Here is a 115,542-nt window from a genome sequence, read left to right as displayed (position 1 = left end):
AATAAAATCATCCTGGGATTTGTTTGGGCGGGGAGGTCCCCGCGGGTAAAGAGGGGGATGCTGGAATGGAACCGTAGTGAGGGGGGGGCTGGCGTTGCCGAACCTCAACAACTACTCCTGGGCGGCTAACATAGCCATGATAAGGAAATGGATGGTGGGTACGGGGTCAGTTTGGGAGCGGGTGGAGGCTGCTTCGTGCAGGGGCACCAGTTTGGCAGCCCTGGTCATGGCTCCCCTGCCGCTCCCGCCGGCCAGGTACTCCACCAGCCCTATAGTGGTGGTGGATTTGGGGCCAATGGAGGAAGCATGCGGGGGAAGTGGGAGCGTCGGTCTGGTCCCCAATAAGTGACAACCACCGATTTGTCCCGGGGAAGATGGATGGCGGGTTTAGAGCATGGCGGAGGTGGGAAGGATGGGCGACTTGTTCCTGGAAGTGAGCTTCGCGAACATGAGGGCGCTGGAGGAGAAGTTCGGGCTGGCGAGGGGGAATGACTTTCGGTACTTGCAGGTGCGGGATTTCGTACGTAGACAGGTCCCGTCCTTTCCACGCCTTCCACCAGGGGGGATCCAGGACAGGGTAATTTCCAGGGGTGAGGTAGGAGAGGGATGAGTCTCGGATATTTATAAGGAGCTTATGGGAGCGGAGGACACAGGGACCGAGGAACTGAAACTCAAGTGGGAGGAGGAGCTAGGTGGGAAGTTGGAGGGAGGCGTATGGGCAGACGCTCTGAGGAGGGTAAATGCAACCGCAACATGTGCCAGGCTCGGTCTGATTCAGTTCAAGGTGGTTCACCGGGCCCACATGACGGTGGCCCGGATGAGCAAATTCTTTGGGCTGGAGGACAAGTGTGCTAGATGTGGGGGAGGACCAGCGAACCATGTCCACATGTTCTGGGCGTGTCCAAAACTCAGGGGATACTGGCAGGGATTTGCAGACGTCATATCCCGGGTACTGAAAACAAGGGTGGCGATGAGTTCAGAGGTGGCGAATTTTGGGGCGTCGGAAGACCCGGGAGTTCAGGAGGGGATAGAGGCCGACGTGGTGGCCTTTGCTTCCCTGATAGCCCGGCGACGAATACAGTTGGCCTGGAGGGACTCAAAGCCCCCAAAGACCGAAGTATGGCTGTCGGACATGGCAAGCTTTCTCGGCTTGGAAAAAAAAATCAAGTTCGCCTTACGAGGATCACTATCGGGATTCGCCCGGAGGTGGCAACCATTCACCACTGATCGTCAGCGGGGGGGTGGGGTAGAATAGTGTAGAGTGGGGGGGGAAGAATAGGCGGGTCTATCTGCGAGAGTGGTACTGTTATTTACACTATGTTTTTTGTAATTGGTATCTGCACACTAATGTATATTGTTACTGTTTACAATGCCAAAAATACCTCAATAAAATTGTCTGTAAAAAAAAAAGTCCAAGTCAGGATGATGTAGGAAAACTTAAGAGGTGGTGTGGCTCCTCTGAAATAGTTGTCATTGCCCCTCTTGGTGGTAAGTGTCATGGGTTAAGGAGATTACTATTGGAGGGATTTCAGTATCTGCAGTTCTTCCTGTAGACAGTACATACTGCAGCTACAACAATACATCAGTGACACATACCAGAAATGGAAACTGCATCTGACTGAAATACAGAAAGCCTGAAGGAAGAATACAACTATTACAAGCAGTATTGCATTTATTTAATTAAGGTGAGTTAAATCTTCAAAGAAATTGCCAAGAAAGACATCAAAGAAGATTACAGAAATAAATGTCCCATATCTGAATGGGCGCCTTTCCATTATGGTGCCTGGTCATGACGGCAGATTACATGCTATCCAAGCTTGCCCCACCACTAAATGTGGCATGAAATACCTGGGTGCATAATAATCCAGGGCCGAAAGATTTGGCGTGTTTTCCCACCAGCCGACGCACGTTCTCACCCCCACCACAGAGACATAGTCTCAAAATGGGACAATTCTGCCCGAGTGAGTTTGAGATCCCACATATTACAGGTGCAACATCTTAGGAGACATTTTCCATTTGGTGGTTAATGCACCCGAAATCAGAGCAGCTAGAAAGATCAAAGAATTTAAAGCACAGGTTATGCCCAAAGCTAATCAATTTTCCATGATCTTTTATGCTGGACTAAAACAAAATTGCCTATGATGCTTGCCCCCCCACTGCAAAACCACCATGTGCCCAGCTCCCAATCAAATTAATGAAGCTGGTGAGATTCCTCTATCTGCATCCATTTGCAACCCTTTGAAGAAGTTCTTCAAATTAAGGTGTTTTCTGCATATTTTAAAACCTCTCAAATATGAAAGAATTTCAAGTCACTGAAAAAGACTGCTGTACCAATAGCTGTTTAATAACAGTTATTTATAATAAGGTTACTAACAGTTAATTTCATTGGCTGGATGGCTGGTTCATGAGATGGAGCATCGCCAATAGTGTGGGTTCAATTCCTGCACTGGCTAAGGTTATCCATGAAGATCCTGCCCTCTCACCTTAGTGCGGTGATCATCAGGTTAAATCACCACCAGTCAGTTTTCTCTCAAAAAGGGAGAGCAGACTATGGTCCTTGGGGAATATGTAGACTTTCATTGACTTTCATTGTAGCCACCTGGGGTGGCCACGTCCCGATTTCAAAATGGACACTCGCAAAGAGTGCAGGGAAAAATGGACAGCATAAGGGAAAACAAGCAGCTGCAAGGTTTCCTGTGTATTAAGATTTGCAGAACCCAGACAGGACTGAAACCAATAGCTATTAACATATTAATGAGCTATCTCCGGAGACAAAAAGGAAACATTGAAACAATCGGGACCAAGACAGACTCCCCGGCACCAGTGGGAGCTAGAACAAAGGCAGGCCAACGAACACCTAGGGCCCGCCCAACGATCAGGGAACAACTCCAGTATTGGAGAAAATCGATATGAACGATTGGGACATGGTCCAATTAATTGGGACCAAGTCCGGGGTCCACCCAAAAGGGCGCGAAACCCCTGGGGCCTATAAGATAGCATCCCCAAGTTCAGTTCCTTCTTCTTGGCCTTGGCTCTCAGTGAGGTGAGACCTGCCTAGCAGCTGCACCAACCAAGTAAGTCTCAGATCAATGCATGCTACGAGATAGACGCTCCTAGCTACTATTCCATACCAGCTCGAAGCCAGCAGAATCAGAACCAGACAACGGCCATTGTTCCTCTGACCTGGTGGGCTGTTTGAAGCTAAGTATAGGCTTTTAGTAATAGTGATAGTTTAGTAAGTAGAGTTTATGCATGAGTAGTGAGTGACTTTGTGTATAATAAATGTGTATTGATTTCAAACTTACTAACTGGTGTATTGAGTTATTGATCAGTACTTGGCTTTGAACCTCGTGGTGGTATCAGAAAGATACCTGGCGACTCTAGAGCAAAGGTTATTAAAACAGAGCAAATTAAGGGAAAGCACATCATTCAGCCAGATGGTGAAATTTGAATTTAATAAAAATCTGGAATTAAAAGTCTAATGATAACCATGAAACCATTGTCAATTGTCGTAAAAACCCACCCGGTTCACTAATGTCCTTTAGGGAAAGAAATTTGTTGTCCTTTCCTGATCTGGCCTAGATGTAACTCCAGACACACAGCCTTGTGATTGACTCTTAACTGCCTTCTAGGGCAATTAGAGATGGCCAATAAATGCTGGCACAGCTAGCGACATCCACATCCCGTGAGCGCATACATTAAAAAAAACTTTTCTGAGACATTGTTATTTAAAAACATGTCTTTTATGATAAACCCAATTAATAAATTACACAAGGTTACGCGGCTTAAAAATATTAAGGATTTTTTTAAGGCCGGCAAAAATATAAATCAATTACAGTTTAAAATGCTGTCCGATAACATTTGTGATTATGTAAATGGCTCTCAATGGAAACTTCATAACCTCACTCCAGAAAAGTTGCATAACTTCAAGGAAAGCTTGTGCCCAATCCACCTAACCTGCACATCTTTAGACTTTGTAAGAAGTCTTACAACACCAGGTTAAAGTCCAACATGTTTGTTTCAAACACTAGCTTTCGGAGCACTGCTCCTTCCTCAGGTGAAGGAGCAGTGCTCCGAAAGCTAGTGTTTGAAACAAACATGGTGGACTTTAACCTGATGTTGTAAGACTACTTACTGTGCTCACCCCAGTCCAACGCCAGCATCTCCACATCATCTTTGTCCTGTGGGAGGAAACCGGAGCAGCCGGAGGAAATCCACGTGGACACGGGGAGAACGTGCAAACTCCTCATACCGGCAGTGTAAATTAGAGAGTTGTGTGCCTACTAACCAAGTGTTTGTGAGGATTTGGTTTAATGATTAGGAAGTTGTAGGATTTTGACATCCACATTTGCAACTTGCAATGCTGATGGGCGTGGTCCCCTGTGACAGTACGGACTGTAAAATGACACCGTATCATCAAAACATGCCGTTACACTTGATGACTAATGTTATAGGCAACAGCAGTAAATAAAACATCAGAGGAAAATATATACTTTGCAATTATATTGCGGTGTGCCACTGCACAAACACTGCAGAAGAATAAGAAGAGGAGTTGGCCATTCAGCCCTTCGAGTCTGTTTCACTGTTAAACAGCCTGCAGCATAATTTCTAGGCCATAGAAAGGAATAAGGTTGGCCACTGGATGAGTGGAAACCCAACCCCCTTTTCTTGAAAATTACTCTTTGTTACTGCAGTCAGGGTGCCAAAGAACAAGAGGATTCATCGAAGAACTACTCCATTCCAAGCAACCAAGAAAAATTACACACCTCATTTGCTGTACTGCTTTTGATTTTCTGTACAGAATGCCTGATGGCTGTAAACGTAGACTGCTGTTGGTTGTTCTGGGTGAGTGTGCTTAACACTCAATTTGGCTCTGTTTCTTTACTTAGCTCTGGAGTCGCCAGGTATCGTTAAGATACCGCCACAAGTTCAAGGTGAAGTTCAAAGCAATAAAACCATACACCAATTTGTAAGTTCAAACAACTGAGTTTATTATAATACAATTATAATAACTACCCATGCACACGCTAAAAGGATTAAACTATTCCTACCGCTAAATAAACTAATACTTATCTCGAAGGAACTGCCGTGTCAGGGTACAAGGCCTCTTGCTCTGCTCTGGTCTGCAGACTTCAGGTTGGTATAAGTTAAAAGGGGTCAGGAGTGTCTATCTCTGGTAGCGATTGTTGTGAGACACTTACTTGCTGGCGGCTGCTGTCCGAACCTCTCTCTCTCCTTCAGGGTCTTCTTGGCAAAAGCTGGTCGAGGTGCTGGTCCACGGAGGAGTGCTGGTCAAAGAGAGAGGAGGGCTGGACGAGAAGACTGAACCATGTGTGGGACCTGTCTTTTATAGGTCCCAGGGATCCGCGCCCCTTTGGGCAGACTCCCTTACCTGCTTGGAATTGATTGAGTCTCTTCCCAATCGATATGTTTGAATCCCCCCAATACTGAGGCTGTTCCTTAGCTACTGGGCGGGCTTTCAGGCTCTTTGTTTTCGAACCCTGCTGGTGCCTGGGTGTCTGGTATCCTTTACAATGTTGCAGTTACTTCCCCATTTGTGTCCATTGTCTCTGGAATCGTTCCATTAACATGCTAACTATCTCGGAGATTGCCTCATTAGTACGCGGAATGTTCGTTTTGGTGCTGTCTGCTTTCTTAGCAGACAGAATCCACACCTGCTTGGTGCAGCCTGCTGGTGCTGCAAACATTGTCCATTTTAACCTGTATGCTTTGCGTTCCTCCATTTTGTATTTAGGGAATGGCCAACTGCGGTGGCTACACTGTTTTCTGTCTTCTCAGGCAAGGTCTGTGCTGCTTTGCATTGTGCCTGTATTTCTACATTGTACAATCTCACCACGGTTAAATACTACAATATATAACATATCAGAATGTTTCTGCATGTCAGGCACTTGGGTGTCCGAGAAAATAAATGGCCAAAACTGCTATCAAGTCATTTAGAGAATAAAAAAGTATTGGATGAAGCCTTAATAATAGGACATCTTTTTTTCTTGATCTGAATGGTATTCGTCTGATATCAATTGTTCAATTCCCATAATTTTCTTCTCAGTAAACAAAATTATTCATCTATCTCCCCTAACCTTTCACTGAGTCGTATAAGACAGTTGGTTAAGTAACAGCCAGCTCACCTGGTGATTATTTGTTTAGCACTGCATGAGATACTTAGAGCCGTGTAAGGAAAGTATTTTAAAAGTTTTTATCAAGTAATAAACCAGCCTTCCTCAGGTGTGATTTTGTTGCTTGAGGCGTCACTGAGAAGAATATATTGTTGGATTTACAGGAACCAACCAACATGTTACTCTAAATAAAATTCTGTGAACAGGAGAAGTAAATGGTAAATTTTGGATTGATGTCAGGAAATTCATCTCTCTGCAAATACTAATCAATACATGTTATATATAGCCCTTCATATAAAGCAGCGTAGACAATAAACCTGAAACCATTTAAAAACAGTTGAATGTTCCAATGGGTGGTTATTAGGATCTTTCTGAGTGGATAAATTAAGTTTGATCAAATAACCATTTTACCTGCTGTAATCATAGAATCACTACAGTGTTACAGTGTAGAAGGAGGCCATTTGGCCCATCAAGTCTGCACTGTTCCTACAAAAGAGCACCCTAGCTAGGCCCACCCTATTGCCATAACCCAATAGCCCTACCTAACGTTTTTGGACATTAAGCGGCAATTTAACATGGCCAATTCACCTAACCTGCACATCTTTGGCCTGTGGGAGGAAACCGGAGCATCCAGAGGAAACCAACATGGACACGAGTAGAACATGAAAACTCCACACAGACAGGCACCCAAGGTTGGAATCGAACCCGGGTGCCTGGCGCTGTGAGGCACTGTGCCACCGTGCCGCCCATCTTGTAAACTATCACATTCAACAACTGATACTTTGCAACTATACATTTTTTCATAGACTAGTAAGTCTGCTTTACAGTTTTGAATTTTGTACTAACTTTTCAAATATCTGACATACTTATTCTCATCCTTTGCTATCAGTTTAGTTTTAAAAACTGAGTTATGGACAAGATCGATCTTAAACAAAACCAGACAAAAATGAGGATGTGAAATTTATTCAGTGATATCTCTAATTGCTAATTACAGATTGCTCAAAACCGCCTTGGTTTGTTATCTGGTGGTAAAGCAGGCCTGGATGAGTTGGAAGAAGGCCCTAGACGTGAATAGGATCCAGTACCACTAGTAATGGCTTGGTATGCAGAATCATCCTCCTCTTTTCCTGACAGGACGGCATTTCGTAAGTTGGGCATTTCTGCAAAGGGCAAGTAAGCTTCACCTGAAACCATTCCAATAATAAAATAAAATTAGGAGACACAAACAGTTAAGGGATAATGATATGAGCCCGTGCCTGAGCTGGGAATTCTCACATACCGGCAGTGTAAATGAGAGGTTTGTGTGCCTACTAACCAAGTATTTGTGAGGATTCAGTTTAATGGTTAGGAAGTTGTAGGATTTTGACATTCACATTTGCAACTTGCACTGCTGATGGGCGTGGCCCCCTGTGACAGCACGGACTGTAAAATTATATTGAATGTATCTTCAAAACAAGCAGTTACACTTGGTGACTAATGTTGTAGGCAACAGCAGGAAACAAAACATCAGAGGAAACATATATATTTTGCAATTATACTGTGGCGTGTCACTGCACAAACACTGCAGAAGAATACAAGAAATAAGACGAGTTGGCCATTCAGACTTTTGAGTCTGTTTCACCGTTCAATACCCTGCAGCATAATTTCTAGGCTATAGGAAGGAATAAGGTTTGGTCACTGGATGAGTTCTCACCTCCACTGGGCTACTTGGAAGACCATCCCAGTACGAACCACTCTTGAACTGAATTATTGTTTCCTGGGAGCAGTCCTGAATTTACCTTATACCAGAATGTGGCTGGTCTTGACGTCCTGATCCAAATTAAAATAGTTTTTGGGGTTATTATAACCTATATGAGAGCCACGGGACTGCGCTGATTAGGCTCCCCATGATTCTTGAGGACTTCTTGAGAATTCTTGGGGCAACACGGTAGCATGGTGGTTAGCATAAATGCTTCACAGCTCCAGGGTCCCAGGTTCGATTCCCGGCCGGGTCACTGTCTGTGTGGAGTCTGCACGTCCTCCCCGTGTGTGCGTGGGTTTCCTCCGGGTGCTCCGGTTTCCTCCCACAGTCCAAAGATGTGCGGGTTAGGTGGATTGGCCATGCTAAATTGCCCGTAGTGTCCTAAAAAAAAGTAAGGTTAAGGGGGGGGTTGTTGGGTTACGGGTATAGGGTGGATACGTGGGTTTGAGTAGGGTGATCATTGCTCGGCACAACATCGAGGGCTGAAGGGCCTGTTCTGTGCTGTACTGTTCTATGTTCTATGAGCTGCCACGCTGAGTGCGTGGAGCTCCCTCATTAGCGGGGGGCAAACTTGGACATAAAAACCCAGCCCGGGTGTGGGCCGATTGCAGGAGCCCTTTGGGGATTCAATAAACCTTTGTTTCCTTTACACTCCCATGTGATCGCTTCACTGGATCCAACACTAGTGACGAGATAAAGTGGTGTTGCAGATGGCACCATTTCCGCAGTGCTCAGCTGCCTGTCTGTAAACCCCTGGAAGTTGTTTCATCATCCACCAATATGCCACACTTTGGGAAGCTTGAGGCATTTGAAGCAGATACCAACGACTGGTTGCAGTATATTGAACGCATGCACTATTTTTTTTGGAGTGAACGGCATCGTCAGGATGAATACCAAACCGTTTCCCTGTTAATAGCCTGTGGTGTGCCCACCTTCAGCATCAGTTAAAAACCTGACATACACCACCCCCCAGACTCAAGGTCATTCGCAGATTTGTCGCCCTGATGGGGGAGGACTTCAACCCCAGTCTGTCCGTTATTGTCGAGCCCTACCGTTTTAATACGGCTGAGCGTACCCCTGGTATCAGAATTTTTGACACGCCCCCGGAAGCTCCCAGAGTTTTGCGAATATGGGGCCACTCTTTCAGAGGTGTTATGGGACTGACTGGTCTGTGGTATCCGTAATGCGGCGTCTCAGCGGAAACTTCTCACTGAGCCCTAACTGGACCAAAAAGGGCCGTAGAGATAGCCCTATTGCAGGAAAGCGCAGAGCAGGGTGTGCAAGAGTTGCAGGGGACGGAGGTCCTCAGTCTGGGCCATGGTTCCTCTCAGAGAGCGACACCCTCTCGACTAGGCAATCCTGGCCCCTAACCCTGGACAACTCCACAGCGGGAGTTGGACCATTCCCCCGGATGCTGGGGGCTGGACGGGACCCCTCCCCCAATCCTTTTTTAAAATAAATTTAGAGTACCCAATTCTTTTTTTCCAATTAAGGGCCAATTTAGCGAGGCCAATCCACCTGCCCTGCACATCTTTATGGGTTGTGGGGGTGAGACCCACGCAGACACGGGGATAATGGGCAAACTCCACATGGACAGTAACCTGGGGCTGGTATTGAACCCGGGGCCTTGGGGCCATGAGGCAGCAGTGCTAACCACCTCCCCCTCCTCCCCTGAACCTGATGAGACCTGATCCTTGTTATTGCAGGGCGTGCAGTCGGCATGGCTGCAGAGAGCGATGTTCGCAGGATGGCCGGACCAGCTGTCACCCCGCCAAGCTTTTGTTTCATGGAGGAAGCCGAGGACAATTGTCCGCAACTGAACTGCTTTTCCTCAGCTAAGGTTGCGGCCATTAGGACCATTGTCCGTGTCAACGATCATCCGATCCAAATGGAATTAGACACAGGTGCTGCCGCCCTGGCCATCAGTAAGGACACTGCGACAGAATTCAGATGGTGTTTCAGCCTCTATCGTTGCAGGATACCGATGCCCTGTTTCCCACTTACATTGGGGAGACACTGTCGATCGCTGGAGCTACAAAGGTCCCGGTTTGTCCACAGGCAGCAGACTGTTTGCTCACCCCTGGTCATGGTATGAGGCACGTTTGCTTGGCAGAGATTGGTTGCAGCGCTTCCGCCTCGATTGGCAGCAGGGTTTGTGATAAGCACGAGGTGCTCGCAATGTACCCTGCGGTATTCAAAGCCGGACTGGGCACTATCCACATATGGATCCTGAAGCTCAGCCGAGGTACTTCTGTGCTCGCCTGTTTCCATACATGCTGCGGCCTAAAGTGATCGCAGAGTTTGACCGTCTTGAAGGATTGGGCATTATCCACCTTGTGAAGGTCGCCGATTGGGCAGGGCCAGTTGTCCCTGTCTTGAAGCCAGATGGCACCATGTGCCTTGTACTGCCTATAAGATGACCGTGAACCAGGCCTCCAAGCTAGACCATTACCACATGTCAAGTATTGAGGACCTTCACGCAAAACCCAGTGGGGTACACCCGTTCATCAAGCTCGATATGTGCCATGCATATCTCCAGTGAGTTTAGATTAATCTGTGGACAGACTAGCAGTTTCTGGGCAAAACAGTTCATTTAAAGATTTGACTGGGGCCTGACCAGACAAGCAGCTGTTCTCAAGACAGTGAGTTAAAGGTTTGCCTGTGTGCAGGACTGGAGCAGTGTCTCAGGCTGGCAGTTTAAACAGTAGGTTGAGATAGACAAGAATCTGCAGCTGGTTCCTGAAGAATCTTTCTCTCTCTCTACAAGTTGTTTATCCAAGGCATCTTTTTACAGCAAGATTTCCTGGTTTGGCTAACTGTACTTAAAAGTGGAATTTTACCTGCGATGGGTTTTGCTTGAATGGAGATAAAAGATAGCAGTTAGGAGTGTTTCATTGCATTGTTAAGCAATTTTAATGGGTAATTAATTATAAGCTATTTTTCTTTATGATGCTAGAGTTAGTAACACTATGTTAGTAATAAAGTTTGTTTTAATACACCATAACCCTGTTATAACCCATTGACATGTGATAATGGTTTAGCTTGGAGGCCCTGGAATCACACTTGGAATCATAGAATTTCCAGTGCAGAAGGAGGCCATTCGGCCCACCGAGTCTGCACCAGCTCTTGGAAAGAGCACCCTACTCAAGGTCCACACCTCCACCCTATCCCCATAACCCAGTAACCCCACCCAACACTAAGGGCAATTTTGGAAACTAAGGGCAATTTAGCAATATCCTTTCCTCACATTCTGACAAATTAAATCAAATATTGGGGTTTCTGTCCAGTATCTTAGCAACTGCTGGTGTTTGATCCGGGATTGAAATAGAAGACAATGAATTTGACAGTTTAACTTGCTTTGATTGTGATCAAAGGTATCTTTGTACTATTGATCAATTCAATAAACTGTGCCAAATTAATCCAGTATGAATTATTGTTTTATGAATTGTGTTTTTATTTGCATATTTCAAAATGGCACCATGCACACCCATACAAGCAGTTCACAATTTATTCTTGTCATTTAAGTCAACCTGTTCTGACTTCCGGTGGCGGTATATGTGCGGCATGTAGGAGGAGATCGTGCACTAGGTAGCTCCCACCAGGGGACTTGTTTTTTGACCCATTTTGCCTGGTTCTGGGGTTTTTTTGGTGGTCAAACTCTTCCCATAAGAAAGTAGAGGGGTCCTAGTGAGGAAATATGTCAAAAAGACTACAACTAAGAAGTCTGCGGGTGGAAATTCTTCAACTGACTTGGAGACTTTACGGCGCATTTCAGGAGGGAAGATGGTGGCGGCAGTTCCGGTAGTTGCGGCCGCCCCAATCATGGTAGACATGTTAACCGGGCTACTCGCTGCTGAATTTGAAAAGCAGTTTGATAGACAATGAGAGCGATGTTTAATACTCTCCATAAATCGATTGAGGAGACGCTGGGTCCTGTCTGCGAAAATTTGGAGAGGATTTTGGAAGCTGTGAAGGAACATGGCGAAGTATTGAAGGGGGTGGAGGTGGCTCTGTCGAGGCACAGCGACCAAATTTTCTCGCTTGAGGCCGAGATCTCAGTGGTGGCTGAGAAGAATAAGAATCTGAGGGCAAAGGTAGATGACCTGGAAAATTGTTCGAGGAGACAAAACCTCAATCATGGGGTTGCCGGAGGGTGTGGAGGGCCCGAGTCCAATGCGTATTTTTTGCAGATGTTCGGTAAGATGGTGGGAGAGGGTGTACTGAGTTGGACTGGGCCTATCAAACACTCCGGCAGACGCCACGGGCAAATGAGCCCTCCATGAGTGGTTGTAGTCAGATTTCACAGCTTCCAGGAGAAGGAGCGGGTCCTGAAGTGGGCCAAGGAGAATTGTAACCTGGGATGGGAAGGAAGCCACATCACAATCTACCAGGATGTCGCTGTTGGGCTGACGAAGAAGCGGGCGACCGTTAATAAGGCCAAAGTGGCTATATACAAGAGTGGAGTGAGGTTTGGAGTGTAGGCTGAAATCATTGGCACTCTCAGGGGACGATGAAGATATTTTTTAGCATTTATGGAGGTTGTGTGTTACGTTCGGGTCAAAGGACTATTACTTTGATACTTCGGAGTAGGCAGGAGCTTTTGTTACAGAGCATGGACTGGGGACAAGTTAAATGAGCTGTCTGTGGACTTGTTATGGTTGTTTATGGGAAGAGATAGTGGAGGGTTTGAAGGCCATGCAATCGGGTAAAGCCCTGGGCCGGACGGGTACCCAGTGGAGTTTTATAAAAAGTTCTCTGGGACATTGGGGCCGGTGTTGATGAGGATGTTCAATGAGGCAAGGGAAAGAGGGGCGCTGGCCCCGACGATGTCACAGACCACGATTTCGCTGATTCCGAAGCGGGACAAGAACCCGGAGCTGTGTGGGTTCTACCGGCCGATATCCCTGTTGAATGTGGACGGCTAACTGCTGGCCAAAACTTTGTCCTCAAGAATTGAGGATTGTGTTCTGGACGTTATTGGGGAGGACCAGAAGGGGTTTGTTAAGGGTAGGCAGTTGGTGGCCAATGTAAGAAGGTTGTTAAACATGATCATGATGCCCCCGGAAGGCAGGGAGGTGGAGGTAGTGATCGCAGTGAATGCAGAAAAGGCTTTTGATCGGGTAGAATGGGATTATCTGTGGGAGGTACTGGGACGGTTCGGATTTGGGTGGGGTTTTATTGACTGGGTCAGGTTGCTGCATCAGGCTCCTGTGGCAAGCGTACGGACGAATAGGACAACATCGGACTATTTTAGACTGCACCGGGGGACAAGACAGGAATGCCCCCTCTCCCCACAGATGTTCGCGCTAGCTATAGAGCCGTTGGCAATTGCTCTGAGAGCCTCAATGGGCTAGAAGGGGCTGGTCTGGGGGAGGGGGGGGGGGGTGAAGTTTGGTTTAGCGAGGGGAAACAAATTCAGGTCTCTGCAGGTGCAGGACTTCCTACGTAAACAGGTGTCAACTTTCCCGCTCCTATCGCTAAGGGGGATTCAGGACGGGATTGTTTCCAGAGGGTGGGAAGGAGAAGGGAGCGTCTCTGACATTTACAAGGAACTTATGGGGTCAGAGGAGACGCAGACCGAGGAGCTGAAGCACAAGTGGGAGGAGGAGCTGGGAGGAGAGATAGAGGATGGTCTATGGGCGGACGCGTTGAGTAGAGTCAACGCATCCGCAACATGTGCCAGGCTTAACCTGATACAATTCAAGGTTGTTCATCGGGATCACATGACAGTGGCCCGGATGAGCAGATTCTTTGGGGTGGAAGACAGGTGTGCAAAATGTGCTGGAGGACCAGCGAACCATGTCCACATGTTTTGGACATGTCCGAAGCGTAGGGGATTTTGGCAGGGGTTTGCAGATGTCATGTCCACGGTGTTAAAACAAGGATGGCACAGAGTCCAGAGGTGGCGATTTTCGGGGTGTCGGAAGATCCGGGAATCCAGGAGGAGAAAGAGGCAGACGTTTTGGCCTTTGCTTCCCTGGTAGAACGCAGATGGATACTATTGGCTTGGAGGGACTCAAAGCCCCCGAAGTCAGAGACCTTGCTATCGGACATGGCTAGCTTTCTCTGTTTGGGGAAAATTAAGTTCGCCTTGAGAGGGTCACTGTTAGGGTTTGCCCGGAGTTGGCAACCGTTCGTCAACTTCTTTGCGGAAAATTAATCGTCAGCAGAAGGGGGCGGTTTAGTTTAGCTTAGTATAAGGGGTTAATAAAGGTGGGACCTGTAAGGGAGGGAGACGGCTTTTGCACTATGTTTATAGTTTCATGTACATTGTTTATTGTGTTGTTGTTATAATACCAAAAATACCTCAATAAAATGTTTATTAAAAAAAAAGATGGTGGCAGACACATACGGTAGGTACGTGATAGTTACTGGATCTTTGGCAGGTATGTTGGTGGTATTAATTCACGTATATGCCATGAACTGGGATGATACAGCATTTATTAGGAAGCTGTTGGCTTCCATTCTGGATTTGGATACACACCAACTGATTTTTGGAGGGGATTTAAATTGCGAGCTCAACCCGAAGCTGGTCTTTTCTGGGCTGAAATCGTTGCACCTTCGGGGGATGGTGAAGATATTGTTGGCATTTATGCAGCATGTCGGGAGGCAGATTCGTGGAGGTTTATGTCTGCTACACTCTTGCAGGTCTCTACTGTTGAAGAAGGATAAGGAGCCAATGGAGTGTGGGTCATATCGGCCAATCTTGCTGTTAAATGTGGTAGCCAAGATACTGGCTAAGGTGTTGGTGGTAAGGCTGGAGCCCTGTCTCCCTGAGGTGATTGGGAAGGATCAGCCAGGCTTTGTCAAGAATCGGCAATTGTCAGCTAATATTTGGAGGCTGTTGAATGTTGTTCTCTCCCCATCCGAGTGGCCCGAGCCGGAGGGGTGTCTTCAGATGCCGAGAAGGCATTTGACAGGGTGGAGTGGAAGTACGTTTTAGAACTTCTGGAGAGGTTCGGTCTCGGGCCAAAATTGAGTTCAATGGTACGGTTGTTGTATACGGCCCTCTTGGCTATTGTTCATAGCAATTCCTTGAGTTTGGGTATTTCCATTTGAATAGGGGGACTAGACAGGGGTGTCTGAGGTCGCCCCTCCTATTTGCATTCGCGATTGAACCCTTAACTATAGCTTTGAGGGCTTGGGGTAAGTTGAAGGGGATAAAGAGGGGAAGGATGAAGCATAGAGTGTGCCTAAATGCTGGCGATCCGCTGCTTTATGTTACGGACCCAGTCCCCACCATGGGTGATATAATGGAGCAATTGAGGAACTTTAGTTCATTTTCGGGTTACAAGTTGAATCTAGAAAAGAACAAATGTTTTCCACTTAACCCCCCAGGGAGAGGAGCCAACTTGGGAGTGTTGCCTTTTCCCTTGGCCAGCTCTAGCTTCAGGGATTCTGGGTGACCCATAATTGGGCCGGGCTGCATAAATTGAGCTTTGCACGTCTGGTGGACAAGGTTAAGTCCGATCTTCAAAGTAGGACAACCTTCCTCTGTCCCTGGCGGGCAGAGTCCAAGCTACTAGAATGAATATTCTCCAAGGTTCTTGTTTCATTGCCTTCCTATCTTTTTACCTAAATCTATTTTTGTGAAGGTCAATAGGCTGAACTCATCCTTTATATAGGCGCGCACGATTGCGAGGATTTGTAGTTTTTCAAAGGAATAGTCGGAAGGTCTAACATTGCTGAATTTGCTGTATTATTATTGGGCGGTGATGCACTATCAATTGACGACAGGAGCAAAGTTGTAGCCCGAAACTGAAGGCTTTAATAGACAAGACGTTTCGGACTACAACTTCGCTCCTGTGGTCAATGGATAGTGCATCAATTTAATAGACAAGATATTTCCCCAGCAGCTCAGGTACAGAAAGGACGCTGTGGGGAACACACGGGCTCTTATACCCCGCCTTACAGGGCGGAGCTACCTTACAGCTCTAACCAATGGGTGACTAGTGTTACATACCATTGGGCCAATGAGCAGCAAGCCTTCTCCACCAATGGTGTCTCGGCATTGCTAGTTACCGTAATACCTCTAGTCATACTACCACAGGCAGTTAATGCTGAGAAGGTGCTGGGGTGGTGCAGTGACCCAGGTTCTGAATGGGGACAGATAGGGGAGAGGTTGTGCAGGGGATTTAATCTTGGTGCGTTGCTGAGGTCCTCGCTTCCGTTTTCTCCGACTAGATATTCCTCGAATCAGGTGGCCGTGTCTACTTTAAGGATATTGAAACAATTCAGGCAGTGTTTTAAGCTTGGATTCATGTCGCGGTTGATACTTATCTGTGCCAATCACTTATTTGAGCCATTGAGATTGGACACCACATTCGGGGTGTGGGAAGGAAAGGGGCTTGAGAGATTCGGGGATTTGTTTGTAGAAGGCTGGTTTGCCAGCTTGGAGGAATTGTTGCAAAGTTTGGTCTTCTGGGATTGAACTTTTTCAGGTACCACCAGATAAGGAATTTTGTACAGGTGGCCTTCTCAACATTTCCTGAGGCATTGCGGACATGTCTGTTGGAAAGGATCCTTTCGTTTGCAGGGCCAGAGGAGGTTGGCACATCTGGAATTCTGTCTGAGGATTCGGACTTGGTGGATGGGATGATGTTGAAGTGAGAGAGGGAGTTGGGACGTATAGTGGATGATGAGGTGTGGAGCGAGGCCCATCGCAGGGTGAACTCCTGTCTTCATGTGTGTGGCTTGGTCTAATCCAGTTTAAGGTGGTGCAAAGGGTGCACCTGACCAAATGAGTGAGTGGTTCCTTTCCGGAGGTAGAACACGGGTGCGAGCGGTTTTCTGAACAGCCGGCCAATCACACACACACACATTCTGGCCTTGCCCCAAACTGGTAAGCTTTTGGGTCTCCTACTTCAGAACCAAGTCAGCAATTCTGGATATCGATCTGGAGCCTTGTCGTCTCGTGGCCATTTTTGGAGTGTCGGACTCGCCATGGCTGCAGATAGGAGTGAACGCTCCATGCCATCACCTCGCTGATCGGTCAGACGTAGGTTCTACTGGTGTGGAGATCACCGAGCTCAGCGCCTCGGTATAGTTCAATGACCTAATGGAATTTTTGTACCTGGAGAAGCTCAAGTACACCGTTGCGGGGGTGGGGCGGGGGGGGGGGGGGGGGTTCAGTTTAAGCGTTGGTGATGGCAGCCATTCATTACCTACTTTAAGGAATTAGTCACTGTAAGTTGAGGTTTGTTTCATTTTGTTAGTTTTTCAGCTGATTTTCTTCTCTTGGTGGATGGGGTGGGTATGATTGGTTGGGGTTTTTGTTCTGTTGGGTTCATGTATCATCTGCAGCGGGTAATATGAAAAATCTCAAATAAAAATGTTTAAAAGAAAATTTAAGTCAGCTTGTTTTTGAATGAATTTTGGAGATTTCAAAGGGCGACACCGTGATCTAAGGTATCATGAAAACTTTAATTTTGCTACTCTGGAATTCAGAGAAATGTGAACGTTTAAGATACAAATTAAAATATTGGTTTGTTCTGGTTCTATACTGATTCAGGTTTCCATTCATTTTATTGCATACTCTCTCAGATGGAACAGTCGCTAGTTAGTTTATGCTGACACTCTGCAGTATCTGGAAACATAAACCAACAAGGGCAACTTTAGTAACTTCCTACCGTATGGGAGGCCAGCTTCTTTTCTATGTGCTTCTGTCTCAAAGAATGTTTGATGTTGTTCCCAATGTTTATCACAGGCTGCGCAGAGGAAATTGGAATCAAAGCCTGGGCAAGAGCAACCTATTTAAAGAACATATGAAGAACATTAAAAATAATATCCATTTAAAATAATACAGATTTGAATAATAAAGATTATTATTGAAATAATATTGATTTAAAATAATATTAACCCAGTTTAACTCAATACTATAATGATCTGTTCTGTTTATGCCAAAAAATTGCTAGATTTTTATACTGGTGTTATTGTGTTGTACCAAAGAATCAGTCTCAGCTCCAACCTCAGGAAGACTTAAGTCCTTTACCAACCCATCCCAGGGCAAGATGGTCTCTCAAGATCAATGGAGGAATGTGGAACATTTGCCATACCTGGGGAGCCACCTCTCCTCTAAGGCTGATATTGATGCGGCGATCCAACATCATATCCTCCCTGCAGGCAGCATGGTAGCACAGTGGTTAGCACTGTTGCTTCACAGCTCCAGGGTCCCAGGTTCGATTCCTGGCTCGGGTCATTGTCTGCACGTTCTCCCCGTGTTTGCTCCGGGTGCTCCGGTTTCCTCCCACAGTCCAAAGATGTGCAGGTTAGGTGGATTGGCCACGCTAAACTGCCCCTTAATGTCCTAAAAGGTTAGGTGGGCCGAATGGCCTCCTTCGGCACTGTAAATTCTATGTCTATACCCAATCTACGAGCGCCTCTTTCGGACGCCTAAGAACGAGAAGCTTTGTACGTGACATCTGTGCTAAGACCAAGATTCTCGTGTACAAGGCAGTCGTCCTCCTAACTCTTCTGTATGGCTCAGAAACTTGGACTACACACAAACCCCACCTCAAGGCCCAGAGAGATACCATCAGCATTGTCTGAGACGGATTCTTTGCATAAGCTGGGAGGATAAGTGTACTAACACCAGCGTCCTTGAAGGAGTCAAGAGCACCAGCATCGAGGCCATGATCATCCAAAATCAACTCCGCTGGGCTGGCCATGTGCTGGTCATGGTGCCAGAGCCCTGACTGCCAAAGAAAATGTTCTTCATCCAGCACAAGACTTCCCCCGACAAGTGCAGGACAAAGGAAGCTCTTCAAAGACACTCTGAAGGCTTACCTCAAGAAATGAAACATTGACTTCAATGCCTGGGAGACCGTTGCTCAGAAGAGACCTACGTAGAGGAACCTCCTGATTGAAGGGACACAATTCTTCAGGAACACCTGACGGCATGAGGAGGCCCAGGAAAGGAGCTTCAGAAAGGAATACCAGTGATCTTGAGTCAAAGGACTGATCCCACCTCAGAACTACCTACGCTTGACAATGAGGTTCTAGGACTGGGTCATCAGCCATGCAAGGAACCATAGAACCCATGACCAGTAACAGAGTTTCTTAGATGGACAATCATACTCATTGGCGAGTGGTCGCCAAAGAAGATCATATGTTGCGTGGAGATCATTGTTGCGGTGCACTAAAATGTATTTTTCTGGGCTGTGGGAAGACTTTCTTCATTACACATTCTCCACTGATTTCCATTGGACTAAGTTGCATGAAGTGAGGTTATAATGTTGCAGGGAAGATTTATATTTTAGGGATTCTAATTTTTAGTACGGGTCGCTTCGCCAGTTTTGAACGATTAACAGCTGGTCTAAAAACAGAAACAGCTGTTTTTAAAGAATTGCAGCACCTTTCCAAACACATGAACAATTTCACAAAATGGTGTATGCCCAAGGGCTTTTAAATATGATTACAAAACTTTGGAAAGAATCCCGTGAAAACGTTCCAGTCCTTGGACTCGGGATTGCTGGTATTCCTTTCTCAGGTTCCTTTTCCAGGCCTCCTCTTGCCGTCAGGTGTTCCAGAGGAATTGTGTCCCTTCAATCAGGAGGTTTCTTCATGTAGGTCTCTTCTGAGCAAGGGTCTGCCAGGCATTGACATCGATGTAGCATTGCTTGAGGTAAGCCTTCTGGGTGTCTTTGAAGCACTTCCTTTGTCCTGCTCTTGTCAGGGAGCCTTGAGCTGGGCGAAGATTTTCTTTGGCAGTGGGGGCTCTGGCATCCTAAGCATTTTCTAAGATTGTATGACAGGTTTCCGTCTGCATAGTGCACTGTTTGACTGCCAGGTGCTCTATTGTATGATCAGAGAATGTGAGGACTGAAATGGGGAAACAATACCAAGTGAAACATGAGGACTGAGAGAGAGAGCAGTGGAAGAAAACAAAGCATTTTGTGTGGGACGACATTTGGTGAATGTGTGACAGAGAGAAAGATAGATGCTAAAGCATTAGAAAGGCAAGAAGAGGTTGATGAAATTCTACAGAAATACAGAGATCATGGGAGAGGCGTACCACTGCACCATAACGATTAACAATAGAGTAACTAGGAAACCTTGCAAACCTGGAGCGACGACTGCATGAAGAATGCTGTACTGATTTGTATTTTTCTCTGATCTCTACATTTAACTCTGTAAGTTTAGTGAATTCTAAAAACATAGCAGCATTGAAACCATAAGAGCCATTTTCACAGATGTATCTGTACATGACAGAACCGGTAAGAGTGGCCACTGCCCAGTGCTTGTGGAAACAAAGTCCTGTCTTCACATTGAAAATACCCTGCATCGTGTTGTGTGAAACGACCATTGTGGATAGATTTCAAACAGATTTCAAATAAGCGACTCAATAATGGGCGTCCATGAGGCGCTGTGGGCCATCAGCAGCAGAATTATATTCAACCACAATCTGCAACCTCATACCTGAAATATCTCCCATTCGACATTAACCATCCAGCTGGGAGATCTAGCCTAGTTTAATGAAGAGTGCAGGAGGGCATGCTAGGAGCAGCATCAGGAATACCTAAAGATGTGTTGTGAACCTGATGAAGCTACAACACAGGACTACTTGTATGCCAAATAACATAAGCAGCAACTAATAGACAAAACTAAGCAATCACGCTACCAACAGATCAGATCTAAATTCTGCAGTCCTGCCACATAAACAGCTAACTGGAGGAGAAGGCTCCACAAATATCCCCATCCTCAATGCCCAGCACATCAATGCAAAATACAAGGCAGAAACAATGGCAAGCTTCAGCCAGAGATGGCAAGTGGATTATAGAATCATAGAATTTATAGTGCAGAAGGAGGCCGTTCAGCTCATCTAGTCTGCACCGGCCCTTGGATGGAGCCCCCTACTTAAGCTCACGTCTCCACCCCATCTCTGTAACCCAATAACCCCACACAACCTTTTGGACACGAAGGGGCAATTTAGCACGGCCAATCCACCTATCTCATCTTTGGACTACGGAAGAAAACCAGAGCACCCAGAGGAAACCCACGCAGACGCAGGGAGAAAGTACAAACTCCACACAGACAGTGACCCGAGGTCGGAATTGAACCTGGGACCCTGCTGTGAGGCAGCAGTGCTAACCACTATGCCACCAAGCCGCCCTGAGATGCATGATCCATCTCAGCTTCTTCCGAGGTCCCTAACATCACAGATGCCAGTCTTCAGCCAATTTGATTCACTTCACGTGATATCAAAAATGATTGAAGGCACTGGATACTGCAAAGGCTAGGGGCCCTGACAACATTCCAGAAATATTATTGAAGACTTGTACTCCAGACCTTACCGCACCCTTAGCCAGGCTGTTCTAGTACAGCTACAACACTGCCATCGACCCGGCAATGTGGAAAATTGCCCAAGTACATTCTGCCCACAAAAAACAGGACAAATCCAACCCGTCCAATTACCACCCAATCAGTATAATCTTGATCACCAGCAAAGTGACGGAAGATGTAGACTCCAGTGCTATCAAGTGGCACTTACTCAGAAATTATCTGGGCTCACTGATGCTAATTTTGGGCTCTGCCAGGGTCACTCAGCTCCTGACCTCATTACAGCCTTGGTGCAAACATGCACAAAAGAGCTGAATGCCAGAGGTGAGGTGGGAGTGACTGCCCTCGACATCAAGGCAGTATTCGCTTGAATGTGGCATCAGGGGGCCCTCGCGAAACTGGTCAATGGGAATCTGGGGGAAACTCTCCGCTGGTTGGGTCATACCCAGTGTCAAGCAAGATGGCTATGGTTGTTGGAGTTCCGGAACATAACTGCAGGAGTTTATTAGGGTAGCATCTTAGACCTAACCAGGTGCTTCATCAGTGACCGTCCCTCCATCATAAGGTCAGAAGTGAGGATGTTCACCGCACTGGAGTGTTACCTTGGGCTGCATTTGAATATTTAAGTTAGAGTTTGGTGAGTATGGGTGTTTTAAGGGTTAATGTAATTTAAGGGTTAATTTCTAGCTAAAGTCTAGTCTTTTCTTTAATTCAGCAATCAGCTAAAAGTTGGTCTTTGTGTTGGGAGAAGTTGAGTTTTCTTCCAGCTTTGAAACAGGGGCACTCTGAGAAGCTAGTTAATTAGATGGCCATCTTAAACTGTTTTTTCATAAACTTGAATCAGCAAACATGAAAACAGACCTTCTTCAGTGCAGCTATTGTCTGCACTGTGTGCTGCTACGGGCTGCAGTAGAGTGTTTAAATTGGGGTTTGGTGAGCAAGGGAGTTTGGCAAAGAGGGAAGGAGGTGCTCCTTGGCAAACACATCTGCAGGAAGTGTCACTGGTTGCAGAAGCTTGAGCTCTGGGCTTTGAAACTTGAGCGTCAGCTGGAGTCACTGCTGTGCATCTGTGAGGCAGAGAACCATTCAGATAGCACATTTAGGGAGGTGGTCACACCAAAGGATAAAAGTACGTAGGCAGAGAGAGAATGGGTGCCTGCAAGGCAGTCTAAGCGATCCAGGCAGGTAGCTCAGGAGCCTCTTGAGTCTATCTTGCTTGCTAATCAGTTTTTAATTTTTGATACTAGAGTAGGTTATTCAGACCAACTAAACTGCTCCGCTATTCAGTAAGGCCATTGGCTGATCTAATTGTAGCCTCAACTCCACTTTCGCGCCTTTGCCCATTCTTTTTGACTCCCTGGTCAATCAAGAATCTATCTAATTCCGTCTGAAAAATATTGATCCTGCAGAAGTCATTCTCTGCGGAAGAGAGTTCCTGACTCGCGATCCTCCGAGAGAAAACATTTCTCCTCACATCCAACTTAAATTGGAGACCCCTGATTTTTAAACTGTGTCCCCAAGGTCTAGTCTCTCCCACAAGGGGAAACATCCTTTCCGCATTCACCCTGATCAAGTCCCATCAGGATCTTATATGTTTCAATGAGGTTGCCTCTGAATCTTCTAAACTCCAATGTGACTCTCAGCATCTAAACAAAGTACCATACCAGCAAAAAAAAAAATCTGCATCAGTATGAAGAATGTTTGCAACACTGTTCGCTGCCTCTCTGCTTCCCAGAGTTTTAACGCCAACCATTCTTAAAGTAAGTGATTAACAACCACTACTGAAACCATTTATTCAGCTGGATTGTACTTATCTTCTCGCATCCAATGAAGAAAATAAGTGATTCTGTTGATGAAGCAGTAAAATCTATTTTCCCAATAAAGGTCAGCCTCACAATATGGATAGATTTTGATGGGTCATAGAAATATGATAAAACTCTACTGATGATACAAGATATTTCAGAAGTATAAATCAACATGGACAAAGCATGGTGACCTACCACCAGCCTTGCAACTATGGCTTCCACCGACATTATGTTCTTCATGATTATGTTTACAACGGCATTTGGCTCGCCAGGCGCTGGGGTCAAAGTTTCTTCGTTTCCTCAGCCAGAATTCACCCACGTCTTCAGGGCGGGAAGGGATGAAGGCATAAGCTCTGCACTGGCAGCCAGCCACCACACAGGGCACCCGAACACTTGTACCTGTTGCAACCAAATAAACAGCACTGGTCAATTCAGCAAACCACATCAGTCAATTTGGAATGTCCCAAATAAATTCATCCTGAAATTCAGAAATTTCACTGACTGTGTAGTCTTACACAGCCAGCATGCGACTCAGAAAACCAAGCACTGCGGGCAGTATATTCATTGTGGCCTCTCTGGCTGCATCACAGCCTGATATGGCAACTGCTCGGCCGAAGACAGTAAGAAACTTGTGGTGAACGTATTGTACTAACCATTCACCACTGTATTACATTGTATCACGCTGTTGCCCATATGGGCTCCACCTATGGACCATTGTACTGTACTACACGGAATGTATCAGGTTGGTGCCCTTGTGGGCTCCGCCCCCTTGAGGGGAGGTATAAAGAGCAGCTGCCCTGTAGGCGGCTCTCACTAGCAGAGCAGTCGCAGGCAGACACTGTTCTAGCCCATTAAATCCACTGTTCACTTCAACTCTCTGTCTTGCGTGAATTGATGGTCGCATCAAAACCATAGAGAGTCGTGAAGACAGCTCAGTCCATCACACGGACCCGCCTCCCATCCATTGACTCTGTCTAAACATCCTGCTGCCTTTGGACAGTGGGCAGCATAATCAAAGACCCTCTTACAGACTGAACTGATCTCTCCACGCATCTTCTCCACTGAGTAGCAGTACATCCCATATGCTTCACCCAATGTCTATATCTATGTATCTACATGTGCATTTATCGAACGTCTCATGTTTCTCATGTATGGAATAATCTGCCTGGCCTGTACTCAGAACAATGCTTTTCACTGTACCTCGATACATGTGACAATAAAGCAAATCAATCAATTAATCAATCAATCGGTGCTCCTGATTTCCGAGCCATGGCCACAAGAATTCGGCAGCATGATTTCTGTGCCTGAACAGCACAGGAACAGGCCCTTCGGCCCTCCCAGCCTGCACCGATCCAGATCCTTTATCTAAACCTGTTGCCTATTTTACAAAGTCTACTTCTCTCTGTTACCCACCCGTTCATATATCTGTCCAGATGCATCTTAAATGATGCTATCGTACCTGCCTCTACCACCTCCGCTGGCAAAGCATTCCAGGCACCCACCACCCTCTGTGTAAAAAACTTTCCACGCACATCTCCCTTAAACTTTCCCCCTCTCACCTTGAAATCGTGACCCCTTGTAATTGACACCCCCACTCTTGGAAAAAGCTTGTTGCTATCCACCCTGTCCATACCTCTCATAATTTTGTCTCCCTCAATCAGGTCTCCCCTCAACTTCCGTCTTTCCAATTAAAACAATCCTAATCTACTCAACCTTTCTTCATAGCTAGCACCCTCCATACCAGGCAACATCCTGGTGAACCTCCTCTGCACCCTCTCTGAAGCATCCACATCCTTCTGGTAATGTGGCGACCAGAACTGCACGCAGTATTCCAAATGTGGCCTAACCAAAGTCCGATACAACTGTAACATGACCTGCCGACTCTTGAATTCAATACCCCGTCCGATGAAGGCAAGCATGCTGTATGCCTTCTTGACCACTCTATCGACCTGCGTTGCCACCTTCAGGGTACAATGGACCTGAACTCCCAGATCTCTCTGTACATCAATTTTCCCCAGGACTCTTCCATTGACCATATAGTCTGCTCTGGAGTTAGATCTTCCAAAATGCATCACCTCGCATTTGCCTGGATTGAACTCCATCTGCCATTTCTCTGCCCAACTATCCAATCTATCTATATTTTGCTGTATTCTCTGACAGTCCTCCTCGCTATCTGCAACTCCACCAATCTTAGTATCATCTGCAACCTTGCTCATCAGACCACTTATACCTTCGTCCAGATCATTTATGTATATCACAAACAACAGTGGGCCGAGCACAGATCCCTGTGGAACACCACTAGTCACCTTTCTCCATTTTGAGACACTCCCGTCCACCACTACTCTCTGTCTCCTGTTGCCCAGCCAGTTCTTTATCCATCTAGCTAGCACACCCTGAACCCCATACAACTTCACTTTTTCCATCTTCAGGCATATCCTCACATCCCCATCTGAACAGCCAATGCTGAACCTCACCCTCACCCTATTGCCTTTCATACCCCTGCCTCAGGGTCACCCTCCACAAATGGTGTTTTTCCCTCCCCTCCACAAACTCACACCTCCCTCCTTTCTCTTCTTGCGGGAGATGAAAGCACAAACCCTGATGAGAGGCAGAGGCCCCTGGGTGCATTGTAGTGGAGATGGCCTTCTCGTAATAAGCTCCATATTAGCCACTGACAATGCACTCCCACCTGCTCCACTGGGAAGGAGGTCTTGTTTCAGTAAGGTGCTGATGTCAGCAGCTGCCTACGATGAAAGACAGAACCTTCTGAGCGACTGGTGCTCTGTTAGTCATGGAAGCCGATACACCCTGTGCTGGGTAGTCTCGCCTTCGTCCTGTTGGATCTCGGTGTCCACCTGTTCTGTGAAGGGGCTTGCATCTGAGGAGATGACAGCTGCTGGGTTCCGCCTGGTGGAGCTGTTTAAGCTGCTCCCATGCGGCGGGAGAATGCGGGTTGCAGGGAAGCAGTAGCTGAAGGTGAGTGAAGTGACAAACAGATGACGCGCCTTCCAAGACATTGATAACCACTTCTCAAGCAGTTGTAGCACTGTCTCAGAGAAGAAGGGCTTTGAACAGCAGCCCCTCACCTGGCCCTGAATGGAGCTCTTCAGTGTAACTGAACAAAACCATCCCAGTTTTACTGAAGAAGCTGGTCAAGCTGTGCACTCACCTTGATCAACCTGGCCAGTTGTTGACTGGTGAGGAATTGGGTGCCCTGGCTAGGAAATTCAGAATTGAGGATTAAAACAGCTCTTAATTGACTTTTTAATTACCATAAAAACTTACCGGACAGGTCCAAGGGGATTTCTCGCTCGTCTTTGATCCCAGGTGAGGGCAGGATAATGTTGGAGCCCTGACCCGACATCAATCTCAGGAGATTTAAATCCCTGCTAACGCACAAACCTGCCTCCCCTTGGCTGGAAAAATTCCACCCCAAAGAGAATGCAAACGGACATGAGACAGGTTGAGTGAATGTAAAGGAAAGTGGTGGATTTGGGGAATGTGAACTTACTCACCCTGGCATTGCCAACCTGGTAGAAAAAATGGAATATCGGACTATTTTTGAAATGCTGAGAAACTATTAAAAGCTGATGATGATGACCGGAGGGATTTGGGTGCCCTTGTACAAGAACATGGGAAGTTAACATGCAAGTACAGCAAGAAATTAGGAACGCAAATGTTACGTTGGTCCTCATTACAAAAAGGATTGTAGTAAGGTAGCTTGTTGCAATTGTACATGACATGGCTGAGGCCACATCTAGAGGTCTCCGTATCTATGGAGAGATATTGTTAGAAGACTCAGACCTCACGCTATGGATATTTTCAAATGACTGAAGTCATGTCTGTCTGTTACCCTTGAACTAAAAAGATCTACCAAGCGGTATTGCAGAACGTTGTGCTCATTACCTCTGAAGAGTCACGTATGACCCCTGTGGGCTGCAGGGATGAAATTCAAAGAGAACTATACAAAGACCATCTGCATTTCCTAAGCCAGGCATGGCCAACCAGAGATATTCATCTGTTGGGACAAAGGACCCCACAACCTCCCCTTTAAATCTTAAAGGGTGGAACATTCAACCATCTTGGGAACTCAGATAGGAGATAGATAGATACATAGAAGATAGGAGCAGGAGGAGGCCTTTTGGCCCTTCGAGCCTGCTCTGCCATTTATCATGATCCTGGCTGATCATCCAACTCAATAGCCTAATCCTGCTTTCTCCTCATAGCCTTTGATCCCATTCTCCCCAAGTACTATATCTAGCCTGTGGTCACCCTTTGTCGAATATATTGGCTCAACTGCCATTTTACTACCTACAAAAGCAGCATAGAAAAGGAGCTCTGCCCAGATTGAATACATGGTGCCATCTTCACTGTTTCTACTGGAACCTCTGTGCCATTACCATTACTTACAAGACTGATTCTGCCTGCCCATCATCTCATGTGAAGTTAACTACACTGGAAACGTGAATCATACAGCATATAATTTCAACCTGCTGACCACTGTAAAGGAATACTTCATGGGCCTTTGATTCTGGACTCTGGACACAGCTGAAACAATAATTATTTTTTCTGTGGTCATTGCCCAGTAAATCCTTCTCTCTCTATCCCGCCTTCATTGTATGTGGTGATATGTGGATATGTGGTGAACCCCCCCCCGCACATTCAGAGTCTGTGCATATAAACTAGCCCTATGGGTTCCTCTTATCTCGGGTCCGCTATTGGGTTATTCATGGAAAATTGGATCACACCAAAACTGGGATTTACATCACTGCTTATAAAGGGGGAAGCAAATCAATAGACCTTTCTGTTTCTGGTGGTGATATAAGAAATAAGGGCTGTTTAAATTAACCCCCCTCCAATCCAAAACAATATATATGCTTCACAGGTGAAGCAATGATGGCCCATTAGATTTTAGAAACACGCCACGAGGAGGCGAGAGAATCTCACCCGCGATTCTGAGAGGAGTTGATAGGCAAGTTGCAGAGAGGAAACTTCCTCTAATAGAGACTCTAGGGTGGAATTATCTCAGGATAAGGGGTCGGCCATTTACAATTGAGGAGAACATTCTTCGCTCAAAGGGTTCTGAATGCTCAGTTATTAAATATATTCAAGACTTGGATCTATGGACTCGAAGAGAGTCAAGGGAAATGCGGATTGAATGTAAAGTTGAGGTCAAAGATCAGTCATTATGTTGATGAAGAAGGAGCTGCTTTGAGGAACTAAATGACCTACTCCTGCTTCTAATTCTTATGTTCTTATGTTCGGAGCTTAATTTTACTGAAATTAATTTGGGAATAAAACTTTGGACATCTGTCATCTTTGTGGTTGGGACAAAATATAAATGTGATTACTGCTAGCAAGGAGGCATGCTGGTAACTTTATAACCAAGTACACCCTAGAAGGAAAAAGTTCAATGATCCAATCAAGCTGTTCCTTCTGGAGTCCATGTATGATTTTTCCACCAAGGTCTTCCATGTCCGACCCATCAGCTGGTGAGCCCCTATTTTGGAGAACCCAATTTTCCTATTCCTCGTTCCTGTGAAATAAACAAACACTATTATGATTAGCACCTCTAAAATCCTGAGATGTCATTGGCTTACTAACACCGCTTTGCTGAGAACTGTAGTGATTATGAGTTGATCATTAGACTTGAGCCGAAGGAGCAGAGTTCAGTGTGTTCGTGCCAGCTTATTTTTACATTCAACCAAAAATAATCGATTTATATACAAAGCGAGGTTCATACCGGTAAAGCGTTCATGTTCAGCCAGGAGGTGTCCACAAAAACACTTTGACTTTACTCCAACTCGAATGCAATCCCATTTGTACTCAGGACATCGCCATCCAATATAGATCCCTGTCAAAGCAACACAATCACCATGCATTGGTTGCAAACATAATAGCTGCACTATCTATGATTACTTATAATGCAGTTGGTGAAAATGCCTTAAAGCAAAACTGAAATGTACTAAAGTTCCGAGTGTATGTCAAAAAGGAAACAAGGTATTCATGCTCACATGTACTGAAAAACATACCTCTCTTTCACAGGGCAAGTTGCAATATTAGTACTTTTGAAAATGCAAGGCTAAAGTTGTTCTTTCCGGTTAACTTCTGTCATCTTCCTGCTGCACTAATCAAATGTATATTTTAAGCTAGACCTTAGCCTTCAGTGCCAGTGTGATTCTCCATCTTCACATTAAGGGGAAGGTTTGGTTTATGCAGTGCCTGCAGCAAAATTTATAATGGTCTAAAATAAAGTTCAGCCCTGTGTTTCCTAAAGGGGAAAAGAAGTTACCAAGGAAGCTACAGATGACAGGACCTAATCATATAATTGGAGGATAGATTTCCCTGATATCTTCATCACATAAGAGACTAAAGAGGTGGTTTACTTGGGCACATGTGTTGTCAATAATCTACCTTGATATTAGGCAGTAACATGTTCAAACTAATAGTAGGTATTAAACAAGAACTGAAGAGGAGGGAAATTAATTCTTCTTTCACCAAAGTAAAGGCGAATTATTTCAAGATGAACATAATACACAGGCTAAACTATATCTGCAATTATTTTCTTGTTGCAGTTCAGACACACTGTGCCTGAGACAGATTTTCTGCATCAGCTGGGAGGACGGCCGTGCTAACACTAGTGTCCTTGAAGGAGCAAAGAGCACCAGTATCGAGGCCATGATCATCCAGAACCAACTCCGCTGGGCTGGCCACATGTTTAGGATGTTAGAGTTCCGACTGCCAAAGCAAATCTTCTTCGCCCAGTTCAGTGCTCCCGAACAAGAGGATGACAAAGTAAGTGTTTCAAAGACTCTGACGGTTTACCTCAAGAAATGCAATGTTTCTTTTGTTTTTTTTAATACATTTAGCGTACCCAATTATTTTTTTCCAATTAAGGGGCAATTTAGCATGGCCAATTCACCTAACCTGCACATCTTTGGGTTGTGGGGGTGAAACCCACACAGCCACGGGGAGAACGTGCAAACTCCACACGGACAGTGACTCAGGGCCGGGGTTCGAACCCGGGTCCTCAGCGCCGTAGGCAGCAATGCTAACCACTGTGCCACCATGCTGCCCCAAGAAATGCAATGTTGACGTCAACAACTGAGAGACCCTTGTTCATAAAAAAATGACTTGATGGTGTCATGATATGCACTCATGCACATAATGAGATACAGACAGGCAGTGACAGACACCTAGTACAGCCAATCAGCACATAGGACAGAACACAAGCAATCACCAGGCAGAACACTAGAAACACATTCGTGGTATTGAGATGCAGGACCTCCAAGACCAGGGCATCATCTCCAAACTGATGGAACCGACTGACTGGGTCAGCTCGATGGTCTGTGTGAAGAAGCCCTCAGGAGAGTTGCGGATATGCATTGATCACAAAGAACTTAACCGGAACATAATGCGGGAACACTACACAATCCCAAAGCGGGAGGAACTGACCAGTGAGATGGCACACGGCAAATTCTTCACGAAGCTAGATGCATCATGTGGTTTCTGGCAGATACAACTAGACGAGTCCAGCAGGAAGCTCTGCACGGTCAGCACACCATTTAGCAGGTGCTGTTATAACCGTATGCCGTTCGGCATTGTCTCAGCCTCTGAAATCTTCCACAGGATCATGGAGCAGATGATGGAGGGCATTGAGGGTATACATAGATGATGTAATCATATGGTCAACGACCCCCGAGGAACACATATCTCGCCTCAAACAAGTCTTTCAACGTGTCCATGCAAATGGCCTCAAGCTGAACAAGGCCAAGTGCTCCTTTGGCATGTCATCCATCAAGTTCTTGGGTGACCAGATATCCCAGCAGGGTGTACGATCAGATTCGGACAAGATCAAGGCCATTAACGCCATGAAGACCCCGGAAGACAAAAAGGCGGTACTACGCTTCCTCGGAATGGTGAAATTCTTGGGAAAATTCATTCCCAACATGGCCTCACACATCACGGCTCTCAGGCATAGAAGCCATAGAACTTTAGGGGGCAACAGAAAGCTACTAAAAAAGCTATAAAGAAGAGTAAGATAGAGTACGAGAGTAAACTTGCTCAGAATATAAAAACAGACAGTAAAAGTTTTTACAAATATATAAGACAAAAAAGAGTGGCTAAGGTAAATATCGGTCCTTTAGAGGATGAGAAGGGAGTTTTAATAATGGGAAATGAGGAAATGGCTGAGGAACTGAACAGGTTTTTTGGGTCGGTCTTCACAGTGGAAGACACAAATAACATGCCAGCGACTGATAGAAATGAGGCTATGACAGGTGAGGACCTTGAGAGGATTGTTATCACTAAGGAGGGAGTGATGGGCAAGCTAATGGGGCTAAAGGTAGACAAGTCTCCTGGCCCTGATGGAATGCATCCCAGAGTGCTAAAAGAGATGGCTAGGGAAATTGCAGATGCACTAGTGATAATTTACCGAAATTCACTAGACTCTGGGGTGGTCCCGGTGGATTGGAAATTAGCAAACGTGACGCCACTGTTTAAAAAAGGAGGTAGGCAGAAAGCAGGAAATTATAGGCCAGTGAGTTTAACTTCGGTAATAGGGAAGATGCTGGAATCTATCATCAAGGAAGAAATTGCGAGGCATCTGGATAGAAATTGTCCCATTGGGCAGACGCAGCATGGGTTCGTAAAAGGCAGGTCATGCCTAACTAATTTAGTGGAATCTTTTGAGGACATTACCAGTGCAGTAGATAACGGGGAGCCGATGGATGTGGTATATCTGGATTTCCAGAAAGCCTTTGACAAGGTGCCACACAAAAGGTTGCTGCATAAGATAAAGATGCATGGCATTAAGGGTAAAGTAGTAGCATGGATAGAGGATTGGTTAATTAATAGAAAGCAAAGAGTTGGGATAAATGGGTGTTTCTCTGGTTGGCAATCAGTAGCTGGTGGTGTTCCTCAGGGATCCGTGTTGGGCCCACAATTGTTCACAATTTACATTGATGATTTGGAGTTGGGGACCAAGGGCAATGTGTCCAAGTTTGCAGATGACACTAAGATGAGTGGTAAAGCGAAAAGTGCAGAGGATACTGGAAGTCTGCAGAGGGATTTGGATAGGTTAAGTGAATGGGCTCGGGTCTGGCAGATGGAATACAATGTTGACAAATGTGAGGTTATCCATTTTGGTAGGAATAACAGCAAACGGGCCTATTATTTAAACGATAAAATATTAAAGCATGCCGCTGTTCAGAGAGACTTGGGTGTGCTAGTGCATGAGTCACAGAAGGTTGGTTTACAAGTGCAACAGGTGATTAAGAAGGCAAATGGAATTTTGTCCTTCATTGCTAGAGGGATGGAGTTTAAGACTAGGGAGGTTATGTTGCAATTGTATAAGGTGTTAGTGCGGCCACACCTGGAGTATTGTGTTCAGTTTTGGTCTCCTTACTTGAGAAAGGACGTACTGGCGCTGGAGGGTGTGCAGAGGAGATTCACTAGGTTAATCCCAGAGCTGAAGGGGTTGGATTATGAGGAAAGGTTGAGTAGACTGGGACTGTACTCGTTGGAATTTAGAAGGATGAGGGGGGATCTTATAGAAACATTTAAAATTATGAAGGGAATAGATAGGATAGATGCGGGCAGGTTGTTTCCACTGGCGGGTGACAGCAGAACTAGGGGGCATAGCCTCAAAATAAGGGGAAGTAGATTTAGAACTGAGTTTAGGAGGAACTTCTTCACCCAAAGGGTTGTGAATCTATGGAATTCCTTGCCCAGTGAAGCAGTTGAGGCTCCTTCATTACATGTTTTTAAGGTAAAGATAGATAGTTTTTTGAAGAATAAAGGGATTAAGGGTTATGGTGTTCGGGCCGGAAAGTGGAGCTGAGTCCACAAAAGATCAGCCATGATCTAATTGAATGGCGGAGCAGGCTCGAGGGGCCAGATGGCCTACTCCTGCTCCTAGTTCTTATGTTCTTATGTTCTTAGTACAGCACAGAACAGGCCCTTCGGCCCTCAATGTTGTGCCGAGCCATGATCACCCTACTCAAACCCACGCATCCACCCTATACCCGTAACCCAACAACCCCCCCTCTTAGCCTTACTTTTTTTAGGACACTACAGGCAATTTAGCATGGCCAATCCACCTAACCCGCACATCTTTGGACTGTGGGAGGAAACCGGAGCACCCGGAGGAAACCCACGCACACAGGGGGAGGACGTGCAGACTCCACACAGACAGTGACCCAGCCGGGAATCGAACCTGGGACCGTGGAGCTGTGAAGCATGTATGCTAACCACCATGCTACCCTGCTGGTGAAGAAGTCCACTGCATTCCAGTGGCTACCCACACATCAAGCAGAGTGGCTTGAGCTCAAAGCAAAGCTCACCACTGCTCCGATACTAGTGCTTTTTGGCCGGACAGGGAAACAAAAATCTCCCCAGACGCCAGCCAGGACGGCATTGGTGTGGTGCTCCTCCAAAGGGATGACTCCTCGTCCTGGGCTCCAGTTGCTTATGCGTCAAGGGCCATGTATCCTACTGAACAGAGGTATGGCCAGATAGAAAAAAAAAAGTGTCTACCAACCTTCACAGTGGAGACTGACCACAGACACTTGGTCCATATCATTCATAAGGACTTGAATGACATGACGCCCAGGCTTCAGCGCATTCTGCTTCGACTCCGAAGGTACGATTTTGAGCTAGTACACACACCAGGAAAGGAGCTGATAATTGCGGATGCCCTGTCCCGCTCCATCACTTCACCCTGTGAACAGGTTGACTTCATCCGCCAGATTGAGGCACAGGTGCAGCTGTGTGCCAGCAACCTCCCAGCCTCAGATGAAAGAGTGATCAGCATTCGTGAAGAGACTGCCAAAGACCCTCTTCTGCAGCGTGTAATACACTACCTTGCAAATGGCTGGCAAAAAGGGCAATGCCCTCAGTTCTTTAATATGAAGGACGACCTGACAGTTGTCGAGGGGATCCTCCTCAAGCTAGATCATATCGTTATTCCTCACAGTCTGCAGAGCTTAGTGCTCTAAAAAATCCACGAGGGACACCTCGGTGTCAAAAAGTGTAGGCGCAGGGCCCGGCAGGCTGTTTATTGGCCTGGAATCAGCCAGGTCATATCCAACATGGTCCTCAATTGTGCGACCTGCCAGCGTTTCCAGCCTGCTCAAACAAAAGAAACACTCCAGCAACACGAGATTGTGACCTCTCTGTGGTCCAAGGTGGAAATCGACCTTTTTCACGCCAATTGGCGCGACTATGTGCTCATCATAGATTACTTCTCAAATCACCCGGAAGTTGTGAAGCTGTCAGACCTCACATCAAGGCCAGTCATCTAGGTCTGCAAGGAGACATTTGCCAGGCATGGTATTCCACTCACTGTCATGAATGACAATGATCCCTGCTTCCACAGCCAAGAGTGGTCCAATTTCGCCAAGTCGTACCAATTCAACCACATTACCTCAAGCCCACACTACCCGCAGTCCAATGGGAAGGTTGAGAAAGGGGTCCATATAGTGAAGCAACTGCTCTGCAAGGCTGTGGACTCTGCATCTGACTTCAACCTTGCGCTGTTGGTGTACAGGGCAACCCCTCTGTCCACCGGTATGTCTCCGGCTCTACTCCTCATGAATAGAGACCTGCGAACGACTGTTCGGGCCATACACTTACCAGACCTGGATCACCTCCCAGTGCTGCAAAAGGTGCAGCGACTCAGGAACCGGCAAAAGCTGACGTACGATGCTCATGCTACCGATTTGCCTGTGCTATCTCAGAAAGATGCTGTTCGGACCAAGCTACCTGATGGAGGCTGGTCAGCTCCAGCTGTTGTTGTTTGACAGGCTGCTCCGAGATCGTTTGTAGCTCGTATGGCTGATGGCTCCATTGTCAGGCGCAACAGAAGGGCACTGCACAAAGTTGCCTGACCACCACCATATCTTACTTTTCCAGATGTTGTTATGCCTCCTCCGGACACCTCGCACCACGAGGCCACCAATCTGGCAGCAATCCCGCCTGCCAAGGTGCTGTCATCCCCACCTCCACCTCTCAGGCGGTCGATAAGGATCTGACGCAAGCCCCAAAGATTGGACTTATAGACATTTATCTTGTAAATATTGTTCTGTATGGGCACGCTAGACACCTCTCATGTATATATTCATCCACTCGCCATTTTATGCAAATAGTCATACATGTAAGTACAGTCGCATATGCTTCAAACAACCAACATTTTTTTTAAAAAGGGGGATGTCATAATATGTACTCATGCACATAATGAGATACAGACAGGCAGTGACAGACACCCAGTACAGCCAATCAACACACAGGACAGAACACAACCAATCACCAGGCAGAACACTAGAAGGTGGTTGTGGTAATCACCACTATTGTATATATTAGGAGAGGTGTGGTAAGGCTCTGTACTACAGATACGGGGGTAGTCCCTGCCTGCTGGCTCTGCCCAGTAGGCGGAGTATAAATATGTGTGCTCCCCGTAGAGCAGCCATTTTGCCAGCTGCTGTAGGGGGCCACACATCTTAGTGTAATAAAGCCTCAGTTGTATTCAACTGTCGTCTTTGTGCAATTGATCGTGCATCAGTGGTCTCCCACTATAAAACACACGAGGTATCAGCACTCTGCCTCTTTCCACTGGTGACAACTGTAGTGACAGTCAGGGTGTATATATCAGTTTGCACCTTCTACACATGGCTCAGAGCTAGTCTGGTCTAGTTAGTTATAGTAAGCACACTGAGACTAGTAGAGTGTCAAACCCACAGCGAACTGTGTGCACTGCTTAACAAGTTCAATAAAGCGTATTGAACTAGCATCACAGTTTGGAGTCTACTTTCAAGTACAACTGCATCCAGTTGCAGTCCGTGTTACCCCAGGGTGAATAACATGACAAGCGGAACCTCCTGATTGAAGGGACGCAATTTTTTGAAGACACTTGACGGCGAGGGGAGGCCTGGAAAAGGAGCCTTAGAAAGGAATACCAATGCTCTAGAGTCCAAGGACGATCTACAGTCCCACCTCCCAGAAACAAGTGTGCAGTTGAAGATGTAGCTCTAGGATCAGACTCATCAGTCATGCAAGAACCCACAGAACCCATGACCAGTTTCTTAGGTTGACAATCATACTCCTTCGCGAGTGATCGCCAAAGAAGTAGGTTCAGGAAAACCAAACAATTGTGTCTGGAGACTCAAAACGTGGGGAAAAAAACAAGCTACAGGAGATAAAACTGTAAGTAGGAAATGTTGAACCAATTAGAAATGAATCAAATAATTGGGTAAAGCTCAATACCTCGTACACCTAGACTGGGGTTTACTGGGTTTATCCCAGTCTAAAACCTCTGCTCTTTCCAGACGTACTTTCCTCAGCACCGAGGATGCATCCCATCTAGACTGGGTAACGATCAGCTGAAGATCATTCATAGATGGCACACAACAATGCCATCCTTTGCATGAGATGAGGAGCCGGGCTCTGGACTGCCCATTTCAGTGGGTGTAAAAATTCTCAGTCGACTTATTTGAAGAACTGCTTTCTCGGTCTTCTGGTCAACAATGTTCCTTAACGTCACTAGCGCCAAATAAAATACTGGTCATTCAAATAATTCTCTGTGACTGCATCTTAAAAAATAATTCATGATTTTTAAATTCCTTTGATCGTAAGACGACAGCAAATAGGAGCATTTGAGGGTCACTTGGCACATCAAGCCTGCGTCATCAACAAATAAGATCATGACTGATCTGATTGTGCCCTTAATCCCACTTTCCTCTCTGTCCTCCATAACCTTTGATTCCCTTATCAATCAAAAATCTCACTACTTAGCCTTGAATATATTCAATGACCCAGCCTCCACTGCACCCTGGGGAATAATTTCAAAGATTAATGACCCTCTTGGAGAAGAAGTTCCTCCTCAACTTCATCTTTAATGAGCAACTCCTATGGTGGGATCTTCCAATTGTGCCCATTGGTGGGATTTACTATGCCGCAAAATGAACCTTTGCAAGCTCGTCGCATCTGCCATGGTGGAATGGAAAATCCATACCTTTATATTTAAACTGTGCCTCATAGTTCTAAATTCCCCTATGAGGGGAAACATCCTCTCATGAGCATCTAATCTGTTTAGCCCCCCTCAGAATCATACATGTTTCAAGAAGAACACCTCTCATTCTTCTAAACTCCAATGAAGAGAGGACCAAATTGCTCAACTGTTCCTCACAAGACAACTCCGTCATCCCAGGAATCTCTGAACTGTCTCCAATGCATGCATATCCTTCCTTAAGTAATGAGTACTCCAGGTCCACTCTCACCAATGCCATGTACCACTGTAGCAAGGCTTTCTTACATTTATACTTCACTCCCCTTTGCAATAAAGGCCACCATTCCATTTGCCTTTTAAATTACTAGCTGTAACTCCATGCTCAGTTTTTGTGATTCACGTACCAGGTCACCCAGATCCCTCTGTACTGCAGCCCTCAGAAGTCTCTCCCCATTTAAATAATATTCTAAAATCAAAAGAGAAAATGCTGGAAAATCTCAGCAGGTCTGGCAGCATCTTTAAATTAGCTTTGACAAAGGGTCATCTGGACTCAGCGTGGATGTTCCAAAACAGCACTTTAGCTTGAGGCCATGTTCGTGTAAGCGTCGGAATACTTTCTTGAGTTGCGACACATGTTCCTCTGGGGTTGTGGACCAGATTATGATATCGTCAACGTAGACACAAACCCCTTCCAATCCCGCCATCATCTTTTCCATGATGCGATGGAAAATCTCTGATGCTGAGATGATGCCAAATGGTATTCGGTTATAGCAGAACCTGCCAAAAGGCGTATTGAAAGTGCAGAGCCTTCTGCTGGATTCTTCAAGTTGGATTTGCCAAAATTCTTGGGATGCGTCCAATTTTGTGATGAAGTGCGTGTGTGCCATCTCACTCGTGATTTGTTCCCTCTTCAGGATAGGGTAATGTTCCCACATAATGTTTTTGATTAGATCCTTGGGGTCAATGCAGATGCGTAAGTCTCCCGAAGGCTTCTTTACACACATCATCGAGCTGACCCAGTCGGTCGGTTCAGTGACCTTGGAGATGATGCCTTTTTGTTGTAGACTCGTGAGCTCTGCCTTCAGGCGCTCTCTCCGTGGAGCAGGGACTCGTTGTGGTGCGTGGACCACTGGCTTGGCATCAGGCCGCAGTAGAATCTTGTACTCGTATGGCAGCGTGCCCATCCCGCTAAATATGTCTGGGTACTGGGTTACGATGTCGTCCATGCTGGCCTGAAGATCCGAATGGGACGGTGTCGTGGTGTAGACCCTTTGAATGAGGTTCAGTTGCTTGCAGGCGTGCACACCTAGCAGGGACGCCCTGTCTGGTTTAACAATCTTGAAGCGTAAGCTTGCTTGTGTGTGTCGGCTGGACACCTGCAGATGGCAGAACCCCAGTGCCTTGATTACGTTTCCACTGTAGTCCGGGAGTTTGCAGGGAGCTGGAAGGATTGTGGGGGCTTCTTGATTCTCTTGAAGTCCACCTGCAAAATGAGGTTGGCGGAGGCACCTATGTCCAGTTTGAACTGGATGGGGCAGTTGTTGACTTTCATCACTGCATGCCATTTGTCCTCGGAATCCACGGCCAGGATTGATTCGATTGCGATATGTCCGGTGTGGCATATTCGCACTTTGTAATAATGCCCACTTGGTAAGTGTTGTCCAGGTATTCATCATCTGGATCCATCGCACTGCCTGGATCAGAGTCATGCATTCAGTGTTGTTCGGTGTTGAGCGCTGGCTCCTGACTGGTGGTGCAGCTCTGCACAGGGCTGCATAACGGTTTGGTTTCCCACAGTTTAAACAGCGTTTGCCTCTTGCAGGTCAGTTTTAAAAAAAATGGGCGCTGCCACAGTTCGCACACGTCATGACGTCGGCCTCATGATGCTCAGTGCGTCCTTGCGCATGTGTGATGCGGTTCTCGGACGTCTGCACCTGCGCAGTGCGGTTTTCGGCCGTTTCGTTTTCCTGATCGCATGCGTCGGGCCCCGGGAAGAGTGCGCAAAATGGCTGCTTTCGTCAATGTGGAGATGCTGCATCCGGGAGATGGCCTGAACACTCCACCTCATGGGAGGCTTGTTTTTCACTTTCTGCCGTTTTGTACTGTGAATAGCGATTTTTAGAGTGCTCATGCACAGTACACATTTCAATCGTGACTGGCAGGGTCATGTCCTTGATTTTCAACAATTGCTCTCGTAGAGGATCAGAGTGGACTCCTAAAACAATTTGATCTCTGATCATGGAGTCAGTGATATCACCAAAGTTGCAGGATTGCGCAAGCAGTCTAAGGTTAGTTAGATAGGAGGTGAAGTATTCGTCTTTACCTTGCATCCTCTGCTTGAAAATGTCGCGCTCGAAGATTTTGTTGGTGTCCACCTCGCAGTGACTGTCGAATTTGTCCAGGATGCTTTGGTACTTCGTTTTGTCCTGCCCTTCGGAAAAGTGAAAGGAGTTGAAGATCTCTATCGCATGGTCACCCGCAGTGGTGAGTAGAAGAGCTATCTTCCGCGCATCGGTCGCGACATTGAGGTCGGATGCTTCCACATATCGTTGAAATTTCTGCTTGAATGATCGCCAGTTGGCACTAAGATTTCCGGTGGTCCTGAGCTGATGAGGAGCCTGAATCTTGTCCATTGTGCCTGTATTCAGTAGCTGGTTGTCACGGATCTTGCTGAGTTGAACTAAATAGATTCAACAGTCACTCCTGGTATCATGTTGTGTTATGCTGCTTCGGATAACACAGGCTGCTACTTGATGCAGTCTTGACTAAAGGATGCTCCAGACTCTGAAATGAGTTCAACCTGTTTATTGAACTATTTTTTTTATAAATGTTTTTTATTCAGTTTTCATGTTTTATATTGAACAAATTACAAATTGTTAGAGAGAGAAAAAAAAACACGCAAAAATTAACATATATATTTACAGGTGAGCATCTTCGTAGTAATAACTGTGGCCTCCCCCTCTTCGCCGGCATACATATTTTACATTCCCCAACATGTTTATTGGCATTTATTTAGTTTGGTTTTGGGCCTTAGCTAGCCATCAAACCCCGTAACGAGCCCGTAGCCCCCCCCCTCCCCGCCGGCTACCTTCCCCCGACTATTCTTCCTCTTGTACGTTGGCCACAAAAAAGGTCCCGGAACAATTGCATGAATGGCTCCCACGTTCTGTGGAAGCCGTCGTCCGACCCTCGGATGGCGAATTTGATTTTCTCCATTTGGAGAGAATCCGAGAGGTCGGACAGCCAGTCTGCAGCTCTGGGCGGTGCTGTTGACCGCCAGCCAAACAGGATTCTACGGCGGGCGATCAGGGAGGCAAAGGCAAGGGCGTCCGCCCTCCTCCCCAGGAATAGATCTGGCTGGTCTGAAACCCCGAAGACCGCCACTATCGGGCATGGCTCCACCCTCACCCCCACCACTTTGGACATAGCCTCGAAGAAGGCTGTCCAGTACTCCACAAGTCTGGGGCAAGACCAGAACATGTGGGCGTGGTTGGCCGGGCCTCTTTGGCACCGCTCACATCTGTCCTCCACCTCCGGGAAGAACCTACTCATACGGTTTCTCGTTAAGTGGGCTCTATGTACCACTTTTAGTTGCGTCAGGCTGAGCCTTGCGCACGTGGAGGTGGAGTTGACCCTATGCAGTGCTTCGCTCCAGAGTCCCCACCCTATCTCCATCCCCAGGTCGTCCTCCCATTTCCTTCTTGTTGCGTCCAGTACGGTGTCGTCCCTATCTACCAGTCGGCCATACATGTCACTACAGTTCCCTTTCTCTAGGATACTTGCGTCCAGTAGGTCTTCCAGTAGTGTCTGTCGTGGCGGTTGTGGGTACGTCCTTGTCTCCTTTCGTAGGAAGTTTTTAAGCTGCAGGTACCGTAGCTCGTTCCCCCCAGCTAGCTGAAATTTCTCTGTCAGTTCGTCCAGTGTTGCGATCCTGTCGTCCGTGTATAGGTCCCTGACTGTCAGTGTCCCCCCGTCCTGTCTCCACCTTTTGAAGGTGGCGTCAGTCAGTGCTGGTTTGAACCTATGGTTGTTGCAGACGGGAGCCTTGTCCGACATTTTGTTCAGGCCAAATTGCTGCCGCAGTTGGTTCCAGGATTGGAAGGTGGCTGTCACCACTGGGCTGCTGGAGTGTTTTTTGGGTGGGGATGGGAGTGCTGCCGTGGCGAGGGCCCGGAGGGAGGTCCCCATGCAGGAGGCCTCCTCCGCACGCACCCACTTGGCTTCTGGCTCCTGGATCCATCCCCTTACTCGCTCGGCTGTTGCCGCCCAGTGGTAGAATTGTAGATCCGGGAGGGCTAGCCCCCCCCTGGATTTTGTCTTCTGTAGGACCTTCTTTGGGATCCTAGCATTTTTACCCCCCATACGAACGCCATGATAAGTTTGTCCAGCGCTATGAAGAAGGCCTTGGGGATGTAGATCGGAATGGATCTAAACAGGAAGAGGAACCTGGGCAATACGTTCATTTTGATTGTCTGGACTCTTCCTGCGAGGGAGAGTGGGAGTGTGTTCCATCTTTGCAGGTCCTTTTTACTTCCTCCGCCAGGCTGGTGAGGTTCCATTTGTGGATCCCTTTCCAGTCATGGGCTATTTGGATCCCCAGGTAGCGGAATTTATGTCGGGCTTGTTTGAACGGCAGCCCCTTTAGTGCTGCCCCCCCCCCCCCCCCCCCCCCCCCCCCCCTTGCTGGTGTACTGGGAAGATCTCGCTTTTGCTCATGTTGAGTTTGTAGCCCGAGAAGGCTCCAAACTCTTTCAGGAGCGCGATGATTCCGTCCATGCTGCTTTGTGGGTCCGAGATGTAGAGGAGCAGATCGTCTGCATAGAGTGAGACTCTGTGCTCTCTGCCTCCCCTTCGGATCCCCCTCCAATTTTTTGCTGCCCTGAGCGCAATTGCTAGCGGTTCGATTGCTAGTGCGAACAGCAGTGGGGACAGTGGGCATCCTTGTCTGGTGCCCCTGTGCAGCTGGAAGTATTGGGAGTTGGTATTGTTGGTCCGTACACTCGCCATGGGGGCGTTGTATAGGAGTTTTACCCACGCGGTGAACCCTGTTCCAAGCCCGAACCGCTCCAGTACCTCTATGAGGTATTTCCATTCGACTCTGTCGAAGGCCTTTTCTGCGTCCAGGGAGACGATCACCTCTTGTGTTCTCTCCCCGGAGGGGGTCATTATCACGTTCAGCAGGTGCCTGATGTTCGAGGTGAGCTGTCTACCTTTGACGAAGCCCGTCTGGTCCTCTGTGACCACCTCAGGTACACAGTCTTCTAGCCTTTTGGCTAGGATTTTGGCCAGTATCTTGGCGTCTGCGTTCAGCAGAGATATGGGTCTGTATGACCCACATTCCGTTGGGTCTTTGTCTTTCTTAGGTATCAGCGAGATTGAGGCCTGTGCTAACGTGGGTGGCAGTGTGCCCCTAGCTAGCGTGTCTGTGAACATCTCCCGCAGGTGCGGGGCCAGCGCTGTCGCAAATTTTTTGTAGAAGTCCGCCGGGAATCCGTCCGGTCCCGGCGCCTTCCCCGTCTGCATGGAGCTGATACTGTCCATCATCTCTCCCAGTGCTAGTGGTGCTTCCAGGTCCCGTTTCCTTCCCTCTCCCACGACTGGTATGACCATTCCATCAAGGAACCGGTTCATCCCAGCCTTCCCCGTTGGGGGCTCTGAGGTGTACAGCTCTTGGTAGAAGGCCTTGAAGGTTTTGTTAATCCTCTCTGGTTCTGTTTCCAACATGCCTCTGGTACCCCTGATTTGCCCAATTTCTCTGGTGGCTGCCTGCTTTCTCAGCTGGTGTGCCAACAGGCGGCTGGCTTTGTCTCCGTGTTCGTACAGGGTCCCGCGCGCCTGGCGGAGTTGGTGCACTGCTTTCCTGGTGGAGAGCAGGTCAAAGTTCCTTTGTAGTTCTTTTCTCTCCGCCAGGAGCTCTACGGTCGGGGCCTCGGAGTATTTACGGTCTACCTCCAGTATGGAGTCGACCAGCTTCTGCCTAGCCACCATTTCCTCCCTATCTCTTTGCGCTTTGAAGGCAATGATTTCCCCTCTTATTACGGCCTTAAGCGCTTCCCAGAACGTGGAGGATGATACCTCCCCGTTTTGGTTGTTCTCCGTGGACTCCGCTTTGGCCCGCGCTATCCTTTCGCTGAAGGCCTTGTCAGCTAGTAAGGCACCGTCCAACCTCCATGTGGGGCGCTGGGCCCTTCCCGTCTCCAGCCGCACGTCCATGTAGTGTGGGGCGTGGTCTGATATCACAATTGCGGAGTATTCCACCTTGTCTATCCCTGGAAGCACCGTTTTCCCCACCACAAAGAAGTCAATTCTGGAGAACACGTTGTGTACTGGGGAGAAGAAGGAGAATTATTTCTCCCCCGGGTGGGCGAACCTCCAGGGGTCCACAGCTCCCATCTGCTCCATAAAGTGACCGAGTTCCCTTGCCATGTTTGAGGTTTTCCCCGTTTTGGGGTTTGATCTGTCCATCTTTGGGTCCTGTACACAGTTGAAGTCCCCCCCCATGATTAGTCGATGCGTCGCTATGTCCGGGATTTCTGCCATGGTCTTTTGGATGAAGCTCGTGTCGTCCCAGTTGGGCGCGTACACGTTGACTAGGACTACCGGCGCCCCATCCAGGGCCCCGCTGACCATGACATATCGCCCCCCTGGGTCTGTAACCGTCTTTGTCGCCCTAAATATTGTCCTCTTGCCGGTTTATTGAACTATTAACACAGTTCTCAAATGAGTTCGATTCTCTGCTAATCTAACTGTAGCAACTCAGTCTAACTGTACCAGCTTGCTCTAAGCCACGTGCAGGGGTGTGATGCTGCTGATCAACCCTGTCTAACTCTCTATATGTCTGTCTGTGGAAAGAGAGGCAGGGTGTGAGTTGCTCATCCCTTTTATTGTGTTTATGTCATGCCCCTGATGTGTTAGGCGGGTTGGTTCGACGTTGACTGCAACTAAATGCACAGAAGCTAGAAACAAACGTCTAACACTGGAGATGATCCAACACGGTTTATTTAAACTATGAACTGCTGTACATGTTCAGCTGTGGGTTGACACTCTACTAATCCTACTGATGACCTCTTACTGGCTCAACCAGACCTACGAGCTACCACATAGCAATAATGTCCACTGACTTGTGCAGTCTGACTGTCTCAGTGTCTGGGTCCCGAAAAGAGCGGGAGTCTTAATGCCCTGTGAGCTTTCTAGTGGTGGTGTCTTGTCTGGTGATTGGTTGTTCTGTGTTGTGTGTTCATTGGTCATCCTATGTGTCAATCACTGCCTGTCTGCATTTCATTATATACATGAATGGATATTATGACATCTCTCCCTTTTAAAAAAAATAAGTTATGGAACGTGAAGGTATACACATGCCTGACTATGTACAAGTGGTGAGTTAACGAACATATGTACATGGGAATGTGTCTATCGTGCAGATACAGAGCAAACTGAATGATATTTACAAAAGTAAAGCCTGTAGATTCAGTCTTTGATGTGGACGATGAATTCTTGTCGATCGCCGCAGAGTTGGAGACTCCGGCACTTGGACAGGCGGGATCGCTGGCAGATCGGTGGCCTCATGGCAGGAAACGTCCGGAGGAGGCATGATAACCGGCGGAGCAATGCGGTTAGGCGGTGGGCGGGGAACTCTCCGCAGCGCCCTCCTGTTGCACTGGAGAATGGAGCCGTCGGCCATTTGAACAATGAAAGACCTTGGGGCGGCCTTCCTGACAACAGCTGGGGCTGACCAACCTCCCTCAGACAACTGGACGCGAACAACATCTGCTGGGGCCAGCGCAGGCAGATCCGTGGCAGGAGCATCATACGGGATCTTCTGCTGGTCCCTGGACCGATGTACTTTCTGCAGCACCGTGAGGTGGTCAAGGTCCGGAATATGAATGGCTGGAACAGTTGAGGTTCATGAGCATCTGCGCCGGAGACAAACCAGTCGACAAGATGGGATGCCCTGTAGGCCAGCAGCACCAAGTTGAAATCGGATGCTGTCTGCAGCTGCACAACAACCACTTGACGATATGGACCCCTTTCTCGGCCTTCCTGTTTGATTGCCGGTAATGGGCACTGGAAGTGATGTGTCTGAAGTTGTAGGATCGTGCAAAATCGGACCACTCCTGGTTGTAAAAACATGGACCGTTGTCACTCATTACTGTGAGTGGTATCCCGTGTCTGGCAAACGTCTCTTTGCAGGCTGTGGTGACGGACCTAGACGTGAGGTCCGATAATTTCACCACTTCCGGGTAGCTGGAGAAGTAGTCGACCAAGAGCACGTAATCACGCCCATTGGCGTGAAAGAGGTCTATCCCCACTTTAGACCACGGAGAGGTCACAAGCTCGTGCTGTTGCAGTGTTTCTTTGGGCTGAGCCGGTTGAAATTTCTGACAGGTTGGGCAGTTGAGGACCGTGTCAGCAATGTCCTGGTTGATGCCCGGCCAATAACATGCCTCCCGAGCTCTGCATCGACATTTTCCCACCCAAGGTGACCCTCATGGATCTGCCCAAGCACCATAGATTGCATGCTTTGAGGAATGACGATCCTGTCCAGTTTAAGAAGGATTCCCTCAATGACCGTTAACTCGTCCTTAACGTTAAAGAACTAGGGACATTGCCCCTTTTGCCAGCCATGGGCGAGGTGTTGCATCACGTGCTGCAGGAGAGGATCCTTGGCAGTTTCTTCACATATTTGGACCACTCATTCATCAGTGGCTGGTAGGTTGCTGGCATACAACTGCACCTGTGCCTCTATGTGGCAGATGAAGTTGCCCTGTTCACACAGCGTGGTGATGGACCTGGATAGGACATCTGCGATGATCAGTTCCTTACCCGGTGTGTAGACGAGTTCAAAGTCATATCGGCGGAGACGAAAAAGAATACGCTGTAGCCAAGGCGTCATGTCATTTAATTGCTTCTGGATTATGTGGACTAAAGGCCTGTTGTGGTCTGTTTCCACTGTGAACTTCGGCAGGCCATATACAGTCATGAAACTTGGCTATTCCTGTCAGGATACCCAAGCACTCCTTCTCGATCTAGACATACCGTTGCTCGGTCGGTGTCATGGTTCTGGAGGCATATGCCACTGGAGCCCAGGACGAGGAGTCGTCTCGCTGGAGGAGCACCGCCTCAATGCCGTCCTGGCTAGTGTCAGTAGATATCTTGGTGTCCCTGGTTGGGTCAAAGAACGCCAGTACTGGGGCTGTGGTGAGCTTCGCCTTTAGCTCGAGCCACTCCTTTTCATGTGCGGGCAGCCACTGGAACACTGTTGTCGTCTTTACGAAATGCCGGAAGGCCGTGGTGCGGGCTGCCAAATTGGGAATGAATTTCCCAAGAAAATTTACCATCCCGAGGAAGCGGAGGACCGCTTTCTTGTCCTCCGGGGTCTTCATGGCTTTGATTGCCAGCACCTTGTCGGCATCAGGTTGCACCCTGTGCTGTGAAATCTGGTCACCCAGGAACTTGATTGCGGATTGACCAAATGAGCATTTCGCCCTGTTGAGCTGGAGGCCATTTTCATGAGTCCGCTGGAAGACCTGTCTGAGGCGGGCAATGTGATCCTCGGGCATTGTGGACCAGATGATCACATTGTCAACATAGACTCGCCCCCCCCCCCCCCCCGATGCCCTCCATCATTTGCTCCATGATGCAATGAAAGGCTGCGGCCTCCCTGGGGAGGCTGATAGATCCCGTGAGGCCGGTAGATCGGCGTTTGGTCATGCCCCTTTTGGGCATGATTTGATTCCGATACTTCATGGGAATTGGGTAGATCCCGCAAAACATGAAACCCGCTGGGAAGCCCGCGAGAGCCTCTCCCGGCATCAACTTTCCGCATTGCGCTCGAGTGAGAGCGCAGCGCGGCTGGTAGATTTCTCCCATTATCTACCTTATTGTGGTATCCCAACCTTTCCACCTGCTCAGGCCCCCTTCCACAATGACTTCCAGCACATTCTGCACGCTGCCTTTAAAAGGTACCAGCCTTATATGCAGAAACCTAGCAGTAGCCCACGTAGCACTGGGAAACATGCCACTCTCATTGAAATTAGCAGCAAGCAGAACGTTTGTATCCTGTCTCGAATAATACGAGTGAGTGTGGGTTCATCACACTTTGCGTTTTTAGACCTTTTCAAATTTCTCCCCACATGCTTTTTGATACTTAATGCAATTTGAAGTGGCTCAATAATCTCTATACATTCTCAGAGAGTAATAAGTAAAGTGCGGCCTGGGCAGTATCTCCCACATCCTGTAAAAAATAACAAGAATGATAATCACCTGTTTGAAGGGCTTCCAGTGCCGCTTCTCTCTCAGGATCAAACAGTTCCTTCACTCGAGCCCCAAATTGTTCTCTGTGCATTGCTTTGGCAACAGAAATGAGCTCAGCCTTTTCGGCTGGAACTATGGGTTTCACTGTGTATCCTATAAAAAAGATAAATGCAAGAAACCTCTCAATAGATAGATTTCTTATCCTGCTTTTATCAACTATTTTTATTTTCCCTTATTTTCCTGATAAGCAAAGGTGAAGGGGCAAGGTCTATATTGTCTGACACAACCAAGTTTGGAGAGAGGAGAAAATGGCCGGAATTCCGGCCTTGGTCTTACTGGGTGAAAATGACCTCAAGCAGCCAGAGGACCGACCAGCTGGGTTCGTGGAGAAAATGAAAATGGGAATGGTAGTGGATTTTCAACTCAGCTCTGGTGTGTGTTTCAGTTTGTCACGTTCTCATTAAATCATAGAGTTTCCAGCATGGAAACAGGCCCTTCGGCCCAGCTTGTCCATGCCGGCCAGTTTCTATCACTAAGTTGCAGCGCCGGCCCTAGGGTTGCTGGCGCCCCGGGCAAGCTGAACTTCGGCGCCCTTCGTGGGGGGGGGGGGGGGGGGGGGGGGGGGGGGGGCGGGGCGGGGGGCGGGGGGGGGCCGAGGGGGGGGCCGAAGGGGGGTGGCCGAGGGGGGGGGCGAGGGGGGGGAGGGAGGGGGCGAGGGGGGGGAGGGAGGGGCCGAGGGAAGGAGGGGGGGGCCGAGGGGGGGGCGGGGCCGAGGGGAGGGGGGCCGAGGGGAGGGGGGGCCGAGGGGAGGGGGGGTCCGAGGGGAGGGGGGGGGGGCGGGCGGGGTGGGGGGGGCGAAGGGGGGGGCCGAGGGGGGGGACCAGGCCGAGGGGAGGGGGGCCGAGGGGAGGGGGGGGGCCGGAGGGGAGGTGGGGGCGAAGGGCGGGGCCCGAGGGGGGGGGCCGGGCCGAGGGGGGGGCGGGGCCGGCAAAACAACCCTCCACAACCACCCTTTGGCTTCGGTCGTCAAGCCAATTTTGTATCCAATTGGCTACCTCACCCGGGATTCCGTGAGATTTAACCTTTGCAACAACCTACTATGCGGTAGCTTGTCAAAGGCCTTGCTGAAGTCCATGTAGACAACGCCAATCGCACTGCCCTCATCAACATTCTTGGTTACCCCTTCAAAAAACTCAATCAAATTGGTGAGATATGACTTTCCCCTTACAAAGCCATGCTGACTTTCCCTAATTAGCCCTTTGCTGTCCAAATGCCTGTAGATCCTGCCTTCAGAATACCTTCTAACAATTTACCCACTACAGAAGTAAGACTCACTGGTCTGTAGTTCCCAGGCTTATCTTAAGCCCTTCTTAAACAAGGTCACAACATTTGCTACCCTACAATCTTCAGGCACCCCTCCTGTGGCTGTCGATGATTCAGCTAGCGGGCCGGCAATTTCCTCGCTAGCCTCCCACAACGTCCTGGGATATAATTCATCAGGTCTCTGTAGGTGCGATTTAACTAAATGGGAACAAAGTCCAATCCTGAGTGCATTTAGTCACGTGTTTCCCGGCACTACAACGCTGTTAAACTGCACTCAGGTTCGATAGGGGGATTCAGAGGGGATCCCACGACCAAGGCCGTTCGCCGGAACGCCTCAGTGTAGTGAGAGATCAGGGCACCATTTTTAAATGGCGTCTCTGGAGTCCCTGACACGACCCCCGTCCTCCCAAGCCTCAACACACTATTGGAGGGTCTCCGCCCCCCCACCCCTCCAACACTCGTGTAGGGCACCCTGGCCCGATCGCGCACAAAATGCTAGCTTGGCAGTGCCAACCTGGCACCCTGGCAGTGCCCCTGGGCTTTGGGGAGTTTGGGGGTCGTGTCGGGGGTTGAGAGATCTGGATGCCATTTTTAAATGGCATCCCGATCTCTTCCTGCACTGAGGAGTTCCTCAGTGCAGGAAACGGGACTAAGTGCGGCCTCGGCGGCAAGTTACCTGTCGAGGCCTCGAATTGCATTGCAAGTGCTGGGAAACACCCGGCTAAATGTGCTTGTCACGGGTCTCTGTTCCAATTTGGTTATATCGCACCCAATAACTTTGCTCAGCTCCTCCCCTGTGGGTTTGATATCCAGCGCTGCCAGGATAGGTGGGCTTTCTATGGTGTCAAAAGCTTCCTTGGTGACATTATTCTCCCTGGATAGAACTCATGTTAGTGTGCTGCCCATCTTTCCAATTGTTTATTGCACTCGGCGGTGACCTCGCCTGTCATTGTTTTCAATGAAGCTGTTTGCTAACCCACGTAGACAGGGGGAGAAAGTGGAAACTCCACACAGATAGTCAGACAAGATACAAACTCCACACAGATAGTCGGAATCGAACCCGGGTCCCTGGCGCTGTGAGGAAACAGTGCTAACCACTGTGCCACCATGCCGTCCCACGGTTCTATTGTTTATGGTTCTTCTATTGTTCCTGTTTTGGCAATATTCTGCTTAATGGCAGCTCTGGGTCTCCAGGGCGGACGCCGCAACTCCTTTCACAACTTTGACATTTTTGGGGGGCTTCTTACCAAAGAGCTCAGCACAACCCCTGTGAAACCTTTGGCAAGTCTAGCCAAAGCCCCATGTCTTTGCATTAATTGCTTGCTACTAGCCTGAAGTGATAACTAAAGTGGATCTTAAAAGGCTGAAGAATTCTCCACCTTACCTTTTGGAACAAGCATCGTGTTTTGTTGCTGGGCTTGTGATGGTTGATGTGGGACCAGAGCTTGGCTAGCTCCAGATGTGTTGTCTGTCTTGCTTCCTCTTATGGTCTGGTTGGATTCGTGAACCACAGTTTGTGTCTTTGCCTTTTGCTTTCCCGGGCCTTGACCAGAAGACATATTTCAGCTGTACTCAACCACTGCAGCCAGAGACTGAAACATTGACAATTGAAACTAAGTTTCCAATTTGGGAGATACATTTAGAATATAATTTACATCAGCAAACATGCAATCGGTTTTCTTGAGAGCTTTGCAAAAAATAGCCCTGTAAGCTTGTAAAGTCCTACCTGACTGGAAATGTAAACATGTGAGGCGGTGTTAAGTGACTAAGTTGCACAGTAACCAGGAAACAGCTTGTATTAACAACAATGCAGATGGAGCTATAGACGGAAAGGCTCTCCTAGGCAGCTCTGACACTGAAACATGCAGTGAAAAAGGAAAGCAAGTATTAGTCTTTGCATAACAAATTGATACTGGGGCAGAAGCAGCAGGTTAGTGGGTGGCTTAAGGTACCCATTGAAGATAGAGAACAAAAATGCAAAAAAAGCTGTGTGGTGACATAAATGCTAGTGTTACTTAATGAAGGAAAGGCAGCAGAGATATGCTTATGAAAAATCGTGTTTAACTGACTTGATTGAGATTTTTGCTGAGGGTAATGCAGTTGATGTTGTATACATGCACTTCCAAAAGATGCCTGATAAAGTGCCACATGACAGGCTTGCCAGCAAAGTTGAAGCCCTTGGAATAACTGGGACAGTAAAAGCATGAATATGAAGTTGGCTGAGTGATCAGACACAGGGGCTGAGACTTTCTGTCCCCCCCACCCACAGCGGGTTTTCCAGTGGCAGAGGTGGCTTGCCATTGGCCGGCGGCGGAAAGACAATGGCCAATTGTATTGCTCGCCGGCCGCGCTGCTGGGGAACCCATTGCGGGCAATCCCACCAGTGGGAAGGGATAGAAAACCCTGGCCAGAGAATAGTGGTGAACGTTTGCTTTTTGGACTGGAGGAAATATACAGTAGTGCTCCTGGGTCAGCATTAGGATCACTACTTTTTGTGATATATATTAATGACTTAGACTTGGGTGCACAGGGCAAAATTTAAAAATTTGCAGAACTTGGAAGTATTGTGAACTGTGAGGAGAACGGTGATGGAATGGTGGCAGATACCTGTCGTGAAATGTGAAGTGGTATGTTTTGGTAAGAAAATGAGAAGCAGCAATATAAAATAAAGGATACAGTTCTAAAAACACACAGGAACAGAGCAACACACAAATCATTGAAGGCGACAGGGCATGTTGAGAAAGCAGCGAAAAAGTAACATGGGATCCTGGGGTTTTAGGAGGTACACAGAATATGAACAATTATAGAACACTCAAATGGTCTTGTGTCCTGTTCTGGGCACCGTACTTTAGGAAGGATGTGAAGGTTTTACAGAAGGTGCAGAAAAGATTAATGAGTATTTTTTTACTTCTTTGATGGGATGTGGTATTCGACAGAAAAGCCAATATTTGTTGCCAATCCCTAATTGTCTTTGAGAAGATGATGGGGGGGGGGGTTGCCTTTTTGTACCACTGCAGTCCCTGTGGTGTAGGTACACCCAGAGTGCTGTGAGGGAGGGAGTTCCAAGATTTAGATACAACAACAGTAAAGGAATGGCAATATAGTTCCAAGTCAAGATGGTGTGCGGCTTGGAGGGGAACTGGCAGGTGGTGGTGTTCCTATGTTTCCGCTGCCCCTGTCCTTCCAGGTGGTAAAGGTTTGGAAGGTGCTGTTGAAGAACCATTGATGGGTTACTGCAGTGCATCTTGTATATAATACACACTGCTGCCATTGCGTGCCAATGGTGGAGTGAGTGAATGTTCCAGCAAGTGAATGGGGTGCTGATCAAATGGACTGACTGCTTTGTCCTGAATAGCATTGAGCTTCTTGAGTGTTGTTGGAGCTGCATTCATCCAGGTAAGTGGAGAATATTCCATTGCATTCCTCGCTTGGGCCTTGTAGATAACGAACAGGTTCTGGGCAGTCAGGGGGTGAGTTAATTGCCTCAGAATTCCCAGCCTCTGACCTGTTCTTATTGTCACAGTGTTTATATGGCTGGTCCAGTTCAGTTTCTGTTCAATGGTAAGCACCCAGGATGTTGACAGTGAAGGATTCAGTGATGGTAATGCCACTGAATGTCAAAGGAAAATGGTTAAATTCTCCTCTGCTGGATGTGGTCATCACCTGGCACTCTTTGTGACATGAATGTTACTTGCCACTTTCCAGTCCAAGCCTGGATACTGTTGCATATGGACTGCTTCAGTGTTTGAGAAGTTGTGAATGCTTCTGAACTCTGTGCAATTATTAGTGAACATCTGGGAATGGATCCAGGAATGAAGTACACCAGTCAGATGGATAGATTAGAGAAGCTTGTGTTTCTCTCCCTAGTGGAGAGAAGGTTGAGAGGCGATTTGATAGAGGTATTTAACATTTTGAGGGATTACGGAGAACATTAATTTAAGACTGGGAATGTGAAGTGGCTGACTCACATTCAGTGCAGATGCCCCACCTGCTGGTGAGCATTGCAACCCAAACTCCTGTCGAACATCCTTGTTCACTTGCACACTTAGACTGCCAGATACCCTTGTTTGCAGAGTGTCAATTTGCAGTAAGAGTAGATAGTGCACTTATCCTGGCACAGCGCAACAGATCATTCATCCTCTTCTGGGCGTTTATGTGCTGGTCCCATGAGCGCTAAACGGTTCCCACTCGTGAAAGATTCAAGAACCAAAAGCACTGGGCGAAATTCTCCGCACCCGCGGAAAATCGTAAAACCGTCGTAAAAATCGGGAGCGTTTTACGACGGTCGCGAAGGCTTCATTTCCCGACGGATTCACTTCCTGGAAATGGGCAAGTAGCGCGGCCGCGTCAATTACGTGCGTGATGACGACGGAACGCGGCAACGACACGATCACGCCCACGTGACGCCGTAAAAAGGCGCGGGCGACCACAGAATCTGTCGGGCAGGATGTCGGAGCCGAGGAGAGCTGCTCCTCGCTTTGTTGATGCTGACGTCGAGGCGCTGCTCGATGCCGTGGAGCAGAGGAGGGGCATCATCCGCCCGCGGAGATGGCATCGCCAACCTGCCAGCGCGGTACGCCAGGCCTGGCGTGACGTGGCTGCTGCCGTCAGTGCTGTGGGGCAGACCCCTCGCTCAGCTGAGCAATGTAGGAAGAAGCTACACGACCTCACCAGGTCTGCCAGGGTAAGTGCCATGAGGGTGCCCCCTAGTCACAACCATCCCTCCCCCTTAACTTAAGCACCCCCCCCCCCCCCCCCCCCCCGGCACGGGAGGGGGGGGAGGGGGATTGGGGCAGAGTTATTTGAGGATGGTTCACAAAGTTGTCGCAGACCCAGGGCTCTGGCCCCGAGGAGAGATGCAATCGTCTTATGACAACTTGACCCCCCCAAACTGTGCCAGTATCTGAACGGACTGCTGATACCTTCTGTTTTGTAATGATCTACCTATGTTCCCTCCCCCAACAGGCCAAGGCTGCTCACAACCACCGTGAGCGGCACAAGACTGGAGGGGGTTCGCCCAACCTGCACCCCCTCAGCACCTTTGAACAGAGGGCCCTGGACCTTGTTGGGGGGTCTGCCACCCGCGATATCGCGCTATGCGAGGTTGGCGGAACTGCAGCAAGTGAGACAACCCTCCCTGACAAACACTCACCCCTCCCCCATCCTCTGTCCCTTCACACACCCTGCCCACTGGGACACCTCCCCCATCCTCTGTCCCTTCACACACCCTGCCCACTGGGACACCTCCCCCATCCTCTGTCCCTTCACACACCCTGCCCCCTGGGACACCTCCCCCATCCTCTGTCCCTTCACACGCTGCCCACTGGGACCGTCCAGCGGCCTGCCGAGCAAATCGAAATAACCCGTCTCATTCTCTTCCCTAGGACGTGATGCCAAACGACCAGGGCCGTCTGCCTCCAGACGGAGACAGGAATCTGCCGCCACCTCACCCGGGGCCTCACAACAGAGGGTGCCCGATCAGCGGGCAGCCCCATCCGCCCCAACCCAATCTGCGGGCCAGGACGCACAGAGGGTTCGAAGTCCACAACCACCAGAAATGGCCAGGGACAACCCTCCTGACGCTGAGCAGCCCCACACCCTGTAGGAGGCCCTAAACATTGAGAGCGTCAGGCTTGCGGCACTGCTTTCTCCCACCACATCCATCATCCCAGAGACACACACCCCGGCGGGCCTATTTAGTGATGAGTCTCCTGGGGCACAGTCTGGTTGGCACATCACAGCTGAGCAGGTACAGCAGGTGGAGGTCGGAGCAACAGAGGGCCCGGACCCGCGGAGGCCAGACCAGGCCCAGGATGCAGCTGGCTCCCAGACATTTTCTGAGTTCCTGGAGTTTATCAACCCACCCGCACAGCCGATGCCTCAGGAAACCCAGGGAAACAATGACGGGAGGAGGGCTGCCTTCCTGGCTCTGCAGACGATGTTAGAGGAGTCGAACCGCGTCCAAGAGCAGGGAGTGGTGCCGCTCATGGCAGAGACCCAGTCCGACACCGCACGGGTAGCATCCGCGGTGGAGGCAATGGGTCAGGTTATGCAAGACGTTGGGGTTAATGTGCACGCACCATCCTCGGCCCTGGACAGGGTTGCCCTCTCACAGGCAGCAATGTGCCAGAGCCAAAACGACATTGCCGGCGCCCTGCGGGCCATGGCCGAGTCTCAGCAGGTCATGGCCCAGTCGCAGCACGCCATGGTACAGTCCCAGCAGTCGATAGCACAGTCCCAGCAGTCAATAGCACAGTCCCAGCAGTCGGTCGCGGAGACCATCAACCGCCTGACACACGTGCTGGATGGCGTCGTGCACACACAGGTTGAGGTCGCACAGTCCCTGGTGGGAATGTCTAACTCCCTGGGCTCCGTCTCTGCAAACCTTCGGATCCTGGTGGATACCGTTGCAGGCCTCCAGGACTGGCAGCGCCAGGTGTCGGTGGTGCGACGGGGCACCTCCCCGCTCGCACCTCTGTCCCAAAGTGAGGCCCGGGGGCCACCGTTCTCCCCGAGGGAGGAGGAGGTTTCGGGGTCCGTCCCATTAAGGCCATCGCGGGACGTCCCAGAATTCTCGGCCTCCCCCCGTCCCATCCCTGGTGCATCGGGTGGGCAGCAGGCAGAGCAGGGTGGCACAATGTCACCCGAGACGCCCGCAGAGCAGCCTGGCCCATCAAGGCCGGGTCGCCCCAGGAAACGCTTAGCCAAGGAGAAACGAGTCGAGGGGGGGCGATTCACAGCAATCCTCCTCCACTCCTGCTGTATCATCTGGGGATTCACTTAGACGTAGTGGTAGGGCCCGTAAGGCAACTAAGATAGACACTGAGTAAGTTGGCACGGGTGAAGGGTACAGTTTAGTTGTAGGGGCTAGGGCACCTGTAAATAATTGTTAATATTAAACGCACTGTTCCACCTTACTTGTAATACCGTGTGATTGTTCCACAGCCACAGGAATCGTGACGGTGACCGAGTGTCGCTGGGGTTGACGGGTGGTGAAACCTCGGTGCCGGGTGTGCAGTCCCTGCCCCTCCTCCCACCCCCTCCCACAGCTAGCCCACGCGGGCACGTGATGGAGTGTCAGTGACGAACTCAGCGGCCACCAAGGTGGATGGTTCAGCTATTGCCATGGGTCAGACTCTCTCTAACGATTCTGAGCTCACAGCTCTTCGCAGAGCGGGCTGTCATCATTCCACATGGCACTGATCACACCCGCTGACACAGCCATCAATGTTGTGCCATACCGTCTGGACCCAGTGGTAAGGGTGATGTCGAAGTGGAGCAGTGTACACTGAGAGGGGGGGGGGGTTGTGGTAGTGGCAGTTGTGTGGTGACCCTCTGCATGACTAGCGATGCAGGTGGTGGTTTGGTGTTCATCGGGGACGTCACATGCGATGCGTGAACCGTGCTGCCACCAGGGCGTCGCGTGCCCGCCGTCCTTGCCGGGTCCGTCGTGCCGCCTCCTGGACATCACCAGCACCTGGGTCGTGTCTGCGTTCTGCGCCCGCCACTCCGCCAGCCTCCTCCTCCTCCTCCTCCTCCCTCGCCTCCTCCTCCTCCTCCTCCTCCTCCTCCTCCTCCTCCTCCTCCTCCTCCTCTGTGCTGGCACCACTGCCACTAGCTTCTCCCTCCGCCTCCTGCAGCAGGTCATCTCCCCTCTGCATCGCGATGTTGTGCAGCGCACAGCAGACCACGACAATGCGAGCGACCCTGTCGGCCTGGTACTGCAGGGCCCCTCCGGAGCGGTCAAGGCACCTGAATCTCATCTTCAGGAGGCCAAGGCAGCGCTCCACCACACCCCTGGTTGCTGCATGGGCCTCGTTGTATCGTGTTTCCGCATTGGTCTGAGGCCTCCGTATAGGCGTCATCAGCCAAGACCTCAGCGGATAACCCCTGTCGCCTAGCAACCAGCCCCTCAGCCGGGGGGGACGTCCCTCAAACATCGCAGGTATGAACGACTGCGCCAGTATGTAGGAGTCATGCACACTCCCTGGGAACCTTGCACAGACGTTCATGAACCTCATGTGGGGGTCGCATACCACCTGGACATTAATGGAGTATGTCCCCCTTCTGTTTGTGAACACTTCCTTGTCCACAGCAGGCGGGCGCTTGGGGACGTGAACACAGTCGATTGACCCCTGAACCCTCTGTATCCCGGCCACACTGGCAAATCCACGAGCTCGTGAGTCTTGACTTGCTTGGTCCTCGGGAAAGGTGATGTAGCGGTCCGCGATGGCATAGAGGGCGTCGGTCACATCCCGGATGCACCTGTGCACCGATGACTGGGAGATCCCAGAGACGTCCCCGCTCGGAGACTGGAAGGAGCCGGTAGCATAGAAGTTCAGAGCGACCGTCACCTTGATGGCAACCGGGATCGCGTGTCCTCCCCCCGTTCCACGTGGGGCGAGGTGCGACAGGAGTTGGCAGATATGTATCACCGTCTGCCTACTCAGCCGGAGTCTTCTCCTGCAGGTGATGTCCGTCATTGTTAGGAAAGAGACCCGGACACGGTACACCCTCGGCTTTGGTCGTCGCCTCTGGCGCCGTGGCTGCACCCTCACTCTCTCCTCTTCCTCTTCCTCCTCCTCCTCCCCCCCATGCTGCTCGACGACTGGCAACTCCTCGGCCCTTCCCTCTGCTGCTGCATCTGGCCCTGCATCCACTGCGGGTTGTGGCTGTGGATGCTGCTGCATCTCCAAATCCAGTAGAGCGGCCCCAACCACTGCGCAGAACATAGCCGTTCTGTTCCCATACATCGTGCTAACCTACAGAAGGGTGGTGGGGGCAGAGAAACGTGACATGTTAGACGGAGGTTAGTCGACACCTCGGCAGCCGCCTGCCACGGGATACCTGTGTGTCCCGGTGGCCTGGTCGCGCTGCTGACACGCGGGCAGCCTAACCCCTGGTCACTTTCTGCATCCAACGGCCAGTAAACTATGTCCTCCTCACGGGTGCGTCAGTGGCCTGTGTCCGGAAGCCACAGGGGAACCAGCGGCCGTGTCCTCGTCACCGGCACGCCATGGCATGCTGGCAGACATTTTGTAACGGGGTTGGACGGCTCACTCTCTACCTAACCCCCCCCCCTCCGTCTCCCCCACTGCCTCCCCCGTCGCCCCCCACTGCCTCCCCCGTCGCCCCCCACTGCCTCCCCCGTCGCCCCCCACTGCCTCCCCCGTCGCCCCCACTGCCCCCTCCGTCTCCCCCCCACTGCCTCCCCCGTCGCCCCCACTGCCCCCTCCGTCTCCCCCACTGCCTCCTCCGTCTCCCCCACTGCCTCCCCCGTCTCTCCCCACTGCCTCCCCCGTCGCCCCCACTGCCCCCTCCGTCTCCCCCACTGCCCCCTCCGTCGCCCCCCACTGCCTCCCCCGTCTCCCCCACTGCCCCCTCCGTCTCCCCCACTGCCCCCTCCGTCTCCCCCACTGCCCCCTCCGTCTCCCCCACTGCCCCCTCCGTCTCCCCCACTGCCCCCTCCGTCTCCCTACTGCCCCCCTCCGTCTCCCCCTCTGCCCCCTCGTCTCCCCCTCTGCCCCCTCCGTCTCCCCCACTGCCCCCTCCGTCTCCCCTACTGCCTCCCCCGTCACCCCCACTGCCTCCCCCGTCGCCCCCACTGCCTCCCCCGTCGCCCCCACTCACCCCGCTTTGGACCCCCTCCCGTTCTCAGGGATGCCTTCCCCGTTGTGGCCAGACTCGAGCGGTGCGCTGAGCGGTGCGCTGAGCGGTGCGCAGAGTGGTGCCCTGACCTCCTCCAAGCTGTCGTCAGCCAGGCCGACTGGTTGACGAATTTAAAAAGCAGGTGTGTTTCACGACGTGCAAACAGGGCGCCATGACGTCGGGACTTCGGCCCATCCGGGCCGGTGAATAGCGGGGGGGGGGCTATCAGTGGCGATTCTGGTCGTGTCAGGGGCGGGAAGGAGGCGTTTGTCGGGAATGGCGACTCCGACATTTTGCGGGGTTCGGAGAATAGCGGGAGGGCGTCGGAACAGCGTCGCCGTAAAAATTTCCGACGCCCGCTATTCTCCGAACCGTCGTGAGTCCGGAGAATCGTGCCCACTGATTTAAGACAAATGGTAAAAGAAGCATCGTGAGGGAAACTATTTTTACACAGTTGGAATCAGGAATGCACTGCCTGGCAGTGTGGTGGAGGAATATTCAATCATGTTTTTTAGAAAGGATTTGGATAAGAACCATAGACTTCAGAGCTACAGAGAAGGAGGGTCAATGACTGTCCAGGTGTCCTTTAAAAATGGCACAAGACCTTTGACCCCCTTGAGGTAAAGGTAGGGACGGCAATTTCCTGCCTGCCCTGCCATGAGATTTGCTGAGCTGCTTAAGGATACATTGGTATTGAGCTGCCCAATGTGAGATCATGCATGGTCAGTCATCACGGCCACCCCTCGATATCAGTCCGACTTCTCTCACCGAGTTTAGTCCGCAGACTGGAGGATTCCAGCCAATATTTCAGGCCACTGGCCTTTCATTAGAACTGGGAAAAGTTATGTATTATGCAAGTGAAAGGGGGAGAGCGGGTAAAAGAACAAAAGGAAAGATCTGTGATATGGTGGAAGAAAGGATGGATTGAATAACAAAAGAGTTGATGGTGCAAAGCCAAAGGGACTGGTAAAAGGAAAAACGAAGAAACAAACGTTGCGTCTAGAGGAGATGTGAACGGCATATTTGCATCTGAGCGTAAAAGCTAGAGAAAAACAAGAGAAAAGTCAAAATTTGTAAAGAACATGGAAACAAAATGCAGATAATAATAATAATAATCTTTATTGTCACAAGTAGGTTTACATTAACACTGCGATGAAGTTATTGTGAAAAGCCCCTAGTCGCCACATTCCGCCGCCTGTTCGGGTACACAGAGGGAAGATTTAGAATGCCCAAATTACCTAACAGCACGTTTTTCGAGACTTGTGGGAAGAAATTGGAGCTCCTGGAGGAAACCCACACAGATCCAGGGAGAACGTCATACTCTACACAGACAGTGACCCAGCTGGGAATCGAACCTGGGACCCTGGAGCTGCGAAGCAACAGTGCTACTCACTGTGCTACCATGTCGCCCACGAGATGAGATTATATGCTCATACTTATGATCAGACTCGATCAGTAAAATTCTCACAACTTATCCTTGTATAATAGTTCGAAATGACACATTCATTAAGTTCTCCCACACCAAAGTGTGTTCTTCTTTAACTTAAACAAAGTAACTTTTAGTTATCGTGTTGCATTTTGACTTTCCCAGATGTTCGCTAATAATTGCCCAGTGAAAGCTTTCCAATGCATTTTTTTGTTTCAATGCCCTGATTGCTAATGAGAATATCTGTGGGTTTTTATTTCCCTGTATTCAGACACCAAATGGAAGGCCTCTGTCAGGCAACCCTTGCTTAGGGTCAAGGACCAGAGACTATTGAGCACAGGCACAGACTGCCTGAATTGATGTGCTGTCCCTGGTGACACTGTGGGCAGAGTCACCGAACTGGGCATTGGCCGAGGGTGTGGGGGGTTTGGGGTAGCAAAGGTGACTGACTGGGATGCTGGAAAATGGCCTCTAGTGAATCTGAGAGGTGGTGGGGAGAGGAAACTACCAGCTGGTGGGAATGGTGGCCAGCAATGACCTGTGGTTGTAATGTGGAGCTGGGAGCAGCACTCCTATTCTGCTCAGCTCCACATTCACCAAAATGGTTTTTAAAACAATCATTTTTGGTGATGGTCCCCAGTTGTTCCTTTGAGGACCACTGGCTGTGCTGCATGTATACCTGGTGGTTCTGAATGCTACAGATTTGATGCCTACTCCGGTGCAGGTCTAAAACAGGTAGCATAACAAAGGAATTGTTTTAGGCAGTTACCAGAATGCCTCTCAAATGCAAGGACAATATAATGTATGCCTTATTATATTACTACTCCTGGTAGCATGTTATATTATTTGCTGTAATATATGTTACTCATTTGCCTCTTACCAAGATGGTCTCTTACTCGATGTTGATTAACACTCATAATCTTCCAATTAAAGCAAATAATTTATTGAGTAACTTTAACAAATAAACGGTGTGTTTGTTCTCTCTCCAATATTTATACTAGATATTAAATAAACAAGATTGAATAAGAATAAACTATGATTAACTACATCTGCACTCTGAGCTACCTCTCTTTACCTCTGGTCACTAGTCACACAAAGAGGCGGGAACTCGGCAGAACACCTTTCTAGTGGTGCCATCTAGTGATCACTTAGCTGTTATCTATACATCAACCCCTTGTATACATACAGATATGCAGATCACCACAATGTACTCTGTGCCAGTGGATGGGTTTCAAATGGGTTAAAATTTTACACCCGTGATGTCAGATGTATTTGGGTTCAAGAGTTGGCCCTTTAAATTGAATCACTTCCACCTGATTTCCACTTGGATAAACAGTGCCACAAGGTTTGATTTCACCCTTGTTTTGTCTGAGGTAATTACCAATTACCAATCGGTGTCACCTTTTGGGGTATCAACTTCATTCCTGATCCATTAGCATTTTTCATCACAATTTGCCTTAGTGTTTTATTTTTAAACTTGCACAAGGGTGCTTTGTTGGAAAATCCCACATTTAAGCGTAATCCTTTTCTGAACCCTTCCAGTGAAAAAATGGCCAAGCAACTTGAAGCATGTGAGCATTCCCTACCAGATAGAGGTTCTTATGTTAATTTTAATTTGCCCCTTGATTTTCACCCCATAGTTTTGACCACGTGGAGTTAGTAGTCTAGCTTCATATACACATGGACACACATTGATGGGCTTCAGCTAGACCACCAGGGTGTCCTATTTGATTCGAGGCGCTCTGACTAAGTCCTGTCCTCTTATTGGATCAACTAACTCCGCACAGAACAAACAGCATAAACAGATATATTAACCCATAGACAGACAATGATATATTATATTTCTTGATGCTTACATTCCATATTTTGATGGGATGCTTTAGGGTTAATTAAGAGCTATTTTTCTGCTAAAATGGAACAACGCTAAATGATAAAGCTAAAAGCTAATTCATATCTTTTCCCATAGTAACATTTAAAAATATCAGAACCCAGGAGCATAAAGGTTTAATGACGTAAGTAAGATTCCCTGAGGTCAGTTGTTAAAGGCACTCCCTACTGTCCAAACAAAGAAAGTCCTAAGTCCAGTCCCTCATCTGTGCTGCGTTATCTCCAACACCACTCGACAATTCACCCGTTGATCGCGGGAACTGCCTGCTTGGGCTAAAACATTAAATAAAAAAGCTTAGCTGGCCTTCGTCCCTCTCCATCTTCTTGTTGTCTTCATAGCAGCTACCTCCATTGGTGGCACTGCCAAGGCCGACGGACCGCTGACCCTCTGATTGGCTCTGAGAGATAGACAACACCTTCAATTGCACAGCAGTCCTAGCAGCGAGCTCTCCATTGGCCGCTGCTGGTAATATCCCACCGGGTTGTTTTATGCAGCAGCATTGGGAGTTTCAGCTAGGGCACACCGATCCTGAAGGGGGCACCCCGAGCCCACACCCTCGCCACCAAGTCAGCCTCCACTAATCCCAGAGCTCCAGCAAGCCCGAAGACAATGATAAAGGTACTTACCTCCTTGCTCCCCCTCAAGGCCCATGGCGACACAACCCCTTTTGTGAATATTTGCACCAAATCACACCCTGTGTGACTCCTGGCTGGGAGGGGTGGATCATAATGGTGAGGTGGAGATTGGGGCTACCAGCCTGTTAATCACATTCAAATGAATGCATATGAGCTGTTTGCACGTTCCCGCCAGCGTAGGACGGGAAGCCCGCTATGGCCAATGGGGCTGGACAAGCCTGCTGCCTGGCGCCCATTCTGTTTTTGGGCTGACACGGGATTCTCCACACGATTGGGACTTTTTTGTGGCAGGGAACAATGAATCCCACCAAAATTATGACTTTCTGAAGAGGCATCTTTTCATCTTAAACAGACTACATTAGAAAACTTACTCTGCTTGCACAAGCTTTCTCAGCATAATGAGGTGATGGTCCGCACACGTATGAATCTGCCGGCGGGGTGGGGGGTCCCGGCGGGACGCTGTGGCGTGAAAAACTCCGGCGTCGGCCCGCCCCAAAGGAGCGGACTCCTCCGCACCTTCAGGGGCTAGGCCCGCCCCGAAGTGGTTGGCGCCCCGCCGGCCGGTGTGAAAAGGGCTTGGCGAAACACCAACCGGCGCTGAAGGGCCTCCGCCAGCCGGCGGGAGTCGGCACATGCGCGGGAGCACCAGCGTGTGCTGGCGTCATCCCCGCGCATGTGCAGAGAGATTCACTTCCGAACCAGGAATGGCGGATGACCAAGGCCTCCGGTGCGGAAGGAATAGAGTGCCCCCACGGCACAGGCCCGCCCGAGAATCGGTGAGCTCCGACCGCGGGCCAGGCCACCGTGCAGGCACCTCCTGGGGCCAGATCCTCCCGCGACCCCCCCAGGAACCCCGGAGCCCGCTCGCGCCGCCAGGTCCCGCCGGTAAGGGACCAACTCTAATTTACGCCGGCAGGACCGACATAGAACGGGCGGTACTTCGTCCCATCACCTGCCGGAGAATGCGGACAGCCCCGGGGCCCATTGAGTCGCGCCGGACCCGGCCATTCTCCGAGGCAGGCGGCGCGACTCACGCCAGGCCGGTTTTTGGGGGACAGGACAATTGGGAGGACGGCGGGGGCGGGTTTCACGCCAACCTCCGGCGATTCTCCCACCCGGCGGGGGGTCGGAGAATCCTGTCCCTGATTCCCGACCAGGGTTCTGTACATAGGCACTGACTTCCCTCGGTAGGTTTTGGAAAGGCTACCTGACGACTGAAAGATTAACATCTCAGCTTTCCTGGGATGTTTATGCACTATTGGTTTAGAATGAAGCAACAAACATTTCAAATAAAGAATAAATCATTTAATAGTCCCTCCAGATCTTGCCACAATTCTCTATGACCATGAGTCACCGTCAGTTTTCCCAGATAGTGGCTCTTCACTCTCTCTCTCTCTCTCTCTCTCTTTGACTGTACTGAGACTAAGGGTGAGCTGAATTTTTTCACGGTAAAGTAAGCTTCTATGTGGGGGGCGTTTGTTGGACGTCAAGGATGTCTCTTGCTTTTTGCCTTCTCCTTTCCTCCACTCGTTCCCATGACCAATGTTTACGACATTACAATCATTTCGCTGCTTCAAAAGTCACACAATGACTGGCCTAAACGTACACATTTAGATACATGCTCAGCTTGCACACCACAAAACCACCACAAAAACATTTCCCAGTTGCAACTTGAAAAACACCTAAAAGTGAGTGAAAATGATAAAACTGGTACATCCGGAAATGATTCATACTGCAGTATGCCTGAACTGTGTGAGTAACTTTGTCACCTGTTGCAACCAGGAAAATGCAATTAAATCAGATAAGGTGGATTTTGGAAATTTGGACTCCCAGTGCAGAACTTGAGCTGTTGAGAAAAAAAATGGAAGGGTCAGGTCCCATGACATCACGCCGGTGGGTCAGGCTCTGAATGAACCCACCCCGCCAACAACCTCGGCCCCTGACATATTGGGGTGCCCAGTAGAAAACAATAAATGTGAAAGCCGGGATAAAAATCAAATGAAAGCAGGAACAGCCCTGGGATCCCCTCCCCCGCCATCCCCCGGGGATACAGGACCCACACCTCCCTGGAGAAACCCCCCTAACCCCACCCCCACAGGCACAGGATCACATCTCCCCTGGGAACCCCACCCATGGGCACTGCCAGGGTACTGCCCAGACAAGCCCCTACCTGGTAGGCTGTACCCAGCTGTGCACGCCCGGCACGTTCTTGGTCTCCGTTTGCCAAGACTTGTTATAAATCCTGCCAATGTTACATCGCAAGGGCAGGGAGAGAAGTCCCTGTGGGGGGGAATGATACAACAGGGATGCCCACCAAATATATGTTCATGTGTTGATAGGGTTCACGACCTTTCTTTTTAAAAAAAATGTATTTTAATCCAAACATGTGTAAAAACAGTAACATGTACAACAACACACTCCACAACCTCACATTCCACAGTTTGTACAATCTTTCCCCTTTTTACCCCCTACCCACCCCCCTCCCCAACCCCACGATGAACAGTTCCTCAAACATGGTCATGAACAGCCCCACCGTGTCTCGAAGACCTCCGCTGACCCCTCAACTCAAATTTGATCTTTTCCAACCGGAAAAAGTCATACAGGTCCCCGAGCCAGGCTGCCACCCCGGCGGCGTATCCGACCTCCAATTCAGCAAGATCCTTCACTGGGCAATTAGAGAGGCGAAGGCCACAACATCAGCCCCCTTCCTCTCCAGCAACTCGGGCATTTCCGATACCCCAAAGATTGCCACTGACCTCCACCCCCACAATTTTAGATAACATCTCAAACACCGCTTCCCAATATCACGACAGCTTTTCACAGCCCCAGAACATGTGCGCATGATTCGCTGGCCACCGCCCATACTTCTCATACTCATCGGCTACCTTGAAAGAACCCACTCAACCCCACCTGAGTCATATGGACCCTGTGCATCACCTTGAACTGAATCAAGCTCATCCTCGCGCTGGGCGAGGTTGAGTTCACCCGCCGCATCATCTCACTCCAAAGTCCCCAACCTATTTCCCACACCCAACTCCTCCTCCCATTTGCTCTGATCCTCACCATTTGAATCCCTCCCCCCGCTCCCCCAATTATCCATACATGTCCCCACCTTCCCTCTCCTGACTCATATTGCTCCAATAGGGTGTACCCCAGCAACCTAGGAAACGTCCTCCACTCGTTTCTTACAAAGTCCCTCGCCTGCATGTATCTAAATTATCTTACCCACGTACAAACTTACAAATTTACAACTCCTCAAATTAAATAAAAACAAGAAAAACTCCCCACCCTCCAGCAACAGACAATAACCATAAACTCCAACTTTTACAGTTGCAGTTCCTCCATCTCATACAAACTCTCACTTCTCCCCCAGTTTATGGTCCCATTATAAAGTCATTGAGAATCCCTCTTCTGGCATTCCAAATAGTCCTCCTTCAAATATGACCCAGAGTTTCGCCAGGAACACTACCCGAAACTGAAACTTCCTTCAGTACTACTTTGCCTTGGCCATGTTGAATCCCTCACGCGTCTTCGCCAGCTCTGCAATAATGTCTTGATATATTCGGACACGATTCCCCTCCCATTCACAGTCTCTCTTCTCCCTGGCCCATAGTAGAATCTTTTCCTTCTCGACACATTTGTGCAACCGCACAACCACCCCCCGGGGTGGCTCCCCCGCTCTTGGCCTCAGCCTTAAAGACCTGTGGGGCCCTGTCCACCTCTGGAGTCTTGCCCAGCACTACCTCCTCCACCAGCCCAGCCAGCATCCTCGACACATATTTTGCCATTCCTTCCACACCCTCTGGCAGCCCCACAATCCGCATGGCCTGTTTTCCTGCTCCTCCACCTTCACCCTCAGTGACTTGCATAGGTTCCCCAATCAAGTGCCCAAACCAACGCCTTCGAGCCGAAGCTGCCCTGTGTGTGACCACTCACTTCATGGCCACCACCAGAAGTCTCGGGACCCTGACCTTTCGTGGTGGGAACCTCACTGCGTCACTCGAGTCTCCGTCCCACCGCCATTCTTGCCCGCCGAAAACAGGGACGGAGAATCCTCTCCTATATCTTTACCACTTATCGACTTTCTAAAAAGAACATTTGTGAAAGCAATTGAAAAATCAGTCCTTGGATACAGGACTCAATTAAGTGTATGGATCTTTTCCCCTGCATGCTAATCACATGCCAGACCAAATGACAGTTTGAGTTACAGGACATTGATGAAATTTGGGACTCTACTAAACGCAAAAAATACTTATGTCCTGGTTGTTTCAAATAAAGTTGCTGGCTTTATGGATGTGCTTGATCACGAGAACAGCAAAGGAGTAAGTTTCAAAATGAAAATAACTCTAGGTAAATTGTTTAATCAAAACCTACAATAAAAACTATTAAAATAGAAATTGATGAGAACAATCTTCATCATACTGAAAAGGAACGGAGAGAATTCCATCTTAGGGTGAAGACGATAAATAAGTTAATTGCAAAAACAACAAAGCATGGTTAAAAACCAGAGGAAAATCTTTGTGCTCTGTGTCATAGTAGCTAGTATAATTCTCACTAAAGTCTGGAATTTTTACTGGCTGACGATTTAAGGAACGAAAATATATGGCTCCTCTGTCGTTTTGAAAATAACAAAAATGCATTTACATAAACCCTTTCAGTTCTGAAAACATTTTACATCTGATGAACTCCTTTTCAAACACAATCATTACTGTTAAATAGGCGGGCACAACGCCAATTTGTATACAAAAACACCCCACAAATGGTCAGATAAATAGCCATGATGTGGAGATACCGGCATTGGACCGGGGTGAGCACAGTAAGAAGTCTTACAGCACCAGGTTAAAGTCCAACATGTTTATTTGGAATCACTAGCTTTCGGAGCACTGCTCCTTCCTCGGGTGTGATAAATGGCAGTTAATATGTTCATTGATGTTAGCTAGAACACCAGCAGAACTCCCTTGCTCTTCCTGAAATAATGCCTTGAGATCTTTCACATCCACCAGGGGGCAGATGAAGAAAAGACAGCACTTGTGGCATTGCATCGCCCACTCAGTGGGTGAGACTGGAAGTCACAACTTTCCGACAGAGAGGCTAATTGTTTTTACTGACACCAATAGAAAAAAAACACGACTGGATTTACTGTCAAAAAGAACTGATAATTAAAGCCCAGACTTTTGCTTTCCTGGAAATGAACCAGGACGTGAGATGGAGAAATTTCACCAATAACAAGTGCAAAAGTGAATACCACCAGCAAATAAGCTAAATAATGGGTTGAGTTTTACAGGCCGGAAATGTCTTTCTCTCCCCCACATTGCGAAAGTCAGTTGCCAGACGACCTACTTAAAACAAAGTCTGCCCTGCAGTGAGAACTCACTGCTGCATGTTTAAACAAGCAGAGCAGTGTCATGATATGCCGACACACATAATGATATACAGACAAGCAGCTAATGGACACAGAGAACAGGACATGACCAATAAGCAGGCAGGACACTCAGGGGTGGGATCTGACTATAAAAGATACGAGGCACTCACACTACGCCTCTTGCTACTGATGAACATCTAGAGAGTCAGTCAAGGGTGTTGTTACAATCTCACACCTCCACCACATGGCTAAGAGCTAGTCTGATTCAGTCAGACAGAGTAACCACACTTATGTTAGCAGAGAGTCGAACTCACAGAGAACTGTGCTAACTGTGCTATTAGTTCAATAAACTTGATTGAACTAACTTCAAGGTCTGGAGTATCTTTCTGATCTAAGCTGCATCCAGTTGCAGCCAGTGTTAGACCAGTGTACCTAACAGGACATGATACCAGGAGACTACTAATTTAAGGTGGCTTACCTCAGTTCATTCCGTGACGACCAGCAAATGTATCCCGGCACCATGGAGAAGATTCAGTCTCCTCACCAGCTCAGGACCTCCGCAATCTCAGTGCCAACTGGCGGATATTCAAGCAAAAGTTTCTGCCGTACATTGAAGCCTCAGACCTCGAGGGTGCGCCTGATGCAAGAAAGATTGCGCTTCTCCTCTCAACAGCGGGTGATCAAGCCATCGAACTCTTCAACTCGTTTAACTTCACCAAGGGCCAGGACAAGACAAATTTTCAGTCCATCGTGGACAAGTTCGATAGTCACTGTGAAGTGGACACCAATGAAATCTTCGAGTACTACATATTCAAACAACATCTTCAAGGTAGAGGTGAATCTTTCAATGCCTTCTTAACTAGCCTCCGCCTGTTAGCGCTGTCATGCAACTTTGGTGATATTGCTGACTCCATGATCAGAGACCAAATCGTGTTTGGAAATCCAAATCCTCTGAGAGAGCAGCTCTTAAAAATCAAACATATGACCCTGCCAGTCGCGATTGAAACATGTACAGTGCATGAGCACGCAAAAAAATCGGTATTCCCAATATAAATCAGCTGAAAATGAGAAACTTACCTCCCACGAGGCAGTGAGTGTGCAGTCCATCTCCCGGGATGCAGCGCATTGAAGACAGCGGCCATCTCGCACGCTTTTCCTGGAGCCCCACGCATGCGCGATGCGAATGGGATAACGAAGCGGCCGACACCCACACTGCGCAGGCACAGACGTCTGCCGACTGCACTGTGCATGTGCGACGGCGTACGCCATGTCACGGCGCCGACATCATGACACCGACATCATGACGTGCCCGAACTGTGGCAATGCCCACTTAAAGGGACACTGCGCTGCAAGAGGCAGGCGATGTTCAAACTGCGGGAAGCCAGGACATTATGCAGCCTTGTGCAGGTCTGCACCACCAGTCAGAGGCCAGCGCTCCGAATTCCAAAGACAGCGCGTCCAGAATGTGCAACGACGATTACAGGATTCTGATCCTGGCAGTACAACGGATCCAGAGGACAAGTGCCTGGAGTCAGCCTACCGAGTGGGCATCATTACCACACGTGAACATGCCACACCTAACTCATCTCGCATTCAGTCCATCCTCGCTGTGGATTCGGAGGACGAATGGCGTGCGGTGATGCAAGTCAACCGCTGCTCCATCCAGTTCAAGCTGGACACAGGTGCTTCTGCCAACCTCCTCTCACAGGCAGACTTCATACACATCAAGAAGCCCCCCAAGGCCCTTCCAGCAGCCTGCCAGCTCCTGGGCTATAACGGTAATGCCATCATGGCACTGGGGTCCTGCCATCTACTCGTCTCCAACCGGAGTACCCATGCACGGCTAAGGTTTGAAATTGTCAAGCCGGACAGGACATCCCTACTGGGCGCACATGCCTGCAAAAAGCTAAACCAGGTGCAGCGGGTTTATTCAGCAACATCCTCCAATGTGGATCTTCAAGCTGGCATTGACGACATCCTCGCTCAGTATCCAGATGTGTTTGATGGGATGGGTACTTTGCCTTATCGGTACAAGATTCTACTGCGACCTGATGCCAAGCCAGTGGTCCATGCACCACGCCGGGTCTTGGCTCCGCTGAAGGAGTGACTGAAGGAACAGCTCAAAGAGCTGCAGCAGCAGGGGATCATTTCCAGGGTAACCGAACCGACTGACTGGGTCAGCTCGATGGTGGTGGTTAAAAAACCCTCTGGAGACCTGCACATCTGCATTCATCCCAAGGATCTCAACAGAATAGAATGTGTGAACACTACCCCATCCCGAAGCGGGAGGAACTCACCAGTGAGATGGCACATGCACGGTTTTTCACGAAGTTAGATGCGTCACATGGATTCTGGCAAATCCAGCTGGATGAGTCCAGCAGAAGGCTCTGCACCTTCAACACATCGTTTGGCAGGTACTGCTATACCGTATGCTGCTCGGCATCGTCTCGGCATCGGAGATATTTAATTGCATCATGGAGCAGATGATGGAGGGCATCGAAGGGGTTTGTGTGTACGTGGACGACATCATCATATGGTCCACGACCCCTGAGGAGCATGTTTCCCATCTCAAGCAGGTATTCCACCGTGTCCACGTCAATGGCCTGAAGCTGAACAGTTGCTTTGGCATGTCGACACTCAAGTTCCTAGGAGACCAGATCTCTCAGCAGGGCTTGTGCCCGGACACAGACAAGGTCAAGGCCATCGCAGCCATGAAGGTCCAGAAGGCGGTGTTGCGCTTCCTGGGCATGGTCAATTTTCTGGGCCCTACGAAACCTGGTGAAGAAATCCACTGCCTTCGAGTGGAAGGTGGCCCATCAAGCAGAGTGGTTGGAGCTGAAAGCCAAGCTCACCACTGCACGGTATTAGCGTTTTTCGGCCCAGACAGGGAAACAAAAGTCCCGACAGATGCAAGCCAGGATGGCATCGGTGCGATCCTGCTACAACACGATGACACTTCATCCAGGGCACCGGTTGCCTATGCATCAAGGGCAATGACGCCCACCGAACAAAGGTATGCACAAATCGAGAAGGAATGCCTGGGCCTTCTCACTGGCATTCTCAAGTTTCACGACGAAAGAACAAAGAACAAAGAACAAAGAAAAGTACAGCACAGGAACAGGCCCTTCGGCCCTCCAAGCCTGTGCCAACCATGCTGCCCATCTAAACTAAAACCTTCTACACTTCCTGGGTCCGTATCCCTCTATTCCCATCCTATTCATGTATTTGTCAAGATGCCCCTTAAATGTCACTATCGTCCCTGCTTCCATCACCTCCTCCGGCAGCGAGTTCCAGGCACCCACTACCCTCTGTGTAAAAAACTTGCCTCGTACATCTCCTCTAAACCTTGCCCCTCGCACCTTAAACCTATGCCCCCTAGTTATTGACACCTCTACCCTGGGAAAAAGCCTCTGACTATCTATGCCTCTCATAATTTTGTAGACCTCTATCAGGTCGCCCCTCAACCTCTGTCATTCCAGTTAGAACAAATCATGTTTATTCAACCTCTCCTCATAGCTAATGCCCTCCATACGAGGCAACATCCTGGTAAATCTCTTCTGCACCCTCTCTAAAGCCTCCACATCCTCCTGGTAGTGTGGCGATCAGAATTGAGCACTATACTCCAAGTGTGGCCTAACTCAGGTTCTATACAGCTGCAACATGACTTGCCGATTCTTATACTCAATGCCCCGGCCAATGAAGGCAAGCATGCCGTATGCCTTCTTGACTACCTTCTCCATCTGTGTTGCCCCTTTCAGTGACCTGTGGAGCTGTACACCTAGATCTCTCTGACTGTCAATCGCTTGAGGGTTCTACCATTCACTGTATAATCACTACCTGCATTAGACCTTCCAAAATGCATTACCTCAGATTTGTCCGGATTAAACTCCATCTGCCATCTCTCTGCCCAAGTCTCCAAATGATCTAAGTCCTGCTGTATCCTCTGACAGTCCTCACCGCTATCCGCAATTCCACCAACCTTTGTGTCTGCAAACTTACTAATCAGACCAGTTATATTCTCCTCCAAATCATTTATATATACTACGAACAGCAAAGGTCCCAGCACTGATCCCTGCGGAACACCACTTGTCACAGCCCTCCAATCAGAAAAGCACCCTTCCATTGCTACTCTCTGCCTTCTATGACCTAGACTATGTCTACGGCCTGCCGGTATTCACAGTCGAGATGGATCACAGGCCGCTGGTCCACATTATCCACAAGGACCTTAATGGCATGACGCCTCGGTTGCAGCACATCCTCCTCAAACTCAGAAGGTACGACTTTGACCTGGTCTACACGCCTGGCAAGGAGCCCGTCATTGCCGATACACTGTCCCGCTCCATCATCATGCCGAGTGAACCACCGAACGTCATCCGGCAAGTTAGAGGTTGAGTCACAGGTGCAGCTGTGTGCTAGCACACTCCCGGCATCTGATGAGAAGGTGATTGGTATCCGTGAGGAGACAGCCAAAGACCCCCTCTTGCAGCGTGTTATGCAACACCTAGCTAATGGCTGGCAAAAAGGGCAGTGCCCTCAATTTTTCAATGTAAAGGACAACCTGTCGGTGGTTGATGGTATCCTCCTCAAACTGGACCACACAGTCTCCAGAGCTTGGTGCTCCGTCAAATCCATGAGGACCATCTGGGTGTGGAAAAGTGCAGACACAGAGCCAGACAGGCTGTCTATTGGCCCGGGATCAGCCAGGACATCGCGAACATGGTTCTTAACTATGCGACCTGTCAACGCTTCCAGCCAGCGCAGAGTAAGGAGACACTTCAGCAGCATGAAATTGAAACCTCTCCGAGGTCCAAGGTTGACATCGATCTCTTTCATACCAATGGTCGTGATTACGTGTTAATCATTGATTACTTTTCCAATTACCCTGAAGTCGTGAAGCTCTCAGACCTCACATCTCGCGCCATCATCAAGGCCTGTAAGGAGACATTCTCCAGGCATGGTATCCCACTCACTGTCATGAGTGACAATGGCCCGTGCTTCAGCAGCCATGAATGGTCTCTGTTTGCCCAGTCGTATCAGTTCAAACATCTCACTTCCAGCCCACACTATCCACAGACAAACAGAAAAGTTGAGAAATAGTGAAGCAGCTCATCTGCAAGGCCGCAGATTCTGTGTCTGACATTCACCTTGCACTACCTGCGTGCAGGGCGACCCCACTGTCCACTGGCATGTTGCTGGCTCAACTTCTGATGAACAGGGACCTGCGAACGACACTTCCAGCCACACACGTACCCAACCTGGATCACCTCCCGATGCTGCAGAAGGTGCAGCAACTCCGAGACCGGCAAAAACAGGGCTATGATGCTCATGCCACTGATTTGCCAGTGTTATCCCCGTCAGACACTGTTCGGGTCAAGATCCCTGATGGAGGCTGGTCAGCTCCAGCTGTCGTTGTTCGACAGGCTGCCCCCTACTCGTATGTTGTGTGTCTGGCTGATGGTACTGTTGTGTGACGAAACAGACGGGCACAGCACAAAGCTGCCTGCCCGCAACCACATTCTTCTCCGTTTCCTTCTGTTGTTTTACCACCTCCTGATACCTCGGCTCACGAGGCCACTAGTCAGGCTTCAATCCCACCCATCAAGGCGCTGTCGTCCCCACCACCACCTCTCCGGCGGTCGACCAGGATCAGACGCAAGCCACAGAGACTGGACTTATGAACATTTGTTCTGTTTGCTATGTTCTGTGTTCTTGCATTACACAGCTGTTTTTACATGTACATATGTCACATCCACTGCATGTGTATATGTTAATATTGGCCTATTCTTGTAAATACGTTCACATATGTCATCCAAACATTAAAAAAAGGGAGATGTCATGATATGCAGACACATACATAATGATATACAGACAAGCAGCTAATGGACACAGAGAACAGGACATGACCAATAAGCAGGCAGGACACTTAGGGGTGGGATCTGACTATAAAAGACACGAGGCACTCACACTCCGCCTCTTTCCACTGATAAACATCTAGAGAGTCAGTCAAGGGTGTTGTTACAATCTCACACCTCCACCAAGTGGCTAAGAGCTAGTCTAGTTCAGTCAGACAGTAACCACACTTAAGTTAGCAGAGTCGAACTCACAGAGAACTGTGCTAACTGTGCTATTAGTTCCATAAACCTGATTGAACTAACTTCAAGATCTGGAGTATCTTTTTGATCTAAGCTGCATCCAGTTGCAGCCAGTGTTAGACCAGTGTACCTAACGCGACAAGCGGGACTTCTTTCCTCAGTGGGAGGATGTCTCATCTTTCCAGCTCTAACAGTCCCAGCAGCACCACAACTCAGTAGTGGATGCTGCTGGACTGCAAGTAAGCCCGGGATGAAAACATCCGTGGCGTCTGGACCCAGGTGAGTCTGGGATTTTTGATGGGTGGGATTCGGCATGCTTGGGGCTGGATGGCGGTGAGAGGAGTGTGTTGTGTATTCATGTTTGTTCCTATTTAGAACAAGATTAGTTTGAGAGGTTTGATCATGTGACATATTGATGACATCATCAGCGGTTTGGGTGGGCTAGTAGTCAGTCTAGTCTAGCAGCCTGTAGAGAAGACTCCTTTCCAGTAAAGCTCTTGTTTGTTTGTGCCTTTGTGGTCTGCAAACCTATCCTGTAAAAATACCACATAGAAATTGGCGACGAGGTGGTTGATCCACACTGCAAACCTCTGAAAAGGAAATGCAGAAATCCGGTGGAGTCAGAGAAGTTCGCGATCCACACTGCAACCATCCAAAAAGGATTAAGAAGATAAGAACATTGCTACGCCAAAGCTGGTAATGGAGGGGTGCCAAATAATAGCAGCAACCATTGAAGGAACCAAAATGTAAACAAATATTTTGGTGAAAACAGACTCAAAAGATGCTTGTCACATGCTCTGCCCGGAAAGTTATGGAACAGTGCTCCCTCTATTGGGAGTAGCAAGTAAAGTAACAAATACTCTGCAACAATTAATTGAGAGTGCGGGGAGTTTTACAACACCCCTTGTGAAACTCAGAAAAGAATAGGCTGAGCTCACGGCTAACTTATTTGAATGGAAAAAAAAGTGAGGTCATGCTAAATCCTTTGTGACACATTTGTGCTTATGTGAGCCTTCCCAAAGTAAAATGGCAGGAGTTTGTGGCACATTGGGACTGCTTGATGAAAGGACCAAGCGAACAAAATTGCGGCAGACATAATAGTCCCGGCCTCGGGGGAAGGGGGTTGGGAGGAACTTACAGCCTCCTGCAATGACTGGTGCAAGCAGAAAGAGTTTCAGTAGCGGAGAGGAGAGCAGCTGATCGATAACCTGACAGAGAGCAGCTTGAGAAGGTAAGGCAGTTTAAATTCTGAGTAGGTATCTGAGACCGTCAATTTCAGCAGTGGAGAGGTAGCAGCTGATTGGTAAACTAACAGAGAGCAGCTCGGGATGGTAAGGAAGTGCTTTCTCTCTCACTCTCTCTCACACACACTCTCTCTCTCACACTCTCACTCTCTCTCTCTCTCTCACTCACTCTCTCACACACTCTCTCTCTCACTCTCACTTTCTCACTTTCACACTTTCTCACTTGCTCACTCTCTCTCTCTCTCTCTCGCACTCTCATTCTCTCACACACACTCTCTCTCTCACGCTCTCTCACTCTCTCCCTCAGTCTCTCCATCTCTCTCACTGACTGGGGAAATAAACTGAAAGTGACATTACAGGAAGGTTGTGATTTGATTGGCTAATAGGGAAGCTCTGTTAAATTTGAAAATCCACTTTATTACAGTTTATTAATTGTTTTCAGACAGAGATAAGGAGAGATTGAAAAATAAGTTTATAAAGTAAGAAATTTTAGAGTTTAAAAACAAATTAAAAACTAATTAAATAAAATAGGTAATGTGCTGTTCCTGCATGATGTGGTTCCCAGTCAACACTTCTGTATTATGTGTTGGTTTCTTGAGGAACCCCGGCTCAGAGTTGATGAGCTGGAGTCTGAGCTTCGGACAGTGTGAAACATCTGGGAGGGGGAGAGGTACCTGGACACTGTTCCAGGAGGCAGTCACGCCCCTGAGAATAACTAACTTAAATTCGGTCAGTAACGGGGGGGGGGGGGGGGGGGGGGGGGTGTGACTGCGAGTGAGGCAGGTGGAGGGATTCAGAAGGGTAAGGTTGCAGGAGCCTCAGCCTTTATCCCTGTCTGACAGGTTTGAGATTCTTGCTCCCTGTGTAGACAGGAATGGAGACTGCCGAGAGGATGGGCAAACTGACCACAGCACCGTGGTACAGGGAGCCGTTCAAGTGGGGGGAGAGAAAAGAAATGTAGTTGTAATTGGGGATAGTATAGTTAGAGCATTGACACTGTTCTCTGTGACCAGGATCAAGAATCCCGAAAGTTGTGTTGCCTGCTTTGTGCTCCAGTTCAGGATATCTCATCTGGGCTGCAGAGGAACTGGGAGTGGGAGGGTAAAGATCCAGTTGTTATGGTAACAATGACATAGCAGAAGCAGGTATGAACAGCTAGGAGGTAAATTAAAAAGCAAAACCATAAAGGTCATCATTTCTGGATTACTACCTGAGCCACAAGCTAATTGGCACAGGACCAATAAGATTAAAGAGGTAAATGCATGGCTGAAAGGTTGCTGTGGGAGAAATTCATGGGACACTGGCACCAGTACTGGGGAAGCAGGGACCTGATCCGAAGGAATGGTCTTCACCTGAATCATGCTGGGACCTGAGGCCTAGCGAATTGCGTAACTAGGGCTGTGGATAGCGATGTAAACTAAATGGGAGGGGTGGGCGGAGGAGCGGGGGGGGGGGGGTCAGTTGTAGGGGAAACTAGAAATCCCAATTTAAGGAGGAGGTAAGAGTGCAGATTAGCAATGTGGTGGATGGTTACCGGAAAATAAAAGTGAGGGACAGAACAGGCGCTGTCATTATGCACCAAGGAATTACGGAAGAGTAGGGAAATCTAACATTAAAATAAATTCAAAAGAAAGATGCATTCGTAACAAACTTAATGAGCTAATAGAAACAAAAGGTTATGACTTGGTGGGGATGACTGAAATGTGGGGCGGGATTCTCCGAGCCTCCGTGCCGAAATTGCGCTTGGCACAGGGGCAGAGAATGGTCATCGACGCTGACATGCGGCGCGACGCCGCTCCCGCGATTCTCCGGGAACTGGAGAATTGTCACCAATCGCTTGCGTCCGTCGACGCGGCGCCGGTTGGGGGTCATTGAAAGAGGCCCCCGCAGCGATTCTCTGCCGGCAACTGGCTGTGTTCCCGCCAGCGTGGTTCTAACATGGTTCCACCCGCCGGCTACTCGGAGTGGTGGCTGCGGGCTGAGTCCACGGCCGCCCTGGTGGTGGGGGGGCGAGGGATCCTTTGCCGGGGGTCCTCCAGGATGGCCTGGCTCGCGATCGGGGGCCACCGATCGGCCGGCGGGCGCGACCTTGGGAGGCCTATTTTGTGGGGGCTGGTCCGCTGTGTAGTCTGCCATGTTGCACGGAACCCCAGCCGGAAGTTCAGGGCCCCGTATCGGCAGCCGGAGCTGTGCGGAGCATTCCGGCACCCTGCAAGCCCCCTTCAGGTAAGCGAATCGCCGGGCCAAGGGGCCCATTGACGCCGGAGTGAAACGTTCCAGTTGTTACGCCGGCATCAACACTTAGCCGCCGTTTTGGAGAATCCCGCCCGTGGTTACATGGAGGCCAGGTCTGGGAATTGAATATCCAAGACTAGGCAGTATTTCGGAAAGACGGGCTGAAAGGAAAAGGAGGTGGCGTAACCCTGTTGGTGAGGAAAGGGATCATGTAATGAGAAATGGTGTAAGCACTGGAGATCAAGATGTGGAGTCAGCCTGAGTAGAAATAAGAAATAACAGAGAAGAAGTCCTTGGTAGGAGTAAATTGTAGGGTTCTCAAACAGTAGTTCTATACTGGGCACAGTATAAACCAGGAAATACTGGGGATTTGCAAGAAAAGTATGGCAGGTAATAATATTGGGTGATTTTAATATGCACAAAGACTGGAGGAATCAAATTGGCAAGAATTGCATGGAGGCAGAGTTCATTGAATGCGTCAGAAATTATTTCCTGGAACAGTATGTTGGGAAACAGCCAGGGAGGAGGCTACTCTCGATTTGGTATTTTGTAATGAGGGGAGATTAATTAATGACCTCATAGTTAAGGATCTTCTAGGGAGTAGTGACCATAGTATGGTAGAATTCAAGATTCAGTTTGGGGGAGAGAAAGGGGAGTCCCACACTAGCGTTCTAGAATTAAACAAAGGAAATTACATAGCACGAGGACAGATTTGGCTGGGCAGGAAGGCTAAAAGGTAAGCCAGCTGATAAGTGGTGGCAGTTGTTGAAGGAGATACTCAATTCCTCTCAACTAAAATATATCAGAGTGAGGTAGCCATGGGGCAGGATTCTCCCCTACCCGGCGTGACGTGGGGATCCCAGCGTAGGGGAGTGGCGCCAACCACTCCGGGGTCAGGCCTCCCCAAAGGTGGGGAATTCTCCCCACCTTTGGGGGCTAGCCCCGCGCCGGAGCGGTTGGCACCAGAAGACTGGCGCAAAAAACCGGCGCCCCCGGCAGCGGGGCTGGCCGAAAGGCTTTCGCCGGTCGGCGCATGCGCCGGCAGTGACGTCAGCGGCCAGCTGCGGCTGACGTCACCACCGGCGCTTGCCCGATGTGGGTTTCTCTTCCGCTTCCGCCATGCCGGAGGTCGTGGCGGCCGTGGAAGAGAAAGAGTGCACCCAGGGCACTGGCCCGGAGTCTGAGCGGGGGGCCCCGATCGCGGGCCTGGCCACCGTGGGGGCACCCCCCGGGATCCGATCGCCCCCCGCCCCCCGCCAGGACCCCAGGGGCCCGCTTGCACCGCCGATCCCGCCGCCACCAGAGATGGTCCAAACCTCGGCGGTGGGAGAGGCCTCCCAGCGGCAGGAATTCGGCCCATCGCGGGCCGGAGAATCGCCGTGAGGGCCTCGCCGATCGGAGTGGCGTGATTCCGGCCTCCGCCACTTCCCGGGTGGCGGATAATCTCTGCCACGGTGGGGGCCGGATTTGCGGCGGCCCCAGGCGATTCTCCGACCCTGCTGGGGGGTCGGAGAATTTCGCCCATGGTTGGGAAGTGGGTAGTGGGGGAGGGGTTGGTGTGGGAGCGGATGGAGGCAGCCTCGTGCAATGACTCATGTTTAGGGGCACTGTTAACGGCGCCTCTACTGTTCTCGCTGGCCGGGTACTCCAAAAGCCACTGGTCGTGGTGGAGGCCCTGAGGGTGTGGCGACAGTGGTGGCAGCACCTGAGGCAAGAGTGCGGTTGGGCCGTTAGTTAGGGCGAGAAGCCAAAATTGGGAACCACACCAGGCGCTGATCCGTTTGGGATCTAACTGGCTCGCTCCTGTTGGCGAGATGACCTGGCGTGGCCTGGCGAGAAACCAGTAATCAGCACTTAAGACCAATCTCCACCCCATTAATGGGAAGGACCCCCTATCGAATGGCCATCCGTGATCTAACCTCCTCCCCAGTGAGCGGTCACGTGTACATCGTTCAGTACACCTATTTCAAAACGGAGTAGCTGCTGTGGGATCCGAGGAGGTGAGCAGCCATTTTTGGAATCAGACAGTCAGTATGGGGCACTGACACTGCCAGTATGCCTGGGTGGCACTGCCAGGGTGATGGGTACTGCCATCATGCCAGCCTGGCAGCGTCTAGGTGCCAGCTTGCCTGTGCCAGTGAGCGGGCCCTGAGGTGCCTTGCCTGTAAGAGGGGAGGTGAGGGGGGAGGGGGGGGGGGGGGGGGGGGCGGGGTTGCTCGAGGATCCCGGAAAAGGTAGGATAGGTGCAGTGGGGGTACTAGAGGCTGTGGTGGGGTTGCTGAGAGAGGTTGAAAGATTGGGCCTGCCTTTAAAAATGGCACCCTGATCGGCTAGTAGCCATCCTGCACAGGTGAGCTGAGCTCAACAGTGCAGGAAATGACTAAAGTGTGGCCTTGATGGGGAATCCTTCACCCCCTAAAAAGGGAAAAGTACATTTGGATAGCGGGGTCTTGCGCCCAATAACGACTCTGGCATTTGCATCAAGATCCTTGAACAAAGCAGAAATGAACTATGCACAGATAGAGAAGGAAGCTGTCGGCATCATTTTTGGAAGCAAACGTTTTTACCAATACCTATATGGAAGGACATTTCCTTTACTTCCGGATCATCGACCACTGACAATGATACTTGCGCCACACACTGATATTCCATCTCCAGCAGCGAGCCAGATGCAGAATTGGGCTCTTTGCCTAGTTGAGTGGCAACATTTTCTGTTTTTAAAAAGTCAGTAACACTTTTGTAACCGCAGGGCAAGTTAAGTACCAGAAATAATCCACTACTATCAGACGTTATGGACATGGTACTTCATGGCAAGAATGTAGGAGCAAACCGAAGGTGAATACATATGTTACCTAAAGACTTGAACTCCGTACAGGCTGTTTGTCTCCTCTGGGAAATGAGGGTCATCATTCCGCCATTGTTAAGGAAACATGTCCTAAGCCAACTTCATGAGGCTATTGTGGGAAAATAAGGATGAAGGAGATAGCCAGAAGCTATTTTTGGTGGCCCAAGCTCAATAGCGAAATTGAGGAGAAGGTGAGCCTGTGTTCGACTTGTGAAAAACCTACCGCCACTAGCAGCATCACACCCATGGGAATGGCCAGATGGGCCATGGCAAAGTGTTCATGTAGAATAGATTATCCTGGACCATTTGAAGATGAATGTTTTACATTGTGGTAGACGCGCACTTAAAATGGCATGAAGTCACCATTATGAAGATTCTGTCCTCGGAGAGAACAATAGAAATACTGGGTGAAATTTTTACTGATTTGTTTACCCTGAACAACCTGTTAGCAACAATGGGCAACAGTTCATTTCACAAGAATTCAAAAATTATCTGAAGGAGAATGGAATCCAAAGCATCTGATCCGCTCCTTATTATCCTGCCACAGATGGGCTGACTGAAACATTTGTTCTGACAATGAAGCATTCATTGAAGGTAACTGGCGAGCAAGGATCATTGTCAAAAGGACTAAGTCAATTCCTGATGATATACAGGAATACAACATACTCAACAACCCAATATTCTCCAGCATTACTCCTGTAAAATCTCAGTTATGCACAGCATTTGAAATGCTGACCCTGCCTAAGACAAGAAAGATTGTTGAAAGGAAACAGCAAAGTCAGGTATTGCAATGTGAGAACAGGACTAAATGCCACATTGACAAGGCACTATACCACCAGTGAGAAGTGGTTACCTGCCATTCTATTAACACAGATAGGACCGGTCTCTTATGCCATTCAAACTCGGTACGATGTTGTGTGGAGAAGATACGCTGACCAACTTTTAGCAGCTAGAACAAGGTTGCCAGAGACAGAGTCAACCGAGAGTCAGCAGCAAACTGTGTCAAGTGAAGACCTAGGCATTCCTGAGAACCTGACAATACCAGAAGCAACTGTGGAAGACAACACCCCAGTTGAGGACATTTCAACACCGAGTCAACTTCCAAATCCTACATCAACTCCAGTTGAGACAACAATGGACGACTCAATCAAAAACATCGGAGGTTACAGTTAACATGAAAAAGCAGAACCAGGATTCTCCCAAAATGGAGCTATGTCTCCACTTCGGAGTAAAAACACTGGTGTTGCACTCCCGAGTTTCTTCAAAAAAAGATAGACCGATTCACTTACCTTCAGGGGGCTAGCAGAGACCCTGAGTAATTCACACAGCTTTAGCTGCGGATGTGGGCCCCCGCACCTCTGGTTTTGAGTCCGCGCAATGCACGGCGGTGGCCTCCAGCGGCCATGCTGAGCGCCATGGCTGACTCGGACCGCGGAGGCATCTCCGTAATGTGGGCCCCCCGATCGGCCGCGTACCCCTGCATCAGACCGGCTCAATCTGTGCCCCGGCCAGCAATAAGGTCTCCCCGGTACCTGATCCCCTGGTGCCCGATCCCCCCGCCCCCCCCGCCCCCCACCAGGGCGGTGGCGGACTGAGGCCGCAGCCACCACGCGAGAGTCCCGACCGGCCATACCATGTTAGTTCCACGGCCATACCATGTTAGTTCCTCAGCCGGTCGGCAGCGGAGTATCGCTGGGCGGGCCTGTAGCAATGGTCCCCCCAGTCACGCAGAGTGATTCGCGGACGTGCAGATATTTGGGGCCCAGAGAATCGCCGGAGTGGCGCCGGGCCCGAATCAACAGGAAAGTTGATTCTACGCCTTTGGCGCGGGGCTGCATAGAATCCAGCCCCAGATACCTGATGTTCATTGACAACCACACAGGAATTGAAATCCTCTGAAACTTCTAACTTATTGGCTGTTGTGTTTGTTAATTGGTGATATTGAAATTTTCATTATAAGCATCTGATGTAAAGTGTGCAGAAAGTGTGGTGTATTCATGTTTGTTCTGAGTTGGAACAGGAGTTTGATCATGTGACAAATTGATGACATCATCCATTTGGGTGGGCTAACTATCTGTCTAGTCTTGCAGCCTGTAGAGCAGACTCCTTTCTAATAAAGCTCTTGTTTGTTTGTACATTTGTGGTCTGCAAGGCTATCCTTTAAAAATACCACAGGGTGGGCGTGGGATTTGGAGGCCAGGTGGTGAGGAACAAAAGGGAGGGTACAATCTAGGATGGTGCCCTTGATGTGCATCCCCTGAATGATGTCCCCCCTTTTCCTTCCCACCTTCACCACAAAGTTGTTTTAAAAATGACCTTCCCTCGCTCCTGCTTGCCTGCTCACGCCAACCTTATTATGGCACGGGCAGAGTATATGTGGCTCAATTGGCTTGTTTACAAGATTAATTGGCCATTAAATATTTTTAAATGACAGGTGGGCTGCCAATTTCGATGCCCACCTGCCTGTGGACTGGGTCGGGGCTAGGTGGGGAGGCAGTGGGTTAACCAGCTGTCATGGTTTACCCTTCTGCACTGCCAAAGACATGCCCATTGGGAATCTGTAAAGTCCAAGCCCAATGCCTGAAGTGTAAACATATACATTTTGTACTAAAGAATAAAAATCAAGTTGATTGTTAAAAACAAACCAAAATGAAATGGATATGGACCGGGTTTCTCCACCGGTGGGATTCTCCGAACCGCTGGCAGTGCACCCACCCCCGTGGATTACCCGGCGGTGTGGGGTGGCCACAGTGGAAATTCCCATTGGCAGGTGGCGGGAACAGAGAATCCCGCTACTGGTGAGGGCACGCCGTTGAGGAACACATGGCTGGCGAACCGGAGAATCCCGCCCTTGGAATTTAATAATAGCAAATGTAATCAATTATACTGTTATGTCATTTTTATTTAGAGTAACTACACAGTTTCAAAATGTTGGAAATGTAGAGATGCAGAAATGCTGATTCATTTCCCCCACACTCAAAAGGAAAATGAACTTACTTTTGGGGAAATACAAATATTTATTTAAAAAGAGCATGAGTAAGAATGTCACCAAGACGTTTCAGTTGAGCCACCCTTTGGGGATTCATATTCTATGAAGCTCCTCTCTTATTGTGAATGAATGCGGCTGAACTTATTTGTCAGTGATGTGGTTTTGTTGTCCTATTGTGCCTACAGTATGTTCTGAATCTGCCCCACTGAGCACAGTGTTCATGCCTGCTACAGGACATCCCCAGTGATGCACGATCAATCAGTACTGAAGCGAGATTGTAGTCCAATTGAAGGCTTTAATGAACAAGTCTTTACGCCAGCAGCTCCGGTACAGAATGACTGCTGTGGGTGAAACACAGACTCTTATGCTCCGCCTGCTGGGCGGAACCAGCAGGCAGGTTCTACAACTCATACTACAGTATAAGGTACATCCCACCTAGGTACCGCGATACCCCTAATATAGCCTACCACACCCAGGGATGGTGATGAACAAACCTGAGAGTTTAGCTAAAAGGTATGATTCACTGAGTCACCTGTTGTCTGACTCATCTATGGGAAAGCTGTGCCGGTTTTGATAGAAGTTCCTGAGTGTTTGTGAGGGGAATTTTGCAGTGTTGTCTGGGCCTTTCATGTGCTCGGTGTTTAGATTGACGTTGAGTAGCTCACCTGGTATTATTTGTACTAAACGTTTTGTAGCAGCATATAATGTTTGCTGAGCCATTTCAGAGCGTGGTTAGCAATCAATCCCATTGATGTGAGTCACATGTAGACCAGACTAGGTAAGGGTAGAAAACCCTCTTCCCTAAAGGAAACCAGGTAGCTTTTTTATGATAACATGGTTTTTGGTTCATTGTTACATATTGTAGCGGGGTTTCTTTCTGTTTTATTGAATTAACTGTGTTTAAATTCCACAGATTGAAATGTGACTTGAACGCATGTCTCAGGATTATTAATCCAGGTCTCTGAATCACAAATCCAGTAACATGATGACTACACTAGTGTACCCATGGTGCACTTCCACAGAAATGCTATAAACGGCATTTTTTAACATTCGGGAGGAATAGTTTTTTTTAAAATTTAGATTACCCAATTATTTTTTCCAATTAAGGGGCAATTTAGCGTGGCCAATCCACCTACTCTGCACATTTTTGGGTTGTGGGGGTGAAACCCACACAGACACGGGGAGAATATGCAAACTCCACACGGACAGTGACCCAGAGCCGGGATCGAACCTGGGACCTCAGCGCTGTGAGGCGGTTGTGCTAACCACTAGGCCACCGTGCTGCCTTATATGGGAGGAATAGTAAAGGGAACCACGTACAGTGTATTAGTATCAATGAAAATATTCTCACCCCACAACAATCTTTCTATGCATCAATTAATCCGAATGACCGCGAGGGTAGAAACACAACATACAGCCTTTACAGACTGATTCACAAAGGAAATCCTGGACACACTGTGCAAGTTTTAACACACAAATCTGCTACTGAGATAATTGTGCAAACAGTGGCTGTCAAAGTGGGGAACGTTTGTACACTGAATCAGGAACAAAAATGTAATATCTCAGGGGAGGTAGGATTGGATGTTGTGTAGATTGAGGAAGCTGAAACTCAACATCACACATCATGGCCATTAGCTTGCAGTAAGTTAATGTCCCAACTCCTGCCGCCATTTTCTATGAAATGTTTCGCTACCATCTCCCCAGTTTTGGGAAGGTTCATAATGGCGAATGCTCCCTCCCCTCTGGCGTCTAATCCCACAGAGAATCGACCACTGTTATATAACTATTGAATTAACCATGTTTTTGCAAAGGAAAATCATTTGACTTATCCCGATAACCCCGTATAGGGAGTCATTCTGTGCAGTATTGGAGACTGCAGTTGGAGTTGAGTGCAGTAATGTTTGTAATAAACATTTTCAGCAAAATCACACTCAGGATGTTAAAACAAAACTGCACAGTGGGAAAAACCAATGTTCAATTATTCAATCAGGAAGCCTACATTCCAAACAATATTCTCATTGAGCGTATTGTTTATAACTGTTTATAAATGCGTTAATAATAACATGCAGTAGAAAATATCAGGGTTGGGCTGAGAATAGCTGAAGCTCAAACCACATAACATCTGTTAACATTTCTATTTCAAACAATGTGCTGCTCCTGGCCAGTACTGTCTTGGAGATACATTTTTCAGAGAATTCTCTGGGAATCAATATTTTTTTATGGCTTGCTCCTATGTTATCCCTAAATCCAGCTAGTTCCTGTCCCAATCATGCTTTTAAACCCAGCTCTCACTCGCTCTTTCTTTTCTGCTACTGCAGATTCTTTCCCTACCTTCATACACTTGTTAAGTCTTCATTGATCCTGTGGAGTTGAACAGTTTCTGCAGCCTCTAACAGCTAACCCGTGTGGACATATTATAGCATTGCAAGTTAGTTATGTTACCTACAAGGGCTTCTTATTTCCAGACCTTTATGACATCATTATGGTTTGTCTTAATGACTCCATAGAAACTCCAACTCTTCAACTACACCCCAACAGCCAGCAGCAATCTTCCAGTGTCTCACTTGAGACTGCGCTGAAAGGCTTTTTTAGCAAAGGTGGCATCCGATCCTGTTCATATTCAACATACAAATGTGCAGGTTTTCGAGCAGAGTCAATGGACTAGATTTGGGCAGTAAATCCGGTTTCTCCTCACTTTGGAGCACGTTGTGCTATTGAGGCAAAATCCTAGAAAATTATGCAGGTATGTGTTGTGTTTGGTCCCTTGTACTTTAAGATGAACTCACCAAACACTTTGCCCTGTCCAAACGAAGATCCTTTTATTGTGTCTCGTGCGGTAGGGTGACAATCTGGTACAGAGCACGTTATCATGGAGTCTTGATACTCCTCTGGAACTTAAACCTTCTGCTAACCTGTTACATGTACTTTTTATTACCCTCCATCTCATGTTCTTCTGGAGATGGCTGCATGAGTCTCTCTTCATATACAGGTCCCAGGTCACATGACCTTGGTCTTGAGCCTGCATGGTGTGTCTGTACCACCACCTGCTGGTTGGAGGTCTCACACCATCCAACTATGATATGGCCCATAGACATATCACCACAGTATGAGAGAGGGAACAAGATAATTTTAAAATCTTGGCCAAGGAAAGGGATTAGGGATAATTAGGATAAGGGATCAGCACTTAGGACAATATGTCTACGCTGATAGCGAATGATCCGTACAGCTGCAAAATGTGAGTTATATTCCATTTTGTATTTATGCACTCTTGAGATGTGGGTGATACTAGCAATGCTGCTTTTAGTGCCTAGCTGTAGATACTTTAAGATGATGGTGGACGCATTTTGCCATAGTCTTGAACTCTAATATTGACGCAGCAAATTGGTATAATGGACTGGCTTTTTGCTTCATTCGGATGACTTGGGACCCCTTTAAAAAGGGTGGGAGGGTCCAGATTATGGGATTCCCAACACCATTCCCAGGCAGTGCGATCTACAGGTGTGACTTTTAAGGGTGCCGGCTAGTTTGGGTCAAAAGCACTCACCTTGCACTCATGACTGGCTGGCTCCATTACAGGGATAGACATGTCTTGGTCCTCCACAGTTTTCCCGGAGTCAGATCAGGTTTTTAAAGAATCATGGTTCATGGCACCTCAGAGCGGATTGTGAACCATAGTTTGCATGAGGAGTGCCATGGGAGTGCCCCTTTAAGAAAGGTTTAGGCTTATCACATGGCTTCAGTGATGTAATTGTGTGGGTGGAGCTGGGCTGTGGCTCTGGGTTTTACTTTTGTTTTTGAGCTGGGAGCTGTTTTGTAGCTCTGAGTTTTTTTGCTTTTGATTTCATAATTGGCTGCTGTATTCAAACATACAAGTATCTTGAAGTGTCTCTCTCTTACCTTCAGTTTAGAAGCTGTCTCCAGATGACTTGATAAATTAAAAGTGCTAACTGTTTTCTGGAAGTAATTCAAACCTACTGTTTTGGTAAAAAGGGTTTTCTGGTTTATGGGATGTTGTTATTAAATTGAAACAGTTAAGGGAACTTTATTGAGGGTTATACATAGAGTACTGTAGCTGTGTGGGGTATTTATGTTTGTAGTTGATAAAAGTGCTTACTGTGTGTGTTTATAAAAATGTTAACTAAATTTGTAGAATAAATGGTTTTGATTAAAAGTGCTTAAGGCCACTGTTGAATAACACCTGAAAGATAAGCCCTTGTGCTCCCCGTAACTGAAATTAATAAACAATTATAGGTCAGGTGAACTCCATGATATACTTTGGAATTTTCTAAACCCTGGCCCATAGCAAATTGGGGGCTCATCCAGGATAAAAGTCTATCTTTCGTGATTGGGTTGGCTTAGTGAACTTGAAGACAGTGAAGGGTGAGCACAATTTGTTTGCTTTTCAGGTGGTGTATTTAAGTTTAAATAGGGAGTGTGTTGTAGACAATGGTTCTTTCAGAGGTTCAGACATTTTTGGGGGTGGAGAAGGTCACACGTAATTCCTTTCAAACAGAGACTAAAAAAAGGCAAACACATTGCAGTTAACATTGCCTGATAAAATACGAAAAGAAGTCGATGCGGCAGTAGCTGAGCATTTAAAATTGCCTGAGACACAATCCGAATCATTGGAAATGGCAAATATTCAATTTCAGATTAAACAGCTTGAACATGAAAAATAATTAAAGCAGCTTGAATATGAAATGAGAGAGAAAGAAAGAAAAGCCCCAGCATAAGACCATAAGACATAGGAGCAATATTAGGCCAGTCAGCCCATCGAGTCTGCTCTGCCATTCAATCATGGCTGATATTTTCTCATCCCCATTCTCCAGCCATCTCCCCGTAACCCCTGTTACCCTTTTTAATCAAGAATCTATCTATCTCTGTCTTAAAGACACTCAGTGATTTGGCCTCCACAACCTTCTGCGGCAAAGAGTTCCACAGATTCACCATCCTCTGGCTGAAGAAATTCCTCCTCATCTCTGTTTTGAAGGATCGTACCTTTAGTCTGAAATGGTGCCCTCTGGTTCTAGTTTTTCCTACAAGTGGAAACATCCTCTCCACGTCCATTCTATCCAGGCCTCGCAGTATCCTGTAAGTTTCAAAAAGATCCCCCCTCATCCTTCTAAACTCCAACAGAGTCCTCAACCGTTCCTCATACGACATGTTCTTCATTCCAGTGATCATTCTTGTGAACCTCTTCTGGACCTTTTCCAAGGCCAGCATATCCTTCCTTAGATACGGGCCCCAAAACTTCTCACAATACTTCAAATGTGGTCTGAGCAAAGCCTTATACAACCTCAGAAGTACACACCTAGTCTTGTATTCTAGCCCTCTTGACATGAATGCTAACATTGCATTTGCCTTCTTAACTGCCGACTGAACCTGTACGTTAACCTTAAGAGAATCATGAACAAGGACTCTCAAATCACTTTGTGCTTCTGATTTCCTAAGCATTTCTCCATTTAGAAAACAGTCTATGCCTAAATTCCTCCTTCCAAAGTGCAAAACCTCACACTTTTCCACATTGTATTTCTTTTGCCACTTCACTGCCCACTCTCCTGGCTTGTCCCAATCCTTCTGCAGCCCCCTTGCTTCCTCAATACTATCCGTCCCTCTACAGATCTTTGTATCATCTGCAAACATAACACCAGTGCCTTCAGTTCCTTCTAGCAGATCAAAAAGAGAGAGAAAGGGAGGTACAGATCAGAGAAAAAGAAAAGGAGAGAGAGAAAAGGGAAAGAGAGAGACTTTGTACTTCAGAAAATGGCCATGAAACATGACAGTCAGTTAAAATTGGTGGATGTAAAGAGAAACGTACGGTTTGAGGATAGTGATGAGGATAGTGAGAAAGAGCGGCACAGTCGAAGACTTGGTGGGGATCTATTTAAATATGACCAAGCATTGCCAAGGTTTGATGAGAAGAATGTCGAAGCCTTTTTCATTTCATTTGAAAAGATAGCTAAACAAATGAAATGGCCACAGGACATGTGGGTATTACTGATTCAAATAAAGTTGGTAGGTAGGACTAGTGAAGTGTTTGCATCACTATCAGATGAGGTACCTGGGATGTATGAGAAAGTGAAAAAATCCATCTTAGGTGTATATGAACTAGTGCCTGAAGCCTACAGACAAAGGTTTAGAAATGTAAGGAAAGAACCTATCAAACATACATGGAGTTTGAAAGGATGAAACAGAGTAATTTTGATAGGTGGATACGGGTTTCGAAAATAGACCAAACGTATGGAACTCTTAGAGAAATTATAATTTTGGAGGAGTTTAAAACTTAAATTCCTGATGTCGTGAGAACTCATATGGAAGAGTAGAGGTTTAAAACAACTGCGAGATTAGCAGCAGAAATGGCAGATGATTATGAATTAGTTCATACATCAAAGTTTGGTTTGCTGTCGTGAACATGGGCGCCAAAGTGCCATTTGAAGCTTGTGGGGGGCGGAGAGGGGAGTGAGCACCACGGCCATGCTCGGGAGGGGACTGGCCCGCGATCGGTGGCCACCGATCGTTGAGCCGGCGTCTCAAAGCAACGCACTCTTTCCCCTCCGCCACCCCGCAAGATCATGCCACCACGTCTTGCGGGGCAGTGGAGGGGAAGACGGCAACCGCGCATGTGCAGGTTTGAGCCGTCAGCCGTCGTGACGTCAGCCGCGCATGCGCGGGTTGGAGCCGGCCAACCTGCGCATGCGCAGCTGACATCACATAGGCACCGGCGTCGCGTCATTCTCAGCGCGCTGCCTTGACGCGGCCGAGAATAACGGAGCGCCGCTCCTAGCCCCCCGGGTGGGGGTGAATAAGGTGAGAGAAGCGGCCTCCGAAGCCGCCGTGAAACTCGGCCGAGTTCACGACAGCCTTCCCGATTTTTCGTGGGAGCGGAGAATTCCGCCCCTCTACTTTTATACTCCAGTCCTAGTGCAATAAATGCTAACATTCCATTTGCCTTTTTAATTACATGCTGTCCCTGTAACAGAAATTCTGTGATTCTTGAACAAAGATACCCAGATCCCTCTGCCCAGACGCATTTTGAATTGGCTTTCCATTTGGACAATAATTTGCCTTTTTATTTTTTCGGCCAAAATGGATAACCTCCCACTTATCTACATTAAACTCCATTGCCAAATTTTGGCCAATCTCCTAATCTATCTATCTATATCTATAGACTATAAGATCTTTATCTCCTCTTCACTGCCAGCTTTCCCACCTATTTTAGTGCCATCCACAAATTTTGCTACATTACACTCTGTCCCTGCTTGCAGGTCATTTATCTAGATTGTAAACAGTTTAGGTCCGAGGACTGACCCCTGCGGCACCCCGCTAGTTACAGTTCATCAGCCAGAGAAGGACCCATTTATCCCGACCCTCTGCTTTCTGTCAGTCAGCCAATCCTCAATCCAATCTAGTACTTTATCCCCAATCCCCTGTGATCTCACCTTCAGGATCAATCTTTTATACATCATCCTAAATATACCACATCCACAAGTTGCCCATTATCTTTAAAAAAAACATTTTATTAAGGCATTTATAAATTTCAAGAGGAAAAACAACAAAGTAAGTAACACCCACCCAACCAACAACCACATCCAGCCAACATGGCTTACACACACAGTTCCCCAGTCCCCCTCCCCCACTAACTAATCGACCATCCACCCCCCCCCCCACCTCCCTTCCTCCAAGTTCCCCATTATTCATCTTGCTGGTTACCTCCTCAAAGAACTTAAGCAAGTTTGTCAAGCATAACTTACCCTTCATAAAACCATGCTGACAATGTATTTTGAAATGTTCAGTCATCTCTTCCTTCAAGATTGATCCCAGCAACGTCCCCACCACAGAGGTCAAGTCAACCGGTCTATAGTTTCCTACTTTTTGCCTCTCTCCCCTTTTGAATAGGGTCATCACATTAGTGTGTTTCCAATCCATCGGGATCCTTCCAGAATCCAGGGGATTCTGAAATATCACAACCAATGCATACACTATTTCTGCTGCTACCTCCCTTAATACCCTAGTGTGTAGGCCATCAGGCCCCGAAGACCTATCTGTCTTTAATCCCATTAGTTTATTCAATACCATCGCCCTGGTGATGGTTATTGCACCAAGTTCCTCTGCATTAACTGTACTTTTTGGGAATTTTCTTATTATCTTCTACCGTGAAGATAATGGGCTGGATTCTCCCAAAATGGGACAAGTATAAAATGCTGGCGTTTCACTCTGAAGATTCCTGTGAAAAGGTGGAGCTGATTCACTGATCTGCAGGGGGCTAGCAGGGACCCAGAGTAGTTCATGCAGCTTTAGCTGTGGATACGGGGCCCCGCACTTCCGGTTTTGAGTCTGTGCATGTGCACGGCGGCGGCCTCCAGTGGCGGTGCCAATCGCCATGGCGAACCGGAACGCAGAGGCAGATTACAAATATGGACCCCCCTAATCGACTGCGCACCCGAAGATCCGACCACCTGGCCACCTATAAGGCCCCCCTCTGGTGTCCGATCCACCCAGGGACCGAGTCCGTAGCCACCACATGAGCATCCCGACCGGCGATAGGTGCTTAGAACTGTTGGAGGTGAAAATATTCACACGTAGGCCTGTTTGAGTAAGTAAAGAAGCAGTTCATTATTTCAGATCTGGGAGGAAGATTTGGAGACTACGCAGTCTCGCAATACTCTTTCTCACTTGAGCTAAGGTTTGCATTGGGTTAATATACAGATTCAAGGGGAGGAATTAGTTGTACTCTCATTTACATACAATCAATCAACTATATTCGCATCACAATTCATTACATGCAATCAATCAATTTTCTTAGCATCCTAGTTATCACATATATGGTTAAAGTGGATATTGTCTTATTCGCCCCTAACTTCATGCTAAAGTCACTAAAGGCTAACACAAGGATATGTCCTGTCTACAGCTGGGGACCTTGAGCTATTATGGATACATTGCATTCCTTGTTCTGTGAAGCTGTTATCAGCAGCTGTTGAGATACTCCCTATAAGTACCCACGCTTGGTTCTCATGAGCTTGGTTCTCATGAGGTGCTTTACACAGTTTGTAACTTCTTGTTCAGGAATGTGGCTAGTTAGGCCATTTTGTGTCTTTAGTATTGCTTTAATAGCTAACAGCCATTTTGTGTCCTTTCTTATATTAACAAGCATTGTGTTTACACTATCTATTTCTACAAATTGCCTCTTTTAAACAGGCATCTAAGCCAATGAGTACCTTTTTTCTCATCAGAACTATTCAAAAGTAATATGGGAGCACAAATTAAGAGCCACCTATAATTTATATCATAGCCCAGTATCAAAAAATGTCCCCCAACAGAACCACGGCGTCGGGAACTCGGTCGGTCGGGAACGGAGGATCGCTGGGCGGGCCTCTGGCAATGGACCCCCAGCTGCGCGGGGTACTCCACAAACACGCCAATTCTCAGGTCCCAGAGAATCGCCGGACTGGCGCCGGACCCAATTTCGGTGTGAGATTGGATTCTCCACCCCCGCGCCAAACACAATTTCGCCGTGGGGCTGCGGAGAATCCAGCCCAATGCGTATTCCTGTATTGAAATTTTTGTTTTGGATAGGGCTCTCCTCCCTTCAATGGGGAAGGCTGAGTACTCAGCAATTGTTATTACTGACCATGCCCCAAACTTTATTGATTTGTTGCTAGAATCTGCCCCACCCAACACCCACCCTAAACATTAGATACTACATTGTTGGCAGATAAAAAGTTTTGTGAGCGGGTATCCACCTTGTAAAGGTCCTTCCTGTTTGTTCCTGTTTATTCCCTGATATCCCTTTCTTTTATTTTTGCTGTTACATTTTTGATCCATGGGCGTTTAATGGACCTGTGACCTTAAGGTAATGCAGCCTGCAACTTTAATTCAAACAGAAATATCCAGCAGGCTGTGCTGTTTTAGCCTGAAATTGGTGATGACTCAGATTGATTGATGAGGCTGGTGGCCAATGAATGGGCCCAAGAGGCTGTGCTCTGCCTGGTAACAGGTTGTGATTGGATATTACCTCACTGGAATGTTTCTCAGAATCACGAGGTTCCATTTTAGTTTCACTTTTGGTTCTGACGTCTGGGTGGAGGGTTCTGATTATTCCTCTCCCAAAAGGTCCAGGTAAACTCCCTCCCATAAGGCCACTGTGAGGACTTTCTCACACCAGTAGGTCTGGATGCCATTCTCCCAGAACTGCAAAGGCTTGAGGTCAAACCACAAGCTGAAGGCAAGGTTTGATATGAGATGAAGTGTCTCAAGAAAGAAAGAGTCCTGCAAATAAACCACAAACTAAAAGCAGAGTCTAACGTGAAGCCAAGGGGCCTATCCAGGAAAAGCTGTGAATAAAATGTTGCTAACTGCAAGGGAGTGTTTCAAACAGTTCGCTTACTCAAATGGTTTTACCTAGATGTCTTTATTAATGAGGAGAACGAACCACAAATACAAGTTCAATTCAGCAATATTTGTTTAACCCTTAAATGACCCACAAAATATACTAGAGGGAGCAAAATCTGTGTAAACTACAGGCAAAGGTGGCTTGGTAGAGCTATAGAATTGATCACTGCATTTCTCTGGGCCGTCTTCATGAAGGTAGTTCTTGCTGGCAGTCCCTTCCTTCCTTCTGGTCTGGTCTTCTCTTGTCTGCTCAATTTCCCCACACCGCGGCTTTGACGCCGCAGCCACCACTCTGAGTTCCTGACGGAACTCGACCTCGCAGAAACCAAAAAGCTGGCGCTATCGATGACGGTCGCCTCGAGCAATCTTCAGGCCAACACCCCCAGCCCCGCAGCCCACCCCTCCTACGCATCGTGGACTCCACAGTCGGCCGCCCCACCGGGGACCCCACTCAGACAACCCTACGCCTGTGCCACGCGCCAGCCAGCCAACCCCGGGGGGCCCCCGATGTTACTTTAGCGGGCAACAGAAACACCCCCACCAATGCTGCCCGGCCCGCAGCGCCCTTTGCAAGCGGTGTGCCAGGCCCGCGCAGTCGCCGCTATCCTCCCGACCCCCCTCGCGTACAGACAGTGGGTGCCGTCATCTTCTCCTCGGACCAGGTGCGGCCAGTGGGCGCCGCCATCTTCCCCTCCTCGGACCTTGTGCGGCCCATGGGCGCTGCCATCTTTGTCAACCCCTGACAAGTGCGACCCATGGGCACCACCATCTTGTCCACCCCAAGATCATCAGGCACCGCCATCTTGTCTGCCCCACGGCACATGGGCGCCACCATCGTTCCAGGACCCGTGCCCCCCCGGGCACCCCATTGTTCGACACCAGCGACAACCAGCCGCGACTAGCCTCGGTCACAATTGACCAGTCTCGTCCGCACAATCTAGCCACCACCTCGACAAGCGTGAAGATCGATGGGCACGAGATCTCCTGCCTGCTGGACTCCGGGAGCACCGAAAGCTTCATCCATCCAGATACGGTAAGGCACTGCTCCCTCGCGGTACACTCCGCCAATCAGAGAATCTCCCTGGCCTCCGGGTCCCACTCCGTGGCGATCCGGGGATACTGTATAGCCACGCTCACGGTCCAGGGCATAGAATTCAGCGGCTTCCGCCTCTACGTCCTCCCCAACCTCTGTGCTGCCCTGCTACTCGGCCTGGACTTCCAGTGCAACCTCCAGAGCCTAACACTGAAATTCGGTGGGCCCCTACCACCCCTTACTGTGCGCGGCCTCGAGACCCTAAAGGTCGACCCACCTTCCCTATTTGCAAACTTAACTCCGGATTGCAAACCCGTCGCCACCAGGAGCAGACGATACAGCGCCCAGGACAGGGCCTTCATCAGGTCCGAAGTCCAACGACTGCTTCGGGAGGGTATTATCGAGGCCAGCAACAGCCCCTGGAGAGCCCAAGTGGTAGTGCTGAAATCTGGGGAGAAGCACAGGATGGTCGTGGACTACAGCCAGACCATCAATTGGTACACGCAGCTCGACGCGTACCCCCTCCCACGCATATCTGATATGGCCAGTCAGATTGCACAGTACCGGGTCTTCTCAACTGTGGACCTGAAATTCGCCTACCACCAGCTCCCCATCCGTAAGGCGGACCGCCCATACACTGTCTTTGAGGCAGATGGCCGCCTCTACCATTTTCTCAGGGTTCCCTTCGGCGACACCAGTGGGGTCTCGGTCTTCCAAAGGGAGATGGACCGAATGTTCGACCGGTAAGGGCTGCGGGCTACTTTGCCGTACCTAGACAATGTCACCATCTGCGGCCACGATCAGCAGGACCACGATGCCAATATTGCCAAATTTCTCCACACCGCCTCTCTCCTAAACCTCACCTATAACAAGGAGAAGTGTGTATTTAGCACGAACCACTTAGCCATCCTCGGCTATGTGGTCCAGAACTGAGTTCTGGGGCCCGATCCTGACTGCATGCGCCCCCTCATGGAGCTCCCCCTTCCCCACTGCCCCAAGGCCCTCAAGCGCTGCCTGGGGTTCTTTTCTTACTATGCCCAATGGGTCCCACACTATGCGGACAAGGCCCACCCACTCAACCAGTCCACCCTTTTTCCCCTGACGGCCGAGGCTCAACAGGCCTTCAACCGTATTAGAGCCGACATCGCCAAGGCCGCGATGCGCGCATCCGAAGAGACGCTTCCCTTTCAAGTGGAGAGCGACGCATCAGATGTCGCTCTAGCCACCATGCTCAATCAGGCTGGCAGGCCCGTGGCATTCTTTTCCCGCACCCTTGGTGCCTCCAAAATTCGGCACTCCTCCGTCGAAAAAGAGGCCCAAGCCATCGTTGAAGCTGTGCGACATTGGAGGCATTACCTGGCCGGCAGGAGATTCACTCTCCTCACTGACCAATGGTCGGTAGCTTTTATGTTTAACAACACACAACGGGGCAAGATCAAGAACGATAAAATCTTGAGGTGGAGGATCGAGATCTCCACCTACAACTACGAGATTTTGTATCGCCCCGGTAAGCTCAACGAGCCCCCAGATGCCCTATCCTGAGGTACATGTGCCGGCGCACAAGTAGACCGACTCCGGACCCTGCACGACAACCTTTGTCACCCAGGAGTCACACGGTTGTACCACTTCATCAAGGCCCGCAATCTGCCCTACTCCATCGAGGAAGTCAGGACAATCACCAGGGACTGCCAGGTCTGTGCGGAGTGCAAACCGCACTTCTACCAGCCGGACCATGCGCGCCTGGTGAAGGCCTCTCGCTCCTTTGAACACCTCAGCATGGACTTCAAAGGGCCCCTCCCCTCCACCGACCGGAACACGTATTTCCTCAGTGTGGTCGATGAGTACTCCAGATTCCCCTTCGCCATCCCATGCCCTGACATGACGTCTGCCACCGTCATCAAAGCCCTCAACACATCTTCGCTCTGTTCGGCTTCCCCGCCTACATCCACAGTGACAGGGGATCCTCATTCATGAGTGATGAGCTGCATCAGTTCCTGCTCAGCAGGGGCATTGCCTCCAGCAGGACGACCAGCTATAACCCCCGGGGAAACGGGCAGGTGGATAGGGAGAATGAGACAGTCTGGAGGGCCGTCCAGCTGGCCCTATGGTCCAGAATACTCCAGGCCTCCTGCTGGCAGGAGGTCCTCCCTGATGCACTGCACTCCATTTGGTCGCTCCTATGCACTGCGACTAACGACACACCCCATGAATGTCTCTTTGCCTTCCCTAGGAAGTCCACATCCGGGGTGTCGCTCCCGACTTGGCTCGCAGCTCCTGGACCCGTACTCCTCCGTAAGCATGTACGATTCCACAAGGCGGACCTGTTGGTGGAAAGGGTGCAGTTACTCCATGCTAACCCCCAGTATGCCTATGTAGCGTACCCCGACGGCCGCCAGGATACTGTCTCCCTCAGGGACCTGGTGCACCAGCAGGTTCCACACACATACACCCTCCCCTCCCCCCGTGCACCCAGCTGCACCCCCCCCCCCCCCCCCCCCCAGGACCATCCATCCTTCCCCTGCCCACGCCCAAGGATGAATAGGATTTCGGCACGCTCCTGGAGTCACCGAAGATCAGACCACCACCAAAGTCGCCGTCACCACTGCGACGCTCCCAACGTCACATCAAGGCCCCGGACCGGCTAAACCTGTAATTGGTTCGGGACTGATTAAGCACCTTGTACTGGACTTCAAAAAAACATTTTTTGCCTCTGTATACTAAACTTGTTTTGTATATAGTTCTCCGCCACCCCCGCCTGACTCAATTTTAACAGGGGGTGAATATGGTAATCACCACTGTTGTATATAGTAAGAGGTGTGTGGTAAGACCCTGTACTACAGGTACAGGGGTAGTCCCTGCCTGCTGGCTCCACCCAGTAAGCGGAGTATAAATATGTGTGATCCCCATACAGCAGCCATTTCGCCAGCTGCTGTAGGAGGCCACACAGCTTAGTGTAATAAAGCCTCAGTTGTATTCAACTCTCGTCTTTGTGCAATTGATCATGCATCAGGATGGGAGACCCCCAATTCGGTTGATCACCTGGAATGTAAGGAGGTTTGGTGGCCCAGTGACAAGGTCAAGAGTTTTTGTTTACCTGAGGAATCTAAGTGCTGATGTGGTGTTTTTGCAGGAGACTCACTTGCAGGTAAAAGATCAGACCAGACTGCGGAGGGGATGGATGGGACATGCGTTTCACTCGGGCTTTGATGGAAGGGCCCGAGGTGCGGCAATTTTGGTTAATAAGCGGGTCCCATATCAGTTACAGGATCGTGGCAGATCCTAACAGTAGATATATGATGGTCAGTGGGTTTCTGGTGAGTATATTGGTGTCTACACCCCAACCGGGAGGGTTTGGCTTCCATTCCCGACAATTGGTTCTGGGAGTGGTCCTTAATTCTGTACTAGATCTGAAAGTGGTACGGTCCAGGCCTAAATCGTTGGCTCTCTCAGGAGTGGTGAAGGCGCTTCTGGCCATTCTAAAGCAGATGGGGGGCAGACGCGTGGAGATTTCTGTACCCAAGTAATAAGGAGTTTTCATTCTTTTCCCATGTGCATAAGGTCTGTTGCAGGATTCCAGGATTGACTTCTTTTTGCTGGGTAGGTCCCTGCTCTAATGGGTAAAAGGGCAGAATAATCAATAATAGTAATTCCTGACCATACTCCACACTTAGTGGACCTGGTGCTGGAGATTGATCCCATTCAGCACTCGCCGGAGACTCCATGTGGACTACTAGCAGAGAAGAGCTGTTGTGAGTGCATGTCTGCGACCATCGAGGAATATATTATTGGATTGGATTGGATTTGTTTATTGTGACGTGTACCGAGTTACAGTGAAAAGTATTTTTCTGTGAGCAGCTCAAACAGATCATTTAGTACATGAAAATAAAATAAGAAGAAAATACATAATAGGGCAACACAAGGTCCACAATGTAAATACATAAACATCGGCATCAGGTGAAGCATTCAGAAGTATAATATTAATCAGGTGAGTCCATAAGAGGGTCGTTTTGGAGTCTGGTAACAACGGGGATGTGGTGATTGTATATCTGTGTAGATGCAATACAACTGAGCAAGCACTAGAGTTTAAGTTAAGCACCGAAGAGAGAACAAACTTACAATAAAGCATCTACTTCAACTTTAAGACTACGAGCTTTATTAAGACATAAGGAACAACACATGGTTCTTCAGTGCTTAACTTAAAGTTACACCGATGCTGCTTGTCTATGTCCTGCTACCAGTTCCCGTTCTGTGAAGTCTGCCCTGACTTCCTGTTCTTCTGCCTTTATATCTCTCCCATGCTCCCTCTAGTGCTTGCTCAGTTGTATTGCATCTACACATATATACAATCACCACAGGGGAAGAAGCTGTTTTTGAGTCTGTTCGTGCGTGTTCTCTGACTTTTGTATCTCCTGCCCGATGGAAGAAGTTGGAAGAGTGAGTAAGTCGGGTGGGAGAGATCTTTGATTATGCTGCCCACTTTCCCCAGGCAGCGGGAGGTGTAGACAGAGTCAATGGATGGGAGGCAGGTTTGTGTGATAGACTGGGCTGTGTTCACGACTCTGACGTTTCTTGCGGTCTTGGGCCAAGCAAGGTTTAACAGAAACACCTCGGTCTCTCCCTCCACAGGGAGGCCCTTAAGCCAGTTGTAAAAGGGGAAATAATCTTCTATAAGATGCATTTAGATGGGACTGTGAGGGTGGAACGATAGCAACATGCTGTGTGGGTGCGATTTTGGAAATGGAGCGCCGCTATTCGGAGGACACTATGGAGATGCTGGTAATTAGGAATCATCTGCTAATGCAGCTTGATTTAGTGTCCACAGGGAGGGAGGGGGGGGGGGGGGGGGGGGGGGGTGCGCCAGCTGCAGCACTCGAGGGTGCTGGTTTATGTGTATGGGGAGAAGGCAGGCCGTCTTTTGGCTCACTAGCTGAGGAGGCAGGCGGCGTCCCGGGAGATCATACAGATTAGGGTCTCGGGCAGCAGCTTGGTTTCTGCACCGAGGGAAGCCAGTACAACATTTGAGGTTTTTTTACAGGGGCCTCTCTAGAGTCTATAGTCTATAGGGAGCATAGGGTTTCTCTATGTGCTGATGACCTGCTCATGTACGTTACCGATCCAATCTCCTCTGTGGATGAATTAGCTCCTGAGGAGGTTTGATTCCTTTACGGGGTATAAATTGAATCTGGAGATTAAACTATACAAGTCTGGTCAGCAGGGCAAGGTCCGATTTAAAGAATTAGGATAACCTTCCACTGTCCTTGGCGGGCAGAATCCAGACTGTTAATATTTTTTTTTTCTAAATTTACAGTACCCAATTCATTTTTTTTCCAATTAAGGGGCAATTTAGCATGGCCAATCCACCTACTCTGCAAATCTTTAGGTTGTGGGGGTGAAACCCACGCAGACATGGGGAGAATGTTCAAACACCACACGGACAGTGACCCAGAGCCGGGATCGAACCTGGGACCTCGGCGCCGTGAGGCATCAGGGCTAACCCACTGCACCACCGTGCTGCCTCCAGACTGTTAATATGAACATTCTCTCAAGGTTTTTATTGCTGTTTCAATGTCTCCCTGTTTTCCTTGCCAGCTCTTTCTTTGTCGAGGTTAACAAGTTACTGACGTCTTTTATTTGGGTGGGTGAGTCTCCAAGAATTCATAGGATGTTCCTTCAGAGAGATTGGCAGACGAGGGGGGGGTGGCTGGTGTTACCCAATTTGCTCTTTTATTACAGGGCAGCCAAATTTGAGAAGGTGCTGGGGTGGTTAGGGAAGTCAGATTCCATTTGGGGACGAATGGAGGTGAGTTTGTGTAGGGGCTTGAGCTTACTGGCTTTGGTGACGACTTCGCTCCCATTCTCCCCAGCCAACCCGATGGTGATCACTACTTTAAGGATATGGAAGCAATTTAGGCAGCATTTCAAGCTGAGCACCATGTCATTATTGACCCCTATCTAGGGCAACCATTTGTTTGTGCCATTGGGTTTGGATACGATGTTTAAGTCTTGGGAAGGGAAGGGCCTTTAGTATTTTGGAGATCTGTTCATTGAGGGATAGTTTGCTAGTTTGGAGGAGCTTTTGACGAAGTTTCAATTGGCAGGAGTACATTTGTTCCACTACTTGCAGATACGTGGTTTTATCCAGAAGGCGTGTCCTACATTTCCCTTTGCATCACAATCCTCCCTGTTGGGAAGAAACCTATAGCTGGGGGGTGAGGGGGGTGGTATTTCAAATATTTATGGGCAGCACGGTAGCACAAGTGGATACCACTGTGGCTTCACAGCGCCAGGGTCCCAGGTTCGATTCCCCACTGGGTCACTGTCTGTGCGGAATCTGCACGTTCTCCCCGTGTCTGGGTGGGCTTCCTCCGGGTGCTCCGGTTTCCTCCCACAGTCCAAAGACGGGCAAGTTAGGCGGATTGGCCACAATAAATTGCCCTTAGTGACCAAAAAGGTTAGGAGGGGTTATTGGGTTATAGGGATAGGATAGAAGTGAGGGGTTAAGGGGGACGGTGCAGACCCGATGGGCCGAATGGCCTCCTTCTGCACTGTATGTATGTTCTATGTTCTATCATGTCAATGGAAGATATCTCACTGGAATGGGTGAGAGAAAAATGGGAGTGGGAGCTGGGACCTACCTTGGATGAGGATGTGTGGTGTGAGGCCCTTCATGGGGTGAACTCCACTTCCTTCTGCACTCAGCTGAGCCTGATTCAGCTCAAGGTCGTCCATAGGGCTCACCTAACTAAGGCTAGGATAAGTGGAGGACAGGTGTGAGTGGTGCTCTCATGGGCCCACTAACCACACCCACATGTTCTGGTCAGGTCCAAGGATGGTAGGTTTTTGGGCCTCCTTCTTTAACACCATAGTAAGAAGTCTTACAACACCAGGTTAAAGTCCAACAGGTTTGTTTCAAACACGAGCTTTCAGAGCACTGCTTCTTCCTCAGGTGAATGGAGAGGTATGTTCCAGAAACATTTATATAGACAAAGTCAGAGATGCTGGACAATGCTTGGAATGCGAGAATTTGCAGGTAATCAAATCATTACAGATCCAGGGAGAGGGATAATCACAGGTTAAAGAGGTGTGAATTGTCTCTAGCTAGAACAGTTGGTGGGATTTTGCAAGTCCAGGCCAGATGGTGGGGGGTGGATGTAATGCAACATGAATCCAAGATCCCGGTTGAGGCCGCACTCATGCGTGCGGAACTTAGCTATAAGTTTTTGCTCGGCAATTCTGCGTTGTCGCGTGTCCTGAAGACCGCCTTGGAGAACGCTTACCCGGAGCCCTTGACTGCTGAAGTGTTCCCCGACTGGAAGGGAACATTCCTGCCTGGTGATTGTCGCACGATGCCCGTTCATTCGTTGTCGCAGTGTCTGCATGGTCTCGCCAATGTACCACGCTTCGGGACATCCTTTCCTGCAGCGTAAGAGGTAGACTACATTGGTTGAGTCACACGAGTATGTGCCGCGTACCTGGTGGATGGTGTTACCACGTGTAATGGTGGTATCCAAGTCAATGATCTGGCATGTCTTGCAGAGATTGCCATGGCAGGGTTGTGTGGTGTCATGGTCGTTGTTCTGAAGGCTGGGTAATTTCCTGCAAACAATGGTTTGTTTGAGGTGCCGCGGTTGTTTGAAGGCCAGTAGTGGGGGTGTGGGGATGACCATGGCAAGATGTTCATCTTCATTGATGATGTGTTGAAGGCTGCGAAGAAGATGTCGTAGTTTCTCCGCCCCAGGAAAGTACTGGACGACGAAGGGTACTCTGTCAGTGGTGTCCTGTGTTTGTCTTCTGAGGAGGTCGGTGCGGTTTTTTTGCTGTGGCACATTGGAACTGTCGATCGATGAGTCGAGCGCCATATCCCATTCGTACGAGGGCATCTTTCAGCACCTGTAGATGTCTGTTACGCTCCTCCTCATCTTAGCAGATCCTGTGTATATGGAGGGCTTGTCCATAGGGGATGGCTTCTTTAATGTGTTTCGGGTGAAAGCTGGAGAAGTGGAGCATCGTGAGGTTGTCTGAGGGCTTGCGGTAAAGCGAAGTGCTGAGGTGGCCGTCCTTGATGGAGATGAGTGTGTCCAAGAATGCAACTGAATTTGGAGAATAGTCCATGGTGAGTCTGATGGTGGCATGGAATTTATTGATCTCATCGTGTAGTCGTTTCAGTGATTCTTCACCATGGGTCCAAAGGAAAAAAATGTCATTGATGTATCTGGTGTATAACGTCGGTTGCAGGTCCTGTGTGGTGAGGAAGTCTTGTTCAAACTTGTGCATGAAGATGTTGGCATATTGAGGTGCGAATTTGGTCCCCATGGCTGTTCCATGCATCTGGATGAAGAATTTGTTGTCGAAGGTGAAGATGTTGTGATCTAGAATGAAGCGGATGAGTTGCAGAATTGCGTCTGGAGATTGGCAGTTGTCGGTGTTGAGGACTAAAGCTGTTGCAGCAATGCCGTCATCTCCACATCATCTTTAACACCATGTCAGTGATTCGTAACACTGATCTGGAGCCTTGTCCGTTGGTGGCCATTTTTGGGGTGTCAGGCTCACCAGGGCTGCAGGCCAGGATGAACCAGATGTTCTTGCCTTTGCCTCATTGATAGCCTGGTGACGGGTTCTGCTGGGCTAAGCCACCATTTATTGCCCACCTCTCATTGCCCTTGAGAAGATGGTGGTGAGCCGACTTCTTGAACCTGTGTGGTTCAGGGACCGTGCTGTTGGAAGGGAACCCCAGGATTTTGACTCAGCGACAGTGAAGGAATGGTAATATAGTTCCAAGTCAGAATGGTGAGTGGTTTAGAGGGGAACTTGCAGGTGGTAGTGTTCTTCCTGGTGGTGGAAGCCATGGGTTTGGAAGTTGTTCAAAAGAGTCTTGCTGTCTTAAGGAGAGTTGCTGAATATCTCGCACTTGTAAAGAGATGGGTGCTCTGCTACTCAGAAGAACCCCTTATTTGAAACATCACAGAGCACTGCACTGTCTCACTATATGGAGAGACAATGCCATCTTCAATTACCACTCTTGGCAGCCCAATGGTGCATTGGATTGACTTTACCGGGCCAATGATTGAGGGGGGAGCATTTCACAAGTAGCCCCAATGAAGTCTTGAAAACTCAGAACGATGGTGTCATAGGCGGCAGCTAAAAGAAAATGATTGAAAACAACATGGGACAGGTGGAAAGAGAGGACTGCCAATTTTTACACGATGTTGAAGAGGTGGCTGATGTATTTAATAAATACTTGGCTTTACTTTTTAGTGATGAGTAGGATATTGGAGAGAAGGTGAATCCTGAAGTGTTTGAGAGCAAGATGAGAATTATTCTTCCTTTCTGATCTTTCCCTGCCTCTGAACTTGATGAAAACTTCTTTAACAAGATCATGACATGTCTGGGTAAAGTACACAAAGAGAAAACTCTTCCCATTAGCTAATATTATAATCAGGGGACACAGATTTCAGGGGGATATGACAATGAATATGTTTACGCAGCAAATGGTAATGGCCTTGACCCGCTGCCAAGAAGATGGAGGAAATATAGATAATCAATGATTTCAAAAGGGAATTGAGTGGGCACGAACAAACTGGAAGGGCCACAGGCATAGAACAGGGGAATAGGACTGACTGAATTGCGCTGCAAGAATCTGGCAAAGATTCGATGGGATACAGGGGCGGAATTCTTCGCAGGGGGCCGAATCCGTGAAGGCCGTCGTGAACTCGGCCGTAGTTCACGGCGGCCTCGGAGCCCGCTCCCCGCACCTAATTCACCCCCACCTGGGGGGCTAGGAGCGGGCCTCCGTCTTTCTTGGCAGTGACCTCGTCACGCCGAGAATGTGAAGTCATCCGCGCATGCGCGGGTTGCCGGTTTCAATCCGCTCATGCGCGGATTACTTCATCGCGCAGACGACACTAACACACGCATGCGCGGTGCCGTCTTTATCCACCGCCGCCCAGCAAGACGTGGAGGCTTGATCTTGCCGGGCGGCGGAGGGGAAAGAGTGTGTCCGTTTTGGACGCTGGCCCGACGATCGGTGGGCACCGATTGCGGGCCTGTACCCTCCCGAGCACAGTCGTGGTGCTCCCGTCCCAATCGGGCCCCAGATCCCCCAAACGGGCATCTGGCACCCGTTTCACGAATGCAGCGACCAGGTGTGGTTGCTGTCGTGGTGAAACGGGCGTGAAGGGCCGGCCCGCTCGGCCCATCGGGCTCGGAGAATCGCCGTTCGCCGTGAAAAACGGCGAGCGGTGCTTTTTCCGAGGGGGGGGGGCGAGAATCGCCAGGGTGGCGTAACAAATGTCGGGAGGCCCTCCCACGATTCTCCCAGGCCGCGAGGGGAGCGGAGAATTCCACCCATGGCCTCCTTCTGTGCCATAAATAATGACTCCAGAGGCAGGATTCACCGAAATCGGCACGATGGCCCGGCGTCAAAAATGGCGTGAACCACTCTGGCGTCAGCGCCGCGCCAGTTAGCGCATACGCAGAACCGTCGGCGTGGTTCCACGAATACGCAGGCCGGCCGGCGTATTCTGGCGGATGTGCAGGGGGTTGTCTTCTCCGTGCCGGCCATGCGGAGCCCTACAGGGGCCGGCACAGAAGGAAGGAGTGCCCCAGGGCATAGGCCTGCCCGCAGATCAGTGGCCCCCGATATGGGCCAGGCCACCGTGCCCCCCCCCCCCCCCGGGGTCGGATCCCTCCCGCAGCCCCCCGAGGACCGTACCCCCCCCCCCCCCCAACGTACCTGCCAGGTCCCGCTGTGTGGGACCATGTCTGATCCACACCGGCGGGACTGGCCAAAAACTGGCGGCCACTCGGACCATCGGGCCTGGAGAATTGCCGGGGGAGGGGCACTGCCAACAACCCCGACCGGTGTGGCGTGATCCCCGCTCCCGCCCGAAGACCAGCACCGGAGAATACGGCAGCCGCCGTCAGAGCGGCGGGGCAGGATTCGTGCCGCTCCCCCCCCCCCCCCCCCCCCCCCCCCCCCCCCACCCCCGGGGATTCCCCAGCCCGGCGGTTGGTCAGTGAATCCAGCCCCAGGACTTTTACTAGATTTAATAAAAAGTCATCATCCTGAAACATTAACTCTTCTTCTCTCTCCACTAATGCTGAATGATGTGTGGAGTATTGCCAGCGCTTTGCTGCCTGATGTGTGGAGTATTGCCAGCGCTTTGCTGCCTGATGTGTGGGGTATTGCCAGCGCTTTGCTGCCTGATGTGTGGAGTATTGCCAGCGCTTTGCTGCCTGATGTGTGGAGTATTGCCAGCGCTTTGCTGCCTGATGTGTGGAGTATTGCCAGCGCTTTGCTGCCTGATGTGTGGAGTATTGCCAGCGCTTTGCTGCCTGATGTGTGGAGTATTGCCAGCACTTTGCTGCCTGATGTGTGGAGTATTGCCAGCGCTTTGCTGCCTGATGTGTGGAGTATTGTCAGCGCTTTGCTGCCTGATGTGTGGAGTATTGCCAGCATTCTCTGCTGCCTGATGTGTGGGGTATTGCCAGCACTTTGCTGCCTGATGTGTGGAGTATTGCCAGCATTCTCTGCTGCCTGATGTGTGGAGTATTGCCAGCGCTTTGCTGCCTGATGTGTGGAATATTGCCAGCACTTTGCTGCCTGATGTGTGGAGTATTGCCAGCATTCTCTGCTGCCTGATGTGTGGAGTATTGCCAGCGCTTTGCTGCCTGATGTGTGGAGTATTGCCAGCATTCTCTGCTGCCTGATGTGTGGAGTATTGCCAGCACTTTGCTGCCTAATGTGTGGAGTATTGCCAGCGCTTTGCTGCCTGATGTGTGGAGTATTGCCAGCATTCTCTGCTGCCTGATGTGTGGAGTATTGCCAGCATTCTCTGCTGCCTGATGTGTGGAGTATTGCCAGCACTTTGCTGCCTGATGTGTGGAGTATTGCCAGCATTCTCTGCTGCCTGATGTGTGGAGTATTGCCAGCACTTTGCTGCCTGATGTGTGTGGTGAGATAACCACTGTAGTTATGTGTACTGCAGTAGGCGGATGTATGCCTGTACCTGTAATACAGGTTCCTCCGGTCAGCCCCTGCCGGCTAGCTCCGCCCACAGGGAGCTTGTGTATAAATATGTATGAGAGCTGCTCAGACCCTCAGTCTACAGTTGCGGATGGAGGGACAACATCGTACAGCAATAAAGCCTCTATTGTACTAGTCTCTCGGCTTTGAGTATAATTGTTAGCGCCACAATTTATTGCTGTACGATTTCCCAGTCACCATGGACATCAGAGTCAAGCCTGACCGTCTGCAGCTGGATCCACATTCGCCTCACGCCAGAAAAGACTTTGATCACTGGCTCGCAGTCTTAGAGGCCTACATCTCTTCAGCACACCCTCCCCCGACGGAGGCTCAGAAAAAGCAACTCCTGTACTCCAGACTTAGCTCCAGCGTCTTTCCGCTCATTCGAGATGCGACCGACTACACCGCAGCTATGGAACTGCTCAAGGAGAATTATGCACCATCGACGAACACCCTGTTTGCGAGGCATCAACTTTCTACTCGCGTCCAGCAGCCGGGTGAGTCGATTGAGGACTTCTGGAGGACCCTTATACCTCTGGTACGAGACTGCGACTGCCGGGCCCTCACAGCCGCGGAACATTCGGACTTACTCATGCGCGATGCCTTCGTTACAGGCATTGCATCGGACCCCATCCGGCAACAACTGCTGGAAGGGGTCGCCCCCGACCTCGCGGCCGCAAAGGCCCTGGTGCTCTCCATGACGGCCGCCTCCCGTAGTGCGCACACTTACTCCGCTAGCCACTCGGCCCACCCGTCCTACCCCTCGTGGACCCCGCAAACGGCTCCCCAGGCCCATCCGTCCCACCCCTCGTGGACCCCGCAAACGGCCCCCCCAGCAGCCGCCCCCGCGCACTATGCCTGCGCTGCCCGCCGCACCACACCCCCTGGGGGTCCCCACTGTTACTTCTGTGGCCAACAGAAGCACCCTCGCCAACGCTGCCCGGCCCGCACAGCGACCTGCAAAGCTTGTGGAAAGAAAGGCCACTTTGCAGCGGTGTGTTAGTCCCGGACGGTCGCCGCTATCGCGCCGCCGGTCCCCACGCCTCAGCCGCTCCCCCAATGGGCCCCGCCGCCCGCTTCCCCTGACCCCACGTGCGATCAGTGGGCGCCGCCATCTTTTGCCGCCCCCGCCATGTGCGCCCCATGGGCGCCGCCATCTTCATCCACCACAGCCATGTGCGTTCCATGGGCGCCGCCATTTTGTTCCGACCCCATAACGTGCGCGCCATGGATGCCGCCATTTTACCCACAGGTACTGCGGATGCCGCCATCCCGTCTCCAGGGGCCGCCATCACGGGACACGGGTCGCTATCGCTCCTCGTCGGACTCATCTGACTCAACCGCCCACCAACCACTGCTCGCCTCCGTTACGCTCGACCAGTCCCGTCCTCGCAACCTGGCACCCTCTTCCACATCGGTGCTGGTCAACGGCCATGTGACCTCCTGCCTCATCGACTCCGGGAGCACCGAGAGCTTCGTCCACCCGGACACGGTAAGGCGCTATTCCCTTGCGATCCATCCCGCCGACCGGCAGACCTCCCTTGCCTCCGGTTCCCACTCTGTCCCGATCCGGGGTTTCTGCCTGGTTAAACTCACTGTACAGGGTGTGGAATTCGACCGTTTCCGTCTGTACATTCTCCCCGACCTCTGCACTTCACTCCTACTAGGCCTGGATTTCCAGTGCAATCTCCAGAGCCTCACCCTCAAATTCGGTGGACCCCTACCTCCCCTCACCGTTTGCGGCCTCGCGACCCTCAAGGTCGAGCCCCCCTCCCTCTTTGCCAATCTGACTGTGGATTGCAAGCCCGTCGCCACCAGGAGCAGACGGTACAGCACCCAGGACAAGGCCTTCATCAGGTCCGAAGTCCAGCGGCTGCTTCGGGAGGGTATTATCGAGGCCAGCAACAGCCCTTGGAGAGCCCAGGTGGTAGTGGTTAAGACCGGGGAGAAGCACAGGATGGCCGTGGACTACAGCCAGACCATCAACCGGTACACGCAGCTCGACGCGTACCCCCTCCCCCGCATTTCTGATATGGTCAATCAGATTGCACAGTACCGGGTCTTCTCTACTATTGACCTGAAATCCGCCTACCACCAGCTCCCCATCCGTAAATCGGACCGTCCCTACACTGCCTTTGAGGCGGACGGTCATCTGTACCAATTTCTGAGGGTTCCCTTCGGCGTCACGAATGGGGTCTCGGTCTTTCAGCGAGAAATGGACCGAATGGTTGACCGGTACGGATTGCAGGCCACCTTCCCGTACCTCGACAATGTCACCATCTGCGGCCATGACCAGCAGGACCATGATGCCAACCTTTATAAATTCCTCCACACCGCATCTCTCCTTAATCTCACGTACAACAAGGAGAAATGCGTGTTCCGCACAGACCGCTTAGCCATCCTTGGCTACGTAGTCCAAAACGGACTACTGGGGCCCGATCCCGACCGCATGCACCCCCTCATGGAGCTTCCACTCCCCCACTGCCCCAAGGCCCTCAAACGCTGCCTTGGGTTTTTCTCTTATTACGCCCAGTGGGTCCCACAATACGCAGACAAGGCCCGGCCACTTATCCAGTCCACACATTTTCCCCTCTCGGCCGAGGCACAACAGGCCTTCGCCTGCATTCGATCTGACATAGCCAGGGCGGGGATGCACGCCGTAGACGAGACTCTGCCTTTCCAAGTAGAGAGCGACGCTTCAGATGTCGCCCTTGCCGCCACGCTGAATCAGGCCGGCAGACACGTGGCATTCTTTTCCCGCATCCTCCACGCCTCCGAAATTCGGCATTCCTCTGTCGAAAAGGAAGCCCAGGCAATCGTTGAAGCGGTGCGGCACTGGAGGCATTACCTGGCCGGCAGGAGATTCACTCTCCTCACTGACCAACGGTCGGTAGCCTTCATGTTCAACAACACGCAGCGGGGCAAGATCAAGAATGACAAAATCTTGCGGTGGAGAATCGAGCTCTCCACCTTTAACTACGAGATCTTGTATCGCCCCGGCAAGCTCAACGAGCCCCCAGACGCCCTCTCCCGAGGTACATGTGCCAGTGCACAAGTGAACCAGCTCCGTGCCTTGCACGACAGCCTTTGCCATCCGGGGGTCACTCGCTTGTACCATCTGATCAAAGCCCGCAATCTGCCCTACTCCGTCGAGGAAGTACGGACAGTCACCAGAGACTGCCAGATCTGTGCGGAGTGCAAGCCGCACTTCTACCGGCCAGATCGCGCGCGCCTGGTGAAAGCATCCCGCCCCTTTGAACGCCTCAGCGTGGACTTCAAAGGGCCCCTTCCCTCTACCGACCGCAACACCTACATCCTTAGTGTGGTCGATGAATTTTCTAGGTTCCCCTTTGCCATCCCATGCCCAGATATGACGTCTGCCACCGTCATCAAGGCCCTGGATTCCATTTTCGCCCTGATCGGTTTCCCCGACTATATCCACAGTGACAGGGGATCCTCATTCATGAGCGATGAGCTGCGTCAGTTCCTGCTCAGCAGGGGTATCGCCTCCAGCAGGACGACCAGTTACAACCCCCGGGGAAACGGGCAGATAGAGAGGGAGAACGGGACGGTATGGAGGGCCGTCCAGCTGGCCCTACGGTCCAGGAACCTCCCAGCCGCTCGCTGGCAGCAGGTCCTCCCTGACGCGCTCCATTCCATTCGGTTGCTACTGTGCACCGCAACTAACAGTACACCCCATGAACGTGTTTTTGCCTTCCCTAGGAAGTCCACATCCGGAGTGTCGCTCCCGACTTGGCTCACGACTCCGGGCCCAGTCCTTCTCCGTAGGCATGTACGGCACCACAAGGCGGAACCCCTGGTGGACAAAGTACGCCTTCTCCACGCCAACCCTCAGTATGCCTACGTGGAGTTCCCCGACGGCCGCCAGGACACAGTCTCGCTCCGGGACCTGGCTCCCTCAGGTGCCGATCCCATGCCCACACCCCTTCCTGCGCCAACCCCAGCGCCCCCCTATTCGTCCCCATCAGGTCCATCCCTCATCCCCCTGCCCACCCTGGAGGACATGGAAGATTTCGGCTTGCTCTCGGAGCCATCCCGCCAGCAGCCAGCACCAACACCGCCAGCACCTGCACCATCGGGGCCATCACCGCCTGTGCCGATGTCACCACCACAGCTACGCCGATCACAGCGGAACGTCCGACCACCGATTCGGCTCAACCTGTAACCTGCTAACCGGATGGACTCTTGATTTTCCTTGTTGGACCCTCTTGTAAATAGCATCCTTTGTATTAGAGTTACATGTCACCCCCGCCAGACTCATTTTTTACAGGGGGTGAATGTGGTGAGATAACCACTGTAGTTATGTGTACTGCAGTAGGGGGATGTATGCCTGTACCTGTAATACAGGTTCCTCCGGTCAGCCCCTGCCGGCGAGCTCCGCCCACAGGGACCTTGTGTATAAATATGTATGAGAGCTGCTCAGACCCTCAGTCTACAGTTGCGGATGGAGGGACAACATCGTACAGCAATAAAGCCTTTATTGTACTAGTCTCTCGGCTTTGAGTATAATTGTTAGCGCCACAATGTGTGGAGTATTGCCAGCGCTTTGCTGCCTGATGTGTGGAGTATTGCCAGCGCCTTGCTGCCTGATGTGTCGGGTATTGCCAGCACTTTGCTGCCTGATGTGTGGAGTATTGCCAGCATTCTCTGCTGCCTGATGTGTGGAGTATTGCCAGCGCTTTGCTGCCTGATGTGTGGAGTATTGCCAGCGCTTTGCTGCCTGATGTGTGGAGTATTGCCAGCACTTTGCTGCCTGATGTGTGGAGTATTGCCAGCATTCTCTGCTGCCTGATGTGTGGAGTATTGCCAGCGCTTTGCTGCCTGATGTGTGGAGTATTGCCAGCGCTTTGCTGCCTGATGTGTGGAGTATTGCCAGCGCTTTGCTGCCTGATGTGTGGAGTATTGCCAGCGCTTTGCTGCCTGATGTGTGGAGTATTGCCAGCATTCTCTGCTGCCTGATGTGTGGGGTATTGCCAGCATTCTCTGCTGCCTGATGTGTGGGGTATTGCCAGCGCTTTGCTGCCTGATGTGTGGAGTATTGCCAGCGCTTTGCTGCCTGATGTGTGGAGTATTGCCAGCGCTTTGCTGCCTGATGTGTGGAGTATTGCCAGCGCTTTGCTGCCTGATGTGTGGAGTATTGCCAGCGCTTTGCTGCCTGATGTGTGGAGTATTGCCAGCATTCTCTGCTGCCTGATGTGTGGGGTATTGCCAGCATTCTCTGCTGCCTGATGTGTGGAGTATTGCCAGCATTCTCTGCTGCCTGATGTGTGGAGTATTGCCAGCGCTTTGCTGCCTGATGTGTGGAGGATTGCCAGCGCTTTGCTGCCTGATGTGTGGAGTATTGCCAGCACTTTGCTGCCTGATGTGTGGAGTATTGCCAGCATTCTCTGCTGCCTGATGTGTGGAGTATTGCCAGCGCTTTGCTGCCTGATGTGTGGAGTATTGCCAGCATTCTCTGCTGCCTGATGTGTGGAGTATTGCCAGCGCTTTGCTGCCTGATGTGTGGAGTATTGCCAGCATTCTCTGCTGCCTGATGTGTGGAGTATTGCCAGCACTTTGCTGCCTGATGTGTGGAGTATTGCCAGCGCTTTGCTGCCTGATGTGTGGAGTATTGCCAGCATTCTCTGCTGCCTGATGTGTGGAGTATTGCCAGCGCTTTGCTGCCTGATGTGTGGAGTATTGCCAGCGCTTTGCTGCCTGATGTGTGGAGTATTGCCAGCATTCTCTGCTGCCTGATGTGTGGAGTATTGCCAGCATTCTCTGCTGCCTGATGTGTGGAGTATTGCCAGCATTCTCTGCTGCCTGATGTGTGGAGTATTGCCAGCACTTTGCTGCCTGATGTGTGGAGTATTGCCAGCATTCTCTGCTGCCTGATGTGTTGAGTATTGCCAGCGCCTTGCTGCCTGATGTGTGGAGCATTGCCAGCACTTTGCTGCCTGATGTGTGGAGTATTGCCAGCATTCTCTGCTGCCTGATGTGTGGAGTATTGCCAGCGCCTTGCTGCCTGATGTGTGGAGTATTGCCAGCACTTTGCTGCCTGATGTGTGGAATATTGCCAGCACTTTGCTGCCTGATGTGTGGAGTGTTGACAGCATTTTCTGTTCTCATTTCAGATTTCCAGCATCCGCAATATTTTGCTTCTAACCTACATTATGATGGATAAAATGAAAATATCGATGACGGGAAATTTTAGGATCCCCCCCCTCCCCCGGCGGCATGTTTTTCGCCGATGTGAGGCGATTCGCTGTTGGCCGGCGGTGGGATCTTCTGGTCCCGCTGCTGTCAATGGGATTTCCCATTGAATCCATCCCCGCTGTTGGGGGTTCGAGAATGGTCAGAAATCCCCCCTCCCCCAATATTTCAGGTCCCTATTGACTGTGGATGCACACTGAAGAACTGACGTTCTGTGGTGCAGTGGGCAGCGGCCCTTCCTCTGAGCCTGAAACCCCAGGTTTTGAGTCTCCAGGACTCAATGGTCCGGGAAGGTGTGCTCATAATGTGGCCAACAGCTTGAGTATCAAGCTGCACATCCTTCCAACACATGCCAATGCCAGGTGGTAAGAGTGGGAGAGATTCCTGATCAGCCATGTGATGGAACGAATACTGGTACCTCCACCATCACTCCAGACCACAGACATCCATGTTGACACAGAAAGCTGGACTTCCTTGAGTGAATTCTGGAAAATGGCCAATATACCTATTATGTGACATTGACTAGTTTCATTTTTGACATTGTGGTCAGTAATGGCTGTAAATCATAGGGTTAGTCAAATTTCTTGAAAGTCAGATGATTGACAAGCGTGCCAGGAGTGACTTACAGTAGAAACAACAGGTTGCTCACTTCTGTTTTTCTTGAATTAAATACCGAGAAAACCAAAGTCATGCTGTCAGTCCAGACCACAAGCTTCATTCCCGAACCACTAAGACCATTTACTTCTGCAATCATAATACCCCTGTCTCCTCCCCAGCCTCAGGTCATCTCCTGTTGAAACACACATGTTGAGTCAAGATGTGACAATTCCAATTTTATCCCACCTTGAGCCTCCATTGTCTTAAATGCTTCCAAACTTCTGCTGCTCATATCCTTATTCTCACCAAGGGCCATTTACCCATCATGCAAAGTAAAGGTAAAGCTGCCATAGTCCCAGATTTCCATAGGCTGCTTTCCCCTTTGAGGGCCAGAGCTGACTGGTGGTAATTTAACCTGAGGATCACCACACCTCAGGCATGGAGCAAGGTTAAGAAGGCGCGGCCTTCATGAATAACCTCAGCCAGTACGGGAATTGAGCCCACACTACAGGCCTCGCTCTGCATCACAAACCAGCTGTCTGGCGCACTGAGCTAAACCAGCAGGCCCTTGCTCACGGAATCCCATCCTGGCTTGCAAATGCCTCCATGGCCTTGGCCACTAGCTGCCACTATAATCTCCTCCAGCCCCTGAACTCTCCAAGATCCCTTCACTTCTCCAATTTTGAGATGAGGAGGATATTCTTCTCTCAGAGGATAGTGAATCTGTCGTTAAGTAGGTTCAAGGTTGAGATAGACAGATTTTGAATCAGTAAGGGAATAAAGGGTTATGGGGATAAGGTGGGAAAGTGGATTTGAGGATTATGAGGTCAATCATGATCTCATTGAATGGTGGAGCAGACTCAATGGGCTGAATGGCTGACTTCTGCTCTTATGGGTGGAACCTTAACATATTTTTTCCAAGTGTCGGTTCTGGTGAGAATCCCATTGATGCCGCTGGCAAGAAAACTCACCGGATTTTCGGCCTCTTTAACAATTTTTCTTTCCCCACGTGATTCCTGACACGCTTGTGGTGGCTTGCCTCTGCTTCACTCACCCTGGGAATCTCTGTGATCAGTGAGGTGCTCCTTTTAAATGCCTCCACAACACTCCCCTGCACTTGTCCCAAGTTCAGTCGGGTGGGATGGCTGCCAGGTAGACAGCACCACGATTCACGAGGGAGCCCTCACCAAACTCACATATAGTGTGGAGTAGAGCGTGACATCCTCTCCCAGCCTTCCTGCAGACATACATTAACCAAGGTCAGCACCCCCAGCTGGGAGGCAGTGGCCATGGTACTGAGTGCCAGCTCACTGCATAAGAGAACAGAGCAACAGTGCCTGAAGAAGGTGAATGGCCTTCGCACAGCCAATATACATCTGCCTCCTGATGTTTATCGCTGCACCCCTTGACACATCCCCCCACACCCCCATGGTGATCTCTCACCCAGCCACCTCACCAATTCCCAACACTTCTAATGGCACCCTACCCCCACCCCACCCCTACTCCCCAGGTTCCCCCCACTCCGACATGTTCCACGCATGCCTGGCTACATCACCATCTGAACTGACAGGACTCCTGCCTACAATCTCCCCACCTGTCTCATTGCAGGACAAACCCAAACACAGGACAGCACAGCGGCACAGTGGTTAGCACTGTACTTAGGTTGAACGTGTGGAGTTTGTACATTCTCTCCGTGTCTGCGTGGGTTTCCTCTGGGTGCTCCAGTTTCCTCCCACAGTCCATAGATTTGCTGACTAGGTGGTTGGCCATGATAAATTGCCCCTTAGTGTCCAAAAGGTTAGGACTGGGTTACGAGGATAGGATGGTGGCGTGGGCCTAAGTGTGTGAGAGAGAGTGAGGAGGGGAGAGAGTGTGAGGAGGGAGGAGTGAGAGTGTGGAGGAGTGAGATGGTGGAGGGGAGAGAGAGTGTGGAGAGGAGTGAGTGTGTGGAGGAGCAGACAGAGTGCGGAGGGGGAGAGAAAGTGTGGAGAAGGAGTGAGTGTGGAGGAGGAGTGAGAGTGTGGAGGGGGAGTGAGAGTGTGGAGGGGAGTCAGTGTGGAGGGGAGAGAGAGTGTGGAGGGGAGTCAGTGTGGAGGGGAGAGAGAGTGTGGAGGGGAGTGAATGTGGAGGGGGAGAGAGAGTGTGGAGGGGGAGTGAGTGTGTGGAGAAGGATTGAGTGTGGAGGGGGAGTGAGAGTGTGGAGGGGGAGTGAGAGTGTGGAGGGGAGTCAGTGTGGAGGGGAGAGAGAGTGGAGGGGAGTCAGTGTGGAGGGGAGAGAGAGTGTGGAGGGGAGTGAGTGTGGAGGGGGAGAGAGAGTGTGGAGGGGAGTGAATGTGTGGAGGGGGAGTGATTGTGTGGAGGGGAGTGAGTGTGCATAGGGGGAG

General features: G+C 49.5%; 1 protein-coding gene across 2 annotated transcripts; it reads right to left on the bottom strand.

Annotated features, from left to right (window-relative positions):
* Positions 1-7,081: 7,081 nt before the first annotated feature.
* On the bottom strand, positions 7,082-85,321 carry LOC119962731 (protein FAM221B-like). Of its 2 annotated transcripts, XM_038790719.1 has the most exons (8): positions 85,233-85,320; positions 50,264-50,392; positions 49,922-50,129; positions 47,224-47,367; positions 28,702-28,812; positions 23,154-23,357; positions 17,505-17,624; positions 7,082-7,318 (listed from the first exon to the last, which is right to left on the bottom strand). In XM_038790719.1, exons 3-8 carry the CDS (start codon positions 50,094-50,096, stop codon positions 7,134-7,136), a joined length of 939 nt encoding a protein of 312 aa, XP_038646647.1. In that variant the 5' UTR covers positions 50,097-50,129; positions 50,264-50,392; positions 85,233-85,320; the 3' UTR covers positions 7,082-7,133. The 2 variants fall into 2 exon arrangements, with proteins under 2 accessions (XP_038646647.1, XP_038646648.1); XM_038790720.1 differs by lacking the exon at positions 50,264-50,392 and having other exon boundaries at positions 85,233-85,321.
* Between the last annotated feature and the right edge of the window lie 30,221 nt (positions 85,322-115,542).

The sequence above is a fragment of the Scyliorhinus canicula genome, chromosome 3 (assembly GCF_902713615.1).
Source record: "Scyliorhinus canicula chromosome 3, sScyCan1.1, whole genome shotgun sequence".
NCBI classification, from domain to species: domain Eukaryota; kingdom Metazoa; phylum Chordata; class Chondrichthyes; order Carcharhiniformes; family Scyliorhinidae; genus Scyliorhinus; species Scyliorhinus canicula.
This window is presented reverse-complemented; position numbering and strand designations above follow the sequence as displayed.

Excerpts from the sequence above, each read along its gene's own strand:
- LOC119962731 (XM_038790720.1), bottom strand. The coding sequence starts at position 50,096 with ATGTCTTCTGGTCAAGGCCCGGGAAAGCAAAAGGCAAAGACACAAACT. Across the intron at positions 47,368-49,921 it reads CACGATGCTTGTTCCAAAAG|GATACACAGTGAAACCCATA; the intron begins GTAAGGTGGAGA and ends TCTTTTTTATAG. Across the intron at positions 28,813-47,223 it reads ACTGGAAGCCCTTCAAACAG|GGATCTATATTGGATGGCGA; the intron begins GTGATTATCATT and ends TTGCTTTGACAG.